This window comes from Poeciliopsis prolifica, unplaced genomic scaffold (assembly GCF_027474105.1).
Source record: "Poeciliopsis prolifica strain line A6 unplaced genomic scaffold, Auburn_PproV2 SCAFFOLD045, whole genome shotgun sequence".
NCBI classification, from domain to species: domain Eukaryota; kingdom Metazoa; phylum Chordata; class Actinopteri; order Cyprinodontiformes; family Poeciliidae; genus Poeciliopsis; species Poeciliopsis prolifica.
The window spans coordinates 2982642-3108007 of record NW_026562420.1 but is presented as its reverse complement, the minus strand read 5'-3'; the positions used below and the strand labels follow the sequence as shown (position 1 = coordinate 3108007).

Here is a 125366-nt window from a genome sequence, read left to right as displayed (position 1 = left end):
TCTCAACTCTTCCATTAATTTCAGATTATCCTTTCTTGGGATTGTAAATAAACATCTCAACTGGTTTCATTTGTACCTTTCAGGCCGCACTCCTCCACCGACTTCAAAATGGTGGACAATATGAGCTGCTGTTGTCACATAAATACGACAAACAGCCAAAACCCGTCCACCCACAAGGAAGTGAAGGGTGAACCCCAACACACAGGCACCAAGATGGGAGGCAAAAAGTATGACCACTCCTTCTATGCATCCCTAACTATGGTCAACTCAGCAGAGCCTCATCCAAAGTCTCCAGGCTCTGCTTCCTCAGTAGAAGATGTGATGATGGGATAGAGAAGGTTTTTGAAGTACTCTGCCCAAGTCATTCTCCGTAGCCTCTGTGAACTTCTCCCATGTACATGTACCCATTATGGCAAATGTCAGCTTCATGGTCCATATTTGAAAGTGATACCCGGTCATCTTCAGCCTTAAACATCAGTTGTCCATGTTATATCCTAACAACTTTTTAACTCCCTTCGTAATAAGAAATCCAAGGTCCCGTGAATATCAAAATCCTCTTGACTTGATGTTCAGTTAAAATGGTTTGTAAAATCAGTTTGAAGTCGTCTCTCAGGAATCGATCTGCCTCCAACCAAGTTGAGAAGCAAACTGATACAGTCTGACAGTGTCAGAAGTTGTTGTTTGTCACCAGCAAATGACTGAGTTCCAGTTTTTTACAGGAATTTCAAGCACTGGGTCAGGAATCACAGAATATTCTAAATCATCTGTACTCTCTGACCCTGGGAGTATCAGAGTCATCATATCAGTGTCTTTGAAAAAGTATTCTGTCTTTATGTTGGAGTTGCAGGTGTCACAACATTTTCCACACATATAACAACTTAGAGTAGTTGTAGTGTCCTCTTGTTGTTCCTTTGGGAGGTGAATGACAGGACCAAGGTTACAAATAACACATGAAGACTTCTGACATTGATCACAATAGTTAGCTGTGTACAGCTCACAGTCTGTGTTAATGACATATTGGGTCAGATAGTGTAACATATAAAACAAAAAGACTCCTGGCTTGTCCTGATGTACTACATCCTTCATCTTCAGTGTTTCAATTATTTCATTCTGAACTGCAAAGACTTCATCTAGAGAAAATATCTTCCTGGATGATACATTGCTGTAAAGAAAAACCTTGCAAACAATGGCGTCTCTGTAAAAAGTCCAGATACTGAGCCACAGACCTTCTGGTAATATTCAAGTTCATGATGCTACGTATTGTGGCATTCATGCAACAGTTGAAGAATGAGTTGGAAAATTTGCAAAAGTACATGTTTGGCACAAGATTAACATCCACACTGTTGAAATCATCTGTGTTATTTTGAATTTCATCTTGTGAGTTTTCTTCTGCTGAAGAGGATTCTTCTCATGATGAATCCTCAGAAATTTCCTAAAAATTTGTCACAGTTTGGTTTCACATCCAGGTCCATCATTATGTCTTCCCAACAACAATACACATTTTTGTAATATCTTTGTTGGTAAAGAGTTAGCAGTTATTGTAAAGGTAACTCCCCAACCTGTGAGAAACAAACATTCAGGTTCATTTGGTCATGAGGAACAAAGTCTGATGCCTTTACTGTCAAATCCATTTGTAGTTTTGCCAGTATCTTTCTCATCCTTAGAGGAATCTTCCATGTTCTTTTTGTCTTCAGTGTCAAAAGCAAAGTATTTTGATCTCTCGTCCTCAGAGTTCTCTACTAAACCACTTATGCCTCTTATGTTTTATCCTAGCAACTTTATAACTCCCTTCAAAATAAGAAATCCAAGGATCCATAAATATCAAAATCCTCTTGACTTGATGTTCAGCTAAAATGGTTTGTAGAATCAGTTTGAAGTCGTCTCTCAGGAATCGATCTGCCTCCAACCAAGTTGAGAAGCAAACTGAGAATTCTTGAATTCTTGTATCTTTATGAACATTTGTGACATCAGTGAGAACATAGAGCTTCTCATCAACATGATGTCAAAACCTGTTCGGGTCTTGTTTGTTTTAGTTACTATGGAAACACAAGAAGTTATGAATGGGGTAAGATTACTGTCAATTAAAAATGCATGTGTAGACATCTTAATTTGTGGCTTTTTCACAATGTCCTAATTGAATTTTGGGTTGTTATTTTATGTAAGCTCTGATCATAAAAATTACAAGATATAAAGCTTTGAAATATTTCTATGTGAGTTTGATCTTTCTGAAATGATTAACAAACACTGATCTTTTTGTTTTATGAAAAAAGATATTTGAATTCCATCAAAACTCTGACATAAAATTTTATGTAATTTAGAAACCTATATTTTATCATAATTAAGTCAGTCTCTTGCAATGTCATTGAGCCAAAAAATAATAATAATAACAGAGCAGAATTATCTTTTTATACTTCTTTAAGATTTCCTGTCTAAAAAGTTCTGAAAAGGATGGTCTTCCACTCGACTGTTTCGGAAACCACAGTTCAGCAAAGGACCTGAAGCAGCAGATGCTTTTTCCACATTGGATTTCATTCTTTTTTTTTTTTTTTTTTTTTGACTGTTTTTGTCTTTGACTATGTGTACAAGCCCATGAGCTAGTGCAACATGCTGGAACAGGACAGCGTTGCTGCCCAACTAATAAAAATATGCTGCTGCAGATTCCAAATTCCACCACCTGTCTGCTTTTGCCCAACCCAAACTTTTTTCAAAAACTGAGAAGTGCTCCTAAGATATGTGCATGCAGTTAGCTGTAGAAAGAATAACCACTTGTTTCAGGGCCTTATGCTGCTCTGTCCACAAGATGGAAAGTTCAGAGAAGACCACTGCAGTTGTAGTGGTCTTCTCTGGATAAGTAGAGGAGGATAAGTTCAGAGAAAAAAGAGGCACAAACGTGTCAGCTTTGACCATCACAACGCTTGTGTTGTGCAAATATTTGTATGAATCAGATGTATAAGTTCAATTAAATAAAGGGAACACTCAAACAACACAATATAACTCCAAGTAAATCAAACTTCTGTGAAATCAAACTGTCCACTTAGAAAGCAACACTGATTGACAATCAATATCACCTGCTGTTGTGCAAATGCAATAGACAACAGGTGGAAATTATTTTTATATTTATTTCATTCATTCGGATCTTGGGTGTGTTATTTGAGTGTTCCCTTTATTTTTTTGAGCAGTGGTATATCATCTTGAATTAGTTTGTTCTATAATTTTTTTAAAAAAGAATTTGCGATATATTTTGTCAATTTAATGTTTTTAGCAACAAGTGAAAAGTAGCTTTCATTGTAGCTGTGATATGAATTTGTGTTTTGTGCCATTATGCAGAAAGAAGTAGTTTCACATTTGGAGACCCATGGCTTATTAGCCAAGTGTCTTGTCATTACAAGATCAAAAATAAAGATACTGTTAATGTGCTGAATAATAACTGTTAGGAGTTCATGTTCTTGGATCACAGTGGTTTAGTTTCAGGTGTGCACTGCAGACTGTGACTGAAGGAAACATAGATTCCAGGCATTTTTCCAGCTTTTTTTTTCCTGCTTTAAGTGCTGTGAAATCATGACTGCCAGACATAATCAAGAAGGGTATGTGTTTGCGTGTGTGCGTGCGTGTGTGTGTGTGTGCATGTGCACATTTGGAAGAGAGAAAAGGTGTGCTTTTTTTTTCATTTATGTATTTTATCATCTCTGTATGCGTTTTGTATTTGGAGGTTATCTCAGTCCAAAGTAAAAGCATGGTGGTTGGTTGTTTGTGTCGCAACAGAACAAAGTCTGCTGATTCATTGAAGAATTACCATGGTATATTTCTCCACAAAAAAAATCTGTCACAGAACTTTAGAAAGACCTGTTCCTGGAATGAGCACTAGATGGCGGCAAAACTAAGGCACTGCCATCCACACAATTGTAACTTTGCTCCCCACCCCCGTTTCTTTAAGCACCATCCCCGTATTTCACCAATAAACACATTTGCCACACTGTCTGTTATGAAGGGACATCCCCTTAGATAATCCTGGGATTGTAGATTTTGACCCTGTGCATGTGACTCCCTCTCTGTGTGTTTTATCCTCTTACTGCAGCTCTTCTTCTCACTTCAGATTAGAACTGACTCTGCACAGGTGTCTGTCTTCTAGTCTGCAAAAAGAGCAGGACTGGCATCATGGTGAGTCCTGAACAGAAAGTGGTCCTGATCACTGGCTGCTCCTCTGGGATTGGCCTACGAATGGCTGTGATGCTGGCCAAGGATGAGAAGAAGCGCTACCACGGTAGGTACATGGATAGATGAGATCATTGGCAACTTAAATTCTATTGCTGTAACATTTAAATATGTTATAGTTTAGAAGTATTCAAGAAAAGTAAGAAATTATTGCAGAAATAGGATTAATTACACCTTCACTTTGCTGTCCTATTATTTCTCCACGACACATAATGGCCACCATGGTGTTACATAGTAGCAGCTATGCTTAATAAACTTTCTGTTTCTGTTAAATCAGTCCAAAAAAAAAAAAAAAACAGCAAAATCTGATTTATCAATACATGAACAATAAAAGCAAAGCTCTGATTGGACATCACCATTCCACAAAGTCAGAGTCCAAGTGAGATTAATACAAGTTCATAATTGAGCAAATGTAAACATCAATGAAACCACAACCCATGTAGTCATATAATAGTCTGGCACATATACTGTGTTATTATAAATGTTATTATAAATGTGATGACCTGAATTGTTTCTCTCTGTAATATGTCAATATGTGTGTCAGGTTTGTTTTTAGCAATGTTACGCTTATTTAACTTATTTAACAACAGTTTTAACTGGATTGCATCTCATGCACAGCAATATTTACTGGTTAAAATTAAAGGGTAAATGAAGTCAACATTGAAACACATGTAATAATTACTAGCTTTGTTAAAAATAAATGACTGGGTATTAATCTTATTCCTTGTGGGAACAAAAAATTTAACTCCACTATAATTGGAGTTAAGTTTGCTATGAGATTAAAATCCACAGACAGTCTGGGACTTCTCCCCTTCTGTCAGATTGTCTGTGGTCGATTTTTGACTGGGCTGGTCAGCGAACAGAAAAAGTCATGAACAATGACAAGGACAATTTTCTGGATTGTTTTAGAATTATAATGCGTTACGGTTTTAGCGGTGGCAGCAGAGGAGATGAACAAAGCCATTGAGTCCTTGTTGACCACACTTCCAAATATTGAATTAACATTCACAGCTGCCTCATTTGGTTCTGAGCTTCTTTTTTCATTCACAGTGGAAGTTAGTTGTTTACAGTGCAGATAATTTCTGGTAAGTTTCATAGCATCAAACTGGCACATTACACATGTCACAGATGAAGTTTTAAACTTCAGAAGAGTTCACGTCAACCAGCCTGGTAAATTCCAGTCCTTTGTACTACACTTTGCTTTGTACAGAAGGACTAGTTCTCTACTGTTGAGAAACAATTGCTTCCTGGAGGCTTGGATTCTGTTCAGGTCTTAAATTTTACCAAGTGTCTCACGTTTGCCTGCACTGTGAAGAGTCCCAATCAGTTAAATGAGCCACACACAATCTTGCAGACCCAGACTGAACAAAAGCCACTTATTTTAAATATGTACTCAGTTCAAATTCACCACAACTATTACTTCATCTATAGTTATGTATGTATCCCCATAATAGATTAGAGCTTTGAACGACATGATAAGTCATGATTCAAATTCATATAAAACTGTTTCATAAAGCTGTTAAGTAGGTCTTAAGTTCTAACCAAGTATCTAAGGCCAAAACACTTCAAGTATTCTGTATAGGTCCTCTTTGCTCTCCTGAATGTTCTGTAATGTTCTCAGTCCAATGTCATCAAATTTTCATTAAAACTAACAGAAAAGTTGAATCAAATTTCATGTTCACTGCAAACTATTAAATATTTCAATTACCTTAAACTTAGAAATAATTAAATTTTCTTAAAATTAGTAAAAAATATATAATTCTATAAATGTGTGATGCACTGAGTTGCAAACAGGAGGCGACATAGAAAATATTAGAAAAATAGGTGTGTTTTTTTTATTAGTTTAAAAGAGGTCAAAGAAATAAAACTGAACTCAGGCAAAAAATGCAAACAAACCTGCTGCACAAACAAACATAACTGACCTAGCAAAGAAATCACACACATGATATACTGCCAGCAGGAACCAGTGGTGCAGTCCAATCAGCCTCTAAGCCTGCTGAGGGCTGGCCCCATCTTTTGCCTAGCAGGTAACAGGCAAGAAAACTAAAGTTAATCTTAAGCAAAAAAAAAAAAAAAGATTTAAGTTGATTTAAATACACATATTAACTAAATGTGCATGCTAGTAAATAGAACAAATGTATGCAAATAAATGTTTTCTTGAAACTAAACTGTGTTTGAATGAAAAAGGTTGTGCAAAAAAAAAAAAGAAGAGTTACTGACTTAAAAATGTGGCCATGGGTTTGGTCATCACAAATGTTGCTTGACTTCCTGAACTGTTGAATATTTTGATAAAACTCATAGTTTATCTAAATCTGAATAAGTGACCAGCATAGGGAAAAGCTCCCTGCTCACTATACCTCTCTCTGTCATTTTTGCCTTTGTTCTAGAATAGTCTCACCTCATGCAATAGTTGAGAAGAGACAGCAAAGCCCTGCTTTGACTAATTATTCCTTGGCTTGTAGAGTTTGACTCTGGATCACAGGCTGAATACGTCTGTACCACTAGTGCATAACAACTAATACCGCTGTGTGATGTGGCTTCCTCAACAGAGCTGCTTAGGCACACAGGAGCTTAAGATTTATTTTTGTTACACTTGCTATGTTTAGCAGCAGTGATGTTCTATACTGCATTTGCACAACCATACATACAATCTGAAATGATCAGAGGTTGTTGGTGAAGTGTGTGTTTTGGGGATAGAAATGGGTTAGGAGAGGTGAGAGATGTGTGTGTTTAGCTGTTGGTGAATATTACAGCAGCACTCGAAGTGCTAAGAAACCATTTAATTTGTAGACCAATAGGTTTTGGCTGAATAATAACCCATAAATCAAAACGCATCGGCAGGGCCGTGCAGAGACCGTACAACAACACAGCAACTACCCATATTAATCAAGAATCTATCTGGATCCAACTATGTCATTGCCATCATGCAGGGACAATGCAACCAAATATAGTATATTTTGCCCAACAGGTATAAAGTTGATATTTCTGCTGACACTCCCGGAAGGTTGAGTTGATTTGAGACTGTAAGTATTAAACATACTGGAGGAAAGAAGGTCGCTGATTATGAGTTATTAATAAAAGAAATTTGTTGCTACTTTACTAATTAAGGCCTAATAATATCTATTTAACCTCTAGAACAACTTGCTGATTTATAGATCAAAAAGCTCAAAGGGGTTAATGCCTTAAAATAGTTTGATGTTAGCACCTCTGAATTATAAGATTGGAATATCAAGGCAAAGAAAACTCAGTAGCTGCAGGTAGGGGCCATGCAGGGGCCTCCAGACATTCAGGGGCCCCAAAAAATGGTTTAATTGTAACACAAACCATAGATCTAAACCTGTAACATCATTTATGAAGAATGACAATGTTATTAAATTTTACTGCTATTGCGAGGACAATTCTTATAGTCTAAATGGAAACAGTTTTTCTAACATCAGACCTACCTTTTTATTTACAAACCAGTTTATGAAAAATATTCTTGGCCATAATTTGATAGTTAGAAGCAGAAATCAGCCCCCTCCTCACCATGGACCCGTAGTCTGAACAACATGGAGGCAAAATCTGAGAGTCATTATTAGACTGAGTGCAGCCAGAACAGTTTATTTTGATAAATTATTATATTTAGCTAAATATTATTGCACAAACAGGCCTTCTGACATACAGATTAAAAAAAAATAATTTTTTTTTAAATGTTTGAAATGTGTACACATCACCCCCCTGTGATGTGTACACATCACAGTTAGCTAAAAACTGTAAAACATACATTTATTTACTTTTGAAAAAAATGAACAGCAACAATAAAACGCATGTTCTGGAGAACATGCTATGTAGATTAATTTCACAGAGACTGATTGTTTTCAAATGTGTTAATCATAAACATTTTTGATTTTCAGATATTAAAAACAACTTAAGATTAGAAATAGTAGTCTGGACTAAAAAAATCATTTGTAATGCAGAAATCCAGGCTTAATAAAAAAAACAACATTTTTGTTAATATATTGTATTATATTACTACAATATAATATGTTACCTTCTTAACAGTTGTTCTTTACAAGAGGTGTTTTTAATCTTTTTAATCTCCTCATTGCAATGCATATTCTCATTTATTGAAAATGACTGCAGTAAATTGTTTACATCTCAGATTGTTGCATATCAAACAAGCAGGACAGCTGTAGGTTATTATGAAAATTAATGTGAGCTTCCTGCTCTGTGGACTCCTATTGTAGAGGTTTTTGCAGTGTTCAATACATTTTTTTTTTTTTGCCATCCCATCTTAGCTCTTGAAATATGATTCTTTCTTTAAATCAAATTAATTTCCATAAAATAAGACCAGTCAGTTCAGAAACTTGGATACATTATTGATAAATATTTAAAGGTTTATTATGTTATTAAGGAATATTAGGATTTTTTTTACACCAAAAATGTGTAAAGAACCATTGATATATATCCATAAATATGTTCATGCTGGACCAGAGTAAAGTGTTTTTGCATGTGCAGCTCTATGTTCAATAAACCCACCGACTTATGGATGAACTTAGTTTGACACTGACTGTCTAACCTCAGTTGCTGAACCTGGGCAAGCTGCCGACTCATTGTTTATTTAAAGCCATACCCTGAAGGTGCTATGTAAAGCCTGTCCCAAACACAAATGGAAACCTGTCTACAGACAAAAAGAATGAATGAATCAAGGATCGTACATAAAAACATTATCCAGATGGTATTTATAGAAGCTTCTCAAAACAAAAGGACTTCTTACTTATTTTATTTCATAGCAGCTTGATCTTGAAAACTATAGGCCTATAAGAACATATTTTTCCCCATTTTCAGTAATAGCCACGATGCGTGACCTGAAACGAAAGGACAAGCTGGTAGAGGCTGCTGGAGATGCGTATGGGAAAACTCTTTCTCTTGCTGTGCTGGATGTCTGCAGTGATGAATCTGTCAAACAATGCATAAACGGCATCAAAGATCGACACGTAGATGTCCTTAGTAAGTAAAATATAACATTTTTAGCATTAAAATGTCTAAAATATGTGTTACTCATGCAGTTGGACCTTCTTTATCTTCTGGTTTCCCTCACCCTTAACAGTCAACAATGCTGGTATTGGCCTGGTGGGTCCAGTAGAAAGCATTCCTATTGAAGAGATGAAGAAAGTATTTGAGACTAATTTCTTTGGAGTCATCAGGATGATCAAGGAAGTGATGCCGGACATGAAGCAAAGAAGAGGAGGACACATCATTGTAGTAAGCAGCGTGATGGGACTACAAGGTAAGTAGAGATGCTAAACCCTACAGAAAACAAATACCAGCTTTACTTTGAACGGGGTTTGGGCAATGGACAAAGAGAAGCATCAACAGATTAAGAGGCTAATATTATCCACTAAGTCTCTCCACAGACTGAAATCATATCTGTTTTTCTTCAGGTGTTGTGTTTAATGACGTCTACGCTGCTTCTAAGTTTGCCATGGAGGGTTTTTGTGAGAGTTTGGCTGTGCAACTTTTGAAGTTTAACGTCATGTAAGTATCATTGAAGGGATTTACTATTTAATAAGCTATGATTCGAATTCTCTTCAACTATGCCTTTTGGGTCTCTTGCAAGAATTCTCTCTTAACATATATCATCATGTATTTGTTGTTTGATGGCCAGTGAACAATATGTCAATGTCAATGTCAAATTTATTTATATAGCACTTTAAAACAGGTATAAAACTGCACCAAAGTGCTGCACACACTATACACTTCAGCACTTTACATATTGTTTCTACACATCACAGTTTTAAAGCAACTTGGGATAAATACATATTTTACATCCACATCTTTATTGAAAGTTTTCAATATAGTTTAATTTCTGTTTCTTTGCGATGTTTGCTGATTAGCTGCTTTCAATGGGGTCCAGACCAGAACAAAATCTTGGGGAATGGATGTCTTGAAAGGATTCATCTGGCTCCACTGTTGGAGAGTTTGGACAAATCTGCTGGAAGGATCTGGGATGTATCCTACGCAGATGAGAGAATCTGAAGTCCTGTCACACAGAGAGTGTGTTGGTGATCTCTTTACATTTTCGTCTACATGGTCAGGAGAATCAGATAATCAGTGGAAGCACAGATCCACTGTCTGTCCTCTTTGAAGAAATCAGATCAAGAGCTCGATGGAAGGACTATCTTCTCTCCTGACTTGGATAAACCATGGATTATGCAGAATGAGTGAAGTGCTGGGAGAGGAATTTCTGGGTTTCTCTCCTGGACCTATAACTCCCACAGCAGACACACTGGCGAACAGATAGACAGATTATCTGTTTGCTACTGTTTTACACTCCATTCAAAGTGGAAAACATTGCTCAAAAGTTTCATAACTTATCAGTATTTAATAACATACAATGTTGATGATTTTGGTTTTTAAGTGAATATACTGTACCAACAATTGCATAATTGCTTCCATGGTTGAAATCTTCTCCATCTCTTGATATGCCTGATTTGTCATAGCCTGTCGCTGATCGAGCCAGGACCAGTGCACACAGAATTTGAAGCTAAGATGATTCAGGATGTGAAACAAAAGGAGTATCCTGGAGCGGATCCTGACACTGTGCACTACTTCAAGAACGTCTATCTTCCTTCTTCTGTGGACATTTTTGAGGCACTTGGACAAACACCTGATGACATTGCTAAAGTAAAATTATTGTATCTTTATGTTTCACTCTTTATCAGCACTCAGTTTGAGCATTTAAATGTACATTTTCTTTTTTACAGTGCACAAAGAAAGTGATCGAAGCAAGTCATCCCCGTTTCCGTAATCTGACCAATCCACTGTATACGCCAATAGTGGCACTGAAGTACGCCGACGAAACTGGAGGGCTGTCTGTTCATGCTTTCTACCACATGCTCTTTAACATGGGGCCTCTGATGCATGTCAGTATGACTGCCATGAAGTATCTAACCTGTGGATGTCTCAGGAGAAGAACAATTTCACCAAACTAAAAAACAATGTGATTTACTAAGGACTTTCTCGTAAACACAACCAATTTTAAATACTTCACAGTCCAAAATCATGCTTACTGTAGTAGATGGTTTCACAATATTATCCTATGTATAACATTTTATGGGTGCTTAGAGACAGAATTGATGTTAAATTTGACAAAATTAGTCATTATCTTCAGTGCCAAATTAATAAGGCTTAATAAAATTTCATTAAAAAAAACAAAAAACAAATGAAACAACCAGAATGATGTGACTAATGAAGACATTTCATGTCATTGTGGCAAATGCAGCAACATTTGCTAAAAGACAATTATAAACACTATGGCATGATAGATTTTAAGAAATAAGTTAAACATGACAAGTTTTATGACAGAAAAAACAGATATTGCAGCAGGGATTATGAACAAAAAGGGAAACAAACTGCTGCTCAGATAGTAAACAAGAAAGATTCACAGTTTTGCAGGGTTAAACAAGGGAACATATGGGAATATAAAATAGGAAGAAGGCAAGAGCCTTCAATTTTTTAAAGTTTTTAATCTGTTTTCTGCTAAAGATTTTGTAAACCTGGCCAGCATTGTTGTGATGTTGTTGGTATTAAAAATGAGGGTACATCAACTATATCATCACTGTTTTTGAGATGGAAGGTGGGAGACTGTCCTAATAAAGTCCAGTCACATTAATTAAGGGGGAGAACCCTCTCAAGGAGGATCAGGGGAAATGGACAGCATGAGCGTCACAGCAAAGATTTTGAATACTTATAACCATGTGAATTTTCAGTTTTTATTTTGTAATAAATTTTCAAAAAATTTTTCATTTCTGTTTTTTTCTGTCAAGATAAGATGCTGAGTGCAATTTATGAGAAATAATATGAACTTTTTTGATTTTAGTAAATGGCTGCAATACTTTCCGTACCCACTGTAGGTAGCTCAGTTTTAGTCATCATGACTGTAGCAGTTTATATTTGCTGAAAAAATACATACAATGTAAAACAACACAACAATTGACATTTTAACAAAAAGGCAGAGAGAAAAAAATTAAACATCTTTTAGATAGCTCTATTATAAGCTATTATTACTATAGATGTTTCAAACTTTATGTATTTGTTTTTCACATTTTTACACATATATGTGAATGCGTATATGTATAATTTTGACTCTGTGTGATACAAAGAATCATCCTAATAAACTGAAACTTGTGCACCTGATTCTTGATTTAAAAAACATTTGAAGTTGCATGTTGTGTTCAACTCTCCAAAATGAAAATGTCAAATAAATCAACAAAAAACAATGAACTGTGGCATTGGACAGATGTAACCATGAGATGGAACGACAGACACAGTTACAGTTACAGCACAAAATGGAGTGCAAGTCAGATTCTGTTTCAAAGGTTTGATGTCAAGCTGTGAGAAGGCAATGCTGGGATACGTTGAGGCCTTGGCAGCGAAAGGCGTTGCAGTTTCACAGGGGGACGCTAGAGGGAGCTGTTGCTCCCATTATAAAAGTTATAGCATCACCCAAAAAAATATCAGATTATTAATTTCTTTTTCGTTGCAGTTAAAAAAATTTTTATTATATGTTTGTTGATGCATTTTTCTTGCACAACACAACTAATTTTAAAAAAATTAGTTTTTTGTTGAGCAAAAAAAAATCTCATCTCACATGAGGAAATGAACTTATGAGCCTATTTCCCTTATTTTTTATTTGTATTGTTTGTATTTGTATTGTGATTTAATTAAACATATATAGAGGTGTGCTGTGTATATTGGCACCGGGCTTACGTCTTACGCAAATGACGCCGATCGAGTCATCTTGACTCCATTCCTGATGCCTGTCTGTGTGGCGGGAAATTAGAAGTAAATCAATACCTGGCTAATCGAACAGTGACGTAAACTTTCATAAACAAACCAGTGGACGAGTTCAAATTGATCTCTTAACTTTGACTTTGCATAATAGGCAAGTTTACTTGCATATGCCTTTGTCTGGAGGCATATTTAATTGTTGCTGTTTGTTGTCAAAGTTAATGTTCGTAACGAAAGTAACACTTTGCCGTTAGCTTCTTATTACTTACCCTAACTTCGTAGATAAGTATAATTAGAATATGTTCATAGCCGTATAAAACCGTGACATATCAGCGTTAGCTGGTGATATGTAACGCGTTTGTCAGGTTTTGTTGGCTGAGCAGGATGGATGCCAATATTGATAATATTCTGCACAGTGAGGAGCAGCTGAGGAACACACTGCAATGTGATGACAAAGAAAAGGTAACAACATTCTCTTCACACTCGGGTTAAATGATATTCAGCTTCATTACTTATTTGTTTTTATTTCTTCTCAGCTTCGTAGAAAACTGGCACATTTACAAAGGGAGTATCTCAGGACAGCACAGAGACTAAAGGTGAGACTCGTATTCTTTTACTACACTTAAAAATATGTATCAAAAATCAGAAGTAAATATGAAAGTGACATCACTCTTTCCAAGAATGCAGTGCCTTCCAAAAGTATTTTTTAAAAATCACATTTTGTTTCATACAACCACCAAGTCCAGTTTATCTTATTTAGATCTTGTATGCTGCAGCCAGGTTTCACCATGGAGATGGCATGATCATGATGATGTGGATTGCCACACATAACATTTTAAGTATAAATGTAATCATTCAATTCTGGTCTGACCTGGTGAGTCAAATTATTTTCTATGATTAATGTGTCACCTACATTACTAATGGTTCATTTTAAATAAGATTTCTTATAGTTTGTTCTCTTGCAGTGCCTTTCGTCTTGCCACTTTTCCATAAAAAAAAAAGAAAGAGGAATAGCTCATAGTTGGTATATTCTTCCACCTGTGCTGTATCTCCCGGCAGCTCCTCCAGAGCCGTAGTTGGCCGATGGAAGCCGTATTAATCAATAACAATGTATATTGCAATCGATATGTGATACCCTTGTCCATAGTGGTGTCAGGAGGAGTGTTTGTGCCTATCTCCAGCGAATATTTCGGGCGAGAGGCAGGGTCACCCTGGACAGGTCGCCATTCTGTAGCAGGGCAACACAGAGACAGACAGGACAAACAACCACACACACACTCACAGCTAGGGAGTTTGAGAACCTGCCTCCAACATTTCCGTAAACTCAAACTCCAGTTTCAAGTAGATGGCAGTGAAAAAAAAAACAATGTTTGTTTGGCAGATGATAAGCACTCTAATACAAGTGCGATGGGGCAAAAATGTCAGCTATGAGCCACATTGCTGCTTTACCAAGGGAAATGGAGGATGTTTTGTCTTATCTCATGTTGGTTCTCATGCAGCGTGCCGAATATGTGGATGCGTTGAAGAGGCATGTGAAAAACAAGATTTCTCTGCAGAAAGACAAAGACCAGAACAATCCAGAGATTACATCTAACGCTTCCATTACCTCCTCCTCATTCACATTTAACACAAATGATGCAACTCCAGGTTCACTAGCGTGTCAAGGTAAGTCTGACTCATTTTACATTTCTGTAATTTCATTGGTGTTACAGCTAAACCTGTACAGAAATGAGCTGATGAGTACTAATCTGATGTTCATCAGGTGCAGTAGAATCCAGTACAATCAGGAGACAACAAGGAATTCGATTCTCGCTTTCTGGAGATCGGACTTCCTCCAAAACCCCAGATCTCAGTAGTGACATCGTTGGCAGCCACAGACCCAGCCCGGCCTTGCGCCTGCGGTCGAGACGCAGCCGCTTACGCTGGGAAAAGAGGAGTGCCAACACTCCCGAAGGCTCAGACAACAGCCAGCGACAGCAGGAGCTGATGGGAAACACAAGACCTGGAGATGAGGAGCAGATGATCAAAGATGAAGATGTCTTCATTGAAAGTGAGGAGCTGTTTTCTGATCCAGAATCTGAGTCCCCCTCTCTTTTACTCACACATTGGAGTATGCAAGAACACACCAAAACCGGGGACAAAACAAAAAACGGGAATCAAAGGTCCCAGGAAGAAACAAGGACAAAAATTGGTCCCGAAGTTGATGGAAAATGCGGTGGACCTGCTTTAACAACAGAGAATAAAGGACAAAATGCTAGAGATAACAGTTTCATAAATAATAAGATGGGAGAAGATAGTGTCAGTCAAAGCCAAGCGAGAAAACCAGTGACATGTGTAGAGGGCATCCATGAGGGAGCCCAGATGACAGCAATTGAAAAACATGAGGACTCTGTAGAAATAAAGAAGGAAAATGATCAGATCACAGCAGACGAGAACGCTGTGAGTCTTCTAGGCTCCTGCACATTAGTGGAAGGACTACCTTTCCCTGTAGAGTATTACATTAGAACCACTAGGCACATGACGCTATCCCAGACCCAGCCAGATGTGCAGGCTGTCATAATGTCCCAGCTGAGCACTGGGAGACGACGCAGGAGTCGAGGCCGCAGCAGGAGAACAAACCAGGGCGTACAGCGGTCAGACCGGCACACTCAGACGGATTCGCCCACTTCCACAACTCCGTCAACATCTGTGGACTCTCTGAAGCCATCCAACGTTAACACTTCCAAAGATTGTTCCCAGAGTTCCAGTGACTTTTCTACCTCTGCCATTTCGGAAGCTCCTGTTTCACTTCAGGGCCCCAGCATCCGTCCACCCAAAGGGACGAGGAGAGGTAGAGGCAGAGGAAGACCACAGAGACAACAGCTTCTTAAACAAGGATGTAGCCTAACCTCAGGATGTCTGCAGCCCCCCCTCAGCCCTGCACCGTCTACCCAGTTGATCCATCAAGTGGATGAGACAAACATCAAGCCAGTGTTATTCCAGACTCCCACCCACAGCTGTCCAGCCCAACCTTCTTCAGTCAGTGGAACTCCAGCTGATTTTCCTGCTGAACACCAGGAGAAAATCTTTTCTATCAGCATCAGCAGACCCCAACAGATGAACACAGGTAGACCTGGGGTACACACACATTTCTGACCTGGGAGCATTCTGGTTCTGCAGACTGATATTTTTATTTTTACTCACTCATTTTTATTTTTAAGATTTTTGCTTAAATAAATGAGACATTAATCCTCTAATATTGATTTATCTTTCTAAGTGGAACACTGGTGGTATTCTTTGGAAACTCCATATCAGCACTTTCTTTTCTGCGGAAGGATCATTCCCAGATCCCTCTTGAAAATGAGATCCAGATCTCAATGGGGTTTACCTGGTTAAATAAAGAAAAAAAATGTTTATACATATTGCCAAAGAGCTTCTGCAGAAATAAACCTGAAGTAGACAATGTATTGAATCGGGAATCTGTGATTATGAGGGTATCTATCCGCCATCATTCGAAAGCTACTAAAATCGATAGTAGCCACACAGGCAGAAGGAAACAAACATGCCCAGTACAACACTTTCATTCTATTGGCTGAGTGGTTGGCAGGCAACTGTACTCAGGCAACTGATCAAGATAAGAGGAGACTTGATCCAAGCAAAGACAAGTTTTGAGTGCAAGGAGAACAGCTTGAGAGAGCACAGTTAATATATGAAAGAGAGCAGAAGAGAGTTCAACCATTACAAGTTTTGAGAAGAAAGACATGAAGTCCTGCTTTCAGTCTGAAAGTATGTGTTCTCGAATTATGGCAGAAAGATTCCCCCATAAAAGGTTTCCCAAAAACACAAAGGATAAACTATATCATGTTATATTTTTGTCCATATTGACCTGTAACCTCTGTCTGCAGTGGTTCAAGCTGGATTTGGAAATGTTTTTGAACTTTTGAACATCTGAGAGTTGAGTGTCTACCCGCCCTGGTCAAATGTAGGCACTCAACTCTGTTTTAGTCACTCTGTCCTCATTAATTACAAGCACCATTTTATTTTTACATGATTGTTTTTTGTTTATTTCTTTTCTTAATTTCATAATTTATTTCTTCTTCTTTAACTTGTCTTCTGCAGGCTCATCAGACTGTCTTCTCCTGCCTTCCTCCTCCTCCTCTTCATCATCTCAGACAGCTCAGCTTTCTCTTCCCTTTTTGATCAGCCGCCTGAAGTGCCTGGACATCCAGCAAGATTTTCACCTCCCTGATGATCAGTTTGCCTCCTTGAAGCTGCACAAGCTTCGTCAGGTTGCTGTGGAATCAACCCCGTCACACAACACACGCAGTGCCGTCAATCTGCTGATGCCCTGTTCCTTCCTGCTCAGTTCCACATCTACCAGCAGAAATTCTCCCCGTCCAAACAAGAGCGAACAAACATCTCCACAGCAGACACAATGCACGGTTACCGATAATTTGACAGGTATGCGTTTAAATGAAGAGCTTTGTAACCCAAGTATTCCAGAAGCAGAGCTCAGTGCAGACGCTCTCAATACCTCAACAGAAGCTGATGCACTGGTGTTTACTGAGGAGCTTGACACTGGAGCTGAAAACGGGGCAGCCCTCAGCAGTACATGTACAGATGAACCACAGACTCTGGCGGACCGAACGTCGCGTAAAGAAAATGGTGTTCAACTTTCAAATGAGCCAGAAGTTGAGGAGTCTGAAAATGAAAAGCAAGCCTCTTTAGAAGAGCTCGGACTTGTAGACGGGCGCATCACTCAGTTGCTTTCCTTTGATTTCTCTGAAAGTAGAGCAGCAGAGGAGGTTCCGACCAGCTGTACTAACGACGCTGCAGCAAACTCACTTGTAAATAACCCAAACCCACAGTATCCTGCAGAAGATTTTGCAGAACCTACTAAAACATACTCTTCTGAGGACAGAGCAATTAAAAGTAATGCCTCTCAGTTCTTGTTTAAGTCTCCTCTAGATGCAGTGGGATGCCTCTGTGCAGACCTGCCATCTGTCCACTATCCGTCATTCACTCTAGCATCCAGTCCGGTCCTGCCCTCCCTGGGAATCACCCCTAATGCTGCTCGCCTGCCCACTGACTCTTCTCCCTTTGCTCCTCCTCTCTGCCTGCCTCCGTCTCCCAGCCCGTCCACCCAGGACTTGTCTCCTCTGGAACTCTGTCCTGTTGCATCCATCACCTCCGTCCCTTCCAGCCTTCCTCCTCCCTCTCTCTGCAGTCAGCTTCAGGATTTATCAGAGCCTCCAGCTCCAAGAGATCAGGGTATTGTCAGAGAAGAACCAGACGACTGCCCCACTCCATCCAGGATCCAAGTGCAAGGCTCAGCTGTGGAAGTGGGAATAACGACGGACAGACCTGCACAGAAGTTCTTACTGAGCTACACACACACACTGGAGGTAAAATTTGTTCTTTGTTGCTTTGCTTTTTACGTCTTGAGTAAAAAAATTGTGGGCATTGTCTTGAGCTGTGTTTTGTGGGGTAAGCAGTGTTTGTGCATGTCAGGCGCCAGCAGGAGGTTCTCTGGTGGATGTGTGCTGTGTGTCGGACCCATCGGCCGGTGTGTGTGTTGCAGCAGCAGGAAAGTGGGCAGTGTGCCTGTGGAGCCACACTTCAGAATCTAACTGGAGCCTCAAACACACCTGGACCTTCAGTGAGGTGATTTCTTTGGTTTGTTGTTTTTGTCTTCAATTCAGTTACAGTCCATGTCCATTATGTCCAAAGAGGTCATAACATATTTAAGAAGGACTCAGATTAAAACATTCTTTGTATTTTAATGCTTGTTCTCCTCATTGTTTATTTTTTGAAACTTCTGTTTGTTCAGCTGCTTTTTATTTTATGTGAAAAAAGAAAGAAGTCTAAGAACCGTTATTTCAGTTCCTATATTGTGATCTTATTGGTGGGAAGTCTCTTTGGTAATTGGAGGGAAATGTTGTTTTAGCTGATTGAAACATTTTGTTGTAATTTAATGAGCCTATGAAATACCAGGTACTAAGAGGATCCTCAATATTTCTTGATTAAGACATGGAATATGTTTTGTTTTTGCAGCCTGTGATAAACGTGTTTCCTGTCCCAGACTCCGCCGGCCTCATGTTTGTATCTCTTGGTCAGCTGGAAATAAGACAGCTGAGGTAATGCTATGTATTTTAATATTGTCATCTGAATTGTTGATAAAAAAAACTTAAGCTTCATTTGACATACCTCAGAGCATAACGGCACAACCAGGTTAGCTGCATTTCAATGTGTAGTCAGACAAACCACTGAGAAATTTCTGAGAAATGCTTGGCCTTGACATAATGATACTGAGAAAGCGGTTTGTCAGTTCATCAGAATAAACTGTTTTTGCAGACTGCTGTCCTGTTGCAGCCTCAGGCAGACGCTGATACTTGAGGACATCATCCAGGCGGTGGCTGGCTTATTCAACTCCAGAGTGGTTACGTCCTCCGACTCGGCCGCAGGCTCCACTCTGCAGGTGTTTACCCTGTCAGATAGCACCAGGTAAGGAAGAGTCTGTCTAATCTCTTGGCACTGATCCACAAGTTTTTTAGTTTTCTGAGCTTGTGTGTCTGTCAGCTTCCTGACTCCTCAGCCTCTCGTGTCTCCTGGTGTTTGTGTGAGCGCCCTCGCTCCAGTAGAGGAGCTTCCTGACGCTCTCATCGGTACAGATGAAGTGGGACACCTTTTTATCTGGTAAGTGATATTTCTCAGAACAGAATTGAAATTCTCCAAACTACTTGTTCATTCTTCAAATCATTGTGTCGCTGGTTCACATAAAAAAGCAGTTTTTTATTTCTTTCAACAAGTTGCAAATGCTTTTTTATATCATGCAAATTATTATGTACACTTATCTGCTTTTACCTACATTTTCAGTTGCTAGTGTCATATTGATCAAAATGTATTATACTGTCTCTGTTAATTGTTTCAAACTCCACATTTAAGCATAACTTTATTGTGTAAGTTTTAACATAAAAATTGCTTTATCAGGTTCTCATAATATATCAAACATATTTCTATACGTTACCATTAGATATTTTTCTAAATTTGTCCTGAACTGGTAAATTACTCCCAGGCGAATCCTGACTTTTTCCAACCAGGTAAATGTGTGAAGCATCAGATCAACTAATGATCAAGCAGTTTCCTAAATAGATTAAAGGTTCATCTCACGAACCATCAGCTGGTAGATAAATAGTGTATGTAGCAAGACTTGAATACGATGTTACGGTTATGACAATGGAAAGAGAAGGATTTGAAAAAGAAGAAGAGGAGCGAGGAGGCACAACAGAGGAAGAGGCTGAGAATATAAGCCACTTTCTATCACTCCATCAGGTAACTGTCTGTGACCCACACAGGATGCTGATAGAGCTCCTCTCACACTTCTCTTCATTCCTTAACTCTATTGAAGAACATTTTCACAGCATGGAGATGGAAAGTAGAGGAACTGAACTGTAATTTCTGCCACACTGAGGTCATTAAGGGGATTGATTTTTTTTTTTTTATGCTCTGCTTTCTGTATCACAGCGTCATGGTTTGTCAATAAATTGCAGTAAAGTCAAATAAGTTATTCTTGTCCAGTCTCTTGCCATTGATCTCCCACAATTATAATTTATAAACTTTGTCTTCACAACATTCATCACATCAGAACATCCCTCCAGAATTACTGTTCTATGGACAATATGATTAATCAGTTTGATAGTCTGGTCCATACACAATGAATCAAGAATTTGCTGTGAGGCACTGATATGATCTGTGATGCAAATATTTAATTTTGAGAAATGAACTAAGAATTTTGAGAAGGAAATTGGATTTTGCAGGTAATCCATGTTTTGCAGTTTGTACTAATTATTTTGAGAAATGCACTTCTTGCTGCTTGACAAATGTCGAAAATGATTTGAGAAATCCACCAAAGCAACTGAGAAAAATTGTAAGAATAATGGAAGCAAAGTGAAGACCCATGATAACACTGGAGGAGCTTCAGAGCTTCACAGCTCAGGTGGAAGAATATATTAGAAGAACTGTGACTAACTATCAAAACGTTATGTGATTTGTCGAAGCAACTCTGCACATCATCACCCTGAACATTCTGTCGCTACTGAGACGCTTGACGGTGGCAGCATCATACTGTAAAGTAATGCTTATTCAACAAGGAGAAACAAGCTTGGCAGTTTATGTAAAGATTTATGGAGATGGTAACAACAATCCTCGAAAAAAGTTTTGGAGGCTGAAAAGTCTTCAGACTGAGTTGTCCTTCTAACAGGACAAGCCTAAACATTCAGAGCGTTGTCTGTTTGGTGGTTCAGATGAAAGTTCAATCTTAAATCCAATTGAGCATCCGTGTCAAGGCGTTTTGCATACAAGTTAACTGACTGAGCTATTTTATTGTCTGTCATTTGCTTGTTGAAGGAATTTAAAGAGTGGCCAGCTGCTGAGCAGAGTTCTGCTTGAAGACAGTTTATCCAACACAGCTTGTCTCAAAGGTTACTCCTACTGTGTAAGTAGCCAGCAACTCTTGAAATGATTGTGTCACTTAAATTCTGGGTGGTAACTTTCTGTGTGTGTTTGATGTGCAGGGAGTGTTATTGGTCCTGCTGCAACATCAGTATCTAAGCTCCCTGGACCAAGAAGAGAAAAAGGCAAGAGAGAAATATTTGCTTTCAGGGGAGAGGTCGGAGCCACCTCTGTTCTCTTTAGTTGGCTTCAACCCTCTGAGTGGAAGATCTGTCTTATCTACTTGGCTGTATCCTCCGGATGGTTGGACTGGCAGGTGAGGTGAAGATAGATGGGGAACAAGGCTTGTATAAGTTTGTTTATTGCACATCTAAGTAATGCACACCTCTTCTTCCTTTGTCCTGCAAGGCTTTGTGAAGTGGACGTTAACCGCTGCAGCTTGGTGGGCTTGAGTCAGAGCGGCTGTGTCTGTGTGTGGGAGCTTGGAGAAGGGGGGACATCCCAAATGATGGAGGCTCAGGAGGACGGGTGCTGGCAACTGGTTCGATGGGGGCACGAGGACACCCTGGTGATCGGGCATCAGAACGGAGACGTCTCTTTACATCACTACGTGAGGCAGACTAAGAAAAGTGCTAAACCTGATGCTGAAACTTTATCGTTGTGAGAAGGATGCAGGCATTAATGTAATGCAACATTAAAGTAGCCAATTTAAACCCGTCATCAGCTGTGGGCATTCTAATGTAACTAGTTTCACTTACTGAATTGTCTCTACAATGTCCAGACTGCTGTAGTTATTGGTAACTGATGTATTTTAATGCTGTGAACTAAGAACATCCCATAAGTAGCAAGAGGAGGCTCTTGTTTTTACTGCATATATAAAACACAGTAAACCAGTTTGGCTGAAGATCCTTTTAAACCTCTGTCCCTTGTTTATTTTAGTAAAGCTGTTGTTTTTAACAGTTTTTTATTATTATTATTATTTTGTGGATGAAAATTGTTATATAAAAAAGCTGTTAGTTTGTGTTAAAATTTCTATTAAACATTTTGATGTTTTATTGTTTAGTGTCTGTTTACTTCTTTATTTCCAAACAGGGTTAAATCAGTAAAATTTTAATAATGCTTTAACACATAATTTGAAGGTGAAAAGCCACTTAATATAAAGATTAGTAGCTGTTTGGCTCATTAGCTTCTGCACAATAATCTACATATATCCCGCAACTCCAAAGCAGTCGAGATGCTTTCATCTTGACGGGTAACACTCGTTTTCCAATTTTGTGTCCCTCGTGGCTTTATTTTTCAGGTGACAGACATAAAATGGACGTAGAAGCATCGAATGGCTGGCAGTGGGAACTGAACTCAGGATGGCTGCAGTCTGGGCTGACAGCTGTAGTGGATCCACTCTGCCCACTGACCAATGTCCTCAGTCTTTGGTTTATTTTTATTTTTTTCATTCCTTTTTTGTATAGTCTGACTGGCAGGGACAAACTTAAGAATATATTTCCAATATATTAAACGTGTCCAATCAACAATCCATTATTAGGTAGAACATTAGTAGTTATGCCTAGGTAAAGTTCCAGCAGCATTCCAATTAGGTAGAGTAGAAAACTTTAATGCATATTCTCCTGGTGTAGCAGGCCAATTAAATTTGCATAAAAAATTATTGTGAGTCATAATAGATGCTTAACCAGTGCAATATTCCATCCAGTTTTTTTTAAAGTGATTATTATTTATAAAATATTCACATTATTCTAAATATAACAACAAGTATAAAAGTTATGTTTGTAAATAAGTATTTAGGCCAGAAGATCTTGTTTATGGAAATAAGAAGAAATTTCTGATAAACTTTTCCAACTTTCCCAAGTACACTTATGTTGCGCAACCATTTCCCCTTCCGTGCAACACCCAAGTCCGTTTACCGGTTCCGGGACATGAGGCTCATTACGTTCAGAAATAATAAAATACAAAACAGGCTGTAATACCGAAAATGATTAATGTTACAAGTCATACACAAGTAATAATGGTTCAGATACAAAGTGTCATTATCGACCAGCACTGGGCTTCATTCAGCCCAGCGAGTGAAGCTCTGTCCTTGGGGCTGTCGCAAGTCTTATATGTTATGGTTATGTAAGCACGCAGCATTGTGCATGTAAGCAGATAAAATAGACAGAGGAAATGTGGAATCATATATCCATAACACATGGAATTTGATTTTAAAAAATATTTTTATTTTTAATACTTTGGCAAAAATACTTTTCGCTGTACAGTAACATTATCCTTTTTTAAAAAAAAATACTCTCTTTTTTAAAGCTTCGTTTTTTAAATCACAATTCAAACCACACGACGCTTAAATAAATCCCATTTATACTCAATTTCCCTTCACCTCCAAATTCAGGAAACCGTAGACAAGCAACAAGATTGTGATCACCCAATCATGACGCTGATGTAGCTTTCTCGCTTAGCGATAGGCTATTTTCACATCAAAGTCCCACGATGCATTGCTGGAACGCCCAACAATTCAAATCCTGTGGGCCAATCAGAGAATGCGATAACGACAGAAGCAGCAATTTAAACTTGTACCGAAAACTGTTGTCATAAGGCAGGAGAGAACAATCGAGTAGCTACCGTCGGGCAGGTCTGGCGAATTATTTAATAACTTTCTTAAAATTTGCTTTTCATGCGTTTCATTACTTGTTTTAATGGTTAATGTCTTAATGACCTCTTGCACAAAAAGGGCGTTAGTTTTGATTTAAACGCGAATGCAAGCGGAAGGAAGCTAGCTTGCCAGGTTAAACTAGCGTCGGTTGAGTTAAGGTTAACTTTAATCGCTTCGTTGAACCGCGTAAGTAGTTTATTTCTTCACAAAAAACAACCTAAAAGCGTCCTTAAATCAAAATGAGTGCTGGTGTTGTGAAGCCAGCTCCCACATCTGCCCTTTCCGATCCGAAGTCGGCGCCTCTGAAAGAGATCCCAGACATCCTGGTTGACCCCCGCACCACGAAGAGATACACGAGAGGAAGATTTCTGGGGAAGGGGGGCTTCGCAAAATGCTACGAAATCACAGACGTAGAGACGAAGCAGGTATTTGCTGGGAAAATTGTGCCGAAATCGCTGATCCTGAAGCAGCACCAAAGGGAAAAGATGACGTCTGAAATCGCCATTCACAAGAGCCTTAATCATCCGAACATTGTTGGCTTCCACGGCTTCTTTGAGGACGACGACTTCGTCTTTGTGGTCCTGGAAATCTGCAGGAGAAGGGTAAGCATAATAACAAAACGATCAACGCAAAAAGAGCCTCTACATTTTAAGCGGAAAGAAATGACCATGTATTGCAACTTTGTTACAGGAGGGCCTCCAGGTTTACAGTTTAGACAACTGGAATATGTTTTTTTAATGTGTTTATTAAAACCTTGTTTTTTCAGTCTCTGTTGGAGCTGCACAAGCGGCGTAAGGCTGTCACAGAGCCAGAGGCCCGGTACTACATGACTCAGCTGCTGAAGGGAGTCCATTACCTGCACAACAACAGAGTCATTCACAGAGACCTGAAGCTGGGAAACATCTTCCTCAATGATGAGATGGAGGTTAAGATAGGTACCTAACCATAATACGCATATATAAAACTTTTAATTTCTGTACAAAACATGAAGGTAATATAATTTTATCGATATAGCACATTTTCAGTTACAAGACAATTCAGAGTGTTTTACTTGAATTAAAAAGGAAATGCAAACAAAATGACAAACCCAGGAGAGATAATCTAATGTTGTTCTGAGTTCTTGGGTAATTTTTCTGTATTGTAAGTTTGTTCTAATCCCTGTTCTGGGTTGCTAAAGTACAAGTGTGTAAGTATTCTCTTACAAAATTAGAACATACTAAGAAAGTCCAAAGTAATAAGTACTCTACAATTTCTAATTGGTAATAAAAACTAAATGTTCCTGTTCTGGGTTATTACATGTTGCTATATATTTGTTTAGATGAAAAATGCACCACTCTATTGCATCTTTTGTACACCTTTTTCTTGTCCTAAATATGTTGAAGTCTTAACATTTAAAACATTCCATATTTGTTTTTTAGGGGACTTTGGTTTGGCTACTAAGATCGAGTTTGACGGCGAACGGAAGAAGACGTTGTGCGGAACGCCCAACTACATAGCGCCTGAAGTTCTCTGTAAAAAAGGCCACAGTTACGAAGTGGACGTCTGGTCACTGGGATGCATACTGTAAGTTTGGACCTAAAGTATGGAACCAAGTTGGTGAAGATTGTTATCTTGACAATGAGTAATGATGCAGTGCAGTAACCTGTCCTCTGGCTGCTCTCTCAGGTACACTCTGTTGGTGGGTAAGCCCCCGTTTGAAACATCCTGTCTGAAGGAAACATACAGTCGCATCAAGAAAAACAACTATGTCATCCCCTGGGTAAGATTGCTGTGTTTATGCTGCTTTGTGGAACTTATTGAACAGTTGTAGTTTAAACCTCCTGGACTGTATGCAGCACATCAATCCCGCCGCAGCATCGCTAATCAAGAGGATGCTGCACGCTGATCCTGCTCAGAGGCCCACCATCACTCAGCTGCAAGAGGACGAGTTCCTCACGTCAGGCTACATCCCACTGCGCCTGCCCACCACATGCCTCACTGTGCCCCCACGCTTCTCCATCGCCCCCTCCACCGCTGCAGAGCTCGGCCAGCGACGTCCCCTCTCTGCTTTGAACAATAAGGGTAATGAGTCTCGCCTCTCTTGGTCTGGTCTCTCAGGTCTGAATGAAGCCTGCAGTGGATCTGATTCTAGATAAATGTCGTTTTGTTTTTAGGTGGGACAGAGAAGATGGAGATGAAAGACGATGCTGTGCCAAAGTAAGATGAGATATTTTCTGCAAGTCTGGGTTCAAGTTTTTCATTTTGATTATTTCTGCCTGTTGCCATCAGACTTTACAATCCCAAGTTTGTTCTAATTGATTCACATTTTTTCTGTGCTCATTTATAGGTTATAGATTAATATATTGCATGTGATTGCTTGTTTATTTATTTGCTTATAGCTAGTTATTTTGAACTTATCACTCTTAGGTATATATATATATATTACAGACTTTATTTATTACCTAAGATGAAGTAGCTTTCAACAAATGAGCAATTTCCCTTTGGGGATCAATAATAAGTATATTCTCTTCTAAGTTGTCTGTTTTCAATCTGTTGTAGAGATGTACACCATTCTGACTTGTGTTCTATTTGCAGAGAGGTTGAGCCATCAGAGAACCACTTGAAAGACATGCTGCAGCAGCTCAACAGCATTGTGGCCTCCAAGCCTGCAGAGAAGGCATTCATCCGACAAGGTGGGTTTGTCTTCCAGTTTTTCTTGACTGTTTGTGTCAAGTTAGAAAGAATCAGCTTAGAAAGGTTTGGCTTATCTTTTCAGAGGAAGCAGAGGATCCTGCATGCATTCCCATTTTCTGGATCAGTAAATGGGTTGACTACTCAGACAAATACGGGCTGGGTAAGTATTAGAAACGTCCAAAGAGTGAGAATGTAAGACAACTGATTCACAAACATCAATTAAGCTCTGTAACAGGACTATGAAGGTATCTGCAGAAAGGCATAAAGTGTGGCATTGGATTTTTATTCATTTTAAAGTTTGTATATGTTTGCAAAAGGCAATTATGCATGAGAAAAAACTTGACTTGCAAGGTGTATTCCTTGACTGGCCATCCAAGAGATCCAAATCTGAAATTTACAACCAGACAAGACATCCCACTGGCAGCAGCTTGGACTAATTATTTTTAGTCCAATTGTAAATGGTTTAATTGTTAGAATAATGTATTTTTGCCTGCTTTCTGCACGCGACATGCTCAGTAGAGTGACTGACACAAGATGACGTCTACTGATAATCACTCTAAATCTGTTACTGACTGGGCTACATAGTCACTGACTATGCAGTTATGTGCAAGGCAGTATGGGTATTTCTTCTCATTTACGTTTGTTTTAAATGTCCCTTCAGTTCGTCTTAGTAAATGTCCACATCTGGGCTTAGACTGAAACTCCACTTGTCTGGAATACAAACTGAATTGTTCTCAGAAAACAGAAGTTTTTTTTTTTATTATAGATATTATTGGATAAAATCATTTGCTGCATTTTAAACAATCAATTCAATTAAAATTTCACTACATCTCAGACTGGTCTCCTGTATGATGATTTAGATTGTTTTCTATCCAATCAAATCTTTATTTTATCATCCAACAATGTTCAGAAACAAAATTTATGATTTTAAAGGGGAAGCAACAAAACATCCTCAAAGTGTTTAAATGCCTGTTTACAGGCTACCAGCTGTGTGACAACAGTGTAGGTGTTCTGTTCAACGATTACACTCGTCTCATCATGTACGCGGATGGAGACAGCCTGCAATACATCGACAAGACGGCTGCCGAGTCCTACATGAGCGTCCGTTCGTTCCCCACTACGCTCAACAAGAAGGTCAGTATTCACCCCCCTCAGCTCCTGGTTGAGCTCACTTTCTGCTCTAAACAATTGTCTAACAGTCTTTAGGAAAGCTTAAAGGCTGTCTTTACTATTGGATAAATTTGTCTTTTTTTTTTTTTTTCCAGATAACTTTGCTTAAGTACTTCCGTAACTACATGAGCGAGCACCTGCTGAAGGCTGGCGCCAACGTGGCGCGGCGGGAAGGGGACGAGCTGGCTCGACTACCGTACCTCTCCTTGTGGTTTAGAACAAAGAGCGCCATCGTCCTGCATCTCAGCAACGGCACGGTTCAGATCAACTTCTTCCAGGTTTGACTCCACCCACATCGTTCCCTCTCCTGCTATCCATCCTCAGCCTCACCACGCTCCATGCTCAAGCCATTATCTGTCTCTGTTTTTTGGGGATGGGCTTTAGGACCACACTAAACTGATCCTCTGCCCACTGATGGCTGCTGTGACCTACATCGATGAGAAGCGAGACTTCCGCACCTACAAGCTGTCTCTGCTGGAGGAGTTCGGCTGCTGCAGGGAGCTGGCCAGCCGCATGCGCTACGCCAAGCTCATGGTGGAGAAACTGCTGGACAGCAAGTCCTCCTCTGCTGCACATTAGATGAGGTTTTTCTCCAATCAGTCTGTCAATCTCTCAATGCTTAATTCTTTCTTCTTTTTTTTTTTTTTTTTTTAACTATCAAGGCAGGCGGTGCTACTTCTCTTCTTAAAATGACCCATACCATGAAATCCCTTTCATATGCCGAAACATAATCTCCTTTAAATATTTCTGCTGTGTGATAGTTGCTTTCACTCTTGCCTTGACTTTGCTGATAAAGCCTTTAAACAACCACAGCTGCTGTACTGGAATCAGCGCTGTGGACAATCTTGTTCCAAGTTGTGGAAGTAAAGGTGAAAACTTATGTTCAAATACCTGATTTCTACTTGTGCACTGTTGTCTTTCATGGAACGCTACAGAGGTGGGAAATGTGTTGGACTCAGGTGGATTTAAAAAAAAAAAAAAAAAAAAGATATTCTGGTCTGCTTCTCGTTTCAATTTGTTTTCTGTGTCAAGGATTAGACCATGTTAATATGTCGTCATCATGTACATTCTTCCTGTTTTGTCTTATTTTTAAGTTCTAGATGTGAGTCGTCAACTAGATAACATTGTACATAATGCTGAGTATGCATACATATTTTAGAGATGGTATACCGCTGGCCAAGTTTAAATAAAGATTCTTCTCAAATGGTCATTCTTCTGAGTTTTAAATGCAAGTTTTGGTATGTGAACAGTCCCGGTGTGTTTTAAATGTATACATTAAAATCAACTGTTCCTTCTCAGAGGGAAATTTCGCACAAATTGGGAAATCAGTCTCATGAGGAGGATGATCGGCATTCATCATTTTCTTGAGTTTCTGACTAATCCTTTGCTTTGTTATCTCCAGAGGTTCCCAGTACAGAACCAGACATCTTTATCAGGGTATTACTTGTTAAATCTGACTTTAAATCTTTTTAAAATTGGGCAACCATTGCTATCTGCATTGTTTTATGATTTTGACAAATTGGAACATTTTCCACATGAGAATTATTTCACATTTCAATCCTGAAATCTTGCATGTATGAGTTGGAAAACAGGTACAAAACCTAAATTTCTGCACATTGACTTGTATTTATGAATTTAAGTGTCTACAAATGTGTTTTTAATTGACAGTAATCTTACCCAATTCATAACTCCTTGGGTTTCCTTAGCAACTAAAACAAACAAGTCCTGGACAGGTTTTGACATCATCATGATGAGAACCTCTTTGTTCTCATCAATGATCTCATAAATGTTCACAGAGTTACAAGAATTCTCAGTTTGCTTCTCAACTTGGTTGGAGACAGATCGATTCCTGAGAGACGACTTCAAACTGATTCTACAAACCATTTTAGCTGAACATCAAGTCAAGAGGATTTTGATATTTATGGATCCTTGGATTTCTTGTTACGAAGGGAGTTGAAAAGTTGTTAGGATATAACATAAGAGGCAACGATGGTTTAGTAGAGAACTCTGAGGACGAGAGATCAAAATACTTTGCTTTTGACACTGAAGACAAAAAGGACATGGAAGATTCCTCTAAGGATGAGAAAGTTACTGTCAAAACCTCAACTACGGATTTGACAGTAAAGGCATCAGAAGACTGCTGCTTTTGAAAGTGAACAGTGAAACATCAATGTGAAATGTCAATGTTCCTCATGACCAAATGAACCTGGATGTGTTTGTTTGCTCACAGGTTGAGAGAGTCACCTTTACAATAACAGCTAACTCCTTACCAACAAAGATATTACAAAAAAGTGTATTGTTGTTGGGAAGACATGATGATGGACCTGGATGTGAAACCAAACTGTAACAAGGAAACTGACACATCTTGAAGAAATTTCTGAGGATTCATCATCAGAAGAATCCTCTTCAGCAGAAGAAAACTCACAAGATGAAATTCAAAATGACACAGATGATTTCAACGATGTGGATGTTAATCTTGAGCCAAACATGTACTTATGCAAATTTTCCAACTCATTCTTCAACTGTTGCATGAATGCCAAGGAAAACGGACACCACTGGAGTCATGGAGAAAGAAGGAGACCATCTCTGGTTCAGCAAGTTTGATCATGATGAGTTTCATTTTATCTGTGCTGTAAACTAAGAGCTGTGACTTCGTTTGTGAGCTATGATAACCTTCATCAGGTGAAAACTTAACGTCTTGTCTAGTATTGCTTTGCTCATAAATTGGAACATTTAAAACTTTTCTTTTTCTTGTGTATTATTGATGTTTGCTGAAATTTCTGACATATTTGTGAGATGTGTAAATTTGACTCATAACTTTAAATGTTTAATAAGAATTTTTTGTATGTTAATGCAAATTACAATTTTTGTTTCTTCTATAGTATGTCCAATTTTATCAGTGTTTGAAATATGTTGCAGGGGCTGAGAGTTGTGTACTCCCTCAATTTTGAGGACATTGCATTTGATCCACTGTTGTTGTGGTTTAATGGATAATTGTGTGCCTGTGTCTTCCATTGTGTGCCTTATTTGTTTAGGTTGTCACAGCTTCTTACTTGCTGATGCAAGTAAGCTTGTTAGTCTGTGTATCTGCTTCATCCTGGCACTTCTGGAAAAGCTTACCAGAATCCTGCCTGGTCACCTGGACTTCCAGCTGCCTCCCAGACAGACGACTGGAGTCCTGCAGGGGACGGTGTTGTCACCCATCCTCTTCAACCTGTACACCTCAGACTTGTGTTACAACTCTGAAACGTGTAGAACGCTGATGACACTGTCATTATGGGATGTTTAAAAGACAACAAAGAGGAGTATAGGGCCTGATGAGGAACTCTGTCGTGTGATGTCATAGAAATGGCCTGCAGGTTAAACATTTCCAAGACAAAGGAATTGGTTTTTGATTCAGGAGGGACAGGTGGTCCAAGATCAGTTCTGGTAGGGAAGTCTCCACTTCCCACTTCTAGAAATATCTTGGCCAGACAGTGTTTGTCTGTCTATTTCTGCACTGTCATTCTTCTCAAGCCCCATTTCTGCTATTTCCATGGCAACCTGGAGTGCAGAAAATGAAGAAAGACGCATGGCCATTGGTACAAATTAAGTTTAGCTCAAAGATCGCAGGTTTTATTTCCTCCATGGAAGCTGATAGATGCGTTTTCTCTCCAGCTACTCAAAGAAAGTGGAGTAGGTTACCTCTCTCGAATCTCAAGAGGGCATAGAATATATGTAGGCCTTTTAATTATACTCCCAACCACACTGTTAGCAAAATCATGACTGACAAACAGCCTGTATTAATATAGTGTTTTATCAAGTCTATTGAACCCAAAAGAGCTTCACACTACATTCACTCATTCACACATAGACATGGTAAGCTACTGGATAACAACCCCTGGGCAATTTGGTTCACTTATTTTCAAATAGTAATGAGTGTATTTAACTATTTGATTTAAACTTCATTACTCTAAGACTTTCTACAGATTGTCCTGTCCGCATTGTTTGTTTTAAATATAGGCCACAGCTAGAAAATAATCCAGAATAAGTTTGACTGTGTCAGAGAAAACTTTATTGAAGTTCCATTTGGCTCAGTAGAGTGGAAAAGCATGAATGACAAAGATGTAAATACTCCATCAAAGGCACAGCAACAAGACGCCAGGAGCAGCAGCGCCTTGTTTAGCTCTGATGATAAAATATCATGTGCTTATGATTTATTTTAAGTATTATTGCAGTAATTATTACACAGTTCAGGATAAGTAATTTATGTGCATCCATGTATGTGCTTTAAAAGGTTCTATTCAACCACCTGTGCTTTTAGCAGAATTAGATATAGAACACTTAGAAAGTGTGTAGAGCTTTTTGTACATGAGCAAACCCTGGATTCACCATCCATATTCTCTTCCAACGTTTCCATGGTTTCATGTTCTGAAGCATTGTAGACGACAGAGGAAGCCTTATTTACAGCCAACAAAATGCAAATCATTAACACTGTGTTATCTGGTTGCCTTGAATGAATGCTCTTCAGAAAGAAATGAGAGCAGAGAACCTTACCAGGAAGTCTTTGTAGCAGCAGAAAGATTAATATGCAGGGTTTAGAGTTATAGTATTCAACATGTCACCAGGAGTCATCACAGATAGTGAAAGTCATTCAGCTTTATGAGTGGCGACACATTCAGGACAACAACAAGTCACTGGAAATCTCCAGTAGAAATACAGAAAGAGCAGTCAATTATTAGAAAACAAAATCCTGCTGCAGTGACATTCAACTTTCACAAATCAGCCATCAAAACACGTTTACAACTGCACACACACAGGAGTATGAAAAAGAATCTGCAGACTGAGTTTCAATAGTTTGAAGCATCGTGCAGATAAAGAACAAGGAAAAGTCGTTTCTCAGTATTCCCAGAGGGTGGCGCTGTCCACAGAGTCTGCGCTGGCCTTCAGCCCTCCGGCATGGTCACCTCTAAGGTACTTCCCGCCCAGAGCCCGAATTCCCATCTTGTTGAGATCACAGAACTCAAGCAGGAACTGGACAGGAGTGGAGCTGCTGCACACCACTGCTGAGTCGTCTCCAACACACCAATACTTTCCCTGGGAGTCTGGACAGACAACAGGACTAATGAAGCCCAGAGCTCAGACTGTGATGAATACATACGGACAACATGGAATGCTTTGCTTTAAATCCAGATGATACATCAATCTTGATCGTTGATATTTGATTACCATCAACCTGTCCATGATCTGCAGGTGGAAGTTAGTATTTTTGCTGCAGCACATCTCTCCTTTTAAAAAGTTAATGAAATGTAAATTGTTTCTGTGCAAATAAATAAACATTAAACATTCGATCAATTTTATTTATACCATCAGGTAGATTTAGTAATTTAGCTATTAAATCCACAAAACATTAGAGAACAATGGGAAAACTAAAGTCCAAGTGCAACTAAGGCATTTACAGCAAAACTGTCTGAAAAATGGACACAATCTCAAATTTCTTCCGTTTATTAAGAAAAGCTAGATGCAAGTTTTTTGGGCAATGGGACATATTATGTTTAGCTCAAAGAATGCCTGTTCTTTTTGGTGTTTTTTTTTCCCATCCTCCATAGAAACTGATAGCGGAGTTTCATCTGCTGATGCCTAAAGAAAGTGGAGCAGGTTATCTCTCTTTCCTTTCCCTGCCCAAAGATCTGCTCACGGGAATCTCAACGGAGAATAGAATGTAGGCTCTAACTTTCCTCTGGCAGTCTGGTCAAATAACACTTATTCTTTTAATAACAAAAAAAAAAACACCCAAAAATGTAAGTCACATCATTAGCTAATAAGTACTTTCAATTGTGTTTGTAAATACAAGCTAACAACTTGTTATTATGATCTATCTTATAATAACAAATATAAAATAGATTATATTTGTTATTCATTTATAACAAATATAAAATAGATTATATTTGTTATTATAAAATAACAAATATTTTATAATTTGTTATTTTACAAAATAAGTTATTTTGTAAAATTTACTTTTACTCAATATGAATATGGAGGATTCAACATGTCTGAATACAACAATCAAAGATCACCAGATAATAAAATTACAAGCTTCAGATTAAGAGAAAAATTACGATGCTTTAAAAACTGAAAACCTGAAGACCCTTAAAGTCTATTTTAGTATTACATTTTAATCTTTTTCTTTTTACCGTCTTCTATCGGTCAATTGGTGAGAAATCATCCATCTTGAAGGGGTGACATCACAACTGCCCTTTCTATTATTCTTCAAAAGGATTATCAACAGTAAAATGTACTTTTCTAACACAGAGAAAGGACGCAGTGAGCACTGTTCAGCAGTTGAGATTCATTAAAGTGAAAGTGATGGACGTCTCATCATCTCCCACCAAAAACAATGGAGACAGAAGACACACAGAGAAGACAGAAGACACACAGAGAAGACAGATAGCTCAAGAGGAGTCACAGGTATTACATGTGTATTTTGTGAGTGTTAAGATTTACTGATAAGAAAATATTTTGTTTTGCCATATATTTAGTCATCTTCTGTGATGCTAGCACTCATATTTTTCATCTATGAATTAAATATCAATTCCTGCTTTCCCCTGACCTTTTCCTTGCACATTACCAACACTTCTAGCCACCGTGTCGAAAGGCGCTTTTCTACTGGCAGCTCTTACTCTAACCGGTTAATGTGTGAAAAGAAATGTTTTGTGATTGTATGTGGAAATGTGACAGATTTTGCAAAGCTTGAGGTGAACTTGAAACATAAATTTACAAACGTTATTTACATTCTTTACAAACAATATATATATATATTTTTACCCTCTAAAATATTTTTTTGCGCGTGTTTTTTTTATATTTCACATGGGAAAAATGTGCAATATATAATATTTGTTAAATTTGCTTGAATGTTGCCTACTTCAACTTACCCTTGAGGGAATAAGCACCGTTATGAAACTCCAATTGGAAAACATCGTAGGAGGCCCGGTTGGAGTCGAGGGTTGGAAGTCCAGCTTTGCGAGCTCCAATGAAACCATGTTCTCCACGCAGGACAATGATTGGACGGTTAATCAGCTTCATCAGGAACTGCTCAGCCTCCCCTGAAATGACAATTTACTGGGATATGAAATAGACTATTACCTTTAATCATAACTGTTTATTGTGATTAAATTCATTGCTTAAAATTACTATCAGTTTTATAGTTTCTATAACTTTGTAAGGATTTGAGTTTTTCTGTGTGTTTATTTAGGATTCTGTCAGTTGAGTTTCCATGTTGTCCATTCTGCCTTCGATTGATCCCAGCTGTGTCTGGTTCCCCTGATTGCCCCCCTGTGTATTTAAACCCACCTGTGTCTCCTTGTCTGTCAGGTCTTTCTCTATTCTATCTTGTTATTACATCTATTGCCATTGCCTGTTCAAAGCCACAGCTGTTTGCTCACCTGTGCTGCCTGGACTTTGTTTCGGCATTAAAATAATCGTTTCTCAACAATCTGGGTTCACTGCATCTGTCCTCACCTTCTACAACCTGCAACTCATGACAGACATTTTGAAACAGTGCTCTAAATAGTTGTTGGTTGTGTCAGATCTTCATATTTGTAGACATGATCTACTTATCTAAGGAGTCAGAACTTGAATCTAATGATGTCACAATTGTGTTCAAACTGCAAGACTAATGGGAATTTCTAAATTCTTTAATGACCAGGCTATCTACAATTAGCCAACAATGTATTTCTCTTGTATGTAATTACTCCCAGTTAGGAGTTACTGACACAAACAATTGGGAAATATTTACTTTCCCAATCTACAGATGGAACTTTAAGTTCAGGTTGACTTTATCAACAGATGCTAGTTCCCGTCTCAGACAGCAGGTTACAGTTAATTTATATGACATGGAGCCAGAAATTCCTACATCTGAAAAGAAAGCTAATATTAGAGTACTTTTACAATCTGCAACCTTGTCTTGACTTCACTTTCATGTATTTCAAAAATATCAGCAACAATCCGGACCTATACTGTCCACTGCAGCAGCCAGTTGCCCGTTCTTCTTGGCAGTCACATACTTCCCGTTGTCTGCACGAATGCACACGCGACCCTCACGCCACTCCAGTTCAAAGTAACTGTTAGCAGATCTGAAAACAAATACAAAGACAAACCTTGTTATCTACATTTTTCTAAGAATGAGAACAGGACTTCCCAGTAGGAGGATGATTACTTGGAGGAAGCCGTGCACTGCAGTCCTCCAGTTGCTGTCAGGGACCAGTATTTCCCAGCAGCAGTTCTAAAGGCACACTTCCTATCTTCACGGTTCATCTCCAGTTGGAACACTTCTTGGTCCCCTTCCTCATTCTGATTGGCTGACAGGTCCATGCCTGAAAAATAAGGTAATCTGTGATCAGCTTTCATTCAGCTCTGGGGGATTAAGGTTTTCCAAAGCTGCACCGTGTTTCATCAAATTTCAGACAGCAAAAGGAAGAAGTCAGTAATAACTTGAGTAACTTTTTACTTGAGTAACTTTTCAGAGGAAAAGAAAAAAATCTACTTTTACTCAAGTAAGATTTTTACTCTTATGTGACCAGAATTTCTGGACACGCTGTGTGAGCAACTTCACTGAATAGAGAACAAGCATATTTTAACCAAAAATGCCACAAAATCTTTGTAGCCTTCAGAATACCAGAATTTGGACAGAAATTAATAGTTTTCTCTGTCTGATGACATCAATGTGAAATATTAAATTGGGTGTTATGATAAGCCTTTTGATAAAATATTGTGAAATGAAATTAAAATTGGATGAAAAGTTATTTTAAAAAAGTATTTATCTGAGAGTATAAACACATGCAACTAGGTAATTTTTTTTTCGTTTCTCAACAGATTTGTTTATTTTCAGTTAACGTTTTAGAAGATTTCCAAACACATTCAATAAATTAAAATGCTCATTCCAATGAGTTGTCAGATTGAAAGCACATTTTTGAAATAACCATTAATGATGTATTAAATATTAAGCTCATATGTTAAAATGTGTTGTAAAGGTCTGATATGATATTCTAAATCCTACATGTTTTTTAATAGCTGTACTCTGATAATTATTACAGAAATAAAGACGTGAAACATCAGATATGTGTAGACAACATATTTCATCCAGTCATTTGAGCTACTGAAATAACTGAACTTTAATAATATTCTAATCCATGGAAAGTGGCTGAGTACAGGTTGGAATAAAAAAAAATTAGTTGTCATTTTCCGATTATGAATAAATCTAGAATTTGAAAAAAGGTAGTATATGCACATTTTTGACTTCCCCTTGTTCCTGGCTTCAAGATTTATTGGTCTAAGTTCAAAGTCTGGCTGAGATCTTCTGTTTTCTTACATTTACATGACAGAAGAAAAAACTGGGAGAGAGGAGCTGAAATGTACTTTTGGTCTCTATATTTTATATTTCACCATGTGTCTGTTTGGGGTAAATGCTGTATACAGGCACAACCTTGGCCTGTATACTGCATTCTAAATCCCAGCGTTAGCAGCAGATGCCATCTGAGGCCGAGTGGGAACAAGAAAAAGAGGTTGCATGAGATGTAAGACAGTCTGAGTCATCCAGTTCTTAGCCTCTTTTCTCTTCATCTCCTTCAACTCGTCCTTTCTTTGTTTCTAAAAATATCTTTTCTAATTTTGAATCTCCTCTTAGTGTATCTCAAATAACAGATGACAAAGGCTGAGAGAACCTCAGCTGACCTGGCCCCAACAACCACAATGCAGAGATAGAATTACTGCAGAAAAATGTTAAACTGTGCAGAGATGGGAGCCAAATGCACTAAGTGAGAGCATGTAATGAAAAACACATGGTGGAGAGAAAATGATTTTTTTTTCTTTTTTGTTTTTTACTTTGTTGTACACAACCTCCACTGCTCCTTGAGTCCAGCTATGCAGGGACTTCATGGCAGAGGGGTCTCTAGAATATCTTACATGGGGGTCTTGATGGAGCCATGAATAATTTAGTGGTGGCACACCAAGGAAAAAGCAAAGTCATGTCACATTTCAGGAGTTTATTAGGAGACTTATATTAGCTCTCCAGACTTTGAACAGTTTTTTAAGGAGTGATGGAGCAAAATTGCTGTGTAAATCTACAACCCTTCAACCTTCCAGACCTCTCAGGGTTCTGGTTCTGGTTTTGCTCTGAATCCCCAGAACCAGAACCAAACAAGGAGAAGCAGCATTCAGCTTCTATGCACCACAAATCTGGAACAAACTTCCAGAAAACTGTAAAACAGCTGAAACACTGACTTCCTAAAATCCCGCCTGTTTAGAGTTGTATTTGAAGCCTCAAAATCTATTTAACAATGGCATTTGACTTAATGTAATGTTTTGATTGTTGATTCCATGTTGAATGATTTTGTGTTTTTGTGTTCGTTATAATGTAAAGCACTTTGAAACGCCTTGCTGCTGAAATGTGCTATACAAATAAAATGTGACTGATTGACTGAACCCTGATGGAGATCTATCCAGAGCTATTCAATCTTAGGTAAATCTATTAAATACTAACTTGAAGGAGTGATTATTTCTGCAACTCATATTTTATTAAAAATATTTGTAGTTAATTGTCATTATCTCACCAATACCAGTTTTCACTCTGACACTAAAAGATTTCCTGTAAACTTTTACTTAAAAAGAAGCGATTTTTACGATGGGGATTGAATAGTAAAGCAATAAAAATGACAAGATCCAAGGTGTGAATACTTTTTATAAGCACTGTGTATGTTTACAGTATAGGCTTTATCTAAATAATCTAATTGTCAGATCATTAGTGACGTCATTGTGATGTCATCACCTTGTCTACACTTTAAACCACTGAGACTACAGTATATTGTCCCCTGAAAGCAAACTTTGTGGACATTTGTTTTTGTGTTTCAGTGGTTGAATCACAGCTGCATTTAGTCCTGGCATTGTTACAATAATGTTTTATGTCATTTTTGATGTCTGTAAATGAAAAACACTTATAGGAAGAATGCCATATATTGAATAGAGATATTAAAATCAGAGTAATTTAGGAAAAACCCATTTCAAAACAGACAAGGTCTAAAAATAATACATGGAGAAACTGAATCAGACAGTTTTCATTTCTAACAGTCCTGATCAGTGGTCAGGTCAGACAAACAAATATCTGACCTCAATCTAAGCAGAAGGTCACGCAAAACAACAGCACTCTACACAGTGGTATTTCAGGGCAAAAAAAAAAAAAAAAGTTAACTACTTGAGTGTTATAGAAGCATTTAAAAAAGTCAGAGAAAGCACAGAAGTAAAAGCAAGAGTTAATGTATAATGGCTGTTTTTTTTCCTTTGTTATTCTGTGTTTTTGAGTTTTGACTGTTAACAATCAAATACATCTTAGGCGCAGTCATTTTGTACCTACCTTCAGATGTTTTGTCAAACTGACCAATGACTGAATTCATCAGATTCCAAGAAGGATGAACATATCCTGCAATGTCAGCATTTATTGTCACATTCTCTATAATAGTAGCTATAGATTGTTAAAAGAAATGATGATCGCTTTGTTGACTGCAGGTTGGAATATATGGAGATGTTTCATTGTGTGGCTGTTTTATCCATCCATCCATCCATCCATCCATCCATCCATCCATCCATCCATCCATCCATCCATCCATCCATCCATCCATCCATCCATCCATCCATCCATCCATCCCAGGTGACTTTAAATTACTTAAAACTTGATTGAGGTTTTTAAAAGCAGAGTAGCAAAATAAGCTAAAATTGGCACCGACAGGTCAGAGCTTTACTAATATCAAAAACTGGCCTCAAAACCTTTGTGCAGAACTTAAACTCTATTATCACTTGAACGCATAGGAAATAAAACTCTTGTTGGGTCTCAACCTGTCTAACCCCCCAGAGGGTCCAGATCTTTCTGCAGGACTCATGAATAGCAGAGAGTCTGACCAGTGCCCACATAAAGAGACGTGGATCGGATCAAATTTGCAGGGAGTGGCGTGGCGGCACTCCTACCTTGTCTGGTTGAGTTTTATTTTATTTCGGTCTTTTGTTGCTTTTCTCAAGCTGCAGTCTCACCTTGCCTCGTAGAGACATTCTTCTCGTTGCCCGCAGTCAGCACCACCTGAGCGTGGCTGCGCTCCAGGCCAAACAGCTCATCTTTTCCCACCCGGCCACTCCTCCCACTCTTCATTGTCCCCGTGGGGCCCACCGGTGCCAGGTAGCGGCCGTTGCAGTCTCGGAATGCCACTTTCCCTGAGAGGAATTCCAGCATGTAGCCGGTGTCCTTGTCCGTTTTTGCGGACAGGGTGCCGTCGTTGCGCAGAAACCGGTTGTCAGAGGTCTCCAGGTGGTAGCGCTCATCTCTGTAGACGAGCGTCACCAGAGAGTCGACGCCCCAGGGGACGTCCCGGTCTATGGACACCTCCTGGGCGCTCAGGTGGGCGAAGCGTTTCCGCGCAAAGCTGTAAAGGTTCACCTGCGGATGCACGGCCAGGTGAACGCTCCATTTCTCAGCCGGGGAAGCTGCCTGCGCGAAGCAGGTGATCCGGTCCTCGCTGCCTCCCAGAAAGCGGCCGTAGGGCTCAGACTGCAGCGACCACCGCCCGTCGTCGTGCGCTGTGATGACGAAGCGGCAGTCTCGGCCGCGTGTCTCGCTGTCCGCGGTAACGTTGCCGTCTTTGTCCGCGCCAAGGTAGCGGCCCAGGTGGGACTTGAGGAAGACGGCGCTGCCGTCCTCCCCGGTCTGCTCCAAAGTCCAGGTCTGCTTCTTCTTCAGGCTGCTGGCCGACGCGTTGATCTTGAAACCGAAGGTCTCCGCTGTCAGATACTTGCCTGCGCTGTTGATGAGCCCCAGAGGAATCTGCAGCAAGTCCCCGTCTGCGCCGTTTGAGGACATGATGATGGAGACACGAGAAGAAATGCAAGTAAAGGGCAGACAGAGAAAAGATTTGCTCTGACAGAAGAGGGTGATGATGATGACGATGACAAAGAATATCGAGACACTGCAAATTCTCACTGCTTTGGTGGAGCTGCAGGACTGAGGATGGATGCAATATTCTGCACACGCCCCTTACAGACAGGAGCCGAAGAGAGAGAGAGATGCAGTCCTGACAAACCACCGCACCAAGAGAAGTTACACCCCAACGTAACACCCCCATGTTCATCCATCCCTTTACTTCCCCATGAGGTATTATGAGCATTAAAATCTACACATTAAATTCTTCTTCCATTTCCCTCCTGACTAAGGTTTTCCCTACTTAATCTTTGACAAGAGTTATAAAAATTAATTATATTAAATTTAGTTGTACTAATTCATACTCAAACACTGATAACTCCCAAATCTTTATTTATATGAGAAACTTTATAACTAATATCCTGTTGAGCAAATATGATAACTCCTCTTCTAACCATGGATTTCTGTCTTTGCATATTTCTTTATATCCATTAATATAAAATTAAGTGATGGTTTTAAAGGTCTTTTGGACTCACACTGTATTTGGTTTTAGCATAAGATCTTCTTGCGTTCCATTGTAATATGGATAAAACCATCAGAACAAAGCAAATCTTCCCCTGTTGTTAAACTGATTGATTCACATGACAGTTCCTCCATCTCAAGAAAATTTACTGCTGCTTTTATTATAATTTTAATCCTCTTTGTTCTACTATTTGCCTGTGTTGAACAAATTATTACTTCCACAACAAATCCAACAAACTTATTCGCCGCAATCTTTGTGCTTTCTAAAATTCTCTAACTCAGCTATTGTGCTATTGTTTGAAATGGAGTTTGGGGCAAAGAAATGTTTTTAGCAATTGTTCTTAAATTGCTCACCTTTTTAAATGCACCTGCATATGTAATTTGTTTCTTTCACAAATACATTTTGCACCTGCACTCATCTTTGCGCATCAGATCCTTATGGACATTCGTCTCCCAGTGATGACATAGTTACTTTGAAAAAGTCACTTTAATTGGATTACTGATTACTCCTTGAAAAAGTAACTTAGATTACTGATTACTTGATTTGGAAAGTAACTAAGTTACATTAAAAGTAACTTTTTCAAGTTACTTTTAATGTTGTTTGCAGATGCAAACAACAACAACAACGCTCCACCAGCTGTGAAAATCACACTGATCTTTGCCAAAACTTAATTGCAAGTTATTTTATAATGATTACATCAACAATGTGTCTCCACTTATATTGTTGAACTGAAAGGAAGATTGTTTAATGGTCACAGCAGTACAAAAAAAAACTTTAGTAATTTCTGCATGTTTTTCTGTGTTCCAGATTTTATAGCCTCCCTCCATGCCCCAGCGTCCAGGCTCTGTGTTACGGCCCTGCGTCTGCTGTCAGAGCGCAGCGCACAACGCTCCTTATTATTAATAATAATTTAGGGACAAGTGTGTAAGAAAATGGATGGATGGATGGATGGATGGATGGATGGATGGATGGATGGATGGATGGATGGATGGATGGATGGATGGATGGATGGATGGATAATTTAGTAATAATAATAATACAATTTATTATTATTATTATTATTATTGGTCTGTTCGGTAGATCTATATATCTGCTTGCAGATTCAGTATATGAATGTCTTTTTATATACTGAAAAACAGATTCCAAATAAATTAACCATTTGTTTTTGTTAAAAATCTAAAATTTGATTACAATATGAAATAAGAATGTCTGCTTTCAAAACAGAACAAATACATAAAATCAAGGAAGTATAACATTGAATGCAAAGGGATTTATCATATAAAACATTCCTATTTGGCAAGTTATGTTTATCTATTGGGCTGCAGATGATCATAAATTCAGAGCCGTTTAGGAGCCGAAAGAGTCGGCTCTTCTTTGGGAGGCGAGCCACAGTAACCGGCTCTATGAGAAGAACCGAAATTCCCATCACTACACCGCTTGTATCGGCACGTATTTTACTATAATCGCTATTCATGCTGCAGTGATCTCAATCAAATAATTCTTCCATCTCACTTTTTAGTTTGATTGAATATATGAATATATAATGAAATCTGAATCACTTCTCTGTCACATAACTTTAACTAAAGTTATGTAACTTTGGTTAAAGTTAAACCTAAACGAGTTAAACCTAAACGATTCCCCGCTCCCACATCCTTTAACCAAAGTTATGTAACTTTGGTTAAAGTTACATAACTTTGTATCTAGCTAGTTTGTATCACAATCAGCTGTGTCCCTCCACCCACAATCGACCCGCCTGCCCAATCATATCCTTAAGGAAATATGAACTTTTGTCTTTGCCAGGTAAATTGAATACCTATTGTCGAAGAATTCACAGGACTCAGTAGAAAACCTTCAGTCAATTGTTTGTTCAAAATATGTTATTTCATTGACTTGGTAATGCTTTTAATTTGAAAATGCTTTTGGATAACTTCCGGTAGTGCTCTGGCTCCCTAGCTAGCTTAACTGAGAAATAGCAACCGTGTTGCTACTCCGCTGAGAAAACACAAACAAGTCGGCGGCGCTTCCACGAATATGAACGAATGCACGTATTATTCCCGGAGAAGATTCTTTTTATTTTCTTGAAATAAATTTTAAGATGTAGTACAACGAGCATGTTAGCTGAGCTCTCGTTATTGACTACTAATAGCCAGAGGACCCAGCTAAGTAAAATACTTTTGACTGAAAAAGGATGGACATCTTACGAGAAGCAAGAGTTTTGATGCTTACTTGACCTCAGTTTACCAGTTATGTTCAGTGCAACTCACAAAATGTCTTTGGAGGAGAGTGATGTCCCGACTGATGAGGATTGTGAAGAGCTGGTGAGTCTTTACAACAAAACCCACAACTGTTATCTGTACATTTTAATCTTATGGTTAAACCGCGTTGTGAGATTTTTCTGTAAACTCCATCAAACTCCGTGTAGATCCAGCCTGACACCTTCCATGCTTGGCTTTTCTATTAGTTAGAATATTTTATTATAAATTCCTATTTGGTCGGCATAATCGAGCCATAAACAAACGTCGACGTGCCCATACTTACTTACTATTAGACAGATTACTATTTTATAATTTAGAAATTATAAAATAGTAATCTAGCTACTATTTTATAATTTAGAAATTATAAAATAGTAATCTGTCTAATAGAACGCAGCAAACCTTGTATTAGACATGTTTCCTAAAATGTCCTCTAAATATCTTAAAACACATTTACAGTCTGAAAAATACAAGTGTTAAATTACTTAAGCCTCGTGTTTTAAGGCTTGAAACAACCTGAAATGTTGTTAAAAATAATAATATATATATTACTATTTATTTAGCCTTGTTCTATTTTTTGTAGGTGGAGGAAGGTTTCCCTCTCCCTTCTGATATTTCAAGCAAGGTAAACTATATTTTTCTAGTTTATTAACCCCTTTCTTTGTAAAAAGAAAAAGAGACTTTAATTTGAAACATATGCCTTCATCCTATTCCAACACCTCATGTTTATTAGCGAACGTCAAGGAAAAAGTCTACTGGGAGACCTTCACCTTCTCCAAGTAAGAAAGCTTGGGCTTGAGAACGTTTACAGTAACTGTAACAACACACACTCAGCTGCATCCTTATGGCATTTTCAGGGTCTCCATATCTCTCCAGCCTGAATATGAACTCCAGAAGAGCAGCAGTGGCAGCCTGGAGATTGCCAAGGCCCTCCTTAGGGGACACTAAAGGCAACACTTCAAGGGAGCATCACTCAGCTCACCTCACGTCCCTCAGCAACGGCCATGGTAGGCTCCATTTTAAAAACCCAGCTGAAGCTTCATCGAAAGTGCTTCTCTTCAGAAGAAAGTTTTTCTCAGAATAGTTGGAAGAAAATGTAGTGCAATCTGACAAAAGGCCCCCTCCAATTTCTTTTATTCTTTTAACTTTTGTTTTCTCTGTACTCTGAGGTGTGTCATACATGGTGAGTCTAGAGTCTGCTGACAGTCCACAGCTGCTAAAACAGAAATCAAGCTTAAAGAAACACCTTTCTGCATTTAATGGTAAGAGCATATTCATAAGTTTGAATATAAATGTTCAAACCTATGAATATTTTTGTAAAATTTTGTTAGGAAAGTAATAATAACAATATCAATTTTTTAAGTCAGTATTTTGCAATTGCAAACATTGCTTAGAGATTTTTTCTTTTTGATTCTATGCACCCATTTAATGTTTTGCAGGGTTTACTATAGGTGCTGGTGACTATCAGGATAAAGACAGCATGTATGATGAGATTATTCGCCTCAAAAAGGTAAAGGTCAATCAATCAAGTTTATTTGTATTGCACATTTCAGCGATGGAGTCAGAGAGGACACGAGAGCTAAAAATCAAAACACTGACAGTCATTACTGTGATCAAGTTCTTAATTATTAGGAAGTGAGCACAAGCTTTTACTGTTGCAAGTGTTTTAACGTGACATAGTGTTGGGCATTATTAAAAGGAAGATTTTCTTTTAAAAATATTAAACAAGGTTCTTAGTTTTGGTCATAGTGTTTGCATTTAAAATACATGAGGGGGAAACACTTTTTAAGCTTTTATGACACTGATGTTGTGTTGAACCACCACAGTTTGTTTAATGTGTGTCTTAAAGTTAGTTCCAGTTTTAGTCAGTTTTTCCTTGTCAGCCAAATTAATTAACATTTCTATTGATCAATTTTGTATTTTCTTTGACATATAAAGCATATTGTGTAATTTTGTAAATATTTTCATATATATAAATATATATTTATATATATATGAATATTTTTTAATGTAGTAGATTTATAAAGGAAAGTTAAAAACAAACAAAAAATTGTGCCCCCACCCCCATAAAGAAAAGAAAAAGCAGAAAATGTGGAATATTTCCTTAGAAACTTTTTTATCTACTTTGAATAACTAATTGAAAATACTGTACCTTTTGATAACTAGGAGCATTTGGAATATATGTTTGATTGAATTTTTCTGCTTTTCAATGATCTGTACCTAGTTTTTGTAACAATGGGTAGGTTGTTTTAGAATGCTCTGGATTTTATGTTGAACTTGCTGTGTGTTTTGTGGTCAGACTCTACAGGCTCAGAAGTCTGACAACCAGCAAATGAAAGTCAAACTGCGCCGCCTGGAGGAAGATGGTGCTAAAAGAGAGAGACAGATAGAAGAACTTTTAGACCCCACAAAAGTATGGTCACAGAATTGTATTGAAATTTCACTATGAATGTTTTTTTATTTCTTATTTTTTTGCATTCTAAAAGTTTTCCTTCAATGTTGGTAGGGCTCTGAATACATTCGTAGTTTGGTCGACAAGAGAAAGGAGGGGAGTGTGGTGAGTTTGTCCACTTTGATGGTGAATGTATGAAAAATGTCTTAAAATGTTTTAACCATCTTTTAAGATCAAATATTTTCCTTTAGATTGTCAGTGGGCTGAAGCAGAGAATCCTAAAGCTGGAGCAGCAGTGCAGAGAGAAGGAAAATTCTTTAAGGTAAACTGGTTCTTCATTTCACTGAGAACGCACGGCTGTCCTTAGACCTGCAATATTTTTGGCTTATTCATGTTTTCCAAAGTAAACTCCAAAGTGAATTGAGGACCACCAACCTGGAGGAGCTGAAGATCACTGTAGAAACATACCTTATGGAGGTAATTCTGCTTTTGGTGTGTATCATTAAATCTGTTCAGATTTAAGTGAAATGTAATGGAGGCTGTTAGAAAATAACATTTTAACAATGTTTTGTGATTCTCATCTTTCAGATTCAAAGATTGAGGATACTTTTAGATGCTGCAGAGAAATGGTATGAGCAACTGAAACACAATCTCTTTCTCTTTCTTTCCTGGGAAATTCCAAGATGAATTTCTTTGGAATTTGTCTTGTTGCAGATAAAGTAACATACACTGATGTTTTATAAAGCTGTTTTGAAGCTAACAAATTAATAACTGCATAGGGAATCCAACATGATCAGGATTTTGTGGCAAATTTCCAGTTTCTGGAAAAATTTGACCTGCTGATACAGATGTAAGGCTGATGCTGACTGATACTGATTCCCTCTGCCATGAAGGGCCAAATGTAAATCTGAGATTTCCAAAAGGCCCTTAGCCTTTCCAAATAATGCATTTTCCATGACAATTTGAAAGGACAATACAGCCTGTTTGTACTGCATTTATTCTTCTTGTAATCTGCTGAAAGTCTTTGTTTCTCTGGCTCTTTTGGTGATGTTAATGTGGTGCGTTCAGTGGTCACTAAAGGTTTGCCGTCCAGTCACTGGTTAGTGCTAATTTTGCAAAACATGCTACTTTTTGATCACCAGGCCATTCCTGTACAATTGTCATGTGCTGAATGTAAAACGTGCTCATTTCAGTGTCCTTCTGTCCTTTTGCCAGCAGCGGTCGAGCAGAGAGTAAATGTTCTCAGAGGCAGCAGAAAGCTTTAAGCTCCACCGTTCATCGCTTGACTGAAAACGTGAAGCATCTCCAACAGGAAAATGCAGCGCTCAGAGAGGAGCTCAACACAGACGATCCTGCTGCAGGAATTAAAGGTATTTGCGTTCTCATTACCATCTTTATGCAGCAGCTCCCAAGGGAAACAAAAACCTTTATTATGTTTTTAAAAACTTTGTTCTTTTTTTTTGTAACTTTGTAATCTAAAACATCCACTTGCTGCATTTTTTCCCCTCAATATTTTCAGTGTAAAATCAATAAGAAACCATGAATCATTGCTGCATTATATTTAGAGTTCTGTACTGTAATTATAAGATGAATATGTGTGTCTGTGACTGTAGGTTACAGAGAGTGGAGTAGACAAAGGTTGTTGAGGAGACTGTTAGAGGTGGACAGGGTAAGAGGAAGCTCTAACTAATTGTTTATGTAGAGTTTGAGGGTTTGAAGCATTAAACACTATTCTGTCCTATCAGAGGCTGGAGAGCAGCAGAAGACACGCCCAGTCAGTAAAGAGCAGAGCCACATTCAATGAGGAAGCCCCGGCTATGCCTACAGAGGTCCCAGGGTTGCCCCTGGCAACAGATGCAGAGGTCTCCATGGGAACAGTCACTGAGCAAAAAGGAGAGGTTTATGCTCTGAGGGAACGCCTCGGCCAATTGGAGGAAGAGAGGGCGGAGCTTCAAGAGAGGCTGTCCAGTCAGAGGTGAGTAAGCATTCAGTTTGGTAAACAACATATCTGCTTAATTAATGAACAAAATGTATGGCCTCAGCCTAAGGGTGAGTTTTACTGGATTTTGACACCAATAAGCCTAGATGGAGAGCTTTTATTGAAAAAAAAATAGTACTTTTTTACATTATGTTGGGGAAAAATAGGGAATATAGTACTTTGTATTTTAGAAATGAAATATGTTCTGTGAAAAGTGCAAATACACAGATGATTTAACAGTGCAAAGCAAGAGTAAACCAACCACAATGACATAATGTTACTTTCAGTTGAATGATAACTTGAGAGAGTAACAGAAAAAAACAAAAAGCAGAAAAGCTGTGATCTCAGAGAAATGACTAAAGAAACTGGAAAAAGTTTGCATTTGTCACTTTTTAGGTGTTGATCAGAATAGAGAAAATAACATGGCTATGGAATAAGTTTTCCAGTTTTCTACAATTTGAATTTAACGTTGTGCCTTTCAGTATTTTGATGTGAGTAGACTTGCTGACTAAATGCATACTCATTCAAAAATATCAAGTGCTTTTTGCAAGTAGAAAATGCTAAAAGCTTTACTTACTAAATAAATTGCCTTCTTCTGAACACTGGAAAGCATTGTTTTGTTTAATTATTTGAGGGACCTGCAGATAATAAGAGGAGATGACGGCCGAGGCAGGTACAGGTTAACCTTTGCATGCTCATTCCTGAAAATGTTTAAATATTGAAATTTGAAGGAATACTAAGGGGAACCGTGAAGTAGTTCATTTCCAATATATTTTTTTTTTTTCCAGCAGCTGAATAAATCAGTTTTGTGTTTTATATTTGTTTGTATTTTTAGTGATGAAGTGATGCAGCTGAGGAAAGAAAGAGATGAGCTGGAAGAAGAGACTGAGCGACTGAAAGCTAAACACAAAGAACAACTGGACAGAGTGGAACAGCAGCATCGGTGTGTTTGTGGTCATGTACTGTATGTCACGATGGGCCAGTCAACCAACAACCACAAAGAGCTGCAGGGCAAATACTAGAGAAAAAAGTCTGCTACACTCATTCCATTAAAACTGAAATATCCAGTGTTTTTGTCCCTCTGTGCATCGACAAACAGCATCTTTTTGAAGCACTGTGTTCTGAACATATAGTTGTGAACATCATATGGAGCACTTTCAGAATTCACTTTTTTATTTATAGAAGTGATCCGTGTGCCAACCAATAATGCGATAACTGGATGTTTATGAGGATGCTTTTTAACCAATCACGTATCGACATTTTACTACTGCCTGCAACACCTGATCACCCTTCTCTTTCTGAATTCTAACATGCACCACTAAATGAAATACCAAATATTTCTCTAAGGATGACAAAAAAAAAATTCACACATCTAAGTTAATTAACAATTTTATGAAAACAGATGTGGTACAGTAATTAAGAAATCCAGGTCTATTAGTGGAATTAATACATTTTCAATTGATTTTTTTTTCTTGGAAATGTTTCTCCAAAAATGAAAAGACTTCTTAATAAAGTCACAGAAATATTAATATTGGCAGGTTGTTGTGTTTATAGCCTCTTTAGTATAATTTAAAATGTCCAGAACTGACAGGTATTGCCTGTCAATTCACTTATATTACATTATTGATCACTACCACTGTTTAATATTAGGACTACTAAATAATAAGAAAATATTTAACTGTTATTTGATTTTAAACCATAGTTTTCTTACTTTTTTCTCTCTTTACCATCAGACAATTCCCCCACCAGTTCTTAGCTTTAGCATTCCAACCAATGAAAACATACTTCAGGCATTAAACTCCACTTTGTGGCTACTATGTTGCCGTTGTTTGCCATCATAAGAGATAGCACACTTGCTCTGACTCCCTCTTCATTGTTTTTATCTGTTAAAATATAGATGTACTGTTTTTTTTTTCTAGACAGGAGTTGGAGCAGTTATTGACAAGGATTCAAACTTTGGAGGACAGAAGCAAACTCGTACAGGCTGAGGTGTGCTCACCTTCTTCTGCAGTGACGGAGCAACCTGAGGCTCAGCGCAGAGAAGGTCAGGAGGGGGAAGAGGAGAGGCCTGCTGGGTACCAGGAGAAGGAGGGAGAGGAAGCACTGATCATAGATGCAGCGATGACAAACAAGAAAAAGGCAGCTTTGATCATTCAGACAAACTGGAGACAGCACAGACAGAGGGTAGGTGACACTCTATAGTCATGTAAAGGAAGTCATTGATGGCTAAGAGAAGTATTATAGAAGAAACACTGGCTTTTCTTCTGTGTTCTGTGTGCAGGACATTGTGATGTTACAGTCAGTGATAAGGAGCCATCTCTTCAGAGATTCGTGGCTGAAAGATTTTCTGAAAGACACAGAGAAAAAGGTGTTTCACCACACATGCACACACAGACCTTTTACAAAGGTATTCATGCCACTTGAACTTTTCCATATTTTTACAAACTGTATTTTCATGTCACTCCATGAGATGTACCAACAAAAAGTAGGGAACAAATGTGAAGCAGGAAGAAAAGGACACATGGCTCACACACTCAGTGTGAACTGCATTTGTATTCTACTCTGACGTCTCTAAATAAAAGCCATTACAGCTAGTGAATGACTGACTGTAGTGTAAATCACTTTAGAGTCCTAGCACTGACAAGGCACTATACAAGTGTCGGCCATTTTATCAATTATGTTTTGTGCTGAAAATATTCAGTTTCAGTACACATAGAACAACCACTAGATGGCCCTAAGAGACGTTCATGGAGACTTGTTGTATTCCCTTCCATTTCTCTCTGTCATGTTCATCGTCTTTTTTCAGTCAGCAGTTTCCTTAAACAGCAAAACCTCTTGTGGAGGACTGGATGTTGCTGCTTTGACAATGATACAATCTGCCTTCAGGGGACATTTGGCTCGGTGTAGCATTACAATAAAGAGGTCGCTCATTTATTTTTTTATACAAAATTTTGAATAATTACAGTCAAAATATATTTTAGAATAATTTTGCCTGTGCTTCAGCTCAGGGTTCGCTGTGCCTTCTCTAACTGAAAACTGTCCACCTGCTCTGGTACCAGGAAGGGCTGGCTTAGCAGATTCTCCCAGGAGAAAAGGTAAGGATCCTATATCTACAGGTTACAATCATCAACAGTTGGACAAAACCAGTAGTAATTTCACGCATAAAGCCCCATTTCAGCTAGGATTTTAACTTTCTTGCTGTAAGGCTCACTTCTAGAGTCAAAACTAAACATTTCTCCCTCAAACTCTGCATTCTTCAGTCAGCATGTTAAAGTTTAGGACAAATATTTAGCAAACAGTTTATTTGGAAGGTTTCCAATACTAAATCTAAATGAACCACTTTCCTTCTAGAAAACAGTACTTTGAGACAGATAAGAAGAAAGTGAAAATGAAGATAATATCTTGCATATTCTCTCATAAATCCCTCAAACTAGCCGTGGTTATGGCATGATCTATAGCCAGAGGATGAGTATAACATAACTTTTTAACTGTTTGTTCTAGAAGGTACTTTTATTTGGACCTATTTTGGGTTTTCTATAATTTCATTGTCAATCATTACTTCTGTTTCCATGACCATATTTTTCAATCATTTTCCAGTTAAAATAATCTCCCACACCTCAGTGTAGTTTGTATTGTGGTTAATAATCATGTGGAGATTCAACAGTAAGTCCTCCTCAGCCAACATGAGCCAGAGTCAGGAGTTTGTCTTGATTTATGCTGATGTATAAATCAGCATAAATCTGAACCTCCTAACTGGTCTTCATTACTCCCCTGATGCCTTTATGGGTAGTGATGGCTCTGTGCTTGTTAGAACTCACCCTACACAACCAGACAGCCTGAGATAAAGACTGATGTCTGAGCTCAGCAGATCTGTGAGCCAGTGATGAAAGATCTGTGGCTGCTGGATGGTCCAGAATGACCCTGTGAGACTTCAGGGACCTCCTGATTCCCTTAGCTGTAATCACTGAGGTGTGATCAGCATATGGCTCCACAGAGCAGAGTAGTGGGTTGAGGATATTTTGTTCATATTTAGCCTGCCTCTGCATTTGATGCATGATTGACTTCAGTTGAAACTGAGGGTTTAACACCAAAGTCTGTGTCCACAGGAGCCGTCTAATATGCCAGGTTTCTGTGATATAAAGAACTTTGATTACAAGTTATTTCAAAAGACTTTTCACATGCATCTTCACATTGATCCAGGACATTAAACACTGATCCACACTTAAGCTGAAGTTTGGTTCATTAAGCATACAGACTCTTAATTTAGCTTAATTTTAACTTTACTTTCATAAGTCATTTATAGGAAGAATGAAAATAAATACTTCAGCGTGTTCCTGTACTACAGGCTTTACTGTGAACAGTAAATCTGTGAACAAGATCAGTCTGCACTTCTATGCTTGAGGAAGCTCAAGTATTTCAGTGTTTGCTGGAAGATGCAGCAAATTGTTAAGAAATCTGTTGTGAACAGTGCAGTCTGTTCTGGGGAGGCTGGCTGCACCAAGTCAGCAAACTAAAAGTCCAAACAAGGTAATAAAAAAGGATTTTATGTTCTGGAGACTGCTATGGAAATTGTGCATGAAATAGAAAAAATTGACAACTCAGAGTATGCAACAGAGCAATGTCTGTAGTCAAAGTTCTGTGGACAAGAGATGTCCTCACAACATACATTTAGCTAACTTTGCAGACTAGAGTGGGCAAGTGAATATATGTCATGCTCATAGACTGAAAAACAAAATATAAAACAAAAAGTGCTTCAAAAACTATTAAAATGTGTACACACTATGCAGCAAGGTTATTGCAGTTTTTCTTACTGCATATAGGAGACCATGCATTGTGTTCTCTTTTTTCATCAGAAATACTTGGTATTTGTACAAACACCAGTTGCTTGCTGTCTCAAGCATTTCTGTATTGGATAGTACAGTTTTTTTTTTTTTATTTACCTAAAATTATTTTAAAAATGCATCCACACTCACATCTCTGAGGATTTACTGTGACAGTTTAGAAATAACCAGTTATTTTTGTATCATTATTTCTTTGTCAGGTTCTGCATCTCTTAGTAAAAATTCAGAGAAGGAAGAAGACCTTCATCTTGTCTCCAGCAGACAACAAGCACAAGGTAAGAGGGTGGAGAAAAAAAGATTCCTCCATTTCACTGATTTGTTGACACATGGATGAACATATTATTAATAACAGTTGGGTTTGAGCAGATAGAACTTTAAAACCTTGTCTGTTCCATTACAGCTCAACAGGAACTTCTTTTCTCAGCAGAGGTTGATGCGGATGCTGTAGTTGAATCTGATGATTCTGATGACATTGTTGTGTCTCCGTCACGTCCATTGAGAAACAAAGAAGTCCTAATGCGTTAGCTCTTTGGGTCGTGTGCATCAGTAATGGCCGTCATATGCTTGCTTGAAGAATCAATACACTTTAGGTGAGAATAATATTGATTACACAATATTTGCTGTCTAAAAGACTCTACACATCGAATAATCAAAATACTCTTGGGAGTTAAGCTTTGTACAACATGGAAATTTGCTGCACATAATCACTTACCATGACAGGAATGTTATAAACAGCTCCTTAGTTTTTTCTTTGTGTAGCTTTGATCTAAGCAATATTCCAAACTATAAGCGATTTGTCTTCTCTGCTGTTAAAGCTGCTGCATGAAGGATCCTCATTAATATGACAGCAGCAGCCCACATTACTGTGAGTTAACCTGATCATGTGTCAGTGTGTCTGACATGAAATCCATAAACATGACCTCATAAAACACTTTTGAAATTATGGTTGATCTTTGAGGAATGACGAGAAACCCCTCGTCATCTGATGCACTGCAGAGCAAATCTGGAAATAAATTCTAGATTCTGCTGCAATACTGAGCTGTCATTCCAGTGCAGAATGCACAGTGTGATTACGATGATACATAAACTTATGCTTGAAGAAAGATTTTTATTTGTAAAGCTGTCAAAAAAAGTTACAAGTGCAGTTCTTCATAGGTGTGTGATCTATTCAATAAAATGCTGTTTTTATCAATGTAGTTTCAGATTGTTTCTTATTTTGATTTTGAGATGTTTTTTTTTTTGTTGTTTTTTTTTCTATGTAAAATGTATTATTTTTACTGTTCTCTGGTTGTTTTTTGTTTGTTTTTTACTTCAAAAGGTAATTAAAAGTTTTTGTTTTCTTGTTTTTGGTTTCCAGTAATTGTTCAATCCTAATTAATTCAATCTAATGTGATTTTGTTTTACTCTTGGAAATGAACAGCTGGAATAAACTAATAATAAGCAGTTGTCAAGGTAATCTTAATTGTATACTATAAATCACTGTGTTGTTATTTTAAAGCACTTCTGTACACCTTCATCTATAATCTAAAGAATGTGTTTAAAAAGTAGCAGGTAGCATAAACAGAGGTTCAAAGAGAGAATTTGACATACATAACAGTATGTATTATGTATGGCATAAAATCCAGTGCTCACCTCTTTCATGTGTTGTCATTGTTGTTGCTTTTACAAATTCATCATTTGGCTTCTCTGGCAACAAGATTTACAAAAAAAAACTCTTCAATGTCAAAATAAAAACAGATTTCTACAAAATGATGACAAAATATTTAACATAAAGTGGCTTTAAAGGACAGCCTCTTTAAAATGACTGACCTAATGCAACAGAGATTCAACCAGTCAGTGCTGGGAGTCTCACAATGAGTGGATTAGAAATCACCTGAGTGTGAGGACTGTGTCTTAGGTGACCTTAATATGAAGACATCTGTATTCACTATTGCTGGCTGCCATCACAGCATGAAGGCAAAATGATACCTCAGGCATATCAGAGAAAAAAATTTTGAAAAATATAAGCTAAGTTGGTTAGGAAAAAAAGTGAACATCCCCTGAAGTTCAGTTAAATCCATTAAGAAATGTGTGGCATATGACATGTACATCATTCCGCTCTCACAAACTGAGTGATCATGTAAGGTGACTGATGAGAGGACACCAGGACACAAGGGGCTACAGACTGCAGCAGCTGAGACTCTTGTTATTCAGGTTCTTCACCAGTTGGTGCTCTAAGGAAGTGAGGCAGTGAGAAACCACTGCTGAAGAAAACTCACATCAACTCAACTAGAGTTTTCAAAGGCATGTGGGAGACTCGAGTGAAGTGGAAGGTTCTTTGGTCTTATTAGACAAAAATGGAACCTTTTGGTCATCAAACAAGATTCTGCGATTGGGAGACACCGAACACTACATAATATCATAAATACATCACCACTGGGAAGCATGGTGGGGGCAGGATCATGCTGTGGGAACGCTAAGACAGTTATTTTTCCAGCAAGACAATGAGTCAGCTAAACCAAACATGTTTGGGGTTTTTTTGGTTATTTTTTTGTTTGTTTTTGTCTATTCAACAAGTAGTTTTGTATTTATTTTTTTTAAAGAATTGACTTTGTTTTGGGGAAATCAGCTCAAAAGTACTTTATTTATTCTAAATTCATTGTCATATTGACTTTAAAAGGCGTTTGCAGTTGTTTTGTTTATCATGACATTTTGTTTATTATGACTGCTTTGTAAGGTCGATAAAAGGGTAAAAAATCCCAGAAGGTGAATGATAGCAATACTGATTTCTGCCATCATATTCAATAAGTTACACTGTACTTTCCAATCTGTCTTGTCAGATTAAAATTACCTTTTGAAAAATAACTTTCAGCAGATAGTGAAGATACTTTTCATTAATTCTGTTTTCAGAAATGGTTTCTATTGGTCTGATATAATATTTTATTTCTAAATATGTTTTTATTAATTGTGAGCAGAAAATAATGATAAATAACAGAAATAAAAGGTTTCAAACACCCATCACCCATCATACAGTTAATCTATATAATGTGTTAGTGTTACCTTGTGATAAAAGTTCTTGAAATGAATCAATATAAAATTCTAAGCTATATTCTAAGTTAGTTATATTTTTTAGCATCCATCCATTATCCTACTCGTTTTTCTGTAGCCTGTACTACCATCGTTTCAACGTCAGGGGGAGCCATTTTTGCGCATTTACTCATCACGAGCAGAGATGTCCAGAGTGGCAAAGCTTGCCGCAAAGCCCCAACCTCCGGGGATTTCTACACACCGCGTTTGCTTCAGGCTCCAACAATATAAGCGCTAAATGTACCGAACCGACCCTCGTCGTGGAAGCAAAGACAGCTACGGTATCGGCAAACTGTAAAACTCAATAAATACATGACCACATAGCTAAGCTTTTGGGTCAAATAGTTTAACCCTTCATCTGCCGCAGGGGAGTGCAGTCGAAACGGTGTTGTTTTGGGGGAAAATGCGTGAAGGTTTTTGCGTTCTTTTCGATGCGGTCCGGACTGTAGCCGACTGGCTCGTCGCAGCTAGCTCGGTCCAGCCGCGTTGATGCCGCAGCAGCTTGCGGTCTTCACATCCAGCTCCACCATCACGGGATCAGGAAGACAAAAGGTGAGGTACACGCCGCTCTGCTCTCCCGGAAAGAAGAAATAAGCCGCTGAACGAGATTCTGCGCCCGCTTGTGCTTCACTAGGTAGGTGGTATTTCTGTTCACCCACACTCAACATGCCAGCAAATTCATTGTTTGCTGCATTTTTCTCCCCATCTTTGCTTTGACGGCTCAGTCATTGCGGTAGTTTTAATAATCACAAAGCAGGATGAAGCCAGCCAACCAGGGGTTTCCAAACCTTGTTTTGATTTTTTTTTTATCCCATCGACTGGGACAATAAACAACCTCGCATCCTGCTCATGACAGTATTTCCTCTGCTGAGCTGACCTACATGTGTTTGCTCCAATGTACTTGATGAGGAGGCGCGTCGGGCCGCGTTTAACGGCCATTTCTCCTGATTTATGCTACGGAGCCTGAGATTTGCACCACGGCTGCAAGCTGAGTGATGCGGGAGAAACGCCAACCATAATTTTACCATTCAGAATATATACGATTTTCCCCAAGAATGTTGTCTTTAACATGCCTCCTTCAGTGATGCATTTCATAGATCATTTTTTTCATCTTATCAGACAGATTTCCCTCCGTTGTGACTGTGTTGCTGCATAATAAATATATCAGGCAGAAACCCTGCAGTCATCCATTTCATCATCACTTCTGTGGCTTTTCATCGAATGCAAGTCAAATGTCAAAATGCATAATTTTAGCCTCACAGGTTCATGACTGCACGCGACTCTTCTTCAAAACTCAACATTTTTTCCTGACAGTGAAACAGCTGCTGTTACAGTACACTGACTTTATCTGGTCAGAATATGCTTCATATTGGCTTCATGCTTTTCCATATCCCCGTGTGATGAGGTAATCACACCAATTGCGCATAACATTATGATCACTGATGTGTGGCGTAAATAACCTTGATTGTGGTGGAATATAATGGTGAACATTTTGTCCTTAAAGTGAATGTATTAGAATTATGAGATGTTGGTGAGTCCAACAAATTGAACAAGGGTAAATAAGCGGGTCAGAGCATCTCCAATGCTGCAACTCTTATTGAGTGTTCCTGTTCTGCAGTGGTGAACGCTGCTTCTGATAGAAAAGCATCAGTGATACCCAGTTTATTAACGGCTATAAACCAGTTGTGCTTCCCAAGCCAACCTCTGCCCACCACCCAGAGAGTCAGTGAGGTACATGCGAGCATCAGGACTGGGCCTAACTGTGGAAGAAGGGGGTCTCTTCTGCAGAGTCACATTTTCTTTTGTGTCCTGGATGACTGGATTCTTGTTTGTTGCTTACTTGGGGAACTTGTGGCCTTATTATGCATTATGAGAAGGCAACAAAGCTCCCAAAAGCAGTGTGAGGCTATAGATGTTCAATGACCTGCTTTGAACATTGTCAACATGTCATGTTATCATCACGCCATCAATGTAGAATTGAAGCTTCCATCACGCTGACTCTTGCAAGGTATTAAGAAAAAAACACAAGCCACATGGATCTGTCCAGTGAGGAAATGAATTACTGTTATCCAGCTATGAGTTGTATGCATCAAAATGAAGAGTGTAGAATTTATTCGTTTTGTTTTTGTTTTTATGTTTATAAAGAAGCAACAAGTTGCATAGAATTTTCTAATGAACAGATATTAATTTTAATTTTGCTGAATTAATCGCAAAATAACGCAACCACCAGGTCAAGGACAGTGAAGCATTTGAATGAATCAGTATATTCTCATGCTTCTAAAAATAAAAGGCAGACACACAGCATGATGGTAGGACTCCCTTGATATGTACAACATACCTGAACACTGTTGTAAACCACATACACCATTTCATTGAAGCTGTGCTCTCTGATGGTTGTGCCCAGTTTCAACAGAAAAATTTTTCTCTATCACAGAAGGTTCTCTATCTCAAACTTTGGTTCAGCAAAGTTGTAAAGAGCACAACAACAATTTTGTCCTCAAAACTTCCCAGATCTCAGTCAGATTTATTGTCTGTGGGATGTGCTGGACAAACAACACTGATCCATGCTGTCTCCACGGAACAACTAGAACAACTTTTTGGCAGATACCACAGCACACCTTCAGGTGTCTAGAGGAGTTTATGTGAAAGGGCAGCGCTTGTTTTGGCAGCAAACAGGGGAACTAACACACTACTAGGCAGATGGTCATAATGTTATGCCTGATTGTTGCATTTAGATTTCTGCAGAAGACTGTTTTAGCAGCGAAATTTACATGAGACACATTTCTTCACTGTGTGTGAACTCTGAAATGTTCTGCAGCGTCCCAGTGAAGAATCAGGCTGCAGAGCGAAGTCACAGTCTGCAGGCAGCTGCATCAGGATGGCGGCCGTGGTCAACTACTCTCCACCTTGGTGGGTGAATCTGCTTCACCGGTTACCTCACTTTAACCTGGAATTTCAAATGGTGAGCAGTGACTTCAGACCAGAGGACTCAGAGTATCAGAAGGTGAGGAGAAAATACAAGAGACTAATTACTTCACTCTCTTTGTTTTGTTGTGTAGCACTTTGCGTCACGTTATTGTTCCGCCTCCTGTCACATGCACACGCTGTTAAATTACAGCCGACTGGCTGAGTGGTTTCTGTGGGTCAATGGGATTGTGGGTTCCCTAGGCATTGATCAGAGCTTCCTGAAAGGAAATGAATTAAATGTCCATGAAACAGGCCTCTGAAGCTGTTACCACCCAACCATTTGGATCGATACATAAGTGCAAAACAATTTCTTTATTAATGGAATAGTCTCATTCCTCACTGGATATGCAATTAAAATCACATGTTTACATGCACCTAATAAATAGATTGTCTGAAGTTAAATCAGACAAAACTTCTCTTGTTTAGTCAGAATTGCCAAAAAATTATTATTTACTGATGTAACACATGATCAAATTCAAGTTAATAAAATGTTACATGAACTTCAACTTCAAAAACAGAAGTAATACATTATTTAAACTTAAAAAAATGAGATGCAGGCATGTCAATGTGACGTCATGGTCACATGGTACACTCTTCAAAACACTTTCAGTACATCTCATCGCCATCTTGTTTCTCGCTGGAGCGCTCATCTGTCCTGGAGTAAGTATATTTTAATTTAATTCAATGCTTTTTAGGATTTCTTCCTGGCAAACTGTTTGAGATAACCAGGTTAGTGGTTTGACCTATCGTCTAAAGTGTTTTAATTTCATATTTCATTCTGTATTTATGTTACATTTTAGTGAAATTAGCTAGTTGGTTAGGCCCCCCCCAATCTCTTCTGCCAGAAAAAAAGAAAACATAGATATTTTTTGTCTACACATCAATTAAATATTTTTAAAATTCATAAATTATTGAAATGGTGTTTTTCCAGAGCTTTGAGTTTGAATCTTTTTCTTCATCGCAACCCTTTCCCCTCTCTGTTCTCCTGCAGTCGGATTGCTGCACTGCTGCTGCCACAGAGACAGAAGAAGACCAGGAAAGAAGGTTCATGAAAATAAATACTGTAATGTAAGGAGTGACAGCAAGAGAAGAAAAGTACTATTTTAATGTATTTTAAATATCATTTTTTCAACAAACACAATTTAAATCTTTTTGAAAATATATTTTAATGGGGGTCACAACAGTGGTGGATGTGAGTGTTTCAAAAACTGTCGTTATATTTTTCAAGCATCCATTGCTCTCATTGAGACTGATGTGAGGGAGTCAGACTCTCTGGATCAATAATCAGATGGTGATCTACCATATCGCTCAGGAACTCGCTCAACTCTGAAAAGTTCTTTCTTGGGATGATCGGTGCTCCTCCAGTATTCAGTTCTTGAACACGTCTTTGTTCTCAAAGTCATTAAAAGTATAAATACATACAGGCAAAATAAAATGTTTTTTTTTTTTAAAAAAAAACATTGTTGTCTCAGTTTTTAATTCAGCCATTTACCAATTGTTTACACTAAACTGACCACATCAACATCCTCACAATGATCACTTAAATATAACTGTTTGAACAGATGAACATGGCACCTTCAAGCATCTGTTGTTCCCAGACCATCCCAGATGAAGCAGACTTTTATAGCCGCACAATTCTCTTGGGTGTTTCTTTCGACTTTCCCATTGTGTCAAACAGCAAAGCAGTGTGTTTTCCAGATATGGTTTCAAACTATCCACAGTTGTGACTCCAAATGTGTCAGTTAACCTATTCCAAATTTCCAAAGCTATGACATTATCATCTGGGCTTTCTCTCATTGTTTAAAGAGATGTTAATTATTCTACATATGGATTTCTGATATATTGTTTCTCTCACTGTTGTGGCATTTAGAAAATAGAAATAATTTTGGCAATTCTAATTGACCTAAAACAAGAAATGTTTGGCTCTGATTTAACTTCAGACACTGAGAAAAAAAGGTATGTAACTTTTTATGAGGTGAATTTAAACTTCTGATTTCAACTGTACATGCACTGCATCTTCTGAGGTTACATGGATTACTCAAGTGGAAGACATTGATCAAAATACAGTCCTGATTAGAGGATAGTACTTTAGAAATATAGAAGTTAAATTTAACTTAGTAATTTGTCCAGTCAGAATTCATATTTGAGTCTTAACTGTGCAAGGGATGTGGCAAAAAAGACTGTATATTATGAACTCAATAAACTCGTAGCAATATTGATAACAAAATTGACTTTCCTTTCTTTCCCTTTCTTTTGGATTTCTTTTGGATTTTACATATTTTCACATTTTTTTAGATTAAAATTTGATGGATTAATAGAAAAGAGCTCCTATAATTAGCAATGTGAATAAAAGGGAATTAGTACTTTTCAATTATTCATTGAGGAAGTCGGCAAAACTGCTTTAGAGAACAGTTTTATCTCACACCTCAGACTTATTTTATTGTCGCTGCACAAAGACACAATAGTGAAATAAAATTAGTAATGACATGTCATCTCTTGGCAAAGAGAGAAAAACAAAACAGATAAAATTCCCAAGTGTGCCTATAAATACACAAATGTACAATAATAATACATTGTTAATAATATATTTTCAGACAATCTTAGTGGGGGTATTATTGGTGGTGAGCAATCTGATGTTAGACTGGATGCCCTGCCATAGTGGTCTGGTGTTGCTGGGATCATGAAACTTTGGATGGCATGTTTTGCTGTCCTGATGATGTGGTTTAGATTGGCCCTCGCTGATCTAAGTACGACCGCATCACAAGATTTGAAGGCAGCTTTTCACTGCCTCAGTATTGAATACACCTCCTCAGTCATCCCAGGTTTCTGGTTGGCCAATGAGTCTTGTCTGTGTTGGTGTAACCTTCTCAGTGCATCTCTGCATGCAGTATGACACAGATGCCACACTGTGTTGGTTGTGTGTAGCGGCCTTTCTGAACATGCCCCAGTCTGTGCACTCAAAACAGTCCTGCAGTGCAGACATAGCTCCCGCAGGACATACTCTTACCTACTTCACCACATGCTTTTCTTTGGTGAGCCAGGGTTGGTATGCTGGGATGAGCATAATTGAAAGATTATCTGAAGAGTCGAGATGGGGGCAGGGAGCTGGTCTGAAGGCCTTCTGGGAAGAACATTCTTCATGTTATCTTGGTTAAAGTCTCCAGCAACAATAAAAACACCTTCCTGGTATGTTAAGAGAGTACTCAATGCTTTCTAGGTGTTAGTGCAGTGGTTGGGAGGGATGCGAGTAGACAGCAACAATGATAACAGTGGTGAATTCCCCGGGCAGGTAGAAGGGTCTGCACCCCACAATTCTGAACTTAATGTCCACAGAGCAATGACTGGATACCAAGGTGGCGTTGTTACATCTTCTGTGGTTAATGTAAATGCAAACACCAACCCGGGATTTACCAGTGAGAGCATGACTTATGTTAGCCCAGCAGTTTCTTGTTTCCCTTTTGGTGGTTAAATCCAGCTTCAGGATGTCCATTTTGCTTTCAAAGGAGCGTACATTAACAAGCAAGATAGAGGGGAGCTGCAATTGGAAAAGGTTATCTTCTAGCTTATCTGTAAGTCCAACATGACACCAACGCTTTTGTTTTCTCTCAAGCCTCCTCCGGTGTCTCTGTGGCCCTGGGCTGTTGGAAGATTCTGCTGCTGTGTATATAATTTGGTCTAACTGATCCAACTGGCGTAGCAGAACAGAACTTTGTAGAGTGGTCTGTGTCTCCGAATTTATGGCGTCCAGATGACGTTGCTACAGAAAATACTGACCTAACCAACAAATTGTCTGTGTTATCAAGAGCCGAAGCAGCCACAGCCATACGGGGCGCTGCCATGGTAACAAGAAAAACCGAAAGCTCATTTGATTTTACTCCCTTTCCTTCTAATTCCTGGACAAGGTGACTACCAGGTTTCTGCACCAGGTTGTTTAGCCTTGGCAGCTCCCACAAAACTGTGACGCGTCATTTAGAAGCACCCATTTCAGTTTCTGCAGATGGCTGGCATGCACTGAGAAGAGAGGAGGAGGGGAGTGGGGGCGTGGACGTTGAAGAGCTCAGAGTGAGAAGGCACCCACAGTCATGAACAAGGGGGGGAAGATGAGAACTGGAGGGAAACACAGGCAGAGGAGGAGGAATGAAAAACAAGATAAAAAAAGAGTAGCTTGAGATGAGAGGAGAGGGTGAAGAGACTTGATGAGCCATGGGAGGTGCTGCTAAGTTGCCAAATAGCCACTTCCTGTGAGCTATTCAGTGTTTAACTAAGAGCCTTTGTGCATGTTTGTGTCCCTGTGTGTACCCACTGGAATTTTAAGGACCCCCTTTTCAGACTAATTACATACTGACATATTTCAGCAGATGAGGCTGTTTCCATGTCAGTGAGCACCGTGACTGTATGCCCGAGCTTTTTTATGTGCAGAACAGTAAGCTATATGTTTACTTACAGTAAGATGGTCTTCTATGTCAGAGCATATGTGTCTTTGTGTTGTTTATTGATGTGGGGTCACTCGGTTCCCTCAGGGTCTGTGTGTTTTTCACAGGGTGAAGTTGTTAATTTTGGTTAGGCTGTGGGAGTGAAAGAGTGAGAAGACGAAGAAGGGGGGACCGGACTAGGGGAGGGAGTGTGGTGGTGTGGCAGTTGATAGTTAAAGCATTCTTTCTTTCATTATTTTTTTTCTTTTACTTCTTCACTGGAGCCAGCCCTTAGAGAGTCTCAGTAAGTCTTTCTCAAAGGTTTTCAAGCATCCACTCAGCACTCAAACAAAGATCTGCACAGTGTCCCCTGTCCACCTTATCCATCACCATATTACAACATGACACATTCTAAATGAACAGAGAACGTCTTCAGTGTAGGTTCTTTTCTTTCTGGTTCACTCAGTTTTGTTTTGTTTCTCTCACACTTTTACTTTATGCTCCATGTTGGAAAAAAATCCAAACCCCTTGGAATTTTTTCACAAATATCAATGTATTTTTTTGTGATCTTATTTCACAGACCAAAACAAAGTAGCTATGAATTGAAAAGAAACATGTTTTTTGTCTTTTTTTTTAAACAAGAATTTTATTTAAAGTGTATTCTGAGTATACAGTTATGATGCAGGGTATTGAGGTATTTCTGTAACAGTTTTCTCCATATTGTTTGCAAAATAGCACAAAGTCAATCATTTTGGATATAAAGTGAGAAAATAGCCATTTTAATATTTATTCATAGATCCTCAATTGAATTTAAGTCTGGACTTTGACTGAACCATTGTGAGTTTTTAAAAATGTGTCTTTACTTTTTATGCTTTTTGAATTTGCCATAATTTTTTAGCCTATATGATCACAGCTCAAAACTGCACCATAACATACATGAAATGTTACACTCTGAATTAAAGCAGGATAACTTCCTATCATTCACCCGTCTCTTTTTTTGTTTGTTGGTTTGTTTTTTGCTCCTTTTCTGCCATGTTTTTGGTTCCATCCATTATCCCATCAGCTCTTACCTGCTGGAGAACAGCAGCCCCACAGAATAAACCTGCTTCTGCTGGGCATGGTTCATTTTTGCAATGCACTGAATGTCCTCAGCATTTTATAGTGATGAAACATTAATCTATAAGAATGTTTCACATCTTTTTCTTCTTGGAATGCTGAAATAGGAACTGTTATCCCGAGGCTGTTGAAGCTACAGCACACAGGCCCTGCGTCTACGCTTCTGCGTTTGCGTTCATCTGTTTGAATTGCACAGTCAGCTACAGTTAAACATCTGCAGGTCATTAAAGTGGAACCATGTGATTCAAAATAACACATATTCCCAGCTGTGGAGAGCAAAGTCAGTAATTATAGTTTTAGCTTGTAGACTACAGTTTACATAGTGGGAGAAATGATCTCATTGCTCTTTGAATAGGACAAACAAAAGACTTGAATGTAGCTGCTCTTTGAACTTACAGAAGAACTAAATACAGCCAGGATACGTGTGAGGTCAGTCACTGCCAAGGGGTGGAAAAAGTTGTGTACATGTCCTGCAGGAGTCCAATCTACAGATGATAACACACACACAGTCTGGCAGAGCAAGGACGACTCACAGAAGTGGAAGTGATTGATCTTGTCAGCAACACACGCACACACACACACAAGGACAGATTGAAAGTAGATCACTGTGCCTTGGTGTTTGCTGTGCTGGCCCCTCCTCCACCTGGCAAGCTGATCTCTGGTAGGCTTAATGCTCACTCTCACATGGTGACATCAAAGTGGGCAGACTCATTTATAGCCAAGCTCACCATGCTCATTAGCATCTAATTGAGCCTCACCTAATCTGCTCTGACGGTTTGTCAGCCCCACAGTTAATCTAGGCGCTGTCAAACTGAGTGAGAGGAGGAGGAGGCTGTTGCAGAGAGTTGGTCGCCACTGAGGTTTTAATTAAAAGTTAAGGTTTGTGGTTATTTAATGTTAAATTTTAAAGAGTTAAGCCCAAGTGTGGAATGTTGTGTTTTTTTAAAAAAAAACAACAACATTCTGTTTACTTCATAATCTTTCACAGCTAATAAAGGTGTAAAAGCTTTATTAGTTTTGTTTGTTATATTTTATTTGCATTTTAGACTCAAGAAGCACAACAGTGCGCAGCTGGTGATAAGCATAGCTTTACCAAAACACAAGATGATAACACAGGACAATACCAGAGACAGACATGTTCCCTCTCCTGTCCCATGAGGGTCTTTTCCTGATCTACCCTGGTCATCGTCTTCAACTTGGCAGAGAAGAGTCAGTAAACCAAGGGTGAACAAAACTCGTTAGTAAAAATTAATAATGTTTGCAACAAGCAGTGCTATCAATACTTTAGTGTTCATTAACAAAAGCCATGATGATGGCTTTTGTCGACAATATTTACCATGTTGTCGAGATTACTCCTGCCATAAAATACACATGTGTCAGCATTGTTCTTATAAGCATAAATATAACTCCCAGCCCACTAAACCTGGTGTGCAAGTTAACTGGAGAAATTTACAATCAATACAAAAAGCCTTCCAGACTCTGGAATTGCAGGAAACTCTAGGAAGGTCTTGAAGACATTGTCAGATAGTGTTACTCTCCGGGGGCCCCTACAATTGCATTGCTGCCGTTTCAGGATGATGATGCAGGAGATCATTGTCTGCTGTAAGTTGTCTCAGAAGAAATGTTGGAATCCTCCTGTGTCTGCATGGTTTTGCCCTGCAATGGCTACTCCAGAAAGGGAAGGAAAATTCGCTTATTGGTATCTTGATAAGCATTAAAAAAAATTACAGCACATTTTCCCACAAATACTTCCACGTGTCCTTTGTCTTCTAAACTCACTTCTCTCTGGAACAACTGTTAATGTATCGGGGCAGTCTCACCAACTTTGTTCTTCACTTCAAAGCTTTTGGAGGTTGAGTGATTTGTGTGGTTGGCATTTATCTCATGCAGCTCTTGAACAGCTTCTCTTCCTTTCCCTCCATGGAGGTGTGATTATTTGAGGTATAAGTGCAGTACAATGCATCATTATGTGATGCTTATGTTTTGTATGAATCAAACATTCACTAGATAACCACAATTTCCAAACTATAAAAGGCTAAAGAGAGAAACTCCACTTGCTCGTGCATTTCTCAACTCAGTTATGTGGTCTGTCTGTTTATCTGCTTTCTGCCCATATCAGTTAACAGCCTTCCTGCGTTGTGTATCCACATCCTAAATGCTCCTCTTCCCAGTGGTAAAGACCAGTGTAGAACTGTGGATTCTTTTGTGGACTTTGTGTATCAGGCCAAGATTTGGCAAAAAATGTGGAGCATCTGTGCTTCCAATCTCATGTATCAATATTGAAATTTTAGATTTTGTGCTACCATAAACCCCTCATTTACATTATGTTCAGAGGCCTGCTGAATATAATGTTCACCGACTGCATTTGCTGGTTCTTAGAGAACCGACAAAAGCAGTGGAAATTTGTTACGCAGCGGAGTCGGATGTAGTGTAAATTAGGGGGCAGTCTCGTCACAGAGTTTTTGTATCCAACCATTGTAATAGAAAGTTCAGCGGTAGGAAAACAATTTAGGGGGGAAATGTGCACAAGCAACAGGGATAACAGCAAACAGTAAAGCAAAGCCCACTCAAACATTTCAGGGAGATTCACAAGCAGCGGACTGCAGCTGGAGCCAGAGCTGCAAGTGTTATTACACACAGAATACAGGACAACTGTCACTGTAACGGGGGAATTGTTACTGTAATATGACAACTGCTACTGTAACGGGGCAACAGTTGCTGTAATGGAACAACTGTTGTTGCAACAGGAGAACTGTTACAACTGTTCTCGTTTTAGGCTCTTTCTTTTCCACGTTAATCAATTTTGATTTTTGAAAGTAAAACAAACACAGAAACAGTTTGAAACATTTAGAGCTCCCTGATTATGTTGCTCTTCAATTTGATCAGTTCTGTTAAATTTCTGGTGTATGTCATTTATTAGATGCATTATGTTGCCTTTGAATGTTTTTTAATCAATTTTTATTGACATCTGCACAGTCTGTGTTGTTGGCTGACAGCCACTCTCAAAGTTAGCTATGTTAGCTCTGTGTGTGATCAGTTCTGTTGAGAGTATGAGTTCCTTTTCTTTCTCTTAATGGAGTTTCCAGTCATAGTTTACTGCAGAATATAGATCAGCATTCATTCCTTCAATTTATATGAAGTGTGAAATGTTGCTGCTCCTGTTTGCTGACAGGCTTCCTGCATTCAGTACCCACATCCAGAATGGTCCTCTTTCCTGTGATAAATCTGGAACAGGATTCTCATATTTACTGACTGCATTAGCCAATAATTTATTTCTTTCTCCTCCTTCTCTTTAGTCTATTTTGCTCATCGGTGCTATGGCCGTGCTGTGTTTGGGCCTGGACCTCATTTTCCTCCTCATCTACTCCTTCTGGCTTTGCTGTCGGAGATGCAAGAAGGAAGACTCCTCACACTCCCATTCTCACTCCCAGCCGCCCAGTGCTGACTGCTGCTGCACTGCTTGGTGCGTCATCATCGCCACGCTCGTCTGCAGGTGAGAGGCTAAACGACTGGATCTTGTTTTTTCCCTGAAATATCTTTTTGACTAGGCTTATCCCCTTATGGACTAGTGACACTAATTAGCTTTATTTCTCTTTCACTGAGAAAACATCAAGGAAATGTATTAATAATTCAAATGTTGTTTAATATATATGCCTCTCAAACTAAATATATTTGATATAACATTTTGTGGTCACATGTATTTCAAGGAGGCTGAAGTGTGCAATAGTCTGACCAATGGAATTTTGCTGATAAATAATTTCAACCCTCAGCTGGGTTGTGCAATAATTAGTTATCTATATCTATTCAAATTGTCTACAAAAGCCCAAAAACCATTTCTTTCATCTCATCTACATTCAGAACCAACTTCAAAGTATGCAAATGAGTTTTCTTCCATAATAAAGGAAGAAAAATAACAAAAAGCAAATAGCCGTAAAAGTAGGACTGAGATACAACTTGATATTAGTCAAAACATTTAGAAAAAAATACCTTATTTACAAAGTGATTAAGAGTGGCCTTTAATACATTAAACATTTAGAAGACATCCTGTACAAAGTGGAGGAGTTTAAGTGTCTCACCCACAAGATCCAAGCTCTGAGTCGCAAAGGTTCTTATTTTTTGGAGCCAATATTTGCCACATTAATCACTGAAAGGAACAAGAACAGGTGCTCAACATGGAGCCAAAATAGAACAGAGACCCACAGGTGATGACAAATGGGGAAGAAAATCAAAGGAAACGGTAATTAACGTTTTCAACAAATGTAAGAATATGACCAGTTATAGTTAATCTTCCAAGTGGCACAATTTCTTCCTAAATAGTTTTCCATGGTTACAAATGTGTTGTTCTTTCAAACCCTTTATTATTAGGTACAAGCGCTACAGAGAGAAACCAAGCAGATTAGGAAAATAGAGAGAACAGCGACAGTGACAAGGAAGTCATGAAAAGATAACAAATTAGCAAACAATGGTGCAGACAAGGATGCTGGACAGTTTATGAATGTGAATTTATTCCTCTTTTAGTTACTGTCATCTCCTCTTGGCTTCTAAGCTCGAGACTTTTCCTCCCTTCCTGCTTCTCCATCTCTTTCAGCCTTTATTTACTTTATCTCTCCATTTCGCCCCTGTCCCTGGCTGAGAAAGGTTGTCATGGAGACAGCAGCAGATTTGATGCAGAGATGACAAATGAATTATACAGTCATGTAAGATTTCTGTGTACCTGTGTATGGCAGAGGGAGAGAGATCTTTTTAGATTTTGAATACTTTATGATTTTAATTGACATCCTAACTGAGAATCAAATTTAGATCAGAACATTTATGCTTTACTGCATTTTTTTGCCCACATGTGTGTGCTTGTGAGTCTGAGTCTTGATCTTATTTTTGTCTCTGGGTCAACAACATGTGGACTTCTTTCAGTAGCTCATGTGTTTAACAATGCACAGAGGGCAAACAGATACATGAGGCTATGCACACTGTAAAGACAGAGGTATAATGGCGCTAATAAATATGTAATAGGCCTGAATGAATTGTCTTATCAATGGAAATGTATCTTTTCAAATCTGTCTAGTGCTTGCATGCAGACAGCAGCGGTGTCAGAGAGTAGAGTAGACTTATGTACATAAAGCACACAAAAGGAAGGCAGAGTCAGAGGGGAGACACACAAGCTTTCAGTGGGTGCTGGTTGGGGGGGTTTGAAAGGATATTGGGGTTAAAGGAGGCAGCATGGTGGAGGAATAGATTAGCTACAGCAGAAAAATAGAAAAAAAAAATTCCCATTGTTTATGATGTTGGTTAAAATCTTTATGAGTGAAGAGCCCCGAATATTGTAGCCTGTGTGCTGAATGACTGTGGGCAGAGCCCTGCAGGGGGATCGCATTATTTGTGGTCTGGTGACCCAATTATTGTGTAGACTGTGTGTGTGTGTGTGTGTGTGTGTGTGTGTACATGAATCAGTGAACTCAGTGCTGCCTTCTGGTGTTGAGGCAAGGCAAGGTGCAGATGAACTGCAGCCAACAACTTAGCGTGTCCTTCAGTTTTTCAAGATGATGTAATGCTGCTCACCAGGTGAATTGTAAAAAAAAAATTGAAGGCTTTTAAAAAAATTTTTTTAGATGGCCTATTGGTATGAAAGGTTTGTACTCAGTCAAAGATTCATGTATTGGTTGCCATTTTTCCCCCAGTGCTGGAATCGCTGTTGGATTCTATGGAAATGGGGAGTCAAGTGATGGAGCCAGTCGCCTGGCTTACTCCCTTCGCCATGCCAACCGCACTGTTTCTGGAGTGGAGAAACTGGTGAGCCTACAAAAGCAAAACCCTAAAATATGAATAGAAGTACACTTGAGTGAATGTTATTTCATTTTGTTTCTAGGTGTCAGACAATACCCTAGCCTTAAACCAGACAGTGGAGGAGAACTTGGCCCAGTTAGAGACAACATTCCAGGATCAGACGGACTATGTGGCCATCATCCAGAAGCTGCAAGGACAGCTGGACGAGCTGGTGAGGCTGATAGTGGACGTCCCCTTCTGGTCCAACACAGACATCTCGCTGGAAGACTTAGCCCAAAAAACTGAGGCCTTTGACTTTTACAGGTCAGTAAATAAAACAGTTAGAAATCCAGTCCTATCTTTCACAGACATATTATATACTTTGTATTTATTTAAGAAACACTATGTCAACAAAACTTAATTTACTTTATTGATCATAATAAAACACTCTAATCAGGCATAAAATTGTTACCTCCTTCCTTTGTTTGTGAGCTTAATTCAGTGATGTGGTCAGTTAATTTGACAGGCACACTTAGGAACAACTTACTTTTTTATCAACCAAAGATAGCCTATGACAAACAAATTAAGCACTTTCACTAATGTTCTGTACAAAAATGTGCAGGGTGACCTCTGCCGCCTCTGATGTCTGATTTCTGTGCTTTTTGTCCCAGCCATGTGTTCTGCCACAGCTGTCTTCTCTCCCTTTTTCCAGAACTTTTTTTAGGTTTTATTTTTTTAATTAAACGGGACCGTTGGGTCTGGACCAAGCACGCCATGATCTGCCTGAGCAAAACAAGTTGTTTTTTTAAAAAATTCATTGGCTTCTTATATTCAAAATGCATCCATTTAAATAAAATGTTCTTGATTAGGTCTTATAGAGATGTGGTCTACACAATCTGGTTATTAATATCATAAAAATCCAATAAAAATAATTCTACTGTTGGAATTAAATTCAGTATTGGCCTCTTGAACAGTTTTATATCAGAAATATACTCAGAACAGGGTTGTGTCTGGTCTCCATTACTCTTCGTACTGTGCCTTGAACTAATAGCATAACATGTAAGACAAAGTGAGAATATAAAGGTGATATTTTTTGCCTGATTAATGTAAATGAGAAGCTCATGTTTTAGGTTTTGAAATGCTTTTTGAGGATTAACTCCTTCCTTTTTGTATCCTTGTAGGTGGTTGGGTTACCTTGGTCTGCTGCTGTTTGATGTTCTCATTTGTCTGCTGGTGCTCTTTGGGCTCATTCGCAACTCTCGGGGTACTCTGATTGGGTACGGTCTGTTGCATCATCACCCCCAAACTGCTCTGATTGGACTGATTCAAGCCCTACTTGTTCTCTGAAATGTATAAACCATGATGTGGCATGGCCATCAAGTTTATTATCGGTTTTTCAGAGGGTTTCTTTTTTCTTCCGTCCTCCAGAGTATGCTTCCTTGGGGTTTTGACTCTGATAATCAGCTGGGGTTCTCTGGGTCTTGAGCTGGGTGTCGCTGCTGTAAGTTAACCATGGTAACAAAGTTGAGCTCTCTGTCTCTACAGTGCTGTAATCCCTGGATGTCTGATTTGTTTTTGGCTCTCCCACAGTCGGCCAGTGACTTCTGCATCTCTCCAGATTCCTACATAACCAGTGTAACCAAAGACAATGCAGTCATCGATCAAGGTACGTACACCAAAACAATACAACAGTGCTGATCTCCAGCAGATAGTTTGTGCATTTGAACACTGTCGTCCATTTCGGTTGACAAAGAAGCGAAGACGTGTCAGCCTGGCAGCTGAAGCTGCTATAGCTTCTATTTTTAGAAAGTGGTTCATTTCTTTGTGTGTGGCTGAGCACATCCAGTGGGATTTTGTTTGATTGACAATCTGGTATCTAAAAGCTCATACTGTCTCGCAATGCATTTTGCTGTGCATCAAAAATCCTCTCTTGCTTTGGCTCGTCTCAAAGGCATCACAGAACGAATCCGGAGAATAGTTGTGTTTCTATTTTATTTTGCAATCTGAGCTAATTTCTTCCTTCCCCTTTGTGTCATATTTCTGCTTAGTTCAACTTCATCTTTTCACACAGTGCTGTTCTCTATAGAGTTTCCACTCTATCTACTTGCTTCAAACCTTCAATGTTCCAGTCAAACATAATTTTGACAAGATGAAAATGAAATAAAATATAATGTTACTTTTATATTATATTAATTGAAATCTGTTTTCACTTTGATATTAAAGGGTATTTCTGTAAATCTTATCAAAAAGCCTAATTTTGTCAATGATGATCATAAGAGCAACATCTTTATAAACAAATAAAGACTCTAACTCACCAATATAATGGTATAACTGTAAACATGCCTCAGCAGGAACAAGCAGGCCATGTAAACTTCTAATAAATGCAAACTTTACCTTTTTTTAATTATAAAACTGCATAATGCAAATGGATTGGATATTTGTATACTATCTATGAATGCCTTGCCAGATATCCTGCAGTACTACCTGAGGTGCAGCTCTGGAAAAGTGAACCCGTTCCAGCAGGTAAAAATGTCTCTCAGTGTTCTGGCTTTTCCTAATCAGTTTCACAGTAATATGTTTTCTCTGACCTCTTTCCTATTGAAAAACTTCCCTGTTTGTTTCGCAGAGGCTGTCAGGGAGTCACAAAGCTTTGGTGGAGATGCAGGATGATGTGGCAGAACTACTGAGATCAGCAACACGTGATTATGCCACTGCCAAGGTGCATTTGCTTACAATGCAACTACCGTATTTTCCAGACTATAAGTCGCAGTGTTTTTGGAAATGTATGCCCATCCCCTGAACTACAACCACAGACTACCAAATAGATTCTATGTGATAGATCAACACAAAGGAGGGATTTTTCCCCTTTTTTTAAACTTCTATCTGAAAGATTTGGTGTGTACTTGTTTTCAGAGGCCATCTGATTCTGATATCTCTAAATAAAATCCAGTATAGCTGGAGGCCTCAGAGATTTGTTAGAGAAGATTAGCAAATAAACCGCATCATTAGGAGCAAGAAGACAGATCAGGGAGAACATTAAGGGGAAGTTACAGGCTATGCAAGGAAGATAGTATTTAAGGAAATAGTTCAGAAGCCAATGGTGGTTTTGGAGGAGTTGCAAGGATTCACAACTCAGGATGGAGGATTTGTTTAAAGGACCAGCAGTTATCATGGTCTATTTAAGGAAGAGTGTTTCAAAGAAGGAGCTCTGGTCAGATGAGACCAAGATTAAACTTTTTTTTAGATTTAGATAGATTTATTTGGAAATGTGAAAATCTCTTGTGATTTTCTACTATGTAAAATGGTAGAAATGTGAACAACAGAGACATTTTCCACTTTCCTGTTGTTATATCCTTAAAAATCCCACTACAGCATGTTGAAGGTTGTGTTTATAAATGAACAATTTTCTAAATTTCAAGAAGTTCTGGAACATGCACATAAAGCAAGATGTCTGTTCAGTATGAAAACCATTGGTTATGTGTGCAGGAGAGTCTGGAGCAAATCCAATCGGTTCTTAACTCTACTGAGGTTGGTCTCCACCAGCTGACCGCCCTGGTTGACTGTCGCAGCCTACACATGGTGACTCACTGTTTGCTTGGTTTGATGACAGAAATTTGATCCGTGCTTCCCAGCTGACATTTCTTCTCTCCTCTCCTCTTCTTCAAAGGACTATGTCCAGGCCTTGACTGGGCTGTGCTATGATGGAGTAGAAGGTCTTATCTACCTGGTTCTGTTCTCCTTTGTCACCGCTCTGATGTTCTCTTCTATTGTGTGCAGTGTGCCACATACCTGGCCAAGGAAGAGGTAACACACACATGCTCCTCCAAAGTTCCGCTCATGCTGGTATGAGACTTTTCCATTGGTGGCTTGGCTCATTCTGCAAAGAAAGTCTGAGTAAACTAGGATGACAAACATAAAACCTTTCTTTGCAAAAATCTTTAGTCCAAACTTTTTATCAACTTGAGAAAGTATTGGGAAATAAGAAGCTGATCCACCCTGAAGAGATTCTGTCTTCAGTAAGACAGTAGAGTTGAGTCAAGGCAAATGATGAAATGGAAAACCCGCATACAGACCACATACAACTCTTCACATCCCTAAATCCTTGGTTTTTGACTAACCTGTTCACTAATTATTCACACATTATCAGCTCCAGTGAATAATTCTAATGCCTGATGGAAAACAACGCAAAAAGCCTTAAACAGAACCTCCTTAGTCTCCATGCATGTCATTGCTTTTGGGTGTATTTGCCTCCCAAACTGTTGAACTTCTTCATACTTCCCTCTGCCTGTCTCTGCATCCATGCAGTTGTTTCTTATTTTACTGTCTGCTCTCATTGCTGCCAGTTTGACTGATGGTTTGTTTGTCTGTTTGCACAACTCTCATTTTCTTTTGACTTGGAGCACCCATGTTGTGTTGAACAGGATGCCACCACATTTTTGCCCCACTTCTTCCTTCTGTTCCTTCCCCGACTCTCTCCCCCTGTCCTGATTTGGAAATGCTTCGGGCTTCAGCAAATGACGGTGCATATTGAGATAACTGAAGAATCAAATAATAATAATTCACCATCACAATCGGCACAATAGATGTAAGCTTTGAATGCAGGGATGGATTGTTCCTATTACAACAGAGCTATGCCATAGTGGTGTTTTTATGGTTTTCTGTTGGGTTTGGATCAAAGCAAATCCAAGCATATGGCCCAAGGAATAAGGAAAAGTTCGTATCTGACCCTCACTGGGTTCATTAATACACTAGTGAGTTGGCTCTACTGTCCATTTTATTGAAAGGGCACGATACAACCATATGGTGGCAAGATATCTCATTGTCCTTATTTTCTGCATTGGTTTATCTAAATAGAGTTCCCTCTTCTTGACCTCTTTATCACCTGGGATAATGGTGTCAATATGTAAACTTACAAAAGCACTAAAAAGACCAAGAAAGTGTTTTTGATGTCAGTGTGAAATTTTGTGCTTAAATGTTGTGTCCAGCACTGCAGCCAGAGATCCAACTTCCAAATCAGCACATACTTTTTTTTAAAGCCTCATTTTTGTTTTGTTGCTGGTCGTTTTGCATTTAACCATTTTATGTCTGAAGATAGTTTGCTCAGTTCAGTCATATTACCTCCTTTTACCCCAATATTTTCTTTTGATAATTTAAAAAAATATTTTTTCAGTTTATCAGTTTTTTAGCATATTAAAAATAAACACATTTCTTGTTATCAGGGCTGGGTGATATTGCCTAATTGCTACCATGCATTAGGGATTTATAGTAATATATACATATATACAATTGATATTTTATCTCATTTCTTTGTGTGAAGGCTAAAAATCTGAAGGCTTGTTAGATTGTCTTTAATTTAGATGATCATTTAGATTCCACTGTATAATTTTTACATAATTCATTTCCATATTATGGAATGAAATAAGTGTTTGATGTGGTACTGAAGCATTGATTACAGTTGCAGGGGTCAGATGTTTCCCATAGTTCTTGATCAGATCTTCTCCAGATCTGTCAGTTTTCACTTGGCAACATGGCGTTTCAACTCCCTCCAAAGTCTTTCTGTTGAGTTCAAATACAAAGACTGTCTTAGCCCCTCCAGAACAATGAAATACTTTGTAATTTCTCTGGCTGTATGTTTGGGGTCTTCGTCATGCTGGAAGAACCAGACACGACTCGTCTTCAGTGCAAGTCGTTGCCTAGCAACATGAGGCTATTCCCTAACATCTATTTGCCTGTTGTCCTCCTGTAGACCCTCCCCTACAGAGGGTCTATACAGGTTAAAGTCTTATTGTGTGAGAGTGTGGAAATATGTCTTCTATATTAGTATTTAGTTCAAACTGGTATAGTTAAAATAGGCCCCGAGTGCAGGATGGGAGGACTCTGTGAGGGACAAATTTCTTGCTAGTTGGTAGATGATCAAATACTTATTTCATAAAATAAGTTAATAATTAATGACTTATAAATTCATTTGTTTCCACTTTTCTTAGATTCTGTCTCACGGTAGAGGTCTGACTATGTACGATGAATTAATTTTTGTAAGTGGGAAAATTTCAAAAATTAGCACCAATGCTGGATGGTGCCAAGTGCAAAACTGACTATTTACCAGCAATTTGAGTGGAAACATTGTGCTATGTATACATTCATGGTTATATGTCTAACGTAGATATAGAAAATATATGACTGAGGACTTTATTAAACAATTCACATTAACCTGTGAATGTACTTTAAGGTACTTTCAAGTCTTCTGGGCTTGATAAGTACAAGTGCAAGTCACTTCTCATTATTTGACCCCTTTATTGATTTCTTCTATTTGAAATAGCAACACACACGAGCATGATTGACAGTACTAAGACTCTGCTTCTGGCTCTGATTGGTTTTTTATGGCTGAGTTGTGTATCTCAGCACTTTGAACTCTGAGAGAAGGCAGAAGCGCTTGATTTTATTTTATTTTTTTCCACAGATTACTCTGGTTAGAAGCCAAAAAGTGATCTTGGGTTTTTCAACTGTTTTAGGGTCATTTTGATGTGCTGAATCCAAAGGTCACACTGGTTTCTGAAATATGGAGCAACTTGAGCATCAAAATGCAGGACTTGTTCTCACATCTGGATCGGTTCGCTGAGAATCTGGACCAATGAGTGATGAGCAGGAGAGATTCCATCAGGACAGGAAAGAGATAGAGAATTTTACACAATGAAGACATAATGTTCAATTCACATGTACTTATTCTTATCATTGTGTATCATTCAATGTACAGAAATACAAGTTTGTAACTTTTAATTAATACACTGATAGAAGACTTTTTTTCTCTCAAAACCTTTTTTGGATGAGAAATATTAACAGAAGTGAACTGATAATATCACAAAAATATCATCAGTTCAGTCAGGAGATCAAATTTCTCTAACTCATATTAGAATAAAAACCTGACTAGTAAGTAAAATGGATGTAATATTTGGATTCAGCTGTGCAAAAATAATCCTAATTCAGTTCAAAAAACAAGGACAACTTCCAAAAAATATATTTTTGTAGCCCAGTCTTATCTGTCTTATTGTCTTATGCTATACTATTGCAACAAATATGTAAAAAGTTGATTTTTTTTTTTTTTTTTTTTTTAAATAAGTTACATACTGCAAGTTTATGACTGAACACTGGTAATTCATTGTTAGAGGACTTTTATTTTGCTTTGTTGTCTCCAAGATCCTCTTAAGGGAAAAAAGGGGGTAGGGGAAGAGTTATTGAAGCATTTAGGGAAATATTCAGTTCCAATCTTCAATCAAACGAGATGCCATTCATTGCATTTCTGACATCTCAAGATGAACAAAACTCTCCTCGCTGTATGAAATATCGCCCAGCCCTACTTGACATTTAATTCTGCTTTGACAGACTTATTTGCTTTTAAATAACAACAGCAAAACATCTATCTCAATAATAGATGCATAAAAACAATGACTGCATGGTTATCTTTAAGGATAATGTGTTTATACAGTGCGCATACATTAAAGCGTTCAAAAATGAAAAATGCAGCTTCGTGTTTCAGACCTTTGTACTGGCAGTAGATGTTGTCTGTAGATGAATGCTGTCAATGACCCGTTTCTACTCATTCAGCTGCTGGAGGCATGGCCTGGGCTGGGTGTTTCATTTATTTTTGGAGACCTCCAATAATCCTCCCCTCTCGCCTAACCTCATCTTCAATCACTTGTTTATACTCTGTTGTCTCTCTCGGATCTCCCTCCCCTCTGCCTTCTTTCCTTCTCACCCATCATGCCCTCTCATGCCCTGCTCTTAATCTGACCGGTTGAAGGATGGATGACGAGGACGGAGAAGACGAGTCGGGTGCCTCTCGCGGTGTGCACGATAACCTGTACCGTGTTCACATGCCCAGTCTCTACAGCTGTGGCTCCAGCTATGGCAGCGAAGCTAGCCTGCCTGCCACAGCCCACACTGTCAGCAATGCCCCCGTCACTGAATACATGTGAGTTAGCACCAACCGCTAGCCAGAGGCTACCAGAATCAACACACATGCAGGCTATAGGCAGCTGATGCTAGCCTTGTGTGGCCCAGAGTACACAACCTATACGTATCCACAGTGTAGTCATGTTCTCTATGACCAACATAGAAAACTCCTCATTAGATCGCCTGTTGGAGTGATAGAAAGACTCCTGCTGCCTCTTTTAGCCGACCTGCCTGTTTATCCCCACAATATTTTCAAAAATCAGATAAATAGAGCAAGGACATGTTAGTGGCCCAGTAACACAAGCTAATAATGTCACCATGCATGCATGTGGTTGCCACAGGACTGACTTCCTTGCTCAGAACAGAACAACTCTTAAAAAAACTTTTAATGTTGTGATGCTGCTTGTTACATTTTAATTTAATCAAGCACAGCATATTCACTGCAAGCAGAAACTAAGTGCTGGAATAGTTAGTATGACTCTTTTTAGTGCCTTTGCAAAACAGTTTTTCTTTTTCTTTTTTTTTTTTACATTTTGTCACATTAAAACTAATAAATGATTTTTTAAATGAGACTTTCATTAATAGGCCAACATAAAAGGAGAACAAAAGTGTGAAGAGAAACAAAAGTGATGGAGGGCTTTTTAAATTATTTACTCATGTAAAAAGTTCTGCCACCCAAAGTTAATATTTTACAGAACTGCATTTTACAGATGTAAATCCTGCCTCCATCAGCTTTCCACATGCGCAGGCCTTTGCTTGTTCTTCTTTGCAAAATAGTTCAGTCAAAATGGATACAGAGTGCCAAAACATCATCTGTCAAGTGTTGCCATTCACTCATCTGGGTTTAACTCTGGACTTAGACCAGGTTATTCTAACACGTGGAAATGCTTTGATTTAAACCATCCATTGTAGCTCTGACTGTATGCATAGGACTGTTGTCCTGCTGATAGATAAATCCCTCACCCAGTGTTTGTTGGAACCTGTGACAGGTTTTCTTCCTCTTTTAATCTTCTTAAATGTTCCACTAAATCCCTGCTGAAAAAAACTTGTGTGCTTCAGTGTGTTTGGGTTGATGCTAGTTATCTACCTCACATGATGTTTTCCCTGCAGGCAAAAAGGGACAACCTCAATTGACTCTCATTTGACCAGAGCACATTCTGTCAGGTTTACTGTGAAGTATGAGGCTTGTGACAAACTGGAGGCAGGACGTTCTTCTCATCACTGTCTTATAAAAAAGAAATTGTAGGATGCTTCACTTGTAGTTGTCTTGTTGATCTGGAACTTGGTTTTGGGATGTTGTTTTTGTAACTTAATCTACACCTTTTTCTGGTGTGATCCTTAGTTCTTCATGATACCTGATGTTCTTTTACTGCAGTTGCTTTTCCTGGATTTTATTTAGAGGCACCTGGTTGAAGGGGGCTGAATAAAAATGATCATCAGACTTTTCTGATGCATAAAAATCATACAATAAAGGTTGTTCTTGTAATGTGATAAAATGTAAAAAAAAAAGTGTATAATATCAAGGCACTATCTATTTACAAAGTCTACATACATATTGATCAAATCAAAACATTTTAAACAGTACTGTTCATAATAAATTCATCTAAATATATAGGCATATATCAGATTCCTGTGGCTCCTCACATTTTTTCTTCCTACTTGTTACTTGATAGGAAAGATTTAACTTTTTGTGCACATTATATATTGCCAAGTTGAAGATCCCTGTTTATTGATCAGAGTTATGATGAGCAGACTAGAGGTCAAAAACAGACCAGGAGCTCAGCAGCAGTGTGAGCACATTAAATAAGTAACCTCTTATTTTACAATGCAGGAGCCAGAACGCAAACTTTCAGAACCCCCGGTGTGAGAACACCCCCCTGATTGGCAGGGAGTCCCCTCCACCCTCTGTAAGTGCACACTTTCTAGATCACACGCTCCCTTCTACTGTATTCCAATACCCACAGCACAAAACAAACCCCACAGAGATTCTGTTTGTCCTGCCAATAATAAGGATGTGAAGTTTTTCCCATCTCAGTCATCTGACATGCTGTGTGTGGATATTGGAAGGTAGCCCTCTTTCCCTTCATCCCTGCAAGTGTCATTTGTGCTCAAACTCGACAGTGACCATGGTTCAAGCTTTATGAGTCATTTTGGCAGCCTGGGACAACCAGAGCTTAAAAAGAAGAGTTTTTTTTTTGTACCTTTTGCACGTGAATTGAAAGAGAAATGGTTGTTTTGATTCGCCTGCAGTGTCATGTTGGACACAGAGTTGGCCTCTATTTCTGATGTATCGTGGTTTACATGGTGGGGAACATTTTTCAGGCTGAACTCGTGCGTTTTTGCCATTCAGCTACAAAACCCATGTGGAGGAACTGCAAACAAACATACCAAGATGTCTTAGCTAAAATGACTTTCAGGTGCATCTCAATAAACTTGAATATCATCAAAAAAATTTTTTTTCCACTAACTACAATTTAAAATGTGAAACTCATACTATATTAATTCATTGAGCACACACTGAAACATTTCAAGTGTTTGCTTGTTATGAAATCTCCATAAAACTCATCAGCACAGAGAAACATGAGATTCTCCAGGTGTGTGCTGGTTTTGGACATGATAAAACACATCGGAGCAGCACCAGCAGGTAACAGAGCTCCATCAGTAATCAGTGACAGTGTGATGTGTGGACCACGGAGCAACACTCAGGTTGTTTTTTTCCTTAAAAAGGATCTGACACACACAAGCGAGTGTGTGTCCGGAGGTTCTGACTCCTCGGTCTGTCCCAGCCTGGTTAACCTCTTCTTGCCCCACTGTGGGTTTTGCTTTTCACAAACCTCTCCAGTTTTATTTCCCTATTCTTCTTTCACCACACTTTTTCTTTCTACTCAACTTTCTGTTAATCTGCTTAATTGCAGCAATCCGTGAGCGGCCGCCTGCTTTAGCAGTGACCTTTTGTGGAGTATGAAGGCCATAACATAAAGCTCTGGGGAAAATTAAGAAACCACCAAAAATGATCAGTTTCTCTGAATTTAGTCTTTATAGTAATATGTTTGAGTAAAATGAACATTGTTCATTTATTCTATGAAGTACTGACAACATGTTTCCAAAATTCCAAGCAAAAATTTTGTATTTATTTGCAGATGATGAGGAAAGATCAAAATAACACAAAGGATGCGGTGCTTTCAGTCCTCAAGTAATGCAAAGAAAACAAGTTCATTTAGAAACAATACTAATGTTTGAACTCAGGAAGAGTTCAGAAATCAATATTTGGTGGAATAACCAGGTTTTCAGTGCAGTCTCTTCATTTTTTCCAGACCTGTAAATTCTTTCGTCTTGGTCTTTTGTAATTTTTTCTTATCTGAGAAACTGAATTTTTAGTTCGAGTAGCTTAAAGCCATGAGAAAGAAAATAAGTGCTTGAAACGTATCAGTGAGTTTGGAGTTTGATTGGAATTGAACTGAATCCATGAATTTCCCTGTTTGATGAAACTATTTTATTGAGATGTGCCTCTCCCGGTCGTTGTGACTTTGACAGTTGCTGGGCTTGTTTGTCGGTGAAAACCCCCTCACATATATCAGCTGTAGATTTCATGCGTTTGGATGCTGTTGCCAGCTGAAGCCGAACCGTTCAGACACATTGTCCGAACGCAACTCACCCTCACCGAAACACTGGAGCCCAAACCGCTACAGCTCCTCTTCTCCCCCTCCTTCCTGTTCCACACTGTGTCTATGTGTGCACATGTTCTGGTCGAGGTGTATGTGTCTGCTGTTTCTGTGCCTCCCCTCGTCACCTTTCACCATCCAGCAGCCACACTGCCACTTTGCTCCCACCTCCACCGTCCACAAACAGCTGAATGACGGCAGCTTGTTATTTTCACAGGCAGCGCTGACCGTCTGCCCTCTGCAGGGATGTGGAAACACAAGACCCCTTTTACTGTGACTCCCACATGAAGCCACTAACGCATACCAGGCTAACCCACTACATCAGAAGTAGACTAACTTCAAAGGAATCACATAATAACTTCATGTAGCTCTAATCAGCTGCTACTTAGTGAATGACTGCTGTAGTCAGATCCTGGCTGTCCAAATGACTGATCCAATGACCTGTATGAGTGTGTGTATCTCTTTCTACCTGTAATTGACACCAGATGTTTACATAAACTTTTAAAAAAAAAATAATAATAATAGTATTTTCTTGTCATTTAACACTGAAGCAGTTTTATGTTTTAGATGAAAAAAAAATCACCAGAATCAGGGAATTTTTTCACAAGATGTTTTTTGTTCCATTCTTAAACTTCAGCATGTATTTCCATTGTCATTTTTACAAGACAACCCTAACCCTTCGAAACACAACCTTCTCCCAGTGGTTTACTGTCGTTTTACTCTGGTCCCTCTGACACAACTGCTGTTTCTGAGAAAAGTTTCCCTTCCTCCCTCCTCACACTCTTCTTGCCTTTTCTGGCATCTGTAAAACAGAAGTAATTTTAATCATTCTAACTGACCTAAAACAAGATGTTTGGTCTGATTTAATTTCAGATTGTGTCTTTTTGTTTGGTGAGTGTAAATATCTGGTTTCATCCATTGAATTCTGCTCTTATAAATCTTACAAAGATCTGATTTGATTCTCTTAACTTTACCAAATTGTTTGACAGAAAAGTGCATACTGTAAACTTTTAACTTTGAAGAGAGTTCCAAAATATTCTCTCAGTATTAGTATAACAAACATGAGTAATTTTGATTTATATAAAAAAATAGTATTTTGTTCCAATATAGCATGTAAATGTTTGGATTCAGCTGGATTTGTCTGCTGATGCTGAGAAGTGCAAAAGAGGTTAATTATTAAACTCATGTTTCCTTTTTCTTGTTCTTGTACCTTCCTCTATGCTTCTCATCATCCTCCTCTCTTGCTCTTCCTTCCTCCTTGTACTCCCTCTCTCCATCCAGTACACCTCCAGTATGAGAGCGAAATACCTAGCCACCAACCGACCAGAGCAGAACCGCCGCTCTGTTCCCAATGATCAACTGGATCCGGCCAGTCGGCCTAACCCCGCTGCCCGGCCTCAGTCCTCAGTCCACTAGAGACCAGTTCAACACAGCACTGCCTCAGCCATGTTCTCACAGCCAACAGCTCTCTCAGGACGGAGCTCAGCAGGATCCCACCGAATCTGTTTAAGATGAAGCCAGAAGCCACACAGGGGGTCTGAGCGGCTCACCGTTTGTCCTCTTCCTAGTGGATCCGGCTTTCAGCGGCTCGTCCAGCTCGCCCTCTCTCTGCCGTTCCTCCTCCTCTTCCTCTGATATCTCCTCCTGGGACGTATCTGATCAATCCCCCCAGCTCCAAGACGCTTTTCCATTGAAACTTCTTACAGCCAGACACGCACACACACACATGCACAAATACACACATTGTATAGAGCTGTAAATAGTGCAACATGCGCTTTATTCTGGTTTCATGAAGAGTAGACTGTTTAATGCTTCCTGGTTATGTAGTGTGTTGTGTGTTCATCATGGAAACTCTTCACTGTACCATTTACACAAACACACACGCACACACACACACACACACACACACTAACTAAATGCTCATGTCTGTAAATAACAAGTCAGTGACTCAGAACGCTGTGACAGTAGGTAGGAACTGAGCTGAGCCACATTCACATTCCCTTTTCGACTCGTCTTTTAAGGCTCGGATCGTCGTGTCCACCGTCATTGTGTTTACGTGCATGTACAGCACACACACACAAACACACACACACACACACACACACACACACACCAGTTAATGCATTCTGAAGTAATTGAGCCAAGAGTTCTGTTGTACAACACACACATTTATCTGGGAAGTGGGAGCTGTGGAGCACGGATTAAAAAAAAGGCTCAACTTGTGCCAAATAAACTGACTAATGAAAATAAAGGATGCCTGATACTGTTCTCATCTCCTACTGCCTCAGGATGACTCATAACAGAAAAATGAAATGTGTAAGGAGCGTTTTTTTTTTTGTTGTTTGTTTGTTTGTTTTTGGGGGTTTTTGTGTAGCTGGCAGCGATAAGGGAATAGGACAAATATTTGAAAAGGGAATCAGCCGACTCTATTTGCAATTTAAAGCCTATTGGGTGCTATGTGAAGCTGTCAGAAGGTCAGGCTGGAGAGGGAGAATAAAAATGTTTGTTTTTTCCCTTCAGGATTGTGCTGAGGGACATGCAGTGCCTCAGTGTTATTCATACACCTTGAAGTTTCTCCTCTTTTCCCCCATCAGAACCACAAACATCAATTTATTTTGTCGAAATTTTATTTGACAGACCACCAAAAAGCAGATAGTTGTAAAGTGGAGGGATATTTTTTTCTGATTAAAAATTCTAAAACGATGTTATTGAAGCACTTTTAGTTGCCATGGCAACTACAGACCCACCAGGGCCTGCTTCTTTCAGTTTCTGGAGGCTCAAAATTAAAAAAGCTCCATCTCAGTCAGATGAGATAGAGAGCATCCAGCAAGTTTGACCACAGACCAGCGTGATTGTCTGGACTTTGACTGGGACACTTTATCACACAATAATGCTTTGGTGAACTTCCACCTCAATTTGGAGTCTTTGGAGGTTTCTGAACAAAAGTGTCCCCCACAGCATAAAACCACCACATAATATTTAACAGTGAGTATGTAAAGGATGACATGATTTTGTCTCATATTTTACTTTGCATTTAGACTAGAATGTTGACTTTAATTCTTTTCTGACAATAGCACTTTCTGCCTGTCGTTTTGGTCGCCTCCGACATGTCTTGTCATTTTCATGATGCTGTCCATTAAGCTCCTTTTCCAAACCTCTGAGGACTCCACAGGAAATTCATAATGAGTTTAAATGACTCTTTTTACTAAAAAGTAGACTTCTGAAAGTACTTGGTTCCACTGGATGTCGAAGTGAAAGAGGATTAAATACAGACAAGGGCTCCATCCTTTACTTATCAAAAATAAATAAATAAAAGTAAAGTATTCATTCATCAGTACCGTTTGTCTGCCACATGAAGCTCCAATAAAATACATTGAGGTTGTGGTTGAACATATTCATAAAACAAATTTCTGTTGTCCCTGAATGGTAATTGGGTCACAGAAAATAGTGTTACTTAAAATCACTAACTCATTATCTGGTGATTTTTTGGTTTTGTTCGTTTTGCTCATGTAGGATGTGATACTGTGACCAAGAATAGCTGTCATTTTCTTCTTTTATATTCCCGAACCTTTTCTGTTTGAGTTTTTTTCAGCTGTTAATCTTGCCTTGCACCATTGGGATAATGGTTTTGAGTTTCTTTTTTTTTTTTTACTCAAGCACAAGTTCTGCGGGAGATGACTCAAAGAGCTGAAGAATTAAAACTCACTGCCTGTGACGGGACACTGCCACGTGGCTTTTCCGCCTGCCCTAAAACTGTACAGTGTAAATGAACAAACTGCAGTTGTGAACCCGTGTGTGTGGCATCTCTGCAGCGTGACTGGCTAATGTTCTGTCAGTGTTGGTCGATCGATGCGTCTGGGCTGCCTGAGTAGCCTGAGTCACATCCATATCACGGCGGCACACACACGGTGTGGCATGATTCTGATTCTTGTACATGCCTTATGGGTGTTGGGGCTTTGTTTAAAATCTCTCTTTCCATCATTTAGTCCTGTTTACATCAAGAGCTGGGGCAACGCTACAATCTCCTCACACTGATTTGCATTATAGGTGACACAGTACAGACACATCTTCTCACCCACTGTTTGTACAGAAGATTTTAATATTGTCTGCTTAACTTAAACAATGGCCACCTCTCGTAGTAGCGAGACAATCTCACACGTGTGGTTCTACTAGGAAGAAAAAATGTCTGTGTTACGATGCTACCTATGTTCTAAGACTTAACCGTGTTTTCTTGCACCATTAAAGCAAACAATGTTAAGATCTGTGGGACAAGTCACTGCTGAGTGGCCTTTCATATTTATAAACTCTTAAAAAAACGTCATACCACTTTGCTTTTTTTAATTTCCTCTGTCTTTTAAAAGAAGACTTTAAAGATGAATAATGACTAGCTAGTTTTTTTTGTTTTTGGAGGATAAGGAGAAAACATTAATGATGAATGACTCTCTGTATTGCAATGCTTTAACAAGACTATTTCAGTGTTGTCTATTCTCCTGAATCCTGAGTTGTATCTGACATTGTGTGCTGTAGGATAAAGTGTAAAAAACAGTAATTTGTGTGTGTGTGCGCGCATGTGCGTGTGTAGGGGTGTGTGTGCGTGTGTGTGTGTGTGTGAATGAGAGAGAGAGAGATGCCTACAGGACTTCATATACCTGTGTGCAGATGTGACAGTGTTTTCTATTGGTGTTTTTATTTTCTGATGGTTTTAACTGATATTAACAATTTACATGTCAAAACTGTGGTAATGATTCAGCCTGAAATAAGTGTTAAAAAATGAAATTAAACATGTTTAACGTACAGATCAAGGCTTTAGTGTTTTGACTTGGTTATTTTGGTATTTTCTCTATGGTTTTCTGTAAACAATCCCTAGAATTTTCTCGTACACTCGTGGGCATTGTAATTTGTTTCAACTGTTAGTTCAATTTTGTAATCACGACCCCAGTGTACAAAACCGAAAATTTGCCTTAAAATAATTCATTTCTTCATTAGCGGCCAATTGCCAGCAGATGTCGCTGTTCAAACAGTGTGGCCGTGTCCGCTCACTTCCTGGTGTCAAACGAACCCAGCAAGCAAAATGTGATTGCATCAACATTAAAATATGGTTAGACAGAAATATTGAACTAACATTTAAGCCAGTATATCATCCTTATTTAAAAACGTGATAAACTCTTCTCAATAATAAAATCCCAGATTGAAAAACACGTTAATTCAATGTTAATTATGATTAAAAACTTTTATACTTTTACAAATTTTTATAGACGAAACAAAAAATTAGTTTGCATGATCAAAAAACATATAAAACATTCCAATTATTTAAACATTTTAAGTATTCTGTCTTTATGTTGAAGTTCCGGGTGTCACATAAAACAATTTACAAGAGTAGTTGTTGTGTTCTCTTGTTGGTCCTTTGGTAGCTGAATGACAGGATTAATATGTGAAGTTCACAATAGTCAGCTGTGTACAGCTCACAGTCTGTGTTAATGACATATTGGGTCAGATAGTGTAACATATAAAACAAAAAGACTCCTGGCTTGTCCTGATGTACTACATTCTTCATCTTCAATGTTTCAATTATTTCATTCTGAACTGCAAAGACTTCATCTAGAGAAAATATCTTCCTGGATTGCTGTAAAGAAAAACCTTGCAAACAATGGCTTCTCTGTAAAAGGTCCGGATACTGAGCCACAGACCTTCTGATGATACTCAAGTTCATGATGCTACGTATTGTGGCATTCATGCAACAGTTGAAGAATGAGTTGGAAAATTTGCAAAAGTACATGTTTGGCACAAGATTAACATCCACACTGTCGGAATTATCTGTATCATTTTGAATTTCATCTTGTGAGTTTTCTTCTGCTGAAGAGGATTCTTCTGATGATGAATCCTCAGAAATTTCTTCAAAATTTGTCACAGTTTGGTTTCACATCCAGGTCCATCATTATGTCTTCCCAACAACAATACACATTTTTGTAATATCTTTGTTGGTAAAGAGTTAGCAGTTATTGTAAAGGTAACTCTCTCAACCTGTGAGCAAACAAACATTCAGGTTCATTTGGTCATGAGGAACAAAGTCTTTTGATGCCTTTACTGTCAAATCCATAGTTGTGGTTTTGCCAGTATCTTTCTCATCCTTAGAGGAATCTTCCATGTCCTTTTTGTCTTCAATGTCAAAAGCAAAGTATTTTGATCTCTTGTCCTCAGAGTTCTCTACTAAACCATCGTTGCCTCTTATGTTTTATCCTAACAACTTTATAACTCCCTTCAAAATAAGAAATCCAAGGTCCCATAAATATCAAAATCCTCTTGACTTGGTGTTCTGCTAAAATGGTTTGTAGAATCAGTTTGAAGTCGTCTCTCAGGAATCGATCTGCCTCCAACCAAGTTGAGAAGCAAACTGAGAATTCTTGTATTCTTGTATCTTTGTGAACATTTATGACATCATTGATGGGTTCTCATCAAAATGATGTCAAAACCTCTAAGGTCCTTGTTTGTTTTAGTTGCCATGGAAATGTAAGGAGTTAAGCATGGGGTAAGATATCTAAATTTGTAAATGTAAGTCAATCAATGTGCATAAATTAAAGTTTTGTCCTGTTTTTGAACTCATACATGTAAATATCTGAGATTTTACCTATGAGAATAATCATAAACAAATAAAGTATTTTTCATTGGTTTTATAAAGAGAGTAGGTATTTTTTTCCAGAAGTTTGACTCATATCAGTCACATTTATGTGGCTCTAAACTATTTGCTTGATCTTTTGAACTGTGGCTGAGGAGGATCCCCTTTCGCCCTCTGATGTGTAAGTGGGTCTTTATGACCCGGTGAGGTCATTCATTTTGCAATATGTATGTAAAGAAAACTTTTAATAATTTTACATTCCAGTTATTCCTCAAAAAACATGTTGATATTATGCAATTAAAACTTTTAAATTTCTCCTTTCCTTGCATGTTTGTTGCACCGTCAGTGCAAACGCTATCAAGTTTGGATCAAATTAGATCATTTTCCTCAAAAAAATGCCAAAAGTGCATGGAACGCTGCACTGATCAGTCAGTAGTTGGTCTCTGATGTCCTGTCCAATGTCTTCCATCTGCTTCATTATTGTTGAATCAGGCAAACACAATGTTTAGACATTTTCAAAAAGCACTAAAACTTTACTTTTTCAGCATTCTGATGCTTAGACAGTAAAGTTCAACATATAGGCTACTGCAGATATTAGTCTTAAAACCCTTCATTTTGCACTCTGTTTAAGTGCTATAACACTTTGTTTATGTACATTTTTACACATTTTAATCTCAAACCATTAAAACATTTATTTTTCAGCATTCTAAGATGCTTAGACAGTAAATAAAGTTGAATATATAATCCAGACATCAGTTCACTTCTTTTGTTGAGACAAAGCAACTTTTTCCTGTTTTACTATAACTCTCCTTTTTTTTTTTTTTTTTTTTAGAAATGTTCCAGTTTAAAGCCATGAAAGCCTCTCTTTTACTGCAATCTGAGGTGGTTAGCTAAATAAACTTGAATAATCAAGCAGTTTTCGTTTCATTTTCTGCTTCACTTCGATGAGATAAAGCTTTTTTTTCCAGCTTCGCTTTAACTCCAAGTCTATCCACATGTAGTTGTTCAAAAACATCTAAAAACCTCCTCTGTAAGCTTCCTCATCTGTTCAGACTGTAAATAAACTTGGAACATTCAAGCCAGGCATCAGTTTCTTACAAATCAAAAACAATTTGATGCTTTTCTCTCACTTTCTTGTGACTCAGTTTTAACACTCCATGCATACTTGTAGTTGTTGAAAACAATTTTTAAGTTTCATAATTATGTTGCTATAAAAGATGGTAACTGTAGACGTTTAAGTCTGTAAAGTTGAAAACCAATGGTTTTAGTAGTTTTAATAGAGTTAGAGCAAAGTTGGCAAGAAGAGTTTTATCTCAGTGAGAAAATAATATCCCAAGTGAGGTTGTGAGGAGCGTTGATGCCTCTCAGCGGTCAATGGGCAGGAGGTGGGGTCACCCTGGACCGGTCACCTGTCCATCACAGAAGACTGCTTAGCATTTTTGAGTGTACTTAGACCACAGATGGGAAAGAAATGCTCTATCTCTGCGAGAGAAATGTAAAATGGACACTGAAGAAATGGGTTGGCGTTATGGGGGTCAGGGGAGGTTGGGTGTGTTTGTGGAATTCTAAATTTTAGCATCTAAGCAGTTCTGGGTTGGGTTGTTTCGGCGACAGTTCTGTGAAACCTTCCCTTAAAGTGATTATTTAGGGGTAGGGTTAGATACAAACTGTTAGTAAAATGAAAGGAAGGCAACAGAAAATCCTGATTAGTCAGCGAAAATACATTTGTGTGTTTACATGGCCTGCATGTCAACTTGGAGCCTTTATGTCATCACCTTGATTTGCATTTTAGGACCAGGAAGAGCTACGACCTGCCAACACCCTGCAGCTCTCGCCGATCTGATGGGGATTGCTCCAGGACATCTGTTTTCATTTGCTTTTGTATTTTGAATGTAAATATATCACCAGTTACCAGAGAGCGTATGTAAAATAGAGATTCTTGTTAAGCTCAGTGTGACTCATTTTATAAATGTGATTTTATCGCAGCCAGGACAACTGATGGGAAACAACAGGCTTGGTAATAATGAAGAGTGCGAGATATGAGTTTTGTTGTCATCGAAGCACAAACATTTTAAGAACTATTAAACATAAATAAGATATTAGAGCTTTTCAGGTAACATGTTTCTACATCCATAAGCAGTTTCTAAACCACCATTTATGAATAAATACAAATATTTACTGACCTTTTTGAACAGCACAATAAAAATGGACTCTGGGCATTATTTCACAGGAAACCATGAAATGTGTCAACACAAGACAGTAAAAGTCAACGTTTGTACTGTGACAAAACCATGACACCCTCAGAAGATGTGAAGACTGTAATTATAGATATCTCAAAGAATCAAAGATTATTTCTGCTGCTTGTGGTTTGTGACACTAGTTTGTTGTTCCTGTATTAGAAATTCGATTTCAAATAAATTATTTGCTATAGCTATTCTTATAAACTGGAAGTCTATTAAATGAAGACAAAAACTGAAGGTCTGTAGGAATCAGAACTGCAAACAAGCATTTGTCCCTGACAGATTCCTATTGTTTTATTTTATTTGTTTTGGTTTTGCTGTTTTGTCACACAAATCAAAGATAATCAAACTGTTTTCAAATGATGATTTATCCCAGTAAAAAAAATCTATCCAAGCCAAAAAGTAAATGTCCTCTTTGTTGAATGAAGAAATTAATTGTTAACTGTTAATGAACATCTTTGAAAACCTGGTACTACTGGTCAACAAACTAGTAGCGTCAACAAACATATAGATCAAATCCAACAAAACGGAGTTTAAATGTTTTCATTAAACAATTTTATGCCACGATTGAAAAGAACTGAGAAATTTGAGACATGCTGTTGATTCATGAGTCTAGAAAGAGTCACTAAGCAGTTTGAAGATGAACCACAGGGAGAGTCTCCAGACACAATATATGGACTCCTCCAAGAGGTCACAAACCATCATAGAACATCTCAGGTTGTGCAGGCTTCACTTGCCTCAGGTAAGGTCAAAGTTCATGATTCGATAATAAGAAACAAAACCGGTGTCAAGCAGAAATGTTCAAGTTAAATGACCAAAAACCCCCACAAAGAGCCACCTGCCAAAAAACATCCTGAGTGAGATAATCTAACCCTCCTAAATCCTCAGATCATATTTACATAGTTATCTGTGAAGAGCAAAAACAAGATCAATCTTAATGAGACAAAAATCTTTTCGTAGCGCTATTCAATATTATGAAGGGATCACTGGCCATGTTTTCAGTATTATTTAAATTCACTCAACATTTTTATTTTACATCATCAATATTTATCATGTCTTTTCAAAATTTGAACATTTCTGAAGTCCACAGTGACTTCATGCACTTACAAATGATTGACGCTTAAATAGAAAAGGTACCAAAAGCAGTTTGTGTACAGTGGTATTTTATTTGTGAATTTACATGTTGTTCTAACTTGAGAATGCCATGGACTTTAACTGATCAGATTATGTCCATGTTGTCAGCACATAAAAATCAATGAGTCCTTCTCATGTGATTACAAGGCCACAGCGATCTGTCTGAGGTTTTGAGCAAAGGAAACAGTTGGAGGACCAGACAAAACGAAAACACACACAATGCCTGGCAGAAGCATGAACAGCGCTCAACGTTTTGAATGATTTCTTGTATTACAACTACAAACGTGTGCGTATTCATTTGGCATTTTATGTGATAGACCAATACAAAGGCAAGGCTGCACATCATTGTGAAGGCGGAGGAAAGGGACACAAGGAATAAAAACCTGAAAACTGTGGAGAGCATTTGTATTGAACCCTGTTTACTTTGATGTTCCCAAATAAAAACCTTCAGAAATCCCAGAGTGAATTATAAACGTGAATTCCATCAATCTGCCAATTATACATGCAGCCTGTTGGCTGGATATTTACTGGCCTGCATGACTCAGATCAGACGCCCTGATGAAGCATCGCAATAACCACAGAGAAACAGGAAACTAAGAAAAATGAGGATTTAAACAATATTATACCTGAAATATTGAGCATATTGCATAACATTATTTCCTCACATTGTGCAGTCCTGCCATTGCCAATGTGTGCAATACTCATTGTTATCTTCCAATCACATAAAGTACATATTAAACCTATTGTATTCATTTTTTTATGTTGTAACTTGAGAAGATGTGAAAAAGTTCTCAGGTTGTCAATACTTTTTCAAGGCACAGTGACAGCGGCAAGATTTACCAGATTCTGAAACCCTGAAATAAAAAAAAGGGAACAATCAGAGCTAATTAGCAGCATTATGGTAGTGAGTCAGTATTTTTTTTTAAACATTAACATCGTAACAGACAGTAGCATACAGGGTTCTGCAGATTAACAGCTAAGCAGGCAATAAGGCTTCTGTGTAAGATCACCAATTTACCACTTGTCATGTTAGCGGAACAACAAAAGTAATTTTCTAAAGAAACATGACAAAAATTAAGAGGTTCATTGCATCTTGCTCTTTGCACTTGTCAACTACAGAAGTAACCTCAGAGGGTGAAACAGCAAAATATGGATTTCAGCTTCAGGTCTGTTGCATGTTGGAGAGGATTCCTCTCCACTGTGGATTGGTAAGGTGAGTAAATATCACTCTATTCTAAATGGAGAGGTCGTCTGTGACTGCAGTCAGGTTGCATCAGGTCTGGTTTCACTTCCAGCTTGGCTTTGTGGCTTTGCCAGACAGCAACGAGTCTCTGAGCTGCACAGACTTTTCAGAAAAGCTGCTGGTCTTCCGAATCCTCCCCCTTGTTGATGTTGGAGGCGGGGTCTCGCTGCGACAGGCGCTGCGGCTGGCCGCCTTGACGCTGTGCACCCGCCGCAGATGTGTCCCTGGAGGCTTTTCTTCATTGCTCTGAGGTGTCGGTGAGGCTCGGTTCTGCTTGGTGGGAGTGCGGTGTCCCCGGAGCGAAGGACTGCGGGACGGAGTGGTAGGGATGGAGGGAGGACCCAGATCCCTCTTGGTCCTGGAAGATGAAGCTACAGTGTTTCGGGCAAAGCTGGGGACGTTAGAGGAGTTCTTAGCGCTTTGCGGTTCTGAGCTGCTGTTCTCGGAGGAAGGCCCCCCATGGGCTCCAGCCTGAGCCTGAGCCAGGGCCCTCATGGTGGAGCGGCACATCTTCTCCTCGTGTACGGGCTTTGGGATGTTTCTGAGGGGTTTGGCGCTCGGCTTGTGGAGGGAAGATTTCCTCGGCGTTGAATCTCGCGCCCACCTAGACACGCCCCCCGTAAGATCACCCCCCCTCTGGACCTTGGAGTCATCAGGAGGAACACTTGAGTGTCGAGGTGGCCTTGCTGTCTTCTCGGCTCTTCCTCTTGCAGGGGTGCTTTGGTCACGGAGGTGTCGGTGTGCCTCTCCGCCGTCTTGGACCAAAGGTCTGTCTGTCCTCCTGCTGCTGCCCGACCTGTTCACCCTGCTGATGGGGACAACTTTCCGGACTCCCTGGCTCTCGGCGCTGGTCAGAGTCCGAACCCCTCGACCCCCGCTACCCTTTGACACTTTGTTGCCCTTTGAGTTCAGCGGTTTTCTGCCTGCTCTCTGGTCCTTCTCTGCAGCCTGTTTCCCCTCTGCTGTGTCGCAGCTTTCTGTGTCCCAGTCCTCTGTGGTGGCAGATGCAGCCACAGATGTTGCGTCGGCAGATTTGGGCGCTGAGAGCTCACTGGTTGAGACATACTGGTCGTTGCAGGAGGAATTTGGACCTTGCTGGCTTTCCAGATCTTTGCTCCACTGAGGAACAAACTGAAGACCTTCTTTGGTGAGCGATGAGCTTTCAGCCTCGGAGTAATCCAGCACCACAGAGCAGTCTGTTTCGGTGCAGTCTATTATGTAAAACATGGGCTTCTTGTTGGACACAGAGGTGTCCAGAGGGAGGGGAGTATCACAGGTTGTGGATGAAACTGTGCTGCAGTCCTTGTCGTCTTTCTCCCTCTCAGAGGAAGCTCCTGCCTCGTCTTTACCTTCCCCTGCCTTTGGATCAGCTCTTTTCTCTGAAACCTCATCAAACATGAATCTGTCCTGATGTCTGGGAGAACATTCTGCCTCCTGTTCGAGTTCAGTTACGACAACGTCGCCATGGCTGACAAAGTGCTTTTGGTCGCTGTTGTTGTTTGGGCTCTGCAGGTCAAAACTTTGAGGAGCTTGAACTAAAGTGTGCTTGTCCACGCTAACATTCATGAGGCCAGAAATAGCCGGGTTGGGAAGGCGGGTGGGCTTCTGAAAGACACAGAAGGGTCGAGGCAAAGCGCTGCTCTCTGAAACAGACGAGTAATTATTGTTGTCGTTGACGACTTCATTGTCGTTCATGCAAGAGGAGGAGAAGCTGGCCAGAGAGCTGACGGGCTCCGTTTCTGCATGTGGAGACGTCGCCTCTCTGCTGTCATCCTGACCAAGAATCCACGGCACGCCGTTCCTGTGGAGAGGCCGGCCGGGCCGAGGCAGGCTGTAGAACCTGGAGTAGTTGGTGGGGTTCCCAGCGCCTCCAAACAGCTCCAGGTAACCCTGGAGCTCACGGTCTACTACGGAGGTCACAGTGTGACGGTGGCGGCGGGCGCTGGCAGAGCGTCCTAGAGGACTGTTTGGACTCTGGGATCTTTTCTGGAAGAAGTCCAGCAGGCCTTCCTTGGTGAGCATTTCTACGTCGCTCTCGCTGCTGCTGCGGCCGAAGACGCTGCTGTGATCCTCAGCGGCCCACGCAAAGCGCTTCTCCTCCAGCTCCCTGAGCCGCCGCAGTCTGGCTGCTTCCTTCAGCTCACGCTCCCTGTTGTCCTGAGACAAAACAGGATTAGGGAGACTTTAGGAATTCTACGTAATGAGAGATGTACACAGCCTGTAAATACCAATACAATTACATGCCATGCTTTTCACATAAATTTATTTGAAAAAAAAAGCAAACGATTGGAAGCATGTATATTTTTCCTCCTACCTCCTATGTGCAATTTTATGTTGGTCTATCATAAAAAAGTTCCAGTAAAATGCACTGAGGTTTGTGGTTGTCACTTTACAATATATGAAAAAAGACAAAAGGCCTGGATACTTGGACAAGCCAGTGTCTATACTGACATACACTCAACTGCATGTGAATTAGCTAAACATTCTGAAAATTGATTTACGATTTACATTTCCTGCTACTTGCTTTGATTATTAAAGAAATTATTTCATAGAAATCCAAGCCTCACTCTGATTGTTTGGTATGAAACACGGTGCAGACGTCATGAGCAGAACCTGTTTGCTTTAAATGATTCTTCACTTCGCAAGAATTTGTGCAATCTTATAAAGTGACCGTCTCTGAATTCTCTGAAGTATTTTTGGACCTCCGGCTACTTTCTTAAAATTTTATATCAAGATTAAAAAAACTCCTTTTCAAGGGAGTCCTGGCCAACACCAAAAATACACAGTTTACAGAAGACTAACTCTGATTGGTCATTCATACAGGCAGACAAAGGCTCCTGAATGTTATTAAGAGAACATTCATTTGGTACTCTTAAAATGTTGATTGGATATTTTAAATTAAAGTATTACAAGTACAAACAGATTGAAGTATTTTGTGGTTTGCTGTGGTTAGGCAGCTTCATTAGAGGTTTATATTTGTAGAGGTTTTGTGGGGTTTATTATTTTTTATTTAATCAAAACCTTATTGTGAGATGTGTTTTCAAAATATTCTCATATGTCAGAGGTTTTTCTCTTTTTTGTTGGACTTATTTCAGCTACTGCTGATGAAAGATACTCCATCTCTGCTGATGCATGACCAAACTACCGACAACAAGCTGTAAAGCAGCACTGCTCATCATGCTTTTATTTTGAAATCAGCCACACAAAGTAAAGAAGTCACAAAAAAAGTTCCAAAGAAGTTGAAATAAATGACTGTTTTAAAAGTGAAGCATAATTTCACTCTAACAAAATTACTGTTTCTTTTTACCACTGATATGGGGATTTTTCCACCACACTGTAAACCCTGGTGTCCTGGCCCTTTTTAACATTTTCATTATTCCCCAAATGCACTATATGTTTATGTTTTTCTTCCACAGAATTAACAAACTAATTCAATTTTGGATTTTTCCAAAATGTTTTGTTATTGCAATAAAAGACAGATGCATTTTAGGCTGTTTTAATAATCTCTACCACGGCTGCTAAAACAGTGCAAATATTGCATCTTTGCACTCACACTAACCTTTACAGCTTTGTTGAATTTAATGCAGAAGTCTTGAAAAATCCGGAAACACTCATCCAGCTTGAAGGTGTCCTTGTCTTCACAAAAGAAATCGATGAGAGTGTTGCCCTCTTTTCGCAGTTCCAGCCTGCGCCTCTTTAAGTCCTGCAGCGTCTGCGCTGAGCTCTGAGAGCAGACGCCAAACACAAACACATTTTCTCAACCATCTACTATTTTACAGATGTTGCTGTGTGCAGCAGCTGAGTCAGAAGCTCCAGAACTGTCAGTGTGTGTGTGTGTGTGTGTGTGTGTGTGTGTGTGTGTGTGTGTGTGTGCGTGTGTGTGTGTGTGTGTGTGTGTGTGGGGTGTGTGTGGTGTGTGTGTGTGTGTGTGTGTGTGTGTGTGTGTGTGTGTGTGTGTGTGTGTGTGCTGTGTGACATCAGTGCAGCAGCTTCACCTGCAGAAAGGGCTCCAGCTGCAGCTGGAGCTGCTCTTCTCCTTGAATTTTCTCTTCCAGGGATTTGATCCGGACGTATAAGGAGGAAAACTCCAGCTCAATGTTTTCAACTGAAATTCTGCACAGAAACAAGAAAGAGGTCAGAAATTCCCCACAGATATACATTCACACACCTAACACACTCTTAGGTCGCCCCATCCCACAGGACTCTCACCTCACTGCCCATTTGGACTTTGCTAATGCATTTTGTCCTTTTTTTTTATGTAGTTATTGCCCCGTTGGGCATAAATGAGGCTTTTTGAATCTGATGTAAGGTTAATACACAAACCTCAGTCAGTTCTTTTGATTTTATTCAAACTTTAAGAACTGTAGGACTACTGGCAGGAGTAGAGCAGTGATGCAGCCTCTGCAGTGCAGGAGCTGCACGGAACACACATCTGACCTTGGGAAGCTGGATGGACTCACTGCAATGTGCTTGTGACAGAGGCCAGACTCTTCAGTGAATCCACTCAATCACTTCCAAATTGATTCATGACTCTTCAATCATGCAGGTGCTTGAATATCAGTAAAACTTTTGGATGGCAGAGTATAAATAAATATGTATTCAGTATGAAATGCTAACACCAGAAGGAAGTTTTTGTTTACCTGGCTGCACTCTGTACATGCTGCAGATTCTCTGGAAACTTTAGCAGCTTTTCATCCTTCTTCTTCGCCTCCTGTGGGCGGAAACATTAAAAAGTTTACATCACAACACTGAATACTTGGCTGGATAGAGTAGGATGTATGCTGTGTTGAAGACACATGGACGTTTTATGGAGCTATGGAAGTTTGGTGATCCAGTTTTATCTCTTGAATGCTTTTGGTCACCATCAGTTCTCCAAACATCCTTCTGGAATCACAGTGTTTGGAATTTTCTCTTTCTCTTACAGCAGGATGAAAGTTTTGGGAGTAAGGATGGATCTCAACATAGCAGTTTCTGTAGCTTACTGGTGATCCAGGGTTTTTTGTTAGGGATGATTCCTATTACAGTTACAAGACCTTCCTGGCTTTCTGAAGGTCTTTCCCAGTTTTTCTTCTGACTCTGATTTTCTCTCTTACTTTCTCTCCAGTTCGTCTACCTAACCATGACATTATATATTGTTGTCATGGTTAGGTAGAATATTGTTCACTTATAAAACACAGCTTATATGTGAATCTGAGGTCTCATGCTGACTTTTCTGCAGCTGGATGGACACTTGTGCCTTACTTTTTGGTCAGTGAGGTTTGGTACGTTATTTTTCCTGTTTCCTCTGAAGCAGTCCACAAAATCAATAAAAATGACTAAAGAAGCTGTCAACGTTCAGCAACAAGAAAACAAAGCAACAACAATCTCCTTAAACATGTCACTGAAGGAAAAATACAAAAAAAATAAATTAGATGAATTAAACAAGATATAAAGCTCTTGAAAAAATTGAGAGAACACAGCAAAATGATCAGTTCTCTGATTTTACTCTTCATAAGTATATTTTTGAGTAAAATGAACATTGTTCTTTTATTCTATGTAGGCTACAACATGTCTCAAATTCTGAGCAAAAATTTAGTATTTATTTATAGAAAATGAGAATTGTTCAAAATAACTAAAAAGATGCAGTGCTTTCAGATCTCAAGTAATGCAAAGAAATTAAGTTCATATTCATTTAGAAACAATACTAATGTTTGAACTCAGGAAGAGTTCAGAATGTAGGAATAACCATGAGGGTTCAGTGCTGTGGGTGGTCTCTTAATCTGTTCCAGAATTTTATCGATCGATCTAGAAATGACATCCATTTAGAGGAATAGATCCAGAAAATGAGACAGAGATAGATCTTGTTTTCTATATAGATCTCAAATCTAGATCTAACATTATTCTAGGTCTATATTTTCTAGATTTATCTATTCAATCTATGAGACATAGATCAGTCTCTCATTTTCTCGATAGACAGGTCGATGACAGATGGACGAACGGACGGACGGGCAGACAATTCAATAGACAGACAGACAGAGACAATATCTCCAGGTTTACTAACCATGGCAACAAAATGCAGCAGGTTCATTCCTGGCTTGTTGGCCTTAGTGTCGGCCAATGAGAGAAGAGACGAAAGCTTAAATCCAACTGCATTTTCTGCGTAGCCACCCTGTGGACAGATAGATATTTAGCAGAGGCAAAAGGTGATCACTGTCTGAAACACAAGCAAAAATGTTATCAGAAAACTGTAGATGAGTACAGCTAATTGTTCTGTGCAGTAAGCATCTCCTCATGCAACTTTAAAGTGCCGAATAAAACTTTAGAATATCAAAATCATGTTGTTTTTAAAAAACTGAAAAATAAAATGTGGTAAGTTTAACCCTCCTGCAGTCTTAATGGATGGGTCAATTAGACCACTTGAGTTTTTTTACTCTGTGTCCAGTCTGGTGCGGGCGCACTGAGCTTTTGGGAGTTTGTTTTATTGTTGTGTGGTTTCGGAAACTGACAGTCTGATGGGACGACCCTCCCGCTTCCACCATTTGACTATGACATTGGCTGCACCGCTCCTGAGTGTCACGTTAAAACAGCAAGAGGGTTAAAAGAAGTTGTTAAAAAGAAGGTGGCTTGAATCAAAGAGTAAATATGGGTTTAAAGTACAAATATCACATAATATGCAGAATGGCTCCAGGCTAATAACTAAGTGTTTAATGAGGCGAAACTCTTACAGCGTTCATGATGTTTCCAGCCTGCAGGACCAGATGAAGGATGGCATGAAGCTCCTCACAGTTCATCAGCTCTACAGGACAGGAACATATTAGAGACTCCAGAGGAAAACATCAGCTCAAAGATAACACAAGTTCAGACATTCTGATTTATCTGTACATTATTTTTTTTTTTTTCAGTTTGATTTAGTACAAAAGACTGAAGCTGAAAGTTTAAATACGATTGTGCAAAAAAGTTTTGGTAAGTGAAAAACCTATGGAGATTACTTAAAATAACTTTTATTTAAATGCTCAGATAAATAAGACTGATTATTTATAAAATTGAAATTTGTTGGGTAGGTTAGAAACTGAGCATGAGGTCCAGATCTCTACCAGGAGCTTCATGCATAAAGCCTGCGTATGCACAAAAAATATGTGGCACCATATTTTACGTGCGTCATACCTTCAGTAGCGGCTCTGATGACATCGATGTCATGACTCATTGCAGCACTGCCAGGTAAGAACTCCTCACGGAGAACCATGGCCTCGATCCGAACTTCAAACCTACAAACCAAGACAGTGAGAGGATTGCCTGGCAGCAGATGGAGAGCTGCTGAACCTCTTTCTTAAGAGCAATTGATTTTTGGTTGTTATTTGAAATGTTACTGAATCCTGGGGGAAATGGAATATTTGTGTATATCATACATTGAACTGAGTTTTGGAGTTGAAACTGGTTCTTCATTTACCCTTTATAAAAAGGAAGAACTGTTTTTTTTCTCTCACTGAGATTATGCCAGATAAAACATATTTTTGTTTTAGGTCTATTATGAAAACCAAAAATATTTCTAAGTGCTGAATGGCAGAAGAATAAGAAAGATATTTTGTTCTTGTTTTTGAGATTTTAAAAAATGTCCTTAAATTCTAGTCAGGCCATTGCCTTCCTGTATAACTGCTCAAAAAACAAAGTCACTACCAGCACAGTCTAGTCTTGGATTCAATCCAGTGGATTTTCTATCGGCAAGTCAGTGAACAGAAGGAGAAGTTTAAAAAGGATGTTGAGTTTCTGCGCTGTTTTAGAATTGTAGTCTGCCTGTAATTTAGCAACGGCAGCAGAGGAAGTAAATGAAGCCGTTCAGTCCATGGTCGCATTTCCAAATATTGACAGCTGCCTCATTTGAATCAGCTCTTCACTCTTCACAGTGGAGGATGGTTGTTTACCTGAAATTTTCTGCAACTTCAGATAAACAGCTTTATGGTGTCAAACTGGCACATTGCAAATGTCACAGGCAACTGGTAGAGATTTAGTAAAATTTAGAACCTCAACATAGGCCACGCCTCCAGGAAGCAAAGGTTTCTCAATACCTGAGAGCCCAGACCGTTGTGAAGAAGCAAATAGCATAGGTCAAGGGTCTGGTTTTAACAGGTTATTAAAATCAAAAGTTAGCATCAGTATTAAGCAGAATCACCTTTTAAACTGTAAGACTGGGTTCAAATAGTTACAGGTCTGCTTTCATAACAGCTATTTGTTATGAAAGCGAACTGTAGAAAATCTACAGGAGACAATCCAAGTGAAGGGAAGAAAGTCCAGACTATTTTGGAAGTGAGATTTTTTTTTACAGCAGAAGTGGACAGAAAGGCAACAACTAGGAAACCATTTCTATATTCACTAATTAAAATGCTTAAAATAAATGCAACTCAGCATGACCTCAAGTTTATACTGCCAGTTTAATCTGAAAACTAATACCAAAATAAATTTTTGGTATTAGTTTGAAGTACATATTTTTCTACCAATTAAATGAGACAGTTGACAATATGAACTGTGTTATTCAGCAGAACATTTCCAGCCTCCTGCAAACTCCCCAGAAAGGTTATGAAATCATCTCCATTCAGCACCTCAGGATAAACTCTGTATTATCTGTCAGAAACTGCTGACTCCAGATTCCCTTTTGATGGAAATGCCTTTGCATGCACTGCTCCACCACTGAAACCAGCTTACCGTGGCACCTGGATCAGGAGGTACATAAAGGAATCAACCAGTGTCAGCTTGTCTGGGTCTCCTTTAAAAGTTTGCAGTTTCTTGATCTGCAGAGAAGATAAAAAGCGAGAGGAAGCTGAGCAGAATCCATAGTTTTTTTTGTTTTTTTTTTGACAAAATGTCTTTGATGAGTATTTTCGCCATTCATACGTGACCACAGGCCAAACACACAGACCTCCTCTGCGTCAGGCAGGAGCTTCAGCAGGTCTTTGAGCAGCTCAGCTCCATAAATCTTCCCCTCTCCACATCGGATGTCTTCAACAATGGAGCGGTTTGACCTTAAAGACAAACATCTCATTTTACTTAAGCTGTGCAGGTGCTTTCTGTGAATGCCTGTTCCTCCCTCGTGTTCACAAAGGCACTAAATTGAAGCTAGTTCTGATTATCCACTGACCCATTTTGTGTGAGGGCTCTAAACAAATGAGAAAATCCTCCTGTCACTTATCTTAGCCGTCAGTTTGTCTTCAACTGCAAACATTTAAACAGGACAAAACACATGCTGAGCTGCACATGGATTCATGTGTCTCTGCTGGGAATGTGAACACTAAATAATTTCAGTCATGCTTCGTCTTACGTCAGAACCTTTGCATTGCTGCAACTTTATATCTGCTTACAACACTACAAAAAAATAGAAAGGGTCTCAGACATGAGTTCATACTTTCTATGACACAAGGTGTGAAAGAGGAAAATGTGGTTGCCTTTCAGTGTGTAAAACATCAGCAGGTTTGAAGGATTGTATCAAACAGACAGAGTTACATGAAAAAGTCCTGAATCATTCTTTTCCCCCCTCATTTTTAGGCGTTTTATTGAGGCTTTTTGAAGTTTGTTTTGGCTGGTTCTGGTCGTTCTGGTATTAATAAAAGTATTACAGCAAAATTCTACACTGCATAAGAAAAAGAAAAGAGAAACGTTTTAAAAATTTCAAAATGCAAAAACAGAAATTTCAAGCACTGGGTCAGGAATCACAGAATATTCTAAATCATCTGTACTCTCTGACCCTGGGAGTATCAGAGTCATCATATCAGTGTCTTTGAAAAAGTATTCTGTCTTTATGTTGGAGTTGCAGGTGTCACAACATTTTTCACACATATAACAACTTAGAGTAGTTGTAGTGTCCTCTTGTTGTTCCTTTGGTAGGTGAATGACAGGACCAAGGTTACAAATAACACATGAAGACTTCTGACATTGTTCACAATAGTCAGCTGTGTACAGCTCACAGTCTGTGTTAATGACATATTGGGTCAGATAGTGTAACATATAAAACAAAAAGACTCCTGGCTTGTCCTGATGTACTACATTCTTCTTCATTTTCAGTTTCAATTATTTCATTCTGAACTGCAAAGACTTCATCTAGAGAAAATATCTTCCTGGATGATACATTGCTGTACAGAAAAACCTTGCAAACAATGGCTTCTCTGTAAAAGGTCCAGATACTGAGCCACAGACTTTCTGGTAATACTCAAGTTCATGATGCTACGTATTGTGGCATTCATGCAACAGTTGAAGAATGAGTTGGAAAATTTGCAAAAGTACATGTTTGGCACAAGATTAACATCCACACTGTTGAAATCATCTGTGTCATTTTGAATTTCATTTTGTGAGTTTTCTTCTGCTGAAGAGGATTCTTCCGATGATGAATCCTGATAAATTTCCTCAAAATTTGTCACAGTTTGGTTTCACATCCAGGTCCATCATCATGTCTTCCCAACAACAATACACATTTTTGTAATATTTGTGTTGGTAAAGAGTTAGCAGTTATTGTAAAGGTAACTCTCTCAACCTGTGAGCAAACAAACACATCCAGGTTCATTTGGTCATGAGGAACAAAGTCTTTTGATGCCTTTACTGTCAAATCCATAGTTGTAGTTTTGACAGTATCATGTCCTTTTTGTCTTCAGTGTCAAAAGCAAAGTATTTTGATCTCTCGTCCTCAGAGTTCTCTACTAAACCACTTATGCCTCTTATGTTTTATCCTAGCAACTTTTCAACTCCCTTCGTAACAAGAAATCCAAGGATCCATAAATATCAAAATCCTCTTGACTTGATGTTCAGCTAAAATGGTTTGTAGACTCAGTTTGAAGTCGTCTCTCAGGAATCGATCTGCCTCCAACCAAGTTGAGAAGCAAACTGAGAATTCTTGAATTCTTGTATCTTTGTGAACATTTATGACATCATCAGTGAGATAGAGATTCTCATCGACATGATGATGTCAAACTTGTGCCATCATCATTCTAGTGCCCAAAAATTTCAGAATTTCATCACTGAATGACTAACAGCCTGTTACTCTCACTGCCACAATGATGAAGTGTTTTGAAAGGCTGGTGAAAGATCTTATCATCTCACAACTTCCCTCCTCTTTTGATCTGCTCCAGTTTCTACGGCTCCAACTGCTGCACAGAGGATGCTGTTTCCACCACACTTTTTTTGTTTTTAAAATCAGCTGAGAAGGATCAAGAACATTTAATTCCTGGGGATATTGATGTTTGACACTTTGACATGGTCCTTCCAATCCTCTGGTCTGGTGAAGAAAGCTCAGCAACATCTGCACTTTTTATGTCGGATGAGAAGAGCAAACCTCCCCATCCTCACCCTCCTTCCATCCTCACCACTTTCTACAGAGGGACAATAGAGAGCAAACTAACCAGCAGCATATTTGTCTGGTTTGGAGCATGCAACACCTTTGACTGGCAACATATAGAGAAAGTGGTGAGGACAGCTGAGAGAATCACTGAGGCTGAGCTTCCTTGCATCTCTAGTTTCTAGCTGTGATAACTGAAGCTGTGCATTGACTCTAGATCGTTCCTCTTTATGTCCAAAGATAATAACTTCAGTTTTGTTTCTGTTCAGCTGGAGAACGTTTTGATACATCCACACATTTATCTGAAGTATTTATTCAGTGACTGGTTGGGTTGTGAGTCTCCTGGTGACATCATAATGTAGAGCTCCGTACTTATGGTAACTAATCTTATTTCCTGTTAGTGAGAGCATATAAATATTGAATGAAAGGGGTCCCAGGATCAAACCTTGTGGTACCCCGCATGTGACTTCTGTCCACTTCGATGAGAAGTTTCCTTTTCAAACAAAGAAATCTCTGTTCTATATGTAAGATTCAAACCAGTTGAAAACAGGACCGGAGAGTCTGACACAACTCGCTAGCTGTTTCAGTAATATGTCATGATCAACAGTGTCAAATGCTGCACTGAGGTCCAACAGAACCAACACTGTGGTTCTTCCACAGTCTGTGTTTGTATTGATGTTATTAAACACTTTGACTAGGCCAGTCTCAGTAGTGTGGTGAACCTGGAAACCAGACTGAAAGACATCAAAGCAGTTAGTTATTATTAAGAAATTATTTAACAGTTTAAACATCGCTTTTTCAATGATTTTGCTCATCATATTGTTTATCAGTATTATCACCATAGAAGGATTTTCTGATATAGTGGACCCCTGCCCATAGTATGATGTTGCCACCACTATACCCCACAGTCAGGATGATTAGCAGGTGATAAGTAGTTCCTGTATTTTCCAAATATGTCAAATTTTAAGTGTGAAGTGGCTTCCATTTCTGTATTAGCAATCATTAACATTTTTGCTTTTTGATCAACCGTCTCTGACCAAAGACCTTCTTCTGTCATCTCTTTTCTGCCAGATTTAGCGCTTACAGTTCTCTTCTGTTTCCACAGAAAAAAGACCACCCTGATTTTTGAGACAATACAGAATATATACCAGAAAAACAGGAACAGTCAAAATTGGATGAAGTTAATGTAACAAATAAAAAAAAATAGAACCACAAAATACATCCAAATTATATTTTTTGTTTTTATTTCTATTTGTAATTAAATTTTAACAGCAATGAGCACTAATGAATAAACTGAGTGAAATTAGCTTTGGATTATATAAGGATCTGGCCTTATGTAATGCATTAGACTGAGCAATAATAAATTGCAGCTGACAAAAAATAAAAAAAGTCCCAAACAGAAATAAACACTGCTGCAGTGAGGTCAGTCAAATGTCATTCAAATTTATTGGAGAGCTATGCAAATCTGTTGTCATGGAAACCCTTTTTGAACTCTACTGCGACTATCTGTTTCAGAACGGTTGGACTCGTTTCGAGATTAGTTTAAAAAATGTTACCTACTCACTGGACAAGGGGTTAGCTGCCAAATATTCTCGCTCAAACCACATCCATCATATTGATTCAAGCTTTAGCACAGTGAGGAATTAAGCTAAACCTAAAACTGAGAGTATGCTAAGAAATGGTTTCAGACATGTTTCTCACAAGTCAAAGAACTTAAATAAAAATATGCTGAGTTTTATTTTTCGGAGTGCATTTTCATTAAAAGGCAGCAGATGAATTAAAACGAGAGGATATGATGACAAATAAATGCTTTATTGTAGTTTTACTGACTACGTTGCATTTACAAATATAGATGTAATGATAAGAAGTAATCAGGAAGTATGGATTTTTCCCTAATTTTTCTCTAATTTGAATTCATAACACCTCTACACCTACCCTTTTAAATTTTCCTAGTTCTATTTTTTTTAATTGGTCTGTCAACAAAAACGACTATAATGCTAAACAACAGTGGGTTTATTTAGATTTTTCCAACTTTTATAACATTATCACTGAGCCTTCAAATAAAGTTTAGTAGTTCAGAAAATGTCATAGACAGATAATCAAATGTTTCACGTTATAAGACCTTTTGCGTCATTTGAATGAATGTGTTCTGTTTACTCATGATCGTTATCATGTAAAACTTGGGAATTTTAATCCCCAAATTTATTCACATCTGCAACACGCGAACATGTACTTGTGAGCATGTTTAATTTATTGATTCAGTAATTTGTTGAAAACTCAGTCAGTTCTGAATCTGGCAAATTTCTATGTAAATTGCTGTGTTCTAAAGTGTTTTTTACACTTATATACATATTATATATGCTGGCATATATCATATAGAGAAATAGAGAACATTTATGAAGTAAAATGAAGCTGACAGGAAAGAGGCTACAAATTTTGCGCTGTCACTCCTGTCAGCCGATGCGAGGCGAAGGACACAAACGCCAAGGGGTGGACAGACCAGGAATCAAACCGGCGCTTCACTGATTGCAGGGTAAACTCCTACCACTGATGCATCATTAATAAGCAGTAATAAAAAGTATCAATATAAATAACTAAAATAAAATTAATAATGGGAGGTTAGCAGTCTAATGACATGAAAAATGAAGCTCTTTCGTTGCCAACCTCTGAGGTTTTCCATCCATCACTTCAGTATCTGCTCCCAGCCTTCCATCAGTGACAGACTTCTTGGTTCTTGCACCTCTAATCGCTTGACCAGCTAATACGCTGACCTTTGGGGTTCTTTTGCCTTCAACATTGGCACTAAGGATTTACTTTTAATAACATGTAAATTTAATAAACTTCAACTGAGTCTGCTTCTGGGTCGAACTACAACCATCACTAATTAGAACATAAAACAACTATAAACACTATAACAGTATACTGTGGACATCAGCAAAACAGTATAAAATAACCAATGTTTGGCATTTACAGCAAGAAAAAAAAAATCAACTGTGTGTCTTATGGACACAGTCCAATCTGGTCTTTCAAATTTACAACTAACTTACTTCTTAAATTGCTTGAGGAAAATGCCCACATTCATTCCTCTTTTGGAGTCAAGGATGCTGACCTAAAACCGGAAAAAGAATAGAATATGATTTAAATATAGCAGAAAAACAAAGACCCATCTGCAATGCATGCCTGTGTTTTAAGTGTCACACAACACCACAGCACAAACCATTTCCACTGGGTCACAAAATTAGATTCTCTAGTCAATCTCTTCAGATTGATTAGAGTCCTGGGTCCCGATTAGTGGTGCACCGATAAATCACCCAGCCGATAAATCACCCAGCCAATAAATCGGCCCGATTTTTTTAATTTTGGGAAATCAGTGATTGGCCAATGCTTCCATGAGTAGCGTTTTTTTAATTTATTTTTTAAAATTACTTCTAAATCTGACATATTTTTACACACTGAATAAATGTGTTAAAAGCTTAATTTGTATTAATACTTCACTGTGAGTTTATTGTGTTGTAATAACTCTGAGCTGTTTTTTCTGCACTCGCCTCATTCCTGCTGTTGTCCTTAAAGGAGCGGGACCTCGATATACGAGTCGAGGTTCCAGTTGTTGCCGTTGTGCCTCGTAAAAAGGCTGTGTCTTCCTGCTGCCCGAACAGCTCCTCAACAGAGCGAACGTCGATTTGGTACTGCTGCTGCCGCACCGCCAGAGTCCAGATGTTCGGCTTCCCCCGTACCTTCTCCTCTGGGATGGGCTTCCAGAAGAAGCTGCGCACACGGCGCTTTTTCCTTGGGTTGTGGTTGGCGGGCGTCGTTGCCAGAGGGGGAGGAGGTGGGGGAGGGAGGGGAGGCGGCGGGGGAGCTTTATGTTGGGCCTCATTTAGGGGGTCAGTCTGTCCAGACATAGAGGACGGGTCAGAGGTAGTAATGGAGGAGGTGGTGCAGCTGCTCTCCTCGCTGCTGCAGCTCTCTGGCTCATTGGTTGGAGATGAACAACTCATAACCAGAACAAAAAGAGTCAACACTCAGCAAGATCTTTGCTGAGAAAGTCGGTTTAAATAAGCTGTTGATGTTTACTTCTGCATCTGTTTGCTCTGCAGTCTGATGAATGAAGGTGGGAGTCCCTTCAACTAGTCACACAGAAGAGAAAACACAAATCCAGTTGGATCCATCTTCATCCCGCTGGTGGTCCTCCGTCACGCTGAGCAGAGCAGTCCGACAGAGACTCCCAGGGCGGGGGGGGCAGAGGGCAGCAACGGCCATGGAGCTGCAGGAGCAACAAAGACACAACGAGATTACCCAAAGGAAGTCATGCAAGCCATGAAACAGTCTGAAATTTTGAAGAAATAAAAGGGGAAGATGGGTGCTTGAAATTCAGGGAATACTCAGAAAAAAAAACAATGGAAACAATGGAAACAATAACTCTTGACTTCTCAACTCTGAGCTCCTGCAGTGGTTACAACCAGAAGAGTTAATTCACTGACTCCACGCCCAGCACCACAAGGTCTGACCAAAGCGAAGCGACTGAAGTGAACTTTAAGGAAAATTTAATTTCCACATCTGTTTGCAACGCTATGTAAGTAGATTTTTCTGAGATGGTTTATTTTAATATTATTTTGAGTTGAGACCAACCTGTGTGATAAGCATTAGCCACATTGCTCCGTGGCATTAAAATCTGATGGCATTTAAATCTGGTTTAGCATGCCAAAACTGTAGCGTGCAAAACTATAGCAAGCAGGTCAACATTTAGTCAAACTTTTTACCTAACTTAAATAGCCAAAACAATTTTCAGATTGTGAAATGCTGACATGCAATTATGACACTTAATTAGTGTTAAAGAAACAACTCTCCAAAGAGTTAAATTTACACTCGCTGGACATGTAGCACTAAAAATTGTTTTTACTCAAGTAAAAGCAGACAACAAAAAAATTACTCAACTAAGAGTAAAACAGCATTTGGTAAAAAGTCTATTCAAGTACTGAGTAATTGATTAAATGATCAGTCATTTAATATTTAAAATGGCATCATCTGACGGACCAAAATATAGGTGAAAAATTTTGTATTTTATGGACCAAAATGACAATAATTGATAAAAGCAACCAAAATAACAAAATCGGACATAGGCAAATGTTTCCACATCAATTCCTTTCAACATTAAACTTCTGAAACTTACACAAAAACTACAAGTGTGTGTCTTTGTCTGCTGAATTTTTGGTTAAAACATGTTTGTTTTTCTTTCAGTGGGTAGAAACTCCAGAATTTTTACTCATGTAAAGGAGGCATAGTTCATAATAAAATTTCTCAAGTAAAAATAAAAAGTGCTTTATTGTACTTCTAAAAGTGCACTTTTAGAAGTATTTAATCTGTAACTTCATACAGATTGTTGGAGAAGTAAAGTGCAGTTTTCTCTTTTCACTTCCAGCTGCAATAACTTGCGTCTGCTGGTCTCATCTTTATTAAATCAGCTGTGACTCTCAGTGGCAGTGGGATCACTCACCCTCACCCAAAGACTCCTTTAAAATCCCATACAAAACATTCTATATTTATTTCAAACATTATGTTAGTACACTATTCAAACAGTTACTTTCTGGTGAATTTCTCTGCTTCCAGAGTTTACTGGTAATTTTCCCACCGGTTTCCAATGCTGTCCACCTGATACCCAGAGCTAGTTACTAATTAATAAAGCATACGTCACTAACCTGCTCGTGTTGCCAGCATCAGTCCGCTGTTCAAAGAGCCGGACCACAATGTCACTCATGTTTCATTTATGAGACTGAGAGAACATCTGACCTCATGCAGAGTCACCCCCCACACCTCCGCAAAGACAGCCACAACCCCTCACTTGTTGCGTTTCCATTACAAATGTGCACAAATCTTTATCTGTATTTTACTATTTACTTACCATGTTTAAAACAGTGGTGCCCAAAGTCGGTCCTCGAGGGCTGACATCCTACATGTTTCACTTCTCTCCCTGGTTTAACAAACCTGGATCAAATGATGTCTCATCAGAAGGTCGAAGAAGAACAATGACATGCTGGAAAGGTTGTTACTACCACCAGGTGGGAGAGAACTAAACCATGCAGGATTCCGGCCCTCGAGGGCCGACTTTGGGCACCATTGGTCTAAAAAATACAATTGCAGAATTGCAGTATTTCTATTAAATAAGACAAAACAATAAAATCACAGAAGAATACATTTGCTCCTGCAATAAGAAACAGATTTAAACATCTACATGAAATGTATTTGTGTATATGAATAGATATGATAGCACTTGCGTAAGGCATTGAACAATGAAAACTGTCTGCTGTTCCGTTTTCTAGAGTGGAAGCTAAAAAGTCTGACAACGTCTTTAGAGGAATATATTTCTTTTCTTCTAAACTTCACAACCCTTGTGTATATAACGTGAAGCACCAAATAAGTTGTAATGAATTCCAGAGTCCATCAGTATAAAAACAGAAACATCAGTTGTTGCCTCTGTTTGTTTTATGACAGACTTTTCCCTTTTAGCTGAAAATGAATTTAACCGGAAGAAGCTGTCACCACCACTACCAAGTCCAAAACAAACATACTTCCACTCAAACTCCCAGATGTGCAAATAACTAAGGTCGAGTCACCAGCACCAATAAACCCTTGTTGCTGATTTCTACTCTGATTTCCTGGGGGGGTCAGCAGGTCTCTGCAGACCACAGGGCTTTAACTCACACCCAGGGGGCAAAGAGCCACGTTCACAGGGGATTTGGTCGCTGTCACTTCATCATCATTACCATGGCAATGCTCATTAGCAGAAAGCATATTGCGTAACACTCAGCAAGACGTTGTTGCTGTTGAGGAAGCTTGGGTCTGACCACCTTGATCCAAACGTTTCCAGTGCTGCAGTGGCAGTTAGTTGTTCTGATAAGTCATAGTTACAAACATTTGACTAATTTAAAAAGTCCAATTTGAAATCCTTCTTGGAATGTGATATCAACCTCTTCAAGTATCGTTACTATACCTGAAGATAATGAAACTCAGATGTAGTTAGTAACAGCTCCACAGCAGTAAAACCAAGCAAGACTCATTATACAAGTTGTACAGGAGGGGATACTCTAATCCTACAACTGATATGCAGGGTTAGCGCCAGCCAGTCGCAATAGTACACTTTCTGTTTATAAGCTGATCCACAAAGCTTTTAAATCAACTGTAATTCAGAATAATTATAACTATGAGATCAAATGTAACCATAACCTTCTGTCATCTGCTCATGTTGGCTACCAAGATCCATAACACTAAGGGTGCACCAATTGCAGTTTTCTGACCAATTGCCAATTACCAATCTTTATAAAGCCAAACCTGCTGATTTTGGCCAATACTAAATTGTTTGTGTAAAATGTCGCTAAATATAGCAAGAAAGTGAGTTGGCAACATTGGGGTGACTATTATTAATTGCAAATGTCCAAATGTGACCTGGAGAGCCGGTGTATCAGCCAAACCTCTCATAGCAGAGTATAAGAGGACAGTGGCTGACCTTTAGGCCTTTGCTGAGGTAGGTAAGATCGGGGGAAAAGATCGGCTTCACATGTATCAGCCAATTACTGATACCAAGATTCATCTGTGAACCTCTTCGAAAAGTTGGAATGCAAACCTCTCGTATTAATATCATGTTGAACATAAAAAAAATGCATGTACATGTTTAAAGTCAAACCAAGTAACACCATTTTATTTCTGCCGTTTTTCTGAGAGTTCTTGGACAATCTGAGAAGGACATCATTTGGGAACATTTGCTGCAACATTGACTTATCTTCCTGATTTCATGTCGCTCACGACAGAGCAAACACACACCCTGTTGTTGAAACAGCACACAACAGCAGCTCAAACACACACTAGCCAGGTTACTATTGCCCAGATACCAAAGACAAAAGAGCTGCCACAGAACACACACAGGGAACACAAACAGCAGTGGTGAGCTGAGCAGTGGAACCAGAGCATGTGACTGCAGGATGATCCATGATGTATGCAGCTTCATTCCCTATGTTGTCCTCCTTCAACATCAAACATCTTCTCACTGTTTGTGTTAAATATACAAAATGAACCAAGACATCAAAAATATCTTTATCCGCAGGATGTTTATCACATTTTTTTTATTATTGATAAGCCATCCAGAAAGCCGTGTCAGTGGAAAAAACAGAGCACAAGGGGACCTTTTACGCCGGAAATCCTGGATTTCTCTAATACTTCCAAAGACCTGAGCTGTTTCACCGTTGTGTCTGCACTTTCTGGGTAAACTAAGGCAGGCCCCGATCAAGTGAATTATTCATTTCACCATGAATCACCTCTTTCTCTCTTCTTACCCAACTGTCCTAAACAGAGTCCCTTAGCAACCCAAAGGCAAATTACATGAGCAAGCCATGGTCACATCACACACTGAAAGGGATCAAACTCAATGACATGCATAACTGTCTAATGGATATGTAGATTTTGCTGAACAAAAGTAGTGTTTACATCGTCTTGGAAGAGTAACCATGGCTCTTTTTGTCATATTGTAGCCATAAGCTGTAATGTATCAATGTGTTTCATTTGGATTTGAAGTGATAGACCAACACACAGTGGTGCATAATAAAATGAAAATTATAGGAAACATTTTCCTATTCTGTTCTACAAAACAGTTCAGTTCAGTTAGACTGGATGGATCCTCAATCCCTCCAGGAAGTGGCAACACAAAATCACACTTATCAATGCATGTTCTTCTCATAATTCACAAATTTTCCACAGACTTGCAATTTTCTGCAAATCTGATCAATCACCTCAACATTTTCTGTATTTCATTCTTTTCTGACCAATCACCATAACTTGGCTGAATTTTGACCAGTCCCCTTCTTGCCTCCTTCTAATTTAACTTCCTGTTTCTCTTGAAAGCAGAAACTGAAAGATAAAAGCATTTGTATATACAGTTGATGTTAAATTGATTCATGTTGACCAATGTGGAATTGTGTTTTTCCACTTTGACAACTCCCCGAGACATGATTTTAATTGTATCAAGACTGCCATTTCAAGAAACATTATTTGCTAATTAAAGATTAACTATGTGAAATTCCTTTTTGGGAAGATTATGTGCAACAACTTTTGCATTATGATATGGAAATTGTTCAGCATATTTAAATTTGTATTTTAAATTTTCAAATACTAAGTTTGGTCAGTGAAAAAATCTGAAACTTGGGGCTTCTGTCTCACTGCTCGTACAGAAACAAACTGTTTTGATTGACACAATAGGTTACTCAGGAAGGATTAATGTGGTCCACACAAAACATGCACTGTGCCCCACCCGGTCTCAAATCTGCAAAATCTCCTTTAAGGAGATTGTGTAAAAAGGTCACTATTTGTCTAGGAAATAAGGCATGAATGGCTAATAAGGCCAAGGTACAGCATGGTACCTCAAACCATGTGCAGCTCAGACTACAGTACTGCTAAACACAAGTTTATCTGTTAAAGAAAAGTGCCACATACCACAATGCCCCTTACACCCTGTCCTACTTTATTCTTTTTCCTCTTTGAAATATTCCAAAACTCAATAAAATAAAACAAATTTGACGAAAGTATATATTTTTAATCTTCACAATGAAAACCAGCAAAAGTGGTGCTGTTCATTTATTTGCTTGAGTAATCCACCAGGAACATTTAGCTAGAGATATTTTGCTTTGTAACAACCAATGAAAGAACTGCATCGGTCTGTCGTGGTGAAGAGAGAGCTGAGCTGAAAGGCCAGACTCTTGATTTGAAATTTGGTTCCGTGCTTCCATCCTGATTTATTGTTGAGTACTCTGGGTGTTGAGAGAAAAAACTTATGCAAGATGGATTTCCTCTCCAGATTAGAGCCACTGCTTCTCCACATTAAGAGGAATCAGTTATGGTATCTCTGGCATCTGGTCAGGATGGATCCTGGATGCTTCCTGCTTAGGTGTTTCAGGATAGGGTCAGGGAAGAGACGCAGAGGAAGACCCAGGACATGCTTGAGGGAATATGTTTTTTGATTGACATGGTAATGCCTTCGAATTACCGCAGAGGAGCTGGAACAAGTGGCTGGAGAGAGAGAAGGATGGGCCTCTGCTTAGACTGCAGCCTCTGTGACCCAACACTAGACCAGGCTAAAGTAGATGAGTGGATGAGTGAGTGGATGGATGGATGGATGGATGGACGGACGGACGGACGGACGGACGGACGGACGGATGGATGACTGAATGGAAATTTAGTGTTTCCTCTGTGAATCTCTCAGCTGTGGGATCAGAAAAGATGATGTGGTAAAAAAACATTCTATTTCTATCATTCTACATGTTACATCAGCTCCAAAGCTCTGCTTCTGAATTAGAAATGATTATGATTGCAATATGAATCCATCGCTGCACATTCATCTAAATTGTATGGTTACTGTGCTAACTTTATCCGTAACACCTGTAGAGTAAGACATGCAACATAAAGCGACTACAGCAGCAGTCATACAGTACCACCTGCCCCCTCTCCAAGCTTAGTACAAATCTGTTAATAACAGCCTGCGTCTGCAATGAGTTTTTCACATTCTGAAGATTAAAGCTGCCAGTTTGCAGCTCTATCAATTACTGTGTGAGCAGGCTTCATACAGATTCAGCTCAGGCTTCTGTGACTAACCACTACACCTGCAGCCTGTCAGCTGACCTGCAACTTAACGTGGCATTGTATCCCATCGTCACATAACAAACCCTAAAAGCGGCGCAAATCTCCAGCAAACAAGGAATCCAAGCTAATCCTCCTAATAACTAACTCAGCCAGAAGAAAAAACACCTCCCTCATTAAAAAGCTGTAAGTTAGCAGCAGGTAATTTGGTGCTATATAGTCTATATGTGAACAGGACCGGCGATCAGAAGGTGTATGCCTCTACCAACACTTTAAACTTTTGAAAAAGACATGCAGAAACAAAATACAAGTCTTTCCTTCTCTACTCGTCTTCCTCGTGCGAAGCATAAACCCAACCTGTCAGTTTGAGTTTTATATCCCTGCCATATAAAAGGGAGAGTTGAGCTGAAAGTCTGTTTGTGTATGTTTATATTCACGCACATACAGATAAAAAGTGACAAATGGAAGTAGAGTAAAACAAAATCAATGAATCCTAAATTAACCGTTATCACTCCTGACCACTGATACTGACAGGCTGTGGATTTATTATGTAAAAGTGTATTTACTGCAATATTGCTGTGATAACTGATTGACATCCTTGATATGCACAGAAAGATAAGATAGACTGTTTAATAAGACAACAAAACTTTGAAGAGAGTCTTCAAACTTTTTTCTAACTTTTCATCAGGAATCCATGACTTCCTTTTCCCCTGGCATATAAATATGACCTTGCAGATATCTGTCGGTGACACCCTGCAGAGATAGCTATACACTAGCATTGATAGTGGTATCAGCTGATATTAGTCATTTTTTCACATATCAGTATCAGCCAATAAATAAAAATGAGCCAATATCTTCATCTTCCATCTTGTTGCCGTTAGTTTCAGGAGGGGAGGAGAGAAAGTTGGTCATTGATGTGGCAGTAACAGCAATGCAGCAAAAGACTGGGGAGTGTAACTAACTGCAATCTTAATATCAGATATTGATATTGGCACAAATTTCCATCAATGACTGAAAGATAAAAAACAAGTAGAACTCTGACAAACAGAACTCATCTAAGTACATGAATCTGGACCCGACTGTCGGCTCCAGATTCATGTACTTAGAGTCCAAATCAGCTTCAGTTACAAATTTACCAACTAATACATCAGTTTAGTGTCTATTAATGAAAGTTCAGTTCTGATGTGCTTTGAGGTCACTGTATATCAAAGTATTTAAAACTGTCCCAAAACAGTAAATCCATCCTGTGCTGGAAAGTCCCACCTGACCACAGAGGCAGCGGTGCAGGTATCCTAAGAGGGCATGTTCCAGAACCGCAGCACCCATGGTGTCACCGAACAAGCATTGAATCACCTAATGAAATATACAGCAAGAAAACAAAACCTACTGCAGACATGTACTGATGAGGCGGCCATTCGGGCCGCGGAGCTGCAGATCACAGGCACAGTTTCCAATCCTTCCACTTTTTGGTCTTTTGTTGAGCGGTGATCAGTGTCTGGCCTGAAGCAAACCGCTGCGCCGGTCCCCTCCTCTGGCTCTGGGGCCCAATTGTTGCTTCAGCAATCCAAGCCGGCTGCCAACAGCAGCTTTAGGCAAACCCACCTCTTGGTTTCACAGCTGCAGAGCCAAGTCTGCCACAGCAGCTCACTGATTAATCACATAATATGAGCACAACAACAACACGAGTTCTTAAAACTAGCTTTGACAACTTGGTGAATGAGACGCAGGTTGAGGTGACAAAACCTACAAAGCAGCTGTTCAGGTCGTTATGGAGACAACTGCAGGGTAACGAGGACAGAAAGCAAACATGTTTATATGACGCTGGGGAATCATGTTTATCCAAGAGTGCTTTAACACCTGAGAAGCATGAGGCTCACACTCACACACCCTGGCTTTTGTATGCTTAAAAATATTCAACTTTTTCTTATAAAAATGGTCAAAATGATAATTCCTTCTGGAAGACTGAAGAATTTTTCTTGGACTTTCGCTGCTTTTCAACTCATTTTTAGCTCACTTCCTAAACACGGGAAACAGAACTTCATAAATAAACGGGACTGGGGTTTTTTGCCACTTTTGGTGCAGTTTGCTCCTACTTCCTTAAGAGATCCACCAATGAATCAGATGCTCACTGAGTCGGCCTTCTATCACCTGAGGAATAGTTCCAGGATTAAAGTACTAGTGTATAAGATCTAGCAAAATTCATGCGTTTATGTCTAGTGGCATTGATTACTGGCTCAAAAGTCAACCTTCCAGTTCTAATGTCCTTCCACTGAGAGAAGAGACTTTAAAATACTGTTAGTCTATAACCCACTGAACGGCTTAGCATCACAATGCATTAAAGACCTGCTGCTGTTGTATCAACCTTCCAGAACCTCTCAGGTCTTCTGGTTCTGATTCTGCTCTTCATCCCCAGAACTATGTAGAACCAAATGAGGAGAATCAGCATTCACCTTCTGTGAACCACAAATCTGGAACAAACTTCCAGAAAACTGCAAAACAGCCAAAACACTAAAACAATTCTATAAACCCACTTGTTTAGAGTTGCTTTTAAATGAAACATTCATCAACATATTTAATGTGTATGTGCTTGATGATTTTAGTGATGGCATCTTACAAAACATAATGTTTTTTGCTTGTTCCATAATTGGTGACAGTTTGATGGTTGTATGATGTAAAGCAGTTATAATGGCCCTGTTGCTAAATAGACTTGACTTGATCGTCCCTGAAGCGATTGAGTGAAATCAGATCCAGTCGTTTCAAACTTCAACACAGACCATGAGAAAGACTTTTGCCACATGCGTAGAAAAGACATGATCTAAAACACAATTTAGTTTGGTGTTTGTCGATACTTTGATCTTTTACTTTGGAGCAATAAATCAAACAGGATCATTCATCTTTTCCTCCACTATTTTTCTGCCTCTCCTGCTTTCCATGACCACAAATTGAAATTTGACTTTGAAGGAAAGGTTACGTTTTTCAGACAACAAAGAATGATCAGTTCAGCCGAGTTGCCAGCAGCTCGCTGCTCCCACAAAGATAAATCAGGTCCCCTCAGCGTCCTCCTTGCTGTGACGTCAGAGAAGTGAGTTTTCTGTGTTACTCTCGGCCTCCACAGCAACCAGAGGGGGTGTCGCCATGCTCCTCTCTCACCTAATCCAGCAAACAGCCCTACTGACTTTTTTTGTTTTTGTTTTTCACACATGGGTATTGTTCCAAACACTTGAATGTGCTGGACCATAAATCATTTATGCATGAATAAAAGTGTAGGAAAAAAAAAACAAAAAAAAACGCCAAGACGGCTGTGGTGTGAGGCAGAGGACAAAAGGGAATGGGAGCAGGTTTATAAAATCAAACATGGAGAAAAAAGAGGAAGGATTTGCTAGTGGCGCCTTAGCAACAAGGCGATACCATGCCATCTAACCTACCACATGTCAGTGTGTCGAAAAAATATTTAGGTCTCTTGAACTTTTTCAAATTTTGTCACATTGTCACCTCAAACTGGGAAAAGTTGTTGTTTTTTTTTTTCTTAAAGAAAAAAATAAAACGTGTGTACAATCTGATAAGCAAAACCTTGTAGTGGGAGCATCATGCTATATAGGGCGTTTTCTACATGAGGGACATGGTCAGAGTTGAAGGGAATCTATATAAAGAACAAAATAAAACTCATACAGGCTGCAAAAGACCTAATGCAGGACGGAGGTTCACCTTCGAGCAGAAGAACAACCGGAAAACAGACACAGAACTAAAATGAAATGGTTTAAAGCAAAGGATGTTGATGTGTTAGAAAGGCCTAATCAAAGTTCAGATGAGAAACTGTGGATAACTTAAACTTGCTCTCCATAAAGTCTGACTGAGCTCCAGTCACTCTGCAAGAGTTAATGTGTAAAACTGGTGGAGACAAGATGCCTGACAGCAGTAAAAGTTGGATGTCCAAAGTATTGTCTCAGGGTCTGAATGCATATTAACTCTGGCCAGGTTCCTTGCCTCTGCAGAGGGTGATCCTACCATCGCCATGGTTACCAGACGAAATTACACACAAGTGGATTCTTACTTTGTGATTGAATAACTGCTGAATGCAATCGGATTCCCTGGACTGTATTTATGTGTATTAGAGTGAAGTTGGGATGACTATAAACACGTATGAATTTCTTCTGATTTTTAATTGAAAATAAATTTAAAGCAATCAAAAATGTTCCTCCCACTTCACAATTAGGCACCACTTCAAGTTTGTCAGTTGTAAAGTATACATTGCATTGTTTGGTTGTAATGTGGAAAAAAGTGTAATTTTTGCACAAAAAACAACAAACAAACAAAAAATATTTAAAATATGTAAAACACAGTTGTTGGAAGTGAACTTTGACCTTAGTTTATCCCAACTTGTAACCCATATATTCAGCAGATCATTTCAGCTGCATTTCTGTGGAGCGATAAAGCAGAAAACTTTATGAAATATTTTAAAAATTCACATCTGATTGATTTTTTTTTCTTCTGAAAAACATTCACTAGTTTAGATACAGGAAGATTTTAAACCATACTGAGAGGTTTCCTGTATTAATAAACAGGAAACGTCCTGCATGACAGATATAATTAAAATGATTTCTTAACTGTTGTAATACAGGTACAATATTTTCATTCAGATTTGTTCAGTGCTGCAGCACGTTAACATCCAAACTGAGATTTTAACAGAACCTGATCTAAATCCTGTTCTGTCTAAAATAAACACATCAGGTGAATATTTGTTCTATGTTTCAGTAGCGGACAGGCTTAAGACACCAGAATCAAGGTTACTGCTGGAGTGATGTCATTTTTGGATCTGGACTGCATTGCAGGACACATCATATGTCGCTTTAAACAAACAGACAAACAGGTGTACAGAGATAAACTGCCCCTGTTCTTAGATGTGCTTGTCACGATACGGTGACTTTCCACGACAGAGTTCATTCCAGACCGCACATCCACGCACAGCATGATGCGGCGGTCCTGTCCCGCCTCACTTACCGGACAGAACTAGAGAGAGCTCCGCTGGGACTCGTCCTCCGCTCCGGCACCCTTTGGAGTTAGAAGGAGGCAGCTTTCCGAGGAGAAATGCGTCTGGATGTCAGATAGATGTGGAGCTCAGGTGAGCGTCCGCTGGGATCCTGGCCGAGCCGCAGCGCAGACAGACTGCGCAGCAGAGGCGCAGACCAGACCGCGGCGGTGTTCTGAGCTTCCTCGTAACGTGATTGGGCCAGGTGGAACAGGCGCGTTCACGTGCACGACCACCCCGGTCGACCGCGCCCGCGACAGCGTGCGGCCGCCGGTGTGATAACAAATCTGGTGCCTCAGGTGAGCTGGTGCAGTTCCGGTCAGAAGTTTCCATGCGCTGAGACACAAATGTCCTGATAATTGGGGCGATGAATGGTTTGTTTCTTCCGCTGGTTTCTGATATGGGCCAGATGGACGGAGTAGCATCAGAAAGACACAGTATTAAAAAAAAATCAAACATATTTATTTCCTTGTTTTGTATTACCTTTCTACATGAAGACCAGGGAGACTATTTTATGTGCTTTTTTCATGACTGCACTGAATTTATTTCATTCCAAAACTTTAGAAGTCTATGAACTGAATTTGATTTTTTGTCTCCTTCAGAAAATCAAATTTAGTTCATACAACAGTCATTTTCTTCTTGACTGAAGAAAATGATTAATAATTAAGTAAATAATAAGTAAATCCATAATTTATATAGAAGTTAAATTCTTTAAAATATTTTTCATTCATTCATTTTTTTTAACTCTATTTGTGCCACACTAAAATATTTACTGTCCTGGTCACCTCTATATGAACAATGTCTGGGAGAGCCAGTGATCCAGACATTATTTAAGTTCCTGCATTTTGTTGAGTTGGAAGCAGCAGGAGTGATCTGTCCTCATCTTTCCCATCTTGAAGTGTGGCATGGGAAGAATGCTTTAGTTTAACTTATTGTTGAAAAATACATGTTCTTAACGTGGTATTTTTGTCCCGCCTCATAAATGTACTCAAATCACAAGTATGATTTTTCTAAAATTTTTCATGTTAAGGTCATGCTTCTGCAATAAAAAAAGTAGTGTGAGGGTTTCCTGCACATATTGACCAGAGTGCCAGTAAAGGTTGAGGTCACTGTAGAGGGCAGAACTGGGCTGCAAAATAAAATGGACATCATTTGCTTTTCTTTCAAAGTTTTGTGAATGAAAGTTTAGAATGATCCCAATATAACAAAGCTCCATTAAAATCTTGGGTAGGCCTACACAAAGACAGTTTACCTTTACTCACTTGAACATAAGACTAGGAGTACATTTCCAGTCCCAGTCATTTGTCACTTTTTGTTCACTGGAAAACCATTTGCTCCAGACGGAGCAGCGTTCCTACAGGCCACGTCTGAACTCACAATCCTCTTCTAGATGAAACAAGTCTCTGATGCTACGATCAACATTGTTGAAGCTTTTGTAAGGATTATCCAGATCCTGTCAAATGTGTAGCTGTGGGTGTGGTGGGTTAATGGAAGCATGGTGTGCTGGTGTGTGTGTGCATGTGTGTGCATGTGGAGAGAGAGAGCACCTGGATTTAAGAAAACTCAGAAAATTTCCAGAGAAAAGGCTCCACACTAATGGCACATTGTGAGCGAGTGTGTCAACAGAACATAGTGAGCTTTACAATGAGCCGCTGGTGTCTGTAGGAAGACGGTTAACAAAATACAGGAAGGGACAGGTTATTGAAAAATTGCCATTGTAAATTCTCATGGGGCATGTCTGTAGGAGTCAGGGATATTGTGTTTCTTTTCTAACACACTATACCTTGCAAAAATAATCCTACTCCTAGAAGTTTTTTTTTTTTTTTTTCAAAATTGTGTCATTATCACACACTTCCATGGGACTTCACTGGGAGTTTATATAACAGTGCAGAACAGGGAGGTAAAGAAAAAAGAATGTTTTAAAAAAAAAGTTTTTTATGGTGGAAATCAAAAAAAGTATGGCATGGATCATGGAGTGCCCTTTACTCAATTATGCCAATCAGTAAATAAGAGTCCACTTGAAAGATAGAAAGGTGAGCTTACAAAATATTGACACAGAAGGTCTCTGGGGAAAAAACAAAAAAAGTATGCCACACCTTTCAAATTTGTATTTGTAAAAATGTTAACCACTCAGTTTCCTTCCACTTTTAAAATATGCACAAAATATCTCTAGAAAGCACATAAAAGTTCAAAAGGCAGACAGCTTTGTTTTGATACTGTGGCACTGCGAAAACTTCTGAATTACACAATTCATAATTCCTTTTTTGCTACCGTTTGTATTTCAGTTTGCTGCTGTAAACCCTAAATTAAAAGTCAAACTCTGAACACGGATACAGAAAGAGAAAGTTTTATTTTCCCCAAGGAGGTTGCACAACATTGCAAATCTTTTCATCTCAGCATTTGTTACCGTAACATTATTACAAAACGTGATTATCCCCAGGCCATATACCGGTACTAGAATGTTATTCTGGAGACCTTCAAGAAAAATAAACCAACAGGCTGCATCGGTCAATCCAACATTAAAATGTAGATTACAAATATATATATTTCTTTCAAGAAAATAACAGAATCTAGATTCACACCCTTAAACCGTTATAGTGGGCCATAGAAAAAATACACGACATGAAGACGAATGTTTTTTTTTTTTTTTGAAAAATACACTTTAAATAGCCCCAATGACGTAAACTAGTAGCAGCTGCAGATGCTGGTCTTTATAGGCAAAAATGTATCAAGTTAATTGGATTTTGGTTCACACGGGCCTTAAACGTTTTTTTGTGGAATCCTAAATGCATAATTGTGCAACACGTCTTGAAAACTAATTCATAAAGTCACTGGAGTTATTGTGCTGGATGTTTCCATCTCTGTGTGCTATGACCGTTTGGTCCTTGGTCTGAAGACCAGAAGCAGGAGTGTGTAGAGAGCAGGAGAAGAAGCGATTCAAGGCACATTAAAGTGACATAAGGCTGGTCCTTCATTTTCTGGAATCTCAGAGAATCTTTCATCCATTCGGTTTTATATCCTGAAGATATATGAGCTAAAAGCAGAGGGTGACGTTGACTAAATGATTAGAACTTTTTTGGAAACACTTTGGTTTTGCGAGAGAGAGGGAGAGAAAAAAAAAGATGCACATCTCATTTACTTAATTTGTTCGACATGAGTTAGCAGTCAGGAGCTGGAAGTTTCAAACAGCTCAACGTTAGCTAGCAATCCAATAGAAGAGGCTGATCCAGGTCCACCTAGCGAGAAGTCCTGTGGAAAACCAAAATTTGATTTTGTAAATTTTGGTTTTTCAATCAATTGATGCTGGAGGTATTGACTGGCAGACATTTGAGGCCTTACACAGCAGCAGAGGACAAACCACACACACTGTCTCAGCCAAATGTTAACCACATTACAAATAAAGCGCAATCCCCAAAGTGTCACACTATCACTTCAGTCAAAGCTTGATAGTGAAAATAAAAACCAATTTACAAAATTCAGGACGGAATTTGTCCTGACACCAAAAAGCTTTTGTTTTAACTGTAGTAAAGCGATCATTTCAGTAAGCTCATACAAAAAACAGAAAGAAAAGAATCAAGATTGTTGTGAGATTTAACAGCAGTCCTTGTCCAGTAGCTGCCGCTGGAACGCCAACATGTGTGAACATTCATATTCTGGAGTACAAAAGGCCGTTTAGAGTTTCATAAAGTGTTTACTGCTGGAACTTCCATTCAACAAGATCTGTCACAGTAGAAAAAGTGCGTCTCTTATGATTTGAAAGAACGACAAAAATGATTTAGGAAGAATAGACAAAAGGAGTTCAGGAGTTTGTTCCTTTTGTTAGAAGATTTCATTTCAAAAGCTGGAAAAGCAGCAACAGTTACAGGAGGAGGAAGATTTCTGTAGTTTCCGCAGGAAGGTTTGGTCAAGCTCAGCCAGCCGGGAGTGTTTAGTGCTCTTCCAGCCAGGAGGGACTTTCCCCGCCAGGCATTTTCAACTTAATGTGGAACTGCTTGAGAGTCTGCTCCAGCTGCTGCTGGTTCCCAGCGTAGTATGCAGCTATAGCATTGTGGAAGAGGATGAGCTGGTTATGCAACACCTTCACCTGATGGAGGGACAAACAGCAAAGAACGGACTTGAGAACACTGATCCATACCCTGAGAACCTGGGCAGATTAGTTGGTCTTCTTGGGTGGAAGCTGATTTTATTGCGGCTACATAATCTCACAGTGACAATGTGTAAAAAAACCCTCTTACTTCAATAATATTTATTCTCATGATTGGAAAGGTTTGTTTTGAAGAAATATATTTGGCGACACAATTACACTACTAATAATCACTTAGAAAATCTGAATAATCATCTAAATTTGCACACTGGTTTTTGAGTTGTTTAGTTTCCCAAATCTCAATTACTCAGGATGCCTGGTTCCCCTGGGATACAGACACGACAAAGGTACTTATTTTAGGTTTTCACTAAGATGGATGGTAGAAAGACAAAAATCGTCTCTAAAGTCCATTTTGCTGGGTACTGTTGTCAGATGAGATTAGAACAAGTCTAAAACAAGGGATAAATGGTGGACAAGCATGACTACTATGATGAGGGACCTATGAAGCTGTCTGTTTCTTTACAGTCACTGTTAAATTGCACTCTAGTAGTTAACTCAAGAAACATTTCATTTGGTCTTTCAATAGATAAACGATACATAAAATATAGGGATGAAGCAACTATAGTTTTATGGCTGTTTCCATGACAAATGTGTTCAAAATGTTATCAATATTCCACTAGTTGGCAAAAAAACTATTTTACAATTGCAGCGTTTCACTGAACAAGAAACACAATCTCATGTGAATAAGTCTGTCCATGCCATAATTCATTAAAAACCTTCCTACTCTTCGTCTTTTTGGTTTGCATAAGTTTCAACATCCGGTTGATGATCATGTGACTCGGGTGATGGGAAAGAATGTGTCTGTGCTGTTTTGCAAAATAAACCCATTTAAAAATCGCCTCTTTCTCCACATCTCTCTCTCATTGCAGAACAAATAGAGGACAGTCACTGATTTTCAGACTTTTGCGGAGGAAGATAAGATTGTTGGATAAAAATTGGTTTCATGTGAAAGCGTCGGCCAACTGTTGATTTCTCAAAATTAATGAAATTAGGGTAGATTTATCAGCTGGCAAATTTATTGGTGCATTCCTAAAATCATATGGGTCAACTCGCGACAGATTTAAAAAAAAAAAAAAAAAAAAACTGCACACATACACCAGATTGAGCCATCTTATTTATCTTGAATGACGGACTGTTTTTGCCACTGAACTAATTCACTCATCTTAAAAGGTTTGATGTTTTAGTGAGGCAATAAAAATTAATTACTTACAGGGTTTCTACACATATCCAAAAGGAGTGCCAACAAACGTGTGCCTCTGTAGATCACCACAGCAGGAAGAGCCAGAAACCAACCTTGTT

At 38.9% G+C, this 125366-nt stretch overlaps 8 protein-coding genes across 18 annotated transcripts in view; 5 read left to right on the top strand and 3 right to left on the bottom strand.

Annotated features, from left to right (window-relative positions):
- The first annotated feature begins 4035 nt into the window (after positions 1-4035).
- On the top strand, positions 4036-12390 carry LOC129376814 (retinol dehydrogenase 8-like). Its single transcript, XM_055056408.1, has 6 exons — positions 4036-4261; positions 9040-9201; positions 9302-9481; positions 9636-9729; positions 10695-10878; positions 10959-12390. The coding sequence occupies exons 1-6, from the start codon at positions 4156-4158 to the stop codon at positions 11184-11186; spliced, it is 954 nt and encodes a 317-aa protein (XP_054912383.1). The 5' UTR covers positions 4036-4155; the 3' UTR covers positions 11187-12390.
- Positions 12391-13106: 716 nt separating this feature from the next.
- On the top strand, positions 13107-22467 carry palb2 (partner and localizer of BRCA2). The gene is made up of 12 exons (XM_055056407.1): positions 13107-13446; positions 13521-13580; positions 14484-14649; positions 14747-16090; positions 17083-18368; positions 18475-18627; positions 19018-19100; positions 19318-19467; positions 19543-19659; positions 21370-21457; positions 21537-21730; positions 21823-22467. Exons 1-12 carry the CDS (start codon positions 13369-13371, stop codon positions 22076-22078), a joined length of 3975 nt encoding a protein of 1324 aa, XP_054912382.1. The 5' UTR covers positions 13107-13368; the 3' UTR covers positions 22079-22467.
- A 1491-nt stretch (positions 22468-23958) lies between these two features.
- Positions 23959-29120, top strand: plk1 (polo-like kinase 1 (Drosophila)). Its single transcript, XM_055056406.1, has 11 exons — positions 23959-24669; positions 24834-25002; positions 25486-25630; positions 25733-25826; positions 25903-26128; positions 26221-26263; positions 26642-26739; positions 26823-26900; positions 27720-27874; positions 28006-28188; positions 28295-29120. The coding sequence occupies exons 1-11, from the start codon at positions 24307-24309 to the stop codon at positions 28487-28489; spliced, it is 1749 nt and encodes a 582-aa protein (XP_054912381.1). The 5' UTR covers positions 23959-24306; the 3' UTR covers positions 28490-29120.
- Positions 29121-32528: 3408 nt separating this feature from the next.
- LOC129376811 (fascin-like) lies at positions 32529-40942 on the bottom strand. Its single transcript, XM_055056405.1, has 5 exons — positions 39965-40942; positions 36105-36261; positions 35900-36021; positions 34822-34992; positions 32529-32994 (listed from the first exon to the last, which is right to left on the bottom strand). The coding sequence occupies exons 1-5, from the start codon at positions 40782-40784 to the stop codon at positions 32789-32791; spliced, it is 1476 nt and encodes a 491-aa protein (XP_054912380.1). The 5' UTR covers positions 40785-40942; the 3' UTR covers positions 32529-32788.
- Positions 40943-42510: 1568 nt separating this feature from the next.
- iqce (IQ motif containing E) lies at positions 42511-54019 on the top strand. 5 transcript variants are annotated; one of them, XM_055056402.1, is made up of 21 exons: positions 42512-43682; positions 44200-44241; positions 44350-44395; positions 44474-44623; positions 44786-44878; positions 45056-45126; positions 45916-46029; positions 46123-46173; positions 46260-46330; positions 46413-46500; positions 46597-46637; positions 47227-47378; positions 47622-47677; positions 47754-47983; positions 48822-48929; positions 49906-50170; positions 50268-50354; positions 50793-50908; positions 50990-51081; positions 53028-53102; positions 53228-54019. In XM_055056402.1, the coding sequence occupies exons 1-21, from the start codon at positions 43611-43613 to the stop codon at positions 53350-53352; spliced, it is 2145 nt and encodes a 714-aa protein (XP_054912377.1). In that variant the 5' UTR covers positions 42512-43610; the 3' UTR covers positions 53353-54019. The 5 variants fall into 5 exon arrangements, 4 of the variants coding, with proteins under 4 accessions (XP_054912377.1, XP_054912375.1, XP_054912379.1 ...); XM_055056400.1 differs by having other exon boundaries at positions 47224-47378; XM_055056404.1 differs by having other exon boundaries at positions 42513-43682; positions 46413-46485.
- Positions 54020-56033: 2014 nt separating this feature from the next.
- LOC129376809 (protein tweety homolog 3-like) lies at positions 56034-86553 on the top strand. Its single transcript, XM_055056399.1, has 15 exons — positions 56034-56527; positions 58712-58897; positions 67685-67881; positions 70064-70175; positions 70252-70472; positions 71330-71425; positions 71577-71649; positions 71739-71814; positions 72616-72671; positions 72775-72867; positions 73635-73727; positions 73816-73952; positions 77944-78114; positions 79927-80002; positions 83039-86553. Exons 2-15 carry the CDS (start codon positions 58772-58774, stop codon positions 83171-83173), a joined length of 1662 nt encoding a protein of 553 aa, XP_054912374.1. The 5' UTR covers positions 56034-56527; positions 58712-58771; the 3' UTR covers positions 83174-86553.
- Positions 86554-91043: 4490 nt separating this feature from the next.
- On the bottom strand, positions 91044-120049 carry fhdc1 (FH2 domain containing 1). 4 transcript variants are annotated; one of them, XM_055056651.1, is made up of 12 exons: positions 119896-120049; positions 107826-108544; positions 107328-107389; positions 101878-101980; positions 101664-101749; positions 100131-100231; positions 99692-99762; positions 99028-99135; positions 97628-97698; positions 96983-97100; positions 96547-96711; positions 91044-95144 (listed from the first exon to the last, which is right to left on the bottom strand). In XM_055056651.1, exons 2-12 carry the CDS (start codon positions 108276-108278, stop codon positions 93030-93032), a joined length of 3453 nt encoding a protein of 1150 aa, XP_054912626.1. In that variant the 5' UTR covers positions 108279-108544; positions 119896-120049; the 3' UTR covers positions 91044-93029. The 4 variants fall into 4 exon arrangements, with proteins under 4 accessions (XP_054912626.1, XP_054912627.1, XP_054912630.1 ...); XM_055056652.1 differs by lacking the exon at positions 119896-120049 and adding an exon at positions 116285-116499; XM_055056655.1 differs by lacking the exons at positions 107328-107389; positions 107826-108544; positions 119896-120049 and adding exons at positions 102097-102170; positions 102277-102815 and having other exon boundaries at positions 91045-95144.
- A 2205-nt stretch (positions 120050-122254) lies between these two features.
- Positions 122255-125366, bottom strand: part of arfip1 (ADP-ribosylation factor interacting protein 1 (arfaptin 1)) — a 16497-nt gene continuing 13385 nt past the window's right edge. For all 4 annotated transcript variants that reach the window (XM_055056523.1, XM_055056526.1, XM_055056525.1 and 1 more), the window contains 2 exons: positions 125361-125366; positions 122255-124007 (listed from right to left, as the gene is read on the bottom strand). The exon at positions 125361-125366 is cut by the window's right edge and continues 169 nt beyond it. In XM_055056523.1, the coding sequence (XP_054912498.1) occupies positions 123852-124007; positions 125361-125366 (162 nt within the window). In that variant the 3' untranslated portion in view covers positions 122255-123851. The remainder of the gene's footprint in view (positions 124008-125360) is intronic.

What these genes read in the sequence shown, in the direction of transcription:
- iqce (XM_055056400.1), top strand. Translation starts at nt 43,611, where the DNA reads ATGTTCAGTGCAACTCACAAAATGTCTTTGGAGGAGAGTGATGTCCCG. An exon ending in AGAGTGGAACAGCAGCATCG is followed by an intron (nt 48,930 to 49,905) that starts GTGTGTTTGTGG and finishes TTTTTTTTCTAG; the next exon opens with ACAGGAGTTGGAGCAGTTAT. An exon ending in CAGCAGACAACAAGCACAAG is followed by an intron (nt 53,103 to 53,227) that starts GTAAGAGGGTGG and finishes GTTCCATTACAG; the next exon opens with CTCAACAGGAACTTCTTTTC.
- plk1 (XM_055056406.1), top strand. Translation starts at nt 24,307, where the DNA reads ATGAGTGCTGGTGTTGTGAAGCCAGCTCCCACATCTGCCCTTTCCGAT. An exon ending in CCACTACGCTCAACAAGAAG is followed by an intron (nt 27,875 to 28,005) that starts GTCAGTATTCAC and finishes TTTTTTTTCCAG; the next exon opens with ATAACTTTGCTTAAGTACTT. An exon ending in TTCAGATCAACTTCTTCCAG is followed by an intron (nt 28,189 to 28,294) that starts GTTTGACTCCAC and finishes GATGGGCTTTAG; the next exon opens with GACCACACTAAACTGATCCT.
- LOC129376809 (XM_055056399.1), top strand. Translation starts at nt 58,772, where the DNA reads ATGGCGGCCGTGGTCAACTACTCTCCACCTTGGTGGGTGAATCTGCTT. An exon ending in GAGGCCTTTGACTTTTACAG is followed by an intron (nt 70,473 to 71,329) that starts GTCAGTAAATAA and finishes GTATCCTTGTAG; the next exon opens with GTGGTTGGGTTACCTTGGTC. An exon ending in GCCCCCGTCACTGAATACAT is followed by an intron (nt 78,115 to 79,926) that starts GTGAGTTAGCAC and finishes TTTACAATGCAG; the next exon opens with GAGCCAGAACGCAAACTTTC.
- fhdc1 (XM_055056651.1), bottom strand. Translation starts at nt 108,278, where the DNA reads ATGAGTTGTTCATCTCCAACCAATGAGCCAGAGAGCTGCAGCAGCGAG. An exon ending in CTCCTGATCCAGGTGCCACG is followed by an intron (nt 100,232 to 101,663) that starts GTAAGCTGGTTT and finishes CTTGGTTTGTAG; the next exon opens with GTTTGAAGTTCGGATCGAGG. An exon ending in AGCTGGAGCCCTTTCTGCAG is followed by an intron (nt 96,712 to 96,982) that starts GTGAAGCTGCTG and finishes GTCTGCTCTCAG; the next exon opens with AGCTCAGCGCAGACGCTGCA.
- LOC129376814 (XM_055056408.1), top strand. Translation starts at nt 4,156, where the DNA reads ATGGTGAGTCCTGAACAGAAAGTGGTCCTGATCACTGGCTGCTCCTCT. An exon ending in TGAGAAGAAGCGCTACCACG is followed by an intron (nt 4,262 to 9,039) that starts GTAGGTACATGG and finishes CCCCATTTTCAG; the next exon opens with TAATAGCCACGATGCGTGAC. An exon ending in CTTTTGAAGTTTAACGTCAT is followed by an intron (nt 9,730 to 10,694) that starts GTAAGTATCATT and finishes GATTTGTCATAG; the next exon opens with CCTGTCGCTGATCGAGCCAG.
- palb2 (XM_055056407.1), top strand. Translation starts at nt 13,369, where the DNA reads ATGGATGCCAATATTGATAATATTCTGCACAGTGAGGAGCAGCTGAGG. An exon ending in ACCCCAACAGATGAACACAG is followed by an intron (nt 16,091 to 17,082) that starts GTAGACCTGGGG and finishes TGTCTTCTGCAG; the next exon opens with GCTCATCAGACTGTCTTCTC. An exon ending in TCAAAGGTTACTCCTACTGT is followed by an intron (nt 21,458 to 21,536) that starts GTAAGTAGCCAG and finishes TTTGATGTGCAG; the next exon opens with GGAGTGTTATTGGTCCTGCT.
- LOC129376811 (XM_055056405.1), bottom strand. Translation starts at nt 40,784, where the DNA reads ATGTCCTCAAACGGCGCAGACGGGGACTTGCTGCAGATTCCTCTGGGG. An exon ending in GAATGTCTCTACGAGGCAAG is followed by an intron (nt 36,262 to 39,964) that starts GTGAGACTGCAG and finishes CTTATTTTTCAG; the next exon opens with GCATGGACCTGTCAGCCAAT. An exon ending in CAGTGCACGGCTTCCTCCAA is followed by an intron (nt 36,022 to 36,104) that starts GTAATCATCCTC and finishes ATTTGTTTTCAG; the next exon opens with ATCTGCTAACAGTTACTTTG.